The sequence below is a fragment of the Rousettus aegyptiacus genome, unplaced genomic scaffold, assembly GCF_014176215.1.
Source record: "Rousettus aegyptiacus isolate mRouAeg1 unplaced genomic scaffold, mRouAeg1.p scaffold_m13_p_1, whole genome shotgun sequence".
Classification (NCBI taxonomy): Eukaryota; Metazoa; Chordata; class Mammalia; order Chiroptera; family Pteropodidae; genus Rousettus; species Rousettus aegyptiacus.
This window is the reverse complement of record NW_023416284.1, coordinates 144079891-144200555: the sequence shown is the minus strand read 5'-3', so window position 1 is coordinate 144200555 and position 120665 is coordinate 144079891. Positions and strand designations below refer to the sequence as shown.

The 120665-nt window shown below is 37.3% G+C and overlaps 1 protein-coding gene across 1 annotated transcript; it reads left to right on the top strand.

The window, feature by feature from the left end:
• Positions 1 to 47341: 47341 nt before the first annotated feature.
• On the top strand, positions 47342 to 100349 carry SEC63 (SEC63 homolog, protein translocation regulator). Its single transcript, XM_016160207.2, has 21 exons — positions 47342 to 47631; positions 62985 to 63084; positions 66459 to 66573; positions 68198 to 68310; positions 71812 to 71873; positions 72464 to 72522; positions 74038 to 74088; positions 75069 to 75177; positions 77184 to 77278; positions 77376 to 77508; positions 78764 to 78856; positions 79632 to 79786; positions 81102 to 81249; positions 83744 to 83826; positions 86027 to 86086; positions 86289 to 86462; positions 89517 to 89675; positions 91431 to 91532; positions 94348 to 94446; positions 98232 to 98336; positions 99261 to 100349. Exons 1-21 carry the CDS (start codon positions 47508 to 47510, stop codon positions 99402 to 99404), a joined length of 2283 nt encoding a protein of 760 aa, XP_016015693.1. The 5' UTR covers positions 47342 to 47507; the 3' UTR covers positions 99405 to 100349.
• Positions 100350 to 120665: the final 20316 nt, after the last annotated feature.

Here is a 120665-nt window from a genome sequence, read left to right as displayed (position 1 = left end):
GACTGATTCATGCTTAAAGATGTAGGTTCTCAATAATGATTTTAAAACCTGTTTTTCCTATGATAAACAGGTATTTTTAAAAATTTATCCCAGTACCCAAATACAATCAAAATATTTCAGAAAAGGGGGTCAAGATGGTATAGAAGGTAGATGCTGTACACGCCTCCTCTCATGACCACACAAAAATTTTAACGAATTACAGAGCAATCATCACTGGGAGTCACCTGAGGTCTGGCTGAACAGAAGTCCTACAACTAGGGATGAACATAAGAGGTAACCTCAAAACCAGTAGGAGAGGCAGAGATGTGTGACGGCCAGTATGCCAACTACATCTGGCAATAGAGAATCCGGAGGGTTATCTTGGCTGCAGAGCCCCTCCCCCACCTTAGGAGCAAAGGGACCTGGCCCCACAATGATCTCCCCAGCCCAGGATTCCAGTGCCGGAAAGAGAAGTCCCCACCATCTGGTCATGAAAACCAGCGGAGATTGTGGCTGAGTGAGATGCTGAGCTGTGGGAGTTGCAGGCATTCCTTTTAAAGGGCCCGTGCCTGGGCTTGCTCGCTGATGGACTCACTCACTCTGAACTCCAGCGCTGGTGCAGCTGCTTGAGGAGAACCAGGGACATATGGGGAGACACTGAGTTGTTGGGCTTCAGGACAAGGGCTGGAGGGATGACTTTCTCCCTGACAGAAGTGCTGTCAGTATCCATGGTTCCTTTGTTGAACCCTCCTCACTCCCAGCATGTGGACACAGGCCTTGGACACAGGCCTTGCCATACCTGAGTATCAACCTGGATAATATAGAGTGGCCCTGCCCAAGTGATTCCCTGAGACTCCGCCTCTCCCAACTTGTGGACCCACCCAAGCCACTTCCAGTGGTTTATTCCATACAAATGGCTGTCTTGGCTCTTGTTGCAGACTTTCCTAAAATCTTTCAAAGGCTCACAAAACCCAAGGAAGCAGCATCTGGTCTTGGCACGCCCCATACCTCTTGCTGAGCAGCCCCGAGCCCCACACTAGCTGCAGCCGGCCTTGGTTCCTGGCTTGGCCTCTCAAGGTACCTATAAGCCCAGCTTAGGTGGCAGCCATCTGCGGATTGCTTGGTGACTCTTAACCAGATGGCCCTAGAAGAGCATGGGCTGTGACTGAACTTGGGCTGCAGCCAGACCCCCTGCTAGAAGGCCCTTAGGCCAGCACACTCAATGGCTTGCTTGGACTAGTACTAGGGCCAGGGCACCACCTAGGGCTGCATCTGAGAAGGACGCACCCGAAGGACAGACTAGGCAGGCACCAGAACCCTGCTACAGTGAATCCTGCTCTGTAGGGTCAGCCCCTCACTGGCCAATCCTCTCAACCAATCAGCTCAAGGGTTAATCCCTCCCACTGGTGTGCAAACAGCAACCAAGGCACAACTATAACAGGAGGGCACACACAACTCACACAAGCATCTCAGGTGACCAGGGAAGACTGTGCCACTGGGCCCCACAGGACATCTACTACATAGGGTAACTCTACTAAAACCAGGAGGCTTAGGAGCTCTACCTGATACATAGAAACAGACACAGGGAGGCAGCCAAAATGGGAAGACAAACGTGTCCCCCAAGAAAGATCAGAACAAAGCTCCAGGAAAAGAACTCAATAAAATGGAGACAAGCGATCTACTGGATGCAGAGTTCAAAACACTGGTTATAAGGATGCTCAGTAAACTTAGGAGAAGAGTAGACGAACTCAGAATTTTAACAAAGATAGAAAACATAAAAATAGAGATGGAAAATATAAAAAGGAACCCATCAGAAATGAAGAATACAATATTTGGGAGAGAATCTTAAAAGCGACAAGAGAAAAGCAGTTACCTACAAGGGAGCACCTATAAATAAGACTGTCAGCCTATTTCTCAACAGAAACTGTGCAGGACAGAAGGGCTTGGCACAAAATATTCAAAGTGGTGAAAAGCAAGGTCCTACAACCAAGATTACTCAGAAAAGCTATCATTAGAATTGAAGGACAGATAAAGAGCTTCCCAGACAAACAAAAAAGCTAAAGGAATTCATCACCACCAAGCCAGTATTACAGGAAATGTTGGAGGGACTTCTTTAAGAAGAAGAAAAATGCGTGTATTAAAAATATCAATAAAGAATGGCAATAACTTCATATCTATCAACAAGTACTTCAAATAAAAAAGAATTGAATGCTCCAATCAAAAGTTAGGGTGACTGGATGAAAAACAAGACGTAGGCTGCCTATAACAGACTTGCTTAAGATTAAAAGACGCACACATGTGGAAAGCAAAGGGATGGAAAAACGTATTTCATGATGGACCTAGAGGGTATTGTGCTGAGTGGAGTAAGTCGGATAAAGACAAATTCTGTATGATTTCATGTACATGTGAAATCCAAAGAACAAAATTTAAAAAAACATTCATAGATACACAACATTTTGAAGGTTACCGTATTGGAGAAGGTGGGGGGAATTGTTGAAAAAGGGGAAAGGATTAAGAAATACAAATTGGTAGTTACAAAATAGTCATGGAGGTATAAAGTATAGCATAAGGAATATAATCAATATTGTAATAACTATGTACAGTGTTGGATGGGACCTAGATTTATTGGGGTGATTACATTGTGAGTTAAATAGATGTCTAATCACTATGTTGTGCACCTAAAACTAATATAATATGCCAACTATAATTGAAAAATAAAAAATATTATAAAAAATGTTCAAACCTTTAAAAGGAATAGTAAGCCCATTTTAGCTAGATATTGCAGTAATCCTTCCATTGCCCTAACTTAAATATCAGGACTGTATTCAGATTTGCCCAACAGCATTGGAAGTGAAAAACAATTCAACAATTGTAATTTCTGGAATGATTGTAGACAACTACAGAGTAGATAGGCAGGATTGAAAATTATTGTCTTACCCTGTTTTCACTTCTAATACAGAAGAGTAATCAGAATAGGTTAAGGGAAGTTTTCTAGCCACTGTAATTGTGTACATTTAGAGGTAGAGGCCCACAATAGAAAGGCTTTCAGTCATTCCCGTTTCCAGAGGGGACCAGTTATTTCTCCCCTTTTTTCTCTCATTAATATCTCATTTTCTACATACATTTGTAGTGCCATTGTCAGTAATATAACAGAAGCTGAGATACAAAGGGCTTGACCTTGGATTTTTAAAATCCTCTTTATGTCCTGGCTGTTCTCCACTAAATAAGGCACAGTATTTATTGTACAACCCAGGGACTCTTATCAATTAAAATTCAACACTGCCCCCATCACACACACTTATACACATGCTCTTTCCCATTGCTTTTCTCCCATGAATTTGGAGAATTAATTACTCTGGTGTGGGCAAACAGCACAAGGATGTAAAGAGGGTGGGTGAACAAGGAGAATCTCCAGATTGAATCTCCTCTCCTCTCATCCCTCTTCCCAGTGATTCCCAACGTTTATATAGAAGGGATCTAGGAATGGCATTCTACATGGAAAAGGGGAGGTGGAGATCATTTGTTTTGAAACTATATGTGCATGCCAAATTCACTGTGTATTACTAGGTCGTATATTTACTAGAAGAGGCTTTTGGGAAATGATGGTTATTATGAAAGGGTTAGAGCTCTGCTTGATAACACTGCTTGGGACATTTTGCCCACCATCTACTCAGGACTTACTCCTTGCTTCAACCCAACCAACATCTCAAATAGGAGCAGCATGAAATGGTTGTTAGCTACTTTGGCTCCTCTTTCTACGTTTCTGTCCTTTACATCAGGAGATCCTTTGTTCAGTTTCTTCCTTGTGTCTCCTAATGCCACAATAGATGGAATCATAGGAACTATCCTTCTTGATTTGGTTATTATCACTGAATCTGCATCACTCAGTCTACATCTTTGAGACACCAGGGATAGGTGCTTGGATGGGTACTGCAATTTTGCTGAAAGTGATTTAGCAAATGCAGTCTCTGACCTGCTCAGGCTCTGGAAAACGATTTTTGGGGGTTGGAGTTTTTGCTTCTTGATGATCTGATTTCAAGAGGCATATCCACATCACTTTGGCTTTCAGTCCACCCCAGTTCTTTGCACCTAAGCCTTACCATTTACTCTTGTTCCCATTTTTTTCTTAGACCCAATTGGCTTCACCAATAACAAAAAATTCAAGTGACCTGATGGGATTGTGTAGTCTGAGTTTTCTAATATTTTTTAAAAATCACTTCATTGTCTTCTGGCTTGCCAAGTTGTTTTTTTGTTTGTTTGTTTTGTTTTGTTTTGTTTTGCCCAGTTTTTGATGAGAGGTCTATTATAGTTCTTATAGTTGTATTATATGTAATATTTTTGCTTGTTTATTTCCTGGCTGCCTTCAAGATTTTCTTTTAATTTTTGACTTCCAGAAGTTTTACTATGATGTGTCTAGGTGTGTTTTCCTTGTATTTATTCTGCTTGGGATTCTCTGAGTCTCTTGGATCTTTTTTGTTGTCTTCCATTAATTTTGGAAAATTCTCAGTCATTATACCATCATATATTCTTCTGCTCTGTATGTGCTCACACATGTCCTCTCTCCCTACCCTCTTCCTCCTTCTGGGACTCCAATTAGATTTTAAACCATTTGAGATTGTCCTGCAGCTCTATTGGATGGTTTTCTATTTTAGTCACTCTCTTTTTCTCTGTATTACAGTTTGGATCATTTTTGTTGAGCTGCTTCAGCTTCATAGATTCTTTCCCGTGCTGTGTACAGTCTGCCGATAAGCCTATCAAGGGATTCTTCATCTCTTGATATTGTATTTTTATTTCTAGCATTTTTGCTTGTCTTTTTTATAGTTTCAATCTCTCTGCTGAAATTCCCCATTGGTTTTTGCATACTGTCCATCATTCCACTAGATCCTTTAGCATTTTAATCACAGTTGTTTTAAAGTTTCAGTTGGATAGTATTAATGACTAGGCCATTTCTGGATCTAGTACCATTGACTATCTCTTAACAGTGAGTCATTGTTGTTTTTTCTTGCTTTTTAAATGTATCTTACAATTTTTGATTAAATGCCAGACACTGCATTTAAAAGAATAGTAGAAACTGGGGAAGATAGTATTTATACTTGCAAATGGTCAAATTTCTCTGTCAGCCATTAGTGTGGGGGGACCAAGTAACTCCTATCAGTAATTGATCTGGATTTGAGTTTTATTGCTGATATTGTTACCTTCAACATGCCACGGATTTCAGATTCCTCCTGTGGTGGACTGCTGCTACTTTATGGTTAGTGTGGAATGTCAGAGAGTTTTTCTCAATGTTCCTACTTCACTCTCAGCTTTCAGCAGACTGCACACCTGTGCTATGAGTGGGATCTCTGTAATCTTGCCCATCCCTCAGCTTAGAGATCTGTCTGTTGCTTGTTTCTTTGTGCAAGACTTGTGGTTGGATCAGGTAGGTCTTTTCCCTTTTTAGCCTCAGTCTCATGCAGGCCCTGGGCTCTTGATTTTTAGGGGCGGGCCTCCCTTTCCCCATGGCAGTCAGACTCTGCATTGTAATGGGGCGGCGGCGGGGGGGTGGGGGGGCAGGCATCTTAAATGAGAGTGAGTTACTGTCCCTCTCTCGCTGGCAGCAGACCCCTTCTTTGTATCAGAGCAGGATTCTGGTTACAAATGAGTTTCCTGCCCTCTGCCAGCATCTGATGGTTTTTGCTCCTCTACCACAGCCAACCTTTCATTGGGACCAGGGGACAGGAAGGTTTGTACTACTCTTCTAGGTTCAAAGAGATAAAACAAAAAGTAAGATTCATAACTGGAAATCATAAAAAGGAACCAAATATCCAAGAAAAAATATAGTAGTGAAATTAACTCAATGGAAGGGTTTATAGCAAATGAGAAATAGTTGAAGGGATAATTAAGAATATATTAGAAGAATATCTCCAGAAGGAAACACAGAGAGAAAAAGTTGTGGAAATGCAGAGGGGTTAAGAGACATAGGGAATGCAGCGAGCAGGTTTGATATAAATGTATTTAGAGTTCTTGAGGCAAAGGAGAGAGAAAATGGAACAGAAGAAATTTTTGAAAAGAAAGCAGCTGAGAATTTTTCAAAACTAGTAAAAAACATTAAGTCACAAATTAAGAAACCCATGCAGAATTTAAAACAAACCCCAAACCTAGTTACATTCATAGTAAATGAAAATTGAAGAGAAAGTCTTATAAAACAGCTAGAGAAAAAAAGATATTACCTTTAAAAAGCAATAATTAAACTTATTACTGGTTTCTTAAGAGAAAAATTGAAAGCCAGAAGACAAATGGAGTATTTCCAAAGCACTAAAAGAAAGCAAATGACAATCTAGAATTCTATGCTCAACAAAAAATATTCTTCAAAATTAAAAGAGAAATAAAGGCATCTTGACATAAAGACAGTTATTACAAGCAGGCCTGCTTTAAAAGAAATACTAAAGACAAGTCTTTGGGCAGAAGTAAAATGAACTTAGATAGAAAGAGGGGCAAGAGGAAAAGACTGATGAAAAGAGTAAAATATATGGATTGATCTAAAGAAATATTGACTGTATATAACAATAATACCCTGTGGGGTTTTAAAAATTACATATAGAGAGAATGAAAACACAGAACAATGGCATAAAAGTCAAGAGGGGATTGATTCTTGGAGGTGAAATGTTTTAAGATCATCACATGATCGAGAAGGAAGGTTCTTTTTTTGAGCTGTTCCTGGAAGTAGAATTGACTTTCAGATGGCTACTGGTAAAGAATTTTGTTGTTTTTAAGTTTCATTGAAGGTAAATTCTGACTCAGGTCAAATTACACTCCTTTCATGATATATTTTATGATTTTCTTCTGCTCTTAACTCTTCATGTTTCTTAAAGAAGCAGCTTGCCATGAAGGAAAAACAAAGCCTTTCGAATCAGATCTGGTTTTAAACCCCTACTTCACCCCTTCCTAGGATAAGCAATTTACTTCTCTGAGCCTTCACTTTCACACCTGTGAAATGGGAGGTAATAATATTGGTCTCATAAGATTATTTTGCAAATTAAATGAAGTTAAGTTTATGAAGAGCCTGTAGTGTAAGGGCCAATATCTAGAACTTCATGCTGCTCAGTAAGTATTAGTCTTTTTCCTATGGACTGCACTGTGCACAAATTGCCCTGTGTAGTTTGGCCCTTGATTATACACCCTCTCACATTGTTTCCTAAGTTCTTATGTTTATGATTATTATCCCTCCTCTCCCGACTAGATTGCAATCTTCTCCTGTTCAGGGACTATATCTGCTTTTCCTCTTGTACCCCTAGTTCAATGAGTGGTTTTTGGAGTCAGAATAATACTTATTGGAGGGAAACATGTATAAATGAGATAAAATACATTCCTGAGCTACATACGCATTGTGTTGGAAGGGCTCTTTGTAGCAGGTCATTGCAGAAGGATGTTCGAGACCTTGAATTGAAGTCCTTCGGCTGCCCACAAAAAGCAAAAATGTGAAAACATCACTAATTAATGGAAAGAGAGAGGTGCTATCTCACCATTCAGGAGCCCTCCATTTAAGCACTGAAGAGTCCAGGCAGGAGCTAGTGCTGAGTATCATGATTGCTGCTCAAGTCATATGTAATAACCTTCCTGGGCAAGAGTCCCATCTGCTTAATCTCTGCTAAATGATTCTATATTAGATCTGACTGTTGAAAAACACCAAGTTAAATCAGACAGTTAAAAAAAATCAACACGATGCCCATAACTGGTTTAATTTACCTTTCCTTTCAGTAATCCTACACATTGCCTATTTATTTGCTGTAATGAACATGCCATTCAGCTAAAATAAGATTAACTGCTTAAACTGTGGCATTACAGGCAGAGAACTTTAATGCTGCTTTGTGTTTTATTGTAAGGTTCAGCAGTTAAACTGTACGGTGTTGTCGTTTCTTCCTTTGTAATCAAGACGGCTTCACTTTGGATTAGCACTCCCCAGCTGATTCTCCTGATGGAACATTTGAAGCAGCAAATTTATATGTCTGGGTTACAGCCTGGCAGCAGTAACAGCATTCAGAGTCAGACCTGCTGCCCTCATCAGCACTCAAATTGCATTGCTCTTTGTGAAGCCCCATTGTGCTCTAATGGTGATGGAAATCTTGCCTGCCATGCAGACTATGGAAGGAAAGTTGGCCATGCATCTGGAAAATAGCACTGTGATGCTTCAGGTGGGACTGGAGTTCAGAAAATTAACACAAGATTCCCCCCCTCGTGAATGAACATTCACCTGTTCTCTGTGTCAAGGTCAAATCCCACTTTAACGGAGCTTTCTAGACTGTACTAGCCCTGATCATCTTTTTTTTTTTTTTTGAACTCTAATTGCAATTATAGTTCTCCCTACTTAAGACTGATTATTTATTCATATATGATTCACATCATTGTTCTATATGGGCTAACACTGTATCTTCAGTTAGATCAGAAGCTCTCAGAAGTCAGGAACTAACAGCTACATGGTCCTGGGTACCCAAGAAGGGCCCAATGATTGCTCCTTGACTGAAGGAACTACCCTCTGTGTGATGTGATGCATTATGGCTCTGCCTGGATAATCTGGAGTGGGGACAATCAGCCTCAGCTGAGCCTGCGAGGATCCCTAATCCTTATCATGCCTTCTCTTTTTGTGATTTGTGAAAGGGAGGCAACACGGTGACCAAAAGATTTGTCCATCCATTCGTTGATTTAGCCATCAATAAATATTTATTAAGCACCTACTGTGTGCCAAGTCTCACTTCTCAAAACTCTTAAGAACTGTTAAACTTCATGCAGACCATTTTGACAGAAATGGGCAAAACAGTTTAAAAGAGCTAGAAGAAAACGTCTTTTCTCACATACCACACTTCAACCCCAACTTTTCAGCAGGAGCATGCTTTAATAGAGCTTCCCTTCCTCTTGTGTTTATTCACCACTTCGCATTCTCACCTCTCCTCCTGCTTAAATCTCTGATAGAAGGAACTGCTCCTCCCCTGCCTCCCTGGCTGTGACAATAGCAGGCTATTGAATTTTGCTGTGTGAAACTGGTTTGCTCAGGTCTCTACTGGGCAGGCTGCACTTGCTAGTTGGATGGGTTCCAGGTATTTTCCTCTGGATTGGATTTAGTGTGGGTCAGGATTCCTCAGTGGGGCGGGAAGAGGAAGATTAAGTTGGTTTTGCCCACTCTGCCCAGGGAATTAGATGAATTATTTATTCAATTATAAACAAGGAGCCCTGCTTTGGATCTACCCCCATCCCTAGCCCAATAATCATTGGTCATTTTTTGACCCCTCCAGAGAAAAGCCTGAGCCTCAATTGTCCATGGTATAATCTGAGGCTGGTTTGAGGACGTTGGAGCAGCTGCCATCTGAGCTGGACTTTTTTGGAAAGTCTGAAGTCACTTTCTCGACAGTTGTGACTACAAGAGTGATGTACCCTACTCTGTTGCTTCCTTTATTCTCCTGCTAGAAATAGGGGATATGCTGGAATGTGAGGCTGTTAGAACCAAGAGGCACCTTAATTATCCTTTATTCCAGGCCTCCTTATTTCTCAGGTGTAGAAATTACAACTAGTCAAAATGGTTTTCTCAAGCAGAGCTACCGAGACCCAGCCTAGAGCTCTCTGCTACACCATGCCATCTCTCACCATTCTCTCTCCATCGTTCTGTTCCCATGCCTTCTTTTACTGTCTTAATCCATTCCTTCTCTCTTGACTGACTCGTCTTACTGTTTTTCTTTCTTTTATACTTTCAAAAGCAAAAACTACCAGTATAAGAAGGAAAACAATAAAAATGAGCAAAACTAGTTTCCTTAATATTCTCTTAAATGCCTTTGATTTGTCCACAGTTTGCTAATAAATATTTCTTAGATATCAATCTGCTTACACATTCATTCCATTGAATTTACTGTGGATCTCCTAGAAGTTTATTAAGTCTGTTTCTAATAGGAAGAGTATATTATTTAACTTTTTTTTCCCTCTTAGTTCAGACTTGTTTTGATTATAAGTGACAGAAACCCAATTCAAACTAGCTTAAGCCTAAAAGGAGATTTATTGGGTTACAAAGTGGGAAGTCCAGGAATTGATCTGGCTTCCAGTTTAACTGGACTTAGGAACTTAAAGAAAGTTGCCACATGCACCCTCCACCCACTTGTCTATGTTGTCTTCATTCTTGCCTACTGCAGACAGGTGTTGTCCATGTAGTGAAAAAAATGGCTGCTGGTAATCCCCATTCACATACTTCCAAAAGGCAAGACTCCTTTTCCTCAAGCTCCACATTAGAACATCTCTGAAAAATGCTTTAATTGTCTTAGACTGAGGCACTTGCCCATATCTGGACTAATCACTCTGCTTAAGAGAATGAGGTACTATGATTGGCTGGGCCTAAGGGTCTGCGCTGCTACCACTACACACACATACCACCACCACCACCACCGCCACCACCACCACCACACATGTCTGTATTCAACAGGCAGAGTCCGGCAATGTGGTAGCCTTGCCAAAAGCACAGAGTGGCAGAGGATCCATTTCCTACAAAAAGAAGCTCTTTTGAAAAGACCAAATTGATAGATTCCTACTTTAACCCCCTTCCCACTACCTCCCCTGAAAACAATTTACTTCTGAGTTCTTTGCAATAGATCTCTATCTATAACCTTCTTTCCATTCCCATTATATGTCTCACTTGTCATTACCAATGACAGGGACCATTGCAATATTTGTTCACTTGTGTTAACTACAATTACTCTCTTTCTGACCACCTAACACCTTACCAGGATAATATTCTTGGACTGCAATTCCAATCCTATTTGCTCATCCACTCAAAAATCTTCATGATACTCCAGTCCTATGAATTATGGAGATGACCCCCGGGCAACAGAATGGAATTGCCAAGCAATTGCCATGGTTATTAGCTGACTCTATACCTCAGTGGTTAAAGATAAACATCAGATCATTATTACCAGGCTGTCTTCTCTCAGATATAAAATATATTTCATAATTCTGGTTATGGTCAACGTTACATTTATCTAGATTTGTGCTCTGACTTTTCTGTGGGTTTGGGCAGTGGCAACAGTCTAAGACAAGGTCTACTGACTGCTTATGTTTGGAAATTGTGTTTGAGCAGGGTTTGAAGCAGAGGAGAATGAGACAGTACAGTTTTCCAGTTTTCTTTTGATTCACACACACCATACCACTTCTGAGAGGCTGAGAATCACATTAAAATGCCCTCCACCACTGTCTAGATGGCACTAATCTTTTAAAAATCTCCTTGCCTCTCTTTTTCCTATAACTGTGGTGAGGAGAGTGATGGAAGGAAGATACTCATTGCTCCTAATATTTGCTCTGTATTTATCCCACAGTTATAGAGATTTTAACTGGACAGATGATTTCCCAAGATAAAGACATCTCCTGGCCTCCCTGATAGCTAGGGTAGCCAACTGGCTGAGTTGTGGCCCATGGGCTCACAGCATAAGCATCAAATGGCAACTTCAAGGCTCCCTGTTTATAGAGAGAGCTAGTAGATGCTAGAATAAACTCCCGTGTCTCTTCTATACCCTCACACCACTGCCACACGTCCCTTTACTTTTCTTACCAGATGCGTGGGTTTTCTACACATTGAGCAATACTCTGGCACCAGCTGGCTATCCTGCAATTTAACTCAGTTCTGATGCTACCTGGGGATAGTGTCATATCCCACAAGTTAAAGGCTCAGACCCCTAAGACTGCTCTCTCCGCCATTTCAGATTCCAATCGAAAGTCTTGGGTTGTCACCTATACTTCTGACTAACTGGCTATAATCAGGGTTCCCATTACCCTTTCCTTGGATTTGATAATTTGCTAGAATGGCTCAAAGAATTCAGGGAAACACACACACTGGTTTACTATATAATAAAGGGTATGATGAAGGATACAGATGAATAGCCCGATGAAGAGATACATGGGAGAGGTCTAGAAGGGTCTTGAGTATAGGAGCTTCTGTCCCTGTGAAGTTGGGGTGCCTCACCCTTCCCACATGTGGATTTGTTCACCAACCTGGAAACTCTCCAAAGCTCCTTTACTTTAGGGATTTTTATGAAGGCTTCATCACATGGGTATGATCGATTATTAACTCAGTCTCCAGCCCTTTTCCGAAGCTTCTCCAAGGATAGAGGGTGTGATGGAAAGTTCCAAGCTTTTAATCATGGCTCGGTTTTTCTGGTGACCAGCCCCCACCCTGAAGCTATTCAGGAGCTTATCAAGAGTTGCTTTTTTAGAACAAAAGACACTCCTGTCACCCAGGAAATTTCAAGGGATTTAGAAGCTGTACGTCAGGAACTGGGGCCAAAGACCAAATATTAGAACAAAAGCTGCTCCTAGTGCTCTTATCGCTTATGATATTATAGGGGTTTTAGAAGCTCTGTGCCAGGAACTGGAAAATTATAATTATAAATATAAATATATATAATTTTTTTCTCCTATTATTTCACAAGGCCCTTTCTCTTCCTCCCTCCATCCTGCTGCTTGGAATATGGATGGATGGCTGGAGCTCCACTTGAGAGTGCAAGGGCTATGCACAGCAGAGCACCAAGCCTCAGTTCTTGACACCACAGAGCCCCTTACCAACTCAAGACTGCCTTCTAAGATTTGGTGTGAATGAGTAATAAACTTCCATCTTGCTTAAGCTACTATTATTTTGAGTTTTTGGTCATTCACAATTAAAACCAATTGTTTCGGCATATTTTAGGTGATGAAAAGATGAATTCTATTTGGTACTAAGAGACAAGATAATGCGTTATATCATCCAGGGTGGGGTGAGTATGTGAAAAGATGTAAAAAGGGCAAAAAGCTAGACATTCATTGGAGGGTGGGGGGTGGATTGTTAGGAGCAATGCTACTTCCTAAAAGTAACCAAGGCCTTTTGAATTTCCTTCTCTCTCTGCTATTGGTCTTTAATTCATCAGTACAAATCCCTTGAGTAGTCAATGTCCATACTGATAAAATAATAATAATGTTCTATAATGTATTCAGCTTATAGTTTCAAAATAAGAAATATGGAACAATGAATAGATAAACATGCATTCTCAGTTTAAAAATTGAAATATACTTAAAGATATTTTAAAAAGGGCTCCAGCTTATTGACAGTCTTATATGTTTTAAGCTCTGTGCTGTGCTAAATATTTTAGAATCATTATCTCATTTAATCCTAACAAAAATCTTATGTAGTAAATCAATTAAATAAGGTTTTAGCTCTATTTTCTGGATGAGAAAACTTCTACTTAGAGAAAAAGGTTAAGCATACCTAGAATCACACAATTATGAAGAACAGATCTGCATGGCCCCAAAGCCCTTACTTATAAGCAATATACTGATTGAAGCTATGAAGAAAATATATTCTATTAACTCAAGGGTTTTTTTAAAATTAAGGTTTCTTTTAATAGTTTTGTTTCAAAAATGAGTCTCAGTTGCTGTATCAGTCAGGTTCCCCACAAGAAACAGAATTGATTGCAGATAGTTCAGGGAAGAGACTTTAATAAAGGGACTAACTACCTCAGGAGGCATGGCATACCTAAAGAAATGAACAAGGGATTTTGAGACACCCAGAGTGTGGCACCAGCAGGAAGCTGAAGGGACAAGGAGAGGAATGAATAAGTGGTATTGGAGTCTGGTGAGAGCTGGATCATGAAAGAGGGGCCATCTGAGGGGAGCCATTGGTTTGGAACTTCACAGCTACCTAAATAGGGAGCATAGGAGAGTAGAGCCTGATCTGCCTTTTCATCTGAAGGAGTCAATCTTCTTAGGCACAGAGCAGTGCTGGGAAGGATGGAGAATGGGTCTGGAGGGCAATAGAAGAATTATAAATAGAGGAATTATCTCTGAGCTACAACAGCTCTGTAATCCAGCCATCATCCAGACTTTTCTAGAACATGAACTGTGGGCAATTCTTTGAGTGCTCTCAGAGGTTAAGACCTACTCAGGTTCTTACTTTGCTTTGCAAGTATAATCCTGCTGAACAGAATGTGCAGGGCAATATGGGCAGTTCCATCCTCCAGTCCCAGCACCCTCTTTTCCTCCATGTCCCCTCCTCAACCATCCTTTAGGACAGGCTCAGCCTTAATCACCGTATGCCTTCAAGCAACAGGGAGAAGCGGCACCTGTCAGAGTATTGACGTAAATAGGTAACGGTCACACAAGAAACTGACTTAATCATTAAGACATATTTCTTACTTGGGCCTAGTGTAGTCATCTATTTTTTTTTTTTGAAAATCCATGAATATTATGTCAATAGGAACCAAAAATTTGCTTCAAACTGAAGTAGACACCTTTTAAATGACAAGTGATGATGTGCCAAGCCCCATACCACTATTAGCTGTGTTTATCTCATTCACAAATTTCCATTAAAAAGAAGTAAGAGAGGTGTGGGAAATTTGTGAGAAAATATTTTGGGTGAAATGAAGGATAAATAAATGATAACTTAGAAGGAAAAATTCTAAAATTTGTAGCTTTCTCTCAGAAAATGTTTTACTCTCATTAACTATGACAAAGTTTGCTATTGCTAGAAAAGGTAAATTCTGATCATAGAAGCCTCTGGGAAGCACAAGTGAGTAAATGACACTGCTGATCTAGAGTGCAATCTTGTTGTAATGAGAAAACGTCTGAAAAAAACTTCAGCCCATGCAGTCGAAATCGAGCTTTTATAAGCAGATATTGCTATCTTTGGGGCCTACGAGAAAGTCAAATCAAATCCTTGGACAAATTATAAAATGGTACTCTTGGGCATTATGAAAATAAGAAGTCATTCTGCTTTTTAAACATATGGTGATGAAATCACATATTATCTCTGTTTTTGTGGTTAAGTTTTATTTAAAAGTATTTTTAAAGTGGAGAAGGACCTAACCACAACCTCAACTTGACATTCCAAATCAGGGGATGAGTGTGTGCTGTGGGAATTGAGGCTTCTTAAACCCCCAGCTTCAGTCACCCTACTTTAATTTTCTACCAGGAACTCCTGGGGAACCCCTCCCCCTGCCTCACCTTATTTATTGCTGTAATTTATTGACCTCAAAAATGCTGTATAACAGACCTCACTTAGGGTGGGGAGAAGCCTTGTGTTTCCCCTTCTCCACTTGGCAGAGGCTCTGTGGGGCCAGGTGCTGAGGGGAGCCTCCCTGTACCCCACCTATCATATGTTTTCCCCCTCTCCCTTTGGGGAGTGGTCTCAGGTTAGGTACCAGCCCATTCAAAAATACCTTGATGGGGAAGGGAAGGGATGGCATTATAGTTTTTTAGTTTAACAGGAATTGAAAGGGGGATCATGTCCTATTTTATGTTCTTCCCAGAAAGGGGGAGGGACACCATAATCACACTCCTGTACTGACCACCACTACTGTCAGTCATTATATTGAGTTCACTTTCCTAGAGAGTTTGGATAAATTCAGGTCAGAGCTGCAAGTATGCAGCCCTCAAGTGTCATAGAAAAGCAATTCCCTGACTGATCTCTCCATTCGGAAGTGTGCAGTCTTAATGTACAGTGATGAAAACTGTTATTTTATGATCTTTTCATGAAAATCTTGATTGAAAACTAAAAACGAAAGAAAGAAAGAAAGAAAGAAAGAAAGAAAGAAAGAAAGAAAGAAAGAAAGGAAGGAAAGAAAGAAAGAAAGAAAGAAAGAAAGAAGAAAATAAAATAAAATGAAGACCTCTGAAGAGGTAAGTGTCGATATTGTTGGGGAATTTGTTTTAGTAAAAGAGTACTTAAGAGGAAGGTAGAATTACTAAGTCAGTATCTTCCAAAAATTGTTCTGCAGAATTCTAGTCTTCAGAGATCACACACACACACACACACACACACACACACACACACACACTTTCTCCTCTCTCTCTCTCTCTCTCTCTCTGTGATGTGCATTAACATATTAAAATCTCTGAGAATTACTACAAGAAAGAAATCTGCTTAAACTTATGTTTTTCTCACCCTACTTTTCCTCCTATGAACCCCCCTGTTAATCCCCATGTATATTATTAAGAAAAAATAAAAAATATGCTTTGGAGAATTTGGCCTTGAACTGAAGTTCCCTCAACTTCAGTATAACTTATTGTAAAGATTTTTGTTATCAAATTATTTAAAAATTTTTAAGCCATCTCAGGCAGAGTCGATTTTAAGAAAGAATCTATGGGGCCCAAGACTAATTTTTAAGCTGGAGGGCCTGCCTGTACCTCATGTGACCAGCACCAGCAAGAGTGACATCTGGGACCTTTGCTTTGTTTTGAACATACAAATCATTTCACTTGCCCCGTCACACCCCAAGTTCCTGAGAAGTTCCTGCTTTCCCGTTATCTCTATTTTTGGCCTCATAAAAATCTCTCAGGGGAAAAATCGCAGTTCATTTGATACTTTTCTGATATTGGCCCCCTTCCTCTGCTCTGATTCAGTTACCCCTTAAATTCTACCTCTTTCCAGCCATTCCAGAAATAATCCAAACAGATTCAGTTTATCTTAAAACCCTCATGCTGGATTGTGTCCACTCATTCATTCACTGAAGACATATTCCTGGTCCCCTGAGATGAGAGGGAGACAGTGTGCCTAGCACTGGGGCTCCAGCCGCCACCCAGACAGACGTGGACCTCACAGAACTTTTGATCTAATGACAATGAGGTCGTCTAGTGCCCAGGCCAGGAACCAGGCATATCTGGGTGAGAAAACCAAGGATTGCCAACTATTAAAGGCCAGGGAGAATGGAACTCAATTGTACATAGGCAACTATATTTTATTTAAAATTAAAAATTACATATCCTTTTAAATAGTGATTATTGTTTCTTTGGCTGTTTTAATTTTATATGAAAAGCAAAGTTGACTATAAAAGCATGATGATTTCCCTCTGGATTAACTGATCTTCTAGATAATATAAGCATAACCAAGTTTATTTGGTGGCTGCCTATTCTAATTGCAGTAAAATAAATGGAGACCAATAAAAAACTTCTTTGAGGGTGGTGTTAATATTTAAAACCCTTTAAATGCTAAATGAATGGTAAGTATCCATATACATAGAGATAAAAAATGTTTGTGAAGGATATTTTTAGGTACAAATTCTTTTGAACAGAAGACTGATTTTGTTTTTTCAAGGTGCTCCTCAGAGCAGCTTGGTGAGAAACCACTGAGCTCAGGTAACCTTGGAGAAGAGTGAGGTTTCCGAGAATGGGAAATCAGAAAACCTGGCTTCAAACAGACTTGTAGTCTCTTTCTTTCTCTCTGTGAATAGGAAATTCTACCACTTCCAGTTTCTCCTTCTCACTGATTTTCCAAAGAATCGAACTCCTTTTCCAGAGACAGAGATGGTCAGATTTTGGGGAGCTTCAGTTGTTTGCTCCCTTAAGGGTCATTGGCTTGGGGACTGGAAGTGAGGTCTGCTTTGGGAGGAGAATGGTGATCATTTCCTCACAAGCTGTGGTGGGTGAAAAAGATTTTACCCAGCCTTTTGGGTCAAGATGTAGTCAAGAGTGACTCAGGGAAAATTCTCTACCAAACCTCAGGTTTCTAGCATTGAAGAAACCTTTTTTTTTTTTTTTTTTTGAAGGAGGGTGTGTATCTAGACTACAAGAGGTAGAGGAAGAAGTAGCACAGGCTTTCTTCACCTCCATAAAATGTGATCATTATACCCCAGCTCTCCTTATCCATAGGCAGAGTAGGTAACCCTTGATTCAAAAATGACGACTCATAAATCCAGGGGGTGTAATGTACACACAGTGACTATAGTTAATAATACTGTACTGTATATGTGACAGTTCCTAAGAGGGTAGATCTTAAAAGTTCTCGTTATAAGAAAAAATGTTTAACTATGTGTAATAATGGATGTTAGCTAGACTTAGTCTGATGATCATTTGACAATATGTATAAATATTGAATCATTATATTTTATACCTGAAAACTAATATAGGTCAAAATTAATGTTATATGTCAATTATATCTAAATTAAAACCATACCCCCCCAAAAACAGAAATGACCACCTAGCTGCCCACCAATCTACCACTCTAGCTTCATTGTTTTTGATTCTTGAGTTTCCTTCTTTAAAATGTTTATATTCCTTAGAAGAATTATAGCTTAATTTAGGAATTATAGTTTATCAGATAACATGTCCAAAACTGAATTCCTAATTTTCCATCTCAGTAAATGGGTACCGATTCCCACAGTTGCTCAAACTAGAAACATGCTCTTTCCACTATGTTCTTTATGTAGCCCATTGCCCTTTTGGGTTGGTTGTCTCCTCCAGCATGTATCTTTAGTCTATCTACTCTCCCTTTCCACTGCCACCATCCTAGTCTAAGCCACCCTCATTTGCAACATCCTCCTATGAGCTCCCTCGATACACTTTACCATCCCCACTGCCAGGTGCTGTAATTGCTGTTTACTCACTCACCTCCGCCCACATGAGCGCAGGGTCTGGCCTGCTGAATAGATGAATGAATCTAAGTGATACTATTTTCTAAGCCACTGCTGAAGAAGGGAGTTTGGGAATTCTATTTATTATGCTTGACAAAAATATTCTTTCCCTAGGTCTGGCCTCTGGACACTAAAGGAAAAACAACAACAACATATTTTGAAGGATAACTTGGCCTGAAATGAATCCTAATCAGCTTAGCCTGTGAAAATAAGACTTGATTTAGAACCAAGAAACTTTTCTAAGCTTTACCTATCAAAGTATCTTCAGGGCTTTTCATCACGTTTGAAATCCCTGACAATTCTGGCTAAATTAAACAACTGGGATACTTCTGAGTTAAAGTTATTGGGAGCAGCCCACACAGCATGAAGATCCTTTTTAGCCCTTTGGACTTCAGGGTCAGTTGTCCAGTGAGGAGGGACAGCTACCTTCATAGCCGAATGACCTGGGGTCTAGCTATGCGGTGTCTGAATCCTTCCATTCCTCATCCTTGTTCCTCTAGCTCTCTGCCTTTCTCCGGGGTAGCGCTCATCTGCATTTCTCCTAGCAGATGTACAGGAGAAGACAAAAGACGAAAAGCTCAAAAAAGTTAATTCAGCATTTCTGAAGTTTAACTGGGAGCAGGCTGACTTTACGGTACAATATCCAGGATGCCGAATCTTCGAACCTTACTTTGTTTTTCTTACATTCGTCTCTCTTCTTGCCTCCCTCATCTTCCATTGTTTTTCCTTCATCCTTCCTCAGAAACTTGCTTTCTCAAATCACAGACTCTTAGAGCTAGAAAGGACTCAAGAGACTCTCCAGTATCTGGTTTAATATCCCCTGAGAAGAAAACTGAGGCTCCAAGTGTTTAAAATGATTTGTCCACAGCAGTTGGGGAACCAAGCTTTTGATCCACAGCCCCAAATTCTTTCTACTATGTACTGCTACTTTGCTTCTCTAAGAGAATAGTAAGGAGAAAGAAGATTCCATTGCTTGCAGAAAAAACTTTCTCTTTCTTCTCTTTGTCAAAAAATAGTATTACACATGCATTTGTGTTTTTAAAATATTAAGTTCCTACATTAAAGAGCTGAACTCATGTAATAAGGAAATAAATTAGAGAATAAAAATACTTTGAGTATAAGTCTATCATTAGATTTATGACTCGTTTCTCCAGTTAACTAGTCATCTGACCAGTATTTCTTAAGCACAAAGCTCTGATAACATCCTTAATCTCACACTCTATTGGTTAATGGAGATCCCTAGGCCTGAGAGTCTTAGAACTCTCTTATGTGCCGTACCTGATTCTTTCTTTTCCTTACAGGGATTTGGTTGGCTACCTTTCTTCTACATTCTCAGACGTTTGAAAGGTACCCATTCAAGCATCTCTTTATTTGGTTGTGCCATAAAAATTAAAGTTGAAATAAAAATGAAATATTAAATAGATTACACTTGATAAAGTGTTCCTAGGGAGGACTGCTTCCAATTCCATCTTTAGGTAAAGCATGAGAACATAGGACGTGAGGCACATAGCGATAGACAAAGACTGACTGAAGAGTAATTGGTCATAGCATCATGGGGTTTGTAGAGATCCAGATTGCCCTCTTGGTACCCTGCAGAAGAGCCAGAGTGTACACAAATGGAAAGTATCTGCCAAGCTTTCCATGAGACAATCCTAAGAACCAAATGGTTAACCCAAACCTCTCACTTTATTTAGCCTGCATGGTGCTCATGACCTGACCCCACCTGACCCACTCTCCCTTCGTAAACGATGCTCCAGCCCAGCTGTTTTTTATTCTATTTCTAAAATTCCACCTGCTATTCCCTACTTCAAGGCTCTGCCCATGCCCTCCCCCTTGACCTAGAATGCTCTCCTTTCTTTGGACTTACTCCTTATCCCAAGGGAAGCCTGTCTGAGGCACTCTACCTGAAGGAGGCCCCACCTCTATTCACTCAGTCTCCGGGCCAACATCCTATTTGTTCCCCTCACAGCACCTGCCATGATTTGAAATTATTGAGTCAATTGTTTATTGTTTGTTTCTGTACATCTCTCATCCCCCAAGAAGGTAAGAATTTTCTTGTCTTGTTTACCACACATACCCCCAGCATCTCAGCACCTGGCACACTGATTAATAAATATGTGCTGAACATATGAATCAACAAATGAAACAAGCTGGAGGATTGTGGATTATTGTCCAAGTTGCAATGGACTGTGCAATTATAATGTCAACCAGATTCAGAGTTGCCTGCTGGGAATGAATCTCCGGAAACATGATTATGGGCTGTAAGGTACATAGACTCATCAGCCCAAGGCAATTGCTTCTAATTGGAACTTTTCCTAAATCTAAGCTGCACTTTGACAGTCCCTTATGGTGTTTCCCATCCCATATCAGTCTAAATTCCTCAACGAGAGACTGCCCAAGCAATATTGGGAGCTGTGATGTACCTATTAGTGGTGGGTCCTGGGGACACAGAGATGAGGAAGCCTCCACTTCTTTCCTGAAGGCTCTTGTAGTCCAATGTGGGGGAGACATCGGGGGATTTATCTTTTGCAAATTGCCCAGATCACAGGGCTTTCACTAGCCCATGAAGCAGTCTCGGCAGTGTTGTTCTACAATATCAAATGTTGAAATGGTTCCTGAATCCTTCACCTTTCAAAGTTTCCACTAAAGTGTTTACTGTTTCAAAAATGATAATAATTTAAAAACAAACAAACTAACTAACTATTACTGAGCTCCTATTATGAGCTTAACCCTGCCCTGGGCATTTTTTGCATTGTTTTTCTCCCAAGGTAGTTCCGATTATATTATTACATATGATCACATTGAGATTCAGGAAAATTCAGTAATGTATTTTAGGTCATACAACTAGTAAGTGAAAGCCACGAATTAAATTCAAATGTTTCTGATGCCAGAGCCCATGTTTCTTGTACTATACTATAGACTCTTATTTTGAATATTCCAGGACAGAGTTCCTACATTTTCCACCTGCAATGGATTCTTACCAACTTCCCTTCTCTACTCAATCAGAGAACATCTTATACTCACTAGGTAAAAACCCTGTAGACCTAGGCAGTCTTTCTTACAAAAAGGGTGGAGTCCAATAGCACAATATTCTGAAAGAACCATTAAGTACAGTTGTATGAGTCCTAAGGACACCTGGAAGACCCAGGGCAAAAACAATACTAAACAATAACTTTCAGATGTGACTTACACAAGACCCTAATGGGTTTAGCTTCTGCTTCCCCTTTTGTAACTGCAGAGCCCTTCTGGATGACACCATTTATCCTCTATGTCTGTCCAGCTTCCTCTCACCTTAGCATAGGTATTTTTCAGTCCCTAAGGGTCACCTAAAAAAGTATTCATTGATGAAAAGTATCTGTGTCTTCTAAAGGGTGTGACTTGTCCAGTTAAATGGGCAATAGCAAGTGCCGGTTTCCCACTGGAGCCGAACTCTACCTCCACCTTGAAGAAGCAGTTCTGCTCCTCCAAGCCCCCTGCAGGTATGGTTTTCATAATTTTTTTTTCAGATATTACTACTTGGAAAATTATGGTTTTATTCCTGCCCATTAAGTCTTGTAAATACTGTGATTTGACATGTCACATGCCCCAGTGAATTTCCCCTTCATAAAGCCTGGACTATTTGGGCTGAAATTAGGAGGCCAAAGTTGGCAGGAATGAAGACCACCTTCCCTTCCCTTCCTACACATACCATCCAGCCAACAGCAGGAAAATAGGAGTATAAGGGAGGAAAACTTTGAAGAAGAATTACTACCCTGCTAAGGAAATAAAATGGGCTTTCCTTAAAATCACTGCTTTGTAGTATCAGGCAAATATCTTTCAACCTCTGGAGGCTGAAATGGTTTTGTAGGTACATGTGGCAACTGACTTTAAAATAAAGGCTTTTGGAGGAGACTGATCTCCTCTTTAAACATGATTTATAGGAAGGCATATGTCCATGGGTGAACGAGTGGGATGAGAAACTAGGGAAACAATGAAAAAGAAAAAGAGGGGAGTTAGGGGAAGAATAGGAGAGAGGGAGTCAGAAGCAAAGGATACATGGGGTTCAAGTGTTCTACTTTCTCTTCCCTTTCATTAGCACAAGTGATGGGGCTGCCCATGGATTTCAAACCCACTTAAGCTTTTCTTGGGAGCTGGTTGTGGCCTGAGGCACAGGCTGAGTCTCAGAGGAGAGCTTGGCAGCAGTAGAGGCAGAAGTCAGAGAGAAAGGGTCTGACATGTGAGCCGTAGGGTGGTGTCAACAACAGCTGACCTGTCATAAGACCTTAGGAGGAAAACCAATGGGAATCTTGTTACAGAGCATCTAGTGTCCAACTAGCTCCCTGCTAGGTGCTTGAAAACAGATTGACTAACATAATGGAGTGATTTAGTAATCTGTCATAATACCATAAGCCACAGATTCATAGACTTTGACCCCTCACAGGTATAATAAGCTCCTTTTTTCAGCTGCACATGCTCTCTCTTTGGGGAGTGAGGGGGCCTTTCTTCTAATTACATATCCAGAGCAGATGCTTTGCTGGAGAACAAAGCATTGTATTCATTAGCAACAATCTTATAAATCAGGTTCTTTTTACTAGCCAGTTAACTAATTGACAGCTAAGAATTTGTATTAATAATATACTGCAGCCAGGCATTGCTTAATCTGACAGTTTTATTAAAAAAGTGGGCAAGCCGGCTTGGCTGTCAGCCTTTATGGAGGAATCCTGCTTATCAAGGATCTTAAAACTCGCCTGTAAAACAATATCACACTGGCAGAAAACTGTTCTCCCAGGTTGAAGTCCAAGAGTCAGCAGAGTTACTCGCTTGGATGATTTTGTTGTTGTTCCCTTTCTGACATATCTAAACAAGGAAGTGATTTTGTCCATGTTTTCTTAAAATCTTATTGGCATGGTTCACTTGTTCTGGACCAAAATTATCCAGGTGGTGAAATATCCTGACTCTTTCTTTCTGCTTTTCTGTGTCCCTCACCCTCTTTTTTAAAAAAATATTTTATTTTATGAGGTATAGAAAGAATTATTTCTCAAGTCATTAGCAACTCCATCGAAAGTTGTGTATGTAATGGTAGAGATGGTGAAATTCAACATCTATAATATCACTGAGTTTTCTTAGTCTTTGCCCTGGAAACTCTACTCATTTTTCAAGACCCAACTCAAATATTTCCTCCTCCATGATGTATTCTCCAATTTCCCCCACTGGTGGAAATCAACTCTCCCTCTCCCACTTTCCCAGCACTTAAACTAAACTTCCTCTATGTTCTTGACTCACCTGGTTATTATGTCTTTGGGGCACAATCTGCCCCGTCTATACTCTCATCCTCCCTCCTGTGATCCTTTGCCTATAGCAAATACTAAATATTTGCTAGGTCACACGGAATTTACTCTTTATTGCTAGCTCTAATCTCAGTCAGTCTATAAACACTCTTTTGATCTCTGTTCTTTTTATAACTATCTCTAGAATCTAGTCCTTCTCTGTGGCAAGGCCTTTAATACCTCTTGCTTCCTTGAGAGGAATATTTCTAAGTTATAAACATGGTCATGAGACTCTTCTGATTAAAATCCTTCCACAGTTCTTCATGAGACTCTTCTGATTAAAATCCTTCCACAGTTCTTCATTCATTCATTCCCCAAATATGTATAGAGTGCCACTATGTGCCACACACTGTGTTGGGAGCTGGGACATATTTTCTTATTTCTTTGTATACCTGGTGATCTTTGATTGAATTTGATAGCAGAAAGTACAAATTTACCTTGTTGGGTAATGGATATTTTTGAATTTTTATAGATAGAGCATGCGAGAGGAAGAAAAGAAGGGAGGAGGTGAGAGAGAAAGAGAGAGAGATTAAAGTGACTGTAAGTTTTAAAATATCACTTACTTTAAGCAAATGGAAGAATGGCTTTTCCTGGGACTCTATTGGGCCCACCTTCCAGTATTGTCACCTGCTTCTCCCTTTTTATATTCTATGCTCCATTCATACCCAGCTCTTCTGTATTGCACACTTAGATTCTTTCGCATGCCTAAATCTTTGCTCATAATAACCCCTCCTCCTAGGCTGCCAAAGTGTGGTCATTTGTCCACACTTTTTTAAGACTTCTAAAAGGCACATCCTCTATGAGGTCAGATTTTTTTCTTTTTTTACACAAATACCCTCCTAATGGAGCATATTTTCTTATTTCTTTGTATACCTGGTGATCTTTGATTGGATTTGATAGCAGAAAGTACAAATTTACCTTGTTGGGTAATGGATATTTTTGAATTTTTATAGATATTCTTCAACATTGTCCTGAAATCAGCAGTTAGGTTACTTGGAAATCACCTAATCCTTTTGGGCCTTGTGTTTAAGATATTTTAGAGTGTATTAGAGCAGTGTTTAGTCTAAGGCTAATAATCATTCCTCATTATTGAGGCAAGATCCTTCTGAGGACACCATAAACACTCTATGAATTATGAGGTTTTCTAGTTGGGTTGGTGGGAACAGACACTATTCTTAGACCTGAGCAAGTGCCAGGTACTACTCTCTCTCATCTATTTAGATAGTTCTTTCTCCAACCTTGGGTCTTTTTCTCCTTTCTACATTCTTGTACTGATAAATGCACTATTGAATATTTGAAGGTGATTTTCTGCAAATCTCTGGAGTTCTCTCTCTGTGCAGCCCTCTCTTCTCTGGCATTTTGTGCTGTGGCCTTTAGCTGCAGTGGTCTCCCCAGACTCTCAGCTCATCTCCTGAATTCAGGGAGTCCAATAGGATCCACCTGGGTTTTGTTTTGCTTTGTTGTGGCCTGGAAATCTCTCCAGGCAGAAAGCTGGGGCAATAATAGGACTTATCTTATTTGTTCCCTGTCTCTCAGGGACCACTGTTTTTCATTGCCCGAGGACCATCATTTCACGCATTTATTCTGGTTCATTGTCATTTTAGATGGGAGAGTAAATCCAGTCCCTGTTACTCCATCATGGCTGAAAGCAGAAGTGCTAAAGGCTCCTTTAGATTGACCCTAAAAAAGCTTAAAAGAAAGCATTGTGAGGATTAAACTCAAATAACTAAGCTGTGTGTCAGAACAAAGTCTAAAACTCTTTAAGAATACAACAAAATCCACTGTCCAACAATGAAAAATTCACAATGTCTGGCATCTAATAAAAATTACCAGGCAAACGAAGAAGCTGGAGAAAAATCAACCGATAGAGACAGATCCAAAAATGACAGGTAACGGAATTAGCAGACAAAGGCTTTAAAATATCTATTATAAATCATATATGTATATTCAAGGATGTAAAGGAAAACATGAGCTTGATGAGGAGAGATATGAAAGATATTTATTTTAAAAAGAACCAGAGACTAGGTTTCTAAGATTGATGCTTTCACAGGCTGGCTGTGTGACCCTGGAGAATACGTCCCCCCTCTCTGGGCTAATGACATGCTGGCTGGTACTCTTTTTGTCTCAATAAAGACTCTTTCTCATCCCAGAAATTCTACATCCTCATTATCTACATTATCTTCATCTCTACTTCCCAATTACTTCTCTGGACTGTGGCATGTCTCCCATCCTAACAACAACCACACCAAATTCTTTTCTCCCACAGCTTTTTCTAAGCTGGAAAATGAATCATGCTTCTTTTCTGGCCTTTCACTGCCCTCAAGGATAAAGTTCATAGTGCACATTGCAGACTCAAGGCCTTTTTTGGTCTGGTACTACCCTGCTTATTCTCTTTAGCCTCTCGAGAAATCATCTTCTCTCCCCCTCATGGCTTTCCTCCTGCTCTTTCATCTTGGGGCTTCCCGCCTGGGACATGTCGCCCAGTGTTTTTTTTTTTTTCACTGAGCTAATTTCTGATTCTTCATTAAGTTCCCGGCTTAAACACCACTTCCTCAGGGAAGGCTTCCATGACCACCTTAGTCCCTCTCCGAGACTCAGTTAGGTGCTATTCCTGTTCTTCACTCTCCTATCTCTTTGACTCTATTGTCACAACACTCATCTTGCCATATTATAATTGCTTAATTGTCACTCCCCATCCTACCCTCTGTGTCTGTTCCACATATATTCCTGCACCTAACCCCGTGTCTAGTTCTAAAAAGAACGAATGAATGTTTATCCTCTGTAATAAATTCCAGTTCTGCTCCTTCCAGCACATCCCCATGGCCCTGTTCTAGGCCATGCCCCTACAGCCCTGGATTCCAAAGTAGCCTCAGATCAGCCTCCCTGCCTGAGGGTCTCCTTCTGCTAATCCACCCTGCCCAAAGCAGCAAGAACCATTGTCCTCAAGCATCACTTTGATCATATCACTCCCATCTTAAATGCCTCGGATAGCTCCAATTGCCTCTTGAATTAAATTAAAACTCCTAATCATGGATTTCAAGGGTTCCTACCAATTAATGCTTCCCTTCCCCTGCACCAAACTGCTGTCATCTTTTCACAGTTCCTCAAGCATGGCTTCTCCTGCTGCCCTGCAAATCCGCTCCATGTCATCTCTCTCTCAAGCTGGCCCCTATGGCTCTCTCACCTCTTTCTTAACTTCCTCCCCTCCTCTTTCTTGCTCCCAAATCATTTCCCTTCTCCCACATGAGGAATATTAGTCAATAATAATTTCTATCAGAACTGTTTCCTAAATCAACTTCACGTGGCTTTCTATCAAAACCTGTTTTCCAGGTGTGTAGAATATCTGCACTTATATATATGTTGTTAGTGTCCCATGCCCTGTGACTTCTGCTAACTTATTTTTGGTGTTGTCTGCCCTATTGGAATCTGGCAATTCCAAGGACAGGGATGATGTCTTTTCATCTCTTGTGATTTCCTGGGATCTTCAGGCATGTTCTGTGCCTGAGGTCCTTACTTACCTCTGCAACAGAGGTGGAACGGAGACCGGAGAGTGAGAATTCCTAAAGGACACTTGTTTTCCTTCGGATTTCCCGGACCAGACTCTAGTCAGTCAGACAGGTGCAGCTCCTGCTGAGTGGGAGATAGCTGGTACTTAGCACTGGCATTGTGGGGGGATTTTCACGTGGTGGTGAGAAGAGAGACAACGACACCTCTGAGCATCCACTCTGTGCCAGGCACTGGGCCGGGAGCTTTACAGACGTTGTTGCTCATCCACCTCCCCCAACCTGGAGAATTAGGAGTGATTACTCCGGACTTACAAGCACATTAGGGGTCAGAAAGGTGTGGATAACCTGCTGTGCCCCTGACAGACATCCTTCTGATTGAAGAAACAGCTTCTGTACTCACACAGGGAAGGTGTATTTCTGGACCAAAAGACCTTCTGGCAGAATGTCCCGGATCTCAGGCGCACTCTGATAACGTTGTGTCTGTACCATGTATACACAGCACATTCGCTTTGTGTCTAAGGTGCCCCACCAAGCCTGACCCCACGGCTCTGCTCACGCCATTTGCCTGTTTAGCTGTTCTGAGACCAGTCTCTTCCTATGAGTAAGGACTTCTAAAATTTTAGTCAGAGATTCCTTTAGGAATCTGATGAAAGCCATGGACTCTCTCCCTAGAAAAAATACTTGGACATATGACACTTATATGCGACATCGGTGTAAGCAGACACTGCTTCCCTTGCTTCTTGCCATCAGTTTTTCCAGACCTGGGACCCACAGATGTTCTCCTCATTCCTTTCCTGTTTGACAGATTCCAGAACCTATTAAAGGTACATTTTTCAGGACTCCGTGTCAGGAGGATTTATGGACATGTTTTAAATGATGTACTGCATGAGTCTTGAGTTATTTAATGATGCAAAGGTTGGTTTTAAAATGGAGACCTAAGAGAAAACCTAGTTATTGAAAACAAGCTAGCAAAGGGGTTTAGTGGAAAATAAATGTCGTGCCTCTTCATTCTGTTTGTGTTCATATTAGTTTGTGGTCCCTACTGTTGGTTCGAACCATAACACTTTTATTTCCAGGCCAGCTCTTGTCATGACTGTAGGTAACACTATTATTCTGTTTCAGCTTAATTTTTTTGAAGCAGTATGTCAGAGTCTGCTCTATGTATAAGGGGGAGCTCCTTTTCAAACAGTAAATTCATTTTCCTGGAAAACTCTTTTTCTTGGAGTGGAGGAGAAAGGAAAAAAGAAAAAACCTGGAGTCTTTTGGAGGCTGTTTGAAGCCGAAGAGTGACATCTTTTGGTGGAGAGATGGAAGGGGCTGCTAATTAGGTCACGTCTAACTGAGACATGCAGGAGACCAAACAAGCATCCATGATTTCAGAGTGTCCGTGAATCCCCTAAAATCATATGCAAAATTTGGCTTGTAAAATGTGTATTATTCTGAAAAAAAAAAAAAGGTCCAGAGCTCTCATCAAAGTGTTCTTTGTTCATAAGAAATTAAGGTCCATTGAGACTGTGTTTTCTCCAAGTATTTGAGGTCAGCAGAACCATTGGGGAGCTTGTTAAAAACTGATTCCAGGGCCTTATCTCCAATCTTCTGAGTTAGAATCTCTAGGGAGATGACCTGGGATTCTGAATCTTTAATGACTTCGTCAGGTGATTTGGTTAAATTTCTGAATTAGGCAGGAGATTTCAGATGTTTAACATCACCTGTTAGAACAAGATCAGCAATGACAGGCGGTGCGTGCATATTCACCCCAACAGGCCAGGGGTCAGATCCCAGCGCAGCTAGCTGTGCAACGCGGGCGAATTACAAACCCTTATGAACCCTAGTTTCCTCCTCTGTAAATATGGGGCTAAATAATTTATCTGTCTTGAGAAAAAGTTGCCTAATACATAGCAGGAGTCCAAAAACTATTACTTACTAGATTTTCTTACAGAGTATTCCCCAAAGTCTCCAGGTCCAATGTTGTTTTTTAAAGTACTTCATGAGGCTTTCTTTCATATAGATGTTGTTAATACACAAAACAGGTTAATCATTTTCTGTGATGATCCACCAGCTATGTGTAAAGAGTTTTTTATTATGACATCAAATATGTATAAACTAAACTTTAAAGTGAACTTTTCTTTCTCTCAACTTAAAAGTAGCAATATTCATATTCTGCAGGTTTTATCACACTGCAACTTTCTCTGTGGATTAATCATGATTTTAGCAAATGGCAAGCATAAATACCAGAATTTACCAACAAGGACACAATCTTTCATGCTTAATAGTCACATTACTGAGAATGATTAATTTAATTGAGAATCTACTCACTAGTACACCTCTTGAAGCAAAGAACAAAGGGAGAAAAGAAGAAATTTTTATTTTTGTAAAACCGGTTGTAAAATCCTATGTTTGATATGAACGCCCTCCCCAAGCCTCTTTACCCTCACCCCCATGCACATACTCTGGTGATTTTGCAGCTCTCTTCTTCCACAGTTATATGTTTTCTATCATTGAAAAATCATTTACGTAAATGTTCATTTTTATACACTGAAGAACATTTACAATGTAAGCAGAAAACCTAAAGGAAACACGATACCTAAATAAAAACAAAAAACTCTTTTAATTCATTTTTACATAGAATAACCAAAGTTCTCATTTGATTAAAGAATCTAAGAATTTGTCTCTGGTGCCTTTTTTGAGGTTAGACATTTATTTCTGTCACTGGTGATAGGAGACTTGTTTAGAGCATAAGAAGTTGTGGCTCTGTAAAGAACTGGTATTCAAGAGGTAGAATGCAGTGGTCTCCTTACTTTAAATTTATCATTTTATTCTTAAATCTATTTATCAAAATATTTTGAATAGGATAAACTCAGGTTTTATATTCTTTGATTGCCATCTGCTGGTAGTGCTCCACACCAGAAAATAAAAATTCCTAGGAAGAGTTCAACGAGCTGGCTATTGCTTGATTTAAGTAGTTCTTGCAGCCCCAGAGACAATATTTTTAATGCCCATGAGGATACCAGAGAGCCACGCCACAATTCCAGAGAATGTGTCTCTCAGGAACATACCTTGTATATTTGTTACCTGGGAAGATGATTGCATAGCTACTAGCTATCACTATGCAGGGCCAGTTGCTCGTTCTTTTTTAAAAAATAGACCTTACTTTTTAGAGTAGTTTTAGGTTCACAGCAAAACTGAGTGGAGAGTACAGAGTTCCCGTTTACGCCCTATCCCCATACACGCACAGCTTTCTCCACTATCAACATCTGGCACCAGAGTGGCATATTTTTTACAATTGATGAACCTACATGGACATATTATAATCACCCAAAATGATTCGCTCTCAGTACTGTACATTCTATGGATTTTGACAAATGTATAATGACATGTATCCACCATCGTAGTATCCTACAGAATAATTTCATTGCCCTAAAAATCCTCTGTGCTCTCTCTAGTCATCCTTCCCTAACCCCTGGCAACCACTGGTCTTTTTACTGTTTCTGTAGTTTCTGCAATGTCATATAATTGGACTAGTATAGTATGTGGCCTTTCCAGATTGGCTTTTTTCATGTAGCGATATGCATCTAAGTTTCTTCACTGTCTTTTCATGGCTCAGTAGCTCATTTCTTTAGCACAGGATGATATTTCATTGTCTCGATGTCGCACAGTTTATCCATTTACCAACTGAAAAACCTCTTGGTTGCTTCCAAGTTTTGACAACTTATGAATGAAGCTGCTATAAACATCCATGTGCAGATTTTTGTGTGAACATTTTCAGCTTACCTGGGTAGATATCAAAGAGTGAGATTGCTAGATGAAATGGTAAGGGTTGCTCATTTTTAAGAGGACCAGGTGGGAAGCACTGGCTGTGAACATCTAAAATGAAGGTATTTACCGTTAGTCTCTGGGCCCATGATGGGCATCAGGAATACCACCTAAATCATGCACAAACTAATGTGCATTTCATTGTTTTCATCAGATGCTTAAAGATGGCTTTGGCTCAGGAAGCATAGCTCCCTAGAAACTTTGAAAGGAGTGTAGTTGGTGCCCACACAGGAGATATGACAGGTCAGCAGTGCTTCTCTTTGCTACAGGGCATCCGTTATTGGAGTTGAAATTAGAAAATAAGAAAACTAACATTCATCACTGAGAATGTAGCATGTGTCTGATACTCTTATCTCCCACATTAAGAAAAAAAGATAGCTAGGATTTATTGAGAATCGATCAAGCTTAATAGTTTAACTTTATTACCATATCTCTAGTTTTATAATGACCCTATACTTAGAAATTATTTTACTTTATAAAAATGGTCAAGGGTCAGAAATATTACATTGCCCAAGTTCATGCAGCTAATCATGGGGCTGAAATGCAAATGCAGAATTGTTTAGACTCCACTCTCCAATAAGAGAGAGAGTAATACAAAATTCCTGCCTTCAATCACTTCCATAAAGGAAGACAGAGTTACATTACATCTGGGGTGAGAAATAGGGCCCTGGCTTCTTATCTGGGCAGAGACCTGGAGACCCCCCAAAGGAGGAGAAAACATCTGGGCTAAGTCTTGAAGGGCAATAAAGGCCCAGCTAGGCAGAGAAGATGAGGGCAGAGGTGGAATTCCAAGTAATGAAACAGTAGAGAAAATGAGAAAGAAACTGGTTAAAAGTTCCAGAGCTGACACTATAACACTCAGGAAGAATGAATCCTTGCCAGCTCTTGGGTAAGTAGGACAAAGATCAATCATCTCTGATCTTAAAAAGAAGAAATTTCAAAAGTGAATTCAAAATAAATAAACTGAACTTCATCAAAGTTATATATATTTGTATTTCAAAGGACACCAACAAAAAAGTGAAAAGACAGCCCACCAAATGGAACTTCATTCACTCAGCAAAAATTTCCCGAGCGCCTACTATGGTCTAGATGCTGGGGATACAGAGAAACAGGACAGACAAAATCTCTGTCTTCATGGAGATTCTGTTCTAATGGGAGAGAAGAGGCAGTCAGCAAATAAGTCAATATGATATCAGGTAGTGTAAAGTGTTACTCAGAAAAATAAAGAAGGGCAGGGGCTACTAGAAAGGACGGTAGAGACAGGCACTGTTTTAGGGAAGGCCTTTAGGAAGTGACATTTGCATAGAGACCTGAACAAAGTGAATTTTATCAGATATTTCTCCTATGCAGACACTGAGCTGACAGCTTCTTAAATGCACATTATTTAATCTTCTCAATAATCAATGAGGTTGATAGTATTATTATCCCCATTTTAAAGATGATAAAATTAAAGTAGAGAGAAATGGAGCTGATATTCAAACCTAGGTGTCCTTGTATAGAACTTAATAACATTTCAAAGTTCTTTCATGCAAATGGATAATATATGCAGAAATGCTTTATAGATAATAAAGTGTTATGCAAATGTAAGTAATTATAACTATTTTAATGTCATCTGATTTGACCTCTACATCATCTCTGTGAGGGAGATAAGGTGTGTAATATGTTATCATTCTGTAGACAAAACAAACATGCAATTGTGAAGTGCAAGGTAAAGTGACTTGCCCAAGGTCACAAAGCTGATTATATATTCAGAACTAGTGCCCATATTTTTAAAGTCCTGGGGTGATGAATTCTGCAAAGTATTTTTCTTGCCAAGTGTATTTATAACTACATTAATTATTAAGGTTATAAACATTTTAGCGTTCATAAATAAGTCTTCAAATTATCCTCTCTTCAGGATCTTCAGTCCCACTCTCCCCACAGGCTTTTTCCTTCTCCACCCCATTTTTCTCCATTCCCTGACTCTCCCAGACACTGACATACCCTCACACGCATACTCCAGCAATTAAGGAAGAATCACCCAGGTTTCACACTCCTTTTTAGTTAACACAAGGAAGAAACACTTATCCTCTCAGAATGAGACCAGATCAGTAGCTCTCAAGACAGTCTGAGTGCAATTCCTAGGGACAGGGATTCCTCAAGGTGACTACACAGGGTTTGAAAAGCACTTTTCATGGTGATTAAATGTATTTGGTTTTAAAAGCTTTAGGTCAGAGGGGATTAGCATCATCCCCAAATATAAGACCCATTAAGAACAAATGGTAGCATTTATTCTTCCCTTCATCCATGGGACCAGAGCTTGGTCCTTTACTGGCCATTGAGGGCTTAAACCAGATTTCAGAAAACCCAACTGTGGGGATTTGGTTTTTGCATGGTGCCTGGGGGCAAAGTGGATGGTTAGGGGCCTAATGATACTTACCTTAACTCCTTTCCCCACGCTCAACTCCATCCTCTGTAAAGCTTGGTTCTAGACTTCTTTCCTGACATTTTGAGTCAATTACTGCTTAAACCTTCTATAGGGATTGGAGATAAGGCTGTATCTAAACTTGGAAGAACCCAGGCCCCTTGCTAGTGGTCACAGATAGCTCATGGCTGATCAGGAGGGGCCTAGCCCCAGAGGAGGGCAGCAGGGGTGATTTCTATAATTTTCCACCCAGAATAGCAGCTAGAAGCATCCTACAAGGGACAGAAAATGGACAGGCTGAGAACATGCTATGTAAACATGGCAAAGTCATCCATATTTAAAAAGAAAAAAATCCTGAAACAACTAATTCTCCCTGGATGTTGCACCCCCTCTACTTGTGCTGCTTCTTCCAGCTCTCATTCCTGTCCCCTCCCTTCCTGACGGAGCCTTCCAGACGTTTAACACCTTTGCTTGTCCATTCCTGTTAACATGCCAAACAATTTGGGGTGTGCTTCAATCTTCCCCTCTCTTCTCCTTAATCTCTTTTCCTGCCTCATTCCAGTTTAGGATGCCTTCTGACACCTGCAGGTGAGGGGTAGGTCACAGCAACTATAACACTGTATGCACCATAGTTAATATGCTAGCTCAAGAGCTGCCCTCATCACTAGTGTTGGAGCTCATATCTGAAGGCACTGACAACCTGACCAAATAAAACTGAAATTATTTCTTCCTTTCCCCCCTTGCTATCCCCCTCATCCCTGTCCATTATAGTCATAGAATGAGATAGTCGTAGAATTTGCCTGTAAAGTCCAGATTCTTTGTTTTTGTCTTAAAGCCCTTTATAAACTGGCTCTATCATCATATTAATCCCATAAGTGGGTGACTTTGTTGGGCCAGAGCTGAGACTTAGATACTCTAGGGAAGTAGAGCCTGGTAATGCTCTTCATCTCGTAGCTACTTAGATTTACTGACACACATCAGAACTGAAGGGCCTCTGGGCAAAATACTTGAATCCTCCACAATTGGGGTTAAGACATATACAGACACATCTGATTGACTAGGGGCCCCAGGAGGAAGCCAGGTTTCCAGGAGAGCACTCTAGAAAGTAAGAGGAGTCTGATGTGGGGAGCAAGGTAGGAGTGGATACAAAGAAAACATCTCTTAGAGACAGACTGACTGGATTCCAAACTCCCCTCCACTGCTTAACCGCCTGTGCAACCCTGGGTGTATTTAGTAATCTCTAAGCTTTCTCATGTGGAAAATGGATGTGATTCTGGTACCTACTTCCTGGGGCTGTTTTGAGGGTACAATGAGCTGATGTGTGTAAAGTGCTCAGCAAATACTCTTGTTATCAGCAATAAGGCTTTAGCATCTTGAGCTGGTCGTGAGCAGTTCTGGAGAGAGTGGAGGTCGACCCTGGACCTTCCAGTTCATTTGTGTGCTCTAGAGATCCTGTGGCACTCAAGATTTTTTTTCCGTGAACTTCTCCACTGGCTCCTCTATCTCCTCCCCAACTTCCGAGAACACTCTATTGTCATCCCCAAACCCGAGACAAACAGCATAGTTACACTAGGGTATATTCTTTTTGCAAGAGCAATGACATGGATTTCAACAAGCAGATATAAAGTCTCCAGAATTTACGCAGTGACATAGTGGTGGTGAGGGCTGGGTGGTGGCCACACTGGGTTCCGTCGTGGTCTGAGCCTGCAGGGCTGTAACCTAATTAGCCACAGCAGAAATCAATAAGCAAGTCCAAAACGGGCACACAAAAGAGCCCCCTGGGTTATTTTCACAACTTCTTCATGAGACTAGATTTCCTGCAGTCTGTCACGCAGGGATGGAGAGCCATCAAGATTGGGTGAATGAACCTACATCTGGTGAAGCCCTAGACACTTGGGCTACATTTATACAGTACAAACAAGTGTGTATATATGTATAATCGTATGCATATATGATGAGTCCTCATTTATTGAGGACCTACTGTTGCCAGACCCTGGGCTGGACACCTTTCATTTACTAGGCACACACACAGAAAGTTATTTTCACTTTACAGATGAAATTAAGCCATTTGCCTATGGTCACATAGGTAGTGAGTGGTAGAGCCAGGGTTTGAATTTAAACTGATCTGGAAGCCCAAGCTCTTTCTGCGCTGTCCTGCTTTCCTCCATCTGCTCTCTAGCCATATCTTTCAGTACTTATTGTTATACACATTCTTGAGTTTATCTCAAGTCTATCTTATCAGTTTGGTCTACAGTTTTTTCACCTTTGTTTCCTCAAATACTGCCCTTTAGGATGCTTTATAGGCTGTATAGCACCCTGCCTACATGAGAGTCATAGTTACCATTCCCTTCTATTTGGACTATTTGTCATAGCCATATACTTATAACTATTTACACAAGATTTGGGGGGGAAGATCTGTAGCTTGCGACACAAAGTTTCACTCGTGGTTCAGCAGCCTGAGCATCACTTTGAGCTTGGTAGAAATGTGGTGGCACAGAACCCATCCCAGACTTTGCGAATTAGAACCTTCATTTTAATAAGCTCCCTAGGGGATTCACACACATTAAAGTTTGAGAGGCATTACTCTATAGCTTTGAGCAGAACCCCTGAAGCCACCAAGCTTTGGGGTAGTACCTGATCCAGTAAACAGCTTTCAAAAGCCAATAGGCTGCTGGCCTCATCAGATCAAGGGCCCTGAGGATCACCTGATGAGACCTTGCCTGCCCTAACACTTAAGCCCTTAACGGTTAAGCAGGATGTAGGTTTTCATGGTGATGGGAGGCAACTATAATGGAAAGAGACTGTGAAAGGTGCTTCAAGATGAAGAGGGGCTTAACTTATATAAATGATTGTACTGGTTCTAAAATTTGGCTGCCAATTGCAATCACAGGAGGAAGTGGGGAGGAATATTCTGGTATAATTACTATAGAGAATGGCCTAGGCATTGGAAATATTTGAAGTTTCTCAGGAGATTCCTATATGCAGCAAAGTCTGAGGATCATGAAATTATTGTGAATACTTTCTCCTTTTGATTAATATAATTCTGGGGTCTATGTTATATTCAGAGATAGTTTTAAACAGAGTTTCTCATACTTTTTTGATTTTGAGACTCACCCCAAGCAATTGCTAAAAATACAGCAACCAGGCCCCATCCGCACTCGCTGTGTCAGAATCGCTAAAGGCCTGGGAGTGGTCATTTTAACCAGCACTGAGATGTTCTGCTCCTCATAGAAGAGTTTTAGAAAATACTGTTTTCAAAGACCTGTGGATGAGGAGCTCTAAAGCATACCGTAGTTGCCTGCGTTTGTCATCTTCCTGTTTCAGGAAGGGCACCCGATCCTCACCCATCAGGGACTAAATGGTTTTAAAAGCACAGAAAAAGAATTTCAGCATCCTTCTATAGCTTTCTGAAGGGAAATGTTTTCTTATAAAATACTCAGGCTGACTGTAATCTAGATCCTAGCACAGCTCTTGGCACAAGGGCTCAAATAAACAAATGGGTGGTTAAATAACTGAAAAGGAGCAGCAGAGAGGCTGGTGGAAGGAATCAGCATGCCGACCGTTTCCCTGAATTCCCAACTTTGAACTGCTCGTACACAAATTACATTCACACACATCCAACCAGTGCAATCCACTGTGCTTTGGTAAATTCGATATATGACAAACATAAATTCGGAAGTAGTTATTCATTGCTCAAAAAGGTTATTCGATTTACAAAAAATGATTCACCAGAGCAGTGTGGTTCCCAGACTAGCAGCATCAGCGTCACCTGGAACTTGTGAGAAATGCAGATTTTCAGGCTCCCTGTACTGCTTGGGGCAGAAACCTTGGGAGTGGGGCCCAGCAATCTGAGTTTTAATAAGCCTTTCTGGTGATTCTCCCACAATTAAAGTTTGAGAACTACTGTACCATAGGAGTTCTTTAAATGAGTTCCTCACCTTAAATGCAAAGAATGTTTAAAACGAACTTACTGTCAAAGGGAAACTTATCTGTATTCTGATTCAGCATTCCTATTCATCTTCAGAAAGCTTCCAGACTGTAGTTGAGTATATCTTTAATAAAGCATTTTGTATTAAAGTGATTATAATTTATTTATATTTAATGTGATTAAATATACAGTGTAAGATAGAAAAATATCATAGAACATTACACATGGTGAGGGTTAAGTACTCTTTTATGGCCCTTTTTTCAGTGATATACTGAACCAGAAAGTAAAATATTTTCTTGCTAAGAATAATGGGCAAAACACTTTGAAAAGCACAGCTGTCTATGGTACAATGTTTGGTAGTTCTTATCCATGTGAGGAGGGAATGACATGTAAATAGGCATACAGAAGGCTAATTATAAGGATCAGATTAGTAATCCCTGCAAAGGAAGAACTTTCCTTAGGTTCTAAAAAGGCTTTTTATTTCTCTGGTCCGGTCTTAGATTCAAGCAGTGAGGTAGATTCTCAGGGTAGTTGGTTGTTCCACCTCTCTGCCCTCAGGGCATCTGGGTTCTCCTGAGAGAAGATGTGGGCCCTTGGCAGATCATTAATCCTAAACGGATTGCTGAAAGTGTTGTGTTTTAACTTTGTGGATTGGGTGCTGTAAGAATTATAGGTCAGAGTTCAGTTGTCATATAGGTTTGGTCATTATCTCACTACCTATCAAAGCGAGACAACAACTTAACCTGTAGAGCAAGTTTATTCATTTATTTAACACTTATCGTCCCTTAGCAACTTTACAAGTAATCAGAAATTAAAATGAGGCTTGAATCTAGTCAGACTGTAGGTCAAAGTTTCCCTCCCTTGATCTGGTTCGTTAGTATTGGCAGGAATGGCCTGTAACAGCGTGCTTTCAGTGGACTGAAATGCCTGGAGATGCTGAAATATCTTGGCTGGCTATTGGTCAGCCTTGAGGGTGGCTTCCCTGAGTCCGGGCTAATCCGAGTGAGACATAAGAGCGAGGAACCCCACCAGGACCCCTCTGCAGTCCAGCAACAAAGCCCACAACTCAGATGCTTGCCTTGGTCTGGGCTGCCATGGACGCTTTCATGTGCTTCTGAAGTTACTCAGGCCCAGTCTCCACTGTGGGTGGGACCGCTGCAAACTCAGTAACTTAGGGAGGTCGAACTTCTAATACTCTCCTTTTTCAATTCAGGGTCTCAGCCAGATGCCAACTGTGGCTCATGAAGTATGGCTAGAGGATCTCATCATTTAACCACCACTTCCTGTGGACCATTGATGTTCTTAGTTCCATTTGCACCTTTTCCAAGATTTGGGCCTCTCTCACCTTATGAGGTTGAATCCTTGTCTCACTAAAGAAGATGAAAACATTATATACTTCCCCAGCGTCCTCTGCAACTAGGCCATGGCTATGACCAAGACCCCACCACTGGACAGACCTATAAAAGCCTTACATTTCTTCTCTGTGCAAATGCAAAAATCCCCTAACATATTCTATTTCTCATTACCTACATGTGATATTTTACAGTGGAAACAAGAAAAAAATGAGAAGAAACAAGGGAAAGAAGAAAAGCAGAAAAGAGAGTCAATGAAACTTGTTTTAAATGGAAAATTTTTACCGATTTTTGCTCAAGTTTAAGGGAAAATCCATTTTCTGAGACTGTAACAATTAATGTGAATTCACCTAGCATCTATGGTAAGGGGATAGAACATATGGAATGTGACAAGTTTAAGAACAATTATAAATTGAATATTCACTCATTCAACAAATAATTTAATGTGCACTTTCCATATGTCAGACATTCTAGGCAACTGGGGTACCACAATAAATAAAACAAGACTCTAATTCTATGAAGTTTCTTTCTAGTGGGAGAAAAAAATTCAAAAAACAAACTAATAGAATATGTCACCTGGTGACATGTGCTCTGAAGAAATATAAAAGCAAAGAGATAGAAAATGAAGGAAGATGCTATGTTATAAGGAAATCAGGAAAATCTTTTCTGAAGGAGTAATATTTGAAAAGACATCTAAATGAAGAGAGGAAGCGTACCACGGCTGGGGGAAGAATATTTCAGGCACAGGGACTTAATGTGTGCGAAGACCTCAAGAATGACAAGGAGGCCGGTGTGTTTGGAGTGAGATAATGAGGGAGCACGGGTAGCAACGGATTCAAAGAGGTGGAGTTGGGCAAGAAGATGACTTAGGACCTTGTAGACCCAAACCCTTGCATTTTTACTTTGAGTAAGATAGGAAGACTTTGGAGGATTTTGAGCAAAATTACATTATCTTCCAAGCTTTAGAAGGATCTCTCTCTCTCTCTCTCTCTCTCTCTCTCTCTCTCTCTCTCTCTCTCTCTCTCTCTCTCTCTTTCTCACTCACACACACATGTGTGTAAAACTGGTGAAATCTGAGTAAGGTTTATAGATTGTACCAACATCAATTTTCTGATTTCGATGTTATACTATAGTTGTGCAAGATGTTACTCTTGGAGGAGACGTGGATCCTCTATTATTTTTGCAACTTCTTGTGAATCTGTAATTATTTCAAAATGGAAAGTTAAGAAAAAAAAAAAGGAAAAAGAATCCTTGACTGTTGTGTAGAGAACAGATAAGAGACAGGATGGAGGTGGAAAGCAGGATTGGAATTGAGAGTGGGACAGGATGTGAAATACAAGATCTGGTAAAGTGAGGTGAGGTATGGTAAAGAAGTCTTTTTGGGGACATAACTTTTGTCTGAGATCTTAAGAAGATTTCATTGATATCCAAGAGTGGAAACTATATTCTGGATAACGAGGAAAGAAGAAAATAGTAGAAATGGTGACCAGTCCATCCTCTTAATTCATGCAAGACCACACTTAAACCATACTAGTTAAAACCATTTCTTGTTCTTTCTTTAAGCATCTGAAGGAGATTTCAATGTCTCCCACTCATATAGTCCTTTAACAAAGTTCATTTGAAAGGAAATATTGCTGGTATGTAGCCTCTAATCTGGAAGTTGGACTTTAAAGTATTTCCCACTTATTATTCCCATTCACAGCTGAATAGACTTCATGTTGTTCTCCAAATGTGCTCTGAGGTGATTCCATCTGGATTTTTTCCTTTAATTTCTATTTAAGTTTCAAGGTCTAGCTCAAATGCCACTTCTGATATTAGCCTTCTGATATTCTCTTCCAAAAGAAATGATCTTTTCCTATGAACTTGCAAATAATTTTATCTGTATACCTCTTATAGCATTTATCAATTCCTTCCTTGAGTTTTGTCACTTATTGAAATAAGATGCTCTTCTCATGAGATTATAGGTGAGTTTCTAGAAGCCAGAGATGCTGCCTTAAACATTCTTGCACTCCCCACATTGGTTAATAATGTGTGTGAGCTCAATGATGTTAAATGTTGAATGACCGAACTTCTTCTTTAGAATAATCAGTGTATTTGGAGGTTAGGAGGTACATTCATTCTGAAGTTAGGGTGAGATTTGTATGTGGTTTACAGTTACTTCATGTATAATTGTCATCTCTTCCAGGAATACCTTCTGATTCTACCTCCTGGGGTAAACTCACCCAGCACTGAAACATAAAAGAGTGGTACATCTTGATTCACGAGATGAATATACTTCACTAGGCCTGGTACCTGAAGTATGTACGTAGTGGAGGAGAAACGTTTGAAACATGTAGTGTAACAAACTAGTCTATGGAAAATACTTTCACTCATTAGATATTAATATTGTAGGCAGAGGATTTGGTTTTCGTTGAGCCTTTTTGGAAAAAAAACTTTTTAGTAGGAATATACTCAATATACAGTGTATAAAATTATAAATGTACCATATTTTTAAAAAAAATTCTAGTGGAAATAATGCAAAATGAATTTATCAGAATTTGTTTGTGTTTGTAATTGGAATTGTGCAGCAATTACAATTATTATAAATATTAACTTTTTTTTAAAGTAAATTTTATTTTAAGAGCAAATTTAGGCTCACAGCAAAATGGAGTGGAAGGTACAGAGATTCCTATATACCCCCTGCCCTCGCTCATGCACAGTTTCTGCCATTACCAACACCCTCCACCAGTGATGCATTTTTACAACTGATGAACCTATGCTGACACATCATTATCACCCAAAGTCCATAATAAAAATTAACTTTTGTACCTAATTTTATAATGATAATTTTGTATCATTTTTCTTAATTGGGGCTCCTCAATTTTATGAGTTTAGGACCCAGATTTACTTGCTTTTCAATGGGTGATTTATGTTTTTCTTAGTTTTAATCTCTATTGAGATTTTTTTCTCTCCTTCTTACTCAAATACATACCTTTGAAATTGCCCAGAGTGAACTCTTCTGTTTACTTATGATGACTCTTTCAGGTTATATTTTATTCTTATTGGGACATTTTTAAAGTGTTTTATGGCATACTATGCAATGTCAATCATTATTTTTTCACTAAGCAATTTAAATATGTTGGTGATACATAATATTAATTCATAAAGAAATGACCTGATTTTGTTAATACATCATTGATGACTGGCTGTAGTACAGTAAATGCTCAGCTTTGTAATCACAAAGTAGGAATAGAATAAGAATATTATGTATTGACAAGTCCAACATACTCATGAAATAGAGGAGCCTAAATACAAACCTGCTCCCAATACTAAAGGAAAACCACAGCCATTAACTCCTCTTTTAAAATTGTTTTCATGGCTTCAGAGTTGAGCAGAATCAAGTCCTAATATCTTTCCAAACCATACCTCCCCTCACATTCCCTCCAAGCATGAGAATGGGATTTTATTGGGTCCTAAGCATTTTAGGGGGCTAAGAAATGAAAGGATTGCAATAGTTTACTACCTTTCACCTAGTCAAAGTTCCCACATGTGGGTCCTGATTTGAAATTTCAATTGGAACAATGTTGTGGAAGCTTTTTGTCAATCATAAATGTTGTACAAATGCTACTTTGTTGATATTACTGTTATTATGATGGGGGTAACTTTTCATCTCTGCTAAGGACAAATTAAAAAGAATTGGTTTATTTGTATCAGAAGAGATTTAGCTCTTAATGTAAGAAAATCTTGACTCTGAACAAAGTAACAAGGAGTTTAATATTAAAGATGACTTGCTAGCTTGTCAGTGAAGGCTGCTGTAAGGTGGGAGAAGGGCAGAAAGACTAGAAATATTGTATGTACCTACTCAATAATTGAGTTCTTTCCAGTCTCTTCGACGCTAATTTCATTAAGCAGAAAATTAAAAATAATGTTGATTATGGCTACATAAATGTATTTGGGTATGTGTAAATGTAAGTCAACACTAATAGAATAAGGATGACTTGCAATGAAGGAAAGATTCACTCTAGGGAAAAAGCAAATTATTAAGAGAAACCTAAAAATAGGTTTTCTACACTTGAGAGGAAATCTCTACCTAGCAATTAAAATGAAATTGATTAAAATATTCATTTGCAGGCTCATAAAGAGATAATGCCTTTTAATATTAGAGTGAAAACAAAATGTGTTTGTAACTCTGGTTCTACCGCATTTGTTTACTATTAAATATTTCATTAAAATGCTCTCTTAAAAGATCTCTTGTGTTAGCTTAAAATCATCACAATGAATGAGAAATCGTGATTAATTAAAGGTATAATTCAGATTTGCTTTGGAGAACATTTGGGTGATCTGAGTTAATCTATCTTCAGTAATGTTAAGTTCTAAGATTAAACGTTCTATACCTTTGGAAAGAGAGAATTAAATCTTTAATTTGCTTTGGTAAAAAAGTCATGTTTGAGGTTGGTCTGGAGGTTAGCAAATAAATGTGATTTGTTCAAAACGTTTCATGGTTCAGTTCTGTTCAAGCCACCCTTATGTATGACCCCTACAGTGAAGAGATTACTCCTGCAGAAAAAAGTCAGAAGTGGAATATTTATCATCAATAAGTTATATTGCTACAAGGTTATAAAACTGATGTATGATCTTTACACAAACACTGAGTGAAACATATAATCAGAGTAACAAACTCAACATAGACAAAAGAAGCTTCAGGATTCTACCCACATCAGCAGAGGCAATTTTATGGCTGATTTGTTTCTGAAGCAAGGCAAATTGTTCTGGGCATTGGCTATCTGTTGTTGGGTGTTCAGAATGCTGTGCTGACTTCAAAGTGCGGTCCTCTTCCTCTCATTTCTTTGAAAACTTTATACAAAAAAAAAAAAAAAAAAACTGAGGAGGAAAATATAGAGAAAATGATTTTCTGAAATTTCCTTTCAAAATGGGTTGCTAGGATATTTGAAAGAGAAGAGAAAATATGTGTTAACATAATCTATTATGAAGGAGAGCATCACTGCAGTGATAAATACTAGTTTTGCGGACGTGAAATCAAAGATGATTTGCGACCAGATTTCTCTTCCAACAATGAAAGGCATGTTGAAAGGAACTTAGTAAATAGATTATGAAGTCTTAAAATGAGTTTTTATTTTTATTTTTTAATTAATTAATTTTTTATGGTGACAATGGTTAACAAAATCCAATAAGTTTCAGTTGTACACTTTAAGAGTAAGTCATATACATGTTTACACTGTATGTTCACCTTCCATAGTTAGATTTCTTTCTGTCACCACATATTTGATCCCTTTTACCCCATCTACCTCCCTCCTCCCCCATCCTTCCTACCCTCTGTTCCCACTAGTCTACTGTCCATGACCATGAGACTCTGTTTATTTGTCCTGTTCGTTTGTTGCTTTTTAGGTTTATATCCCACATATAAGTAATATCATGTGATTTTCAAGTTTTTCTGTCTGGCTTATTTCGCTTAGCATGATTATCTCGAGGTCTATTCATGTCATCGCAAATGTCAGTATTTCACCTCTTCTTATGGCTGAGTAATATTCCCTTGTATATATGTACCAAAGCTTCTTTAGCCAATCATCTATCGTAGGACACTTTGGTTGCTTCCATGTCCTGGCCACTGTGAATAATGATGCTATGAACATTGGTGTGCAAATATCGTTTCAGATATGGGTTTTCAAGTCTTTGGGAGTAAATACCCAGTAGAGGGATTGCCAGATCACATGGTAGATCAATTCTTAGTTTTTTGAGGAACCTCCATACTGTTTTCCATAGTGGCTGTACCAATGTGCAGTCTCACCAGCAGTATATGAGAGTTCCTTTTTCTTACATCCTCTCCAACATTTATTACTTATCCTGTGGATTATAGCTATTCTAACAGGTGTGAGACGGTATCTCATTGTGGTTTTGATTTGCATTTCTCTAATAGCTAGTGATGTTGGCCATTTGTATATCCTCTAGGGAGAAGTGTCCGTTCAGGTCCTCTGCCCATTTTTTGATTGGACCGTTTGTTTTTTTGTTGTTATTGAGTTGTATGAGTTCTTTGTATATTTTGAATATTAGGCCCTTATCGGAGGTGTTGCTTGCAAATATATTTTCCAATTCGGATGGTTGTCTCTTTACCTTGTTGATGGTTTCTTTTGCTGAGCAAAAACTTTTTAGTTTTATGTAGTCCCATTCATTTATTTTTGCTTTCACTTCCCTTGCTTTTGAGGTCAAATTCATAAAATCCTCTTTAAGTCCAAGGCCCCTGAGTTTAGTTCCTATATTTTCTTCTATGCATTTTATTGTTTCAGGTCTTATATTGAGGTCCTTAATCCATTTTGAGTTAATTTTGGTGTGCGGTGATAGACAACAGTCTAGGTTCATTCTTTTGCAGGTGGCTTTTCAGTTTTCCCAGTGCCATTTATTGAAGAGGCTTTCCTTTCTCCACTGTATGTTGTGGCTTTTTCTTTTTTGTCGAAAATTATTTGCCCATATAAATATAGGTTTACTTCTGGACTCTCGATTCTGTTCCACTGGTTCGTGTGTCTGTTTTTCTGCCAATATCATGCTGGTTTGATTACTGTCACTTTGTAGTAGAATTTGAAGTTGGGCAGAGTGATGCCTCCAGCCTCATTCTCTTTTCTCAGGATGGCTTTGGCAATTTGGGGTCTTTTGTGCTTCCATACAAATCTGATGATTTTTTGTTCTATTTCTTTAATAGATGCCTGTGGGATTTTGATGGGGATTACATTAAATCTATACAATGCTTTAGGTGATATGTTCCTTTTAACTATATTGATTCTTCCAACCCAAGAACATGGATTATCTTTCCATTTCTTTGTATCTTTTTTGATTTCTTATTATATAGGTTCTTCACTGTTTCATTATATTTATTCCTAGGTATTTTATTCTTTTTTGTTGCAATTGAAAAAGGAATAATTTTTCCACTTTATTTTTTGATACTTCATCATTAGAGTATATGAACATTATGGATTTTTGAACGTCGATTTTGTATCCAGAAACTTTACTGTATTTGCTTATTGTTTCTATTAGTGTTCTTGTGAAGTCTTTAGAGTTTTCTATGTAGAGAATCATGTTATCCTCAAATAGTGACAGTTTGACTTCTTTGTGTCCTATGTGGATACCTTTTATATTTTTCTCTTGCTTGATTTTACTTGCTAGGACCTCCAATGTTATATTGAATATCAGTGGTGATAGTGGACAGCCTTGCCCTGTTCCTAATCTTAGAGGGAAGGTTTTTAGTTTTTTACCATTAAGTATAATACTGGCTGAGGGTTTGTCATATACAGCCTGTGTTATGTTAAGGTACTTTCCTTCTATATTGATTTTGTTAAGTGTTTCGATTATAAATGGATGTCGTATCTTGTCGAAAGCTTCTTCTGCATCTATTGATGTGATCATATGATTCTTATTTTTAATTTGTTTATGTGGTGTATCACATTAATTGATTTGCATATGTCAAACCATCTCTATACCTCTAGGATGAAGCCCACTTGATCATGGTGTATAATCTTTTTAATATGTTGCTGTATTTGGTTTACTAGTATCTTAGGATTTTTGCATATGTGTTCATGTGCGATATTGGTCTGTGGTTTTCTTTTTTTGTGTATAATCTTTACCAGACTTAAAATGAGTTTTTAAAAATACAGTGTAATATGTGGCATTTGCTTATTACATATTTTTTCTTTGAAAAGTATTTTCACTATAATTCCCTTTAATCTTCACAGCCACTCTGTGAGAGGGGTCGAGTGGGTCTCTCACTTTTATCCACAGATGAGAGATAGAGATGCTGGGATAGTCCTCAGCCAAAACTGCCCAGGGACGGTGGGGTCTTCCTAGATCAGGGTACCAGCCCTCTCCAGTCCCAGCTCTGCTGACAGCGGTCTCTGGGATCACATCAGCGAAGGCAGAAGCTCCCAAGAGCGACTGCACCCTAGCGGTCTCTACTCGAAGCTCATATTCCTGCCTACATCACGTGGGGGAGTGCTAGCAGTTCTCAGGCAAATGTTAATGTCCGCGAGGAGGTGCTGGTCAAGGGCACCGGCTTCGTGGAGTCAGAGTGATCTGGATTTGAATCCCCAGACCTTCTCTTAAAGTGTGAAACTTTAGTCAATCTCTTAGACCTTCAATTTCTTCATCTGGAGAGCGGGGTATGTTTTGCTTTGTTCCAAGGGGTTTACTGACGATTAAATGATTTATACCAGTAAAGATCTTAGCCTACTGCCTGGGTTGAAGAAAACGCTGTTGATCTGGCGGCTATAAATATCAGCTCTGGCATCAGTAGATCGCTATCTCTATTGGCTTGGGGAATGTCCATCTGCAAAATGGGCGCAGCATAGAACTCAGTCTTTTAATAGCAAACATTACTTTGCAAACAAAACTACAACAAAACCCCCACCATCTTCTTCTGCATCTCTCTGTTCTGAATGACCAGTGTTTCCAAAAAGTGGGGGCTAGTGGAGAGAAACATTATTGTCCTAGAAAGAAGAGGGGCGCTTGGGGCGGATCTACAGGAGCTCGAGGGGCGGGGCTGTGGCGTCGGGGGCGGGGCCAAGGGCGGGACCTCGCAGTGTTGCACGGCTGCGCGCGCCACGTCTCCCTAAGCGAGCGTGTGCGGCGAGAGGCTGGGGTAGGAAAAAACCGAGCGGGGCGAGAACTGCCTCTTCTCGCGAGAGCTGGTGACGGCAGCGGTAGCAGCGGCGTGTCCGTGAGAGTGGCGTGGGGGCGGGGAGGAGAGGCGGCGTCGGCGTCCGAGCTACGCCACTCGGGGCTGGGGACCTGGGAGCCGGAACGCAGAGCGGGGTCGTGGCGGCGGCGGTGAGAAGAGGGAGGCGGAGGAGGGGGTGCCATGGCGGGGCAGCAGTTCCAGTACGATGACAGCGGGAACACCTTCTTCTACTTCCTCACCTCCTTCGTGGGGCTCATCGTGATCCCGGCCACCTACTACCTCTGGCCCCGAGACCAGAATGCCGGTGAGTCCCGCTAGCAGCTGCCTGCGGATCGACTCAGGCCCCGCCGGCCCCTCCGGGCCGCGCCGCTCCGGCCCAGCCCAGCTCGCCGCGTCCGGGATGATGCCGCCCGCGCGGCCCGGCCTCGCGTCTGGGCGTCTGCCGCCGGCGAGCCCGGGCTCGGCGTTGTTTTCCCCGGTGCCTCTTCAGGATCCTCTCCACCACCCTTCATTGTCCTTCTCAGGAGTTTGCTTCACACACTCTTCCTCCATTGTTCTGGACACTCTTTGCAGCCTCCTCCTGCCTCTTTGTCTTCTCTGCTTCTGGTTTTATTGAGTTTTTTTTTTTTTTTTTTTTAATAGACGGAGCAGGATGGGAATGGGGAGGTGAGAGAAGAGTTGGCAGAGGAGGAAGCCGAAGGTGCAGGCACAACTCTGACCCCCAAGCCACGATGCTTTTCTTCCCACACCCCCGTTTCCCTTTTGCAGCTGTCGTTACAGATGTTTTGGGTACCGTCTGAGCTGGGTGGCATGTTTAGGATTCCAGGGGAACTCAGCAGCCGCTTCTCCTTCCTGTCCCTTTCCCTATTGCTTTTTCATTTCTTAACTCACTGTGGTGGATGGAAGCAATGCTGTTATTCCCTTTAGCAAAAATAGGCTTTTCTGTATTTCCTTTCCTTGGGGTTTCCTGTTTGACAGAAAGTGCAAGTATGAAGGGTCAAGTCTTGTAGGTAGTTGTGAGGTAGTTGGTTCATTTACTTTTAGTTTTAAATTTTTTTTTCATATTAAATAACATCGGATTAGAACACAATAATATAGATTCTTGTCAAGGCACTTTATGTTTGGGTTATGCTTGGATTCCATTTGTTGCACTCTATTAGGACATATGGCAGGTGATAATTTTAAAGCTGTTGGAAATGCAAGGCTCTAATTGGTTATTTATGGAAGCATTAACTAACTAGTAGGTTTTGAGTATTAACAATATATAGGGAAAACTTTCTATTTCACAAGAGCTATGCTAACTTGATTAAATATTTTACCTCAAGTTGGGTGTGGTGGAGTTCTAGGTTGTCCCGGTTGTATATACTACTGTGCTTTAGGGAACTTGTTAACACTGAAGTGTTGAATTAGCTCAGAATTTATGCTTTAAAACTGATGCATTACTCGGTACAGTTCTTGAGTTACATAATGGATCTAAATTAAATTGAATGTAGGATAAATAATAAAGGCTTCCATCTTTTTGTACATATAACAATAATTAAAGTATCTATTAGGTACAAAAATCTGCCAAAAGGTACCAGTTTTCTTATTCAGTGTATAGTTTATGAAAATTGGATTTTGGTCTGTTCGCCTTCTTTTCCTAAGTTTATTTAAACTGGGTTCTTTGGACAGTGGTTTTGTATAAGTGATGAAGTCAGTACAGTAGTGATTTCTTTTATCTGTAAAACCTAGGTCATTCTGGTAATTTCATTTCAAGTTAAGAGTGCACTTTTCAGTACAATAGTTTCTTTTCACTTATCACCCGTTTGTGTGTGCAGTTGGTTGTGTGGAATGTATTGGGAGAGTAGGTAGATTTGGTTAGATATGTTGAAAAAAGAAGCCCTGGTTTCAGACATTAGTCTTTTTAATCTCTACTGGACTTTTGAAATTTGAAAGTCATATTTTCATGGTGAGTTTTGTATTCTAAAATTTGCCCAATAACTTAAAGGCAAGTCATACTTGAGCTCCTTAAGCATATAGTTTGGTTTTTGGAAAAGTGATAGGGAGTTAATATTGACTGTAAGTCATGGGCTTTAAATGTTATTTTATTTAATCTTCTTAAAATACAATTAAGTCGATACTATAATTATCACCTTCATTCTTTTTTTTAGCCTTTAGAATCTGGTCTCCCATCCAAGTACTAACCAGTCCCAACCATGCTTAGCTTCTGAGATCAGACGGGATCAGGCATGTTCAGGGTGGCATGGCCTTAGATCACCTTCATTCTTCATGAAGAGAGCTTAAGTGATTTTTCTGTGTGATGGAGCTAGGTCTGCTTAGCTTCTAAGCCTTCTCTGTTGTTTCCATATTGCTAGTTAGATGTTGCTCTGCCCCTTCTTCACATCTGGTTTTTGCTTCATACTTGCTTTAGTCAGTAGATGTGCACATGTTGATGTATTTGTTTGGTCTTGCCCAAAATTGCACTATAAAAATTAAGGTGGATACTTAAATGGTATTCTAATTATCATGAAAATTGGTGGACACCACTTGGGGTATTTGTGTATGTGTGTGTGTGTATCTACCATAATAACTTGAATTCTTTAAAATTACAGTGACATTTAAAAGATGTTTTTATCATAGTGACTTTTTTTTCCCTAAAGTCCAGTTGCACTGTCTTGAATATCAAAGAGACATCTTGAACTATAGGTTCACCCAAAGCTCAGGGAAAAAAGAAGATTTTTAGATGTTTACAGCAAACTAATTTGGTGACCTGAACTGACAGGAAGCTACTTGGAATCTTTATTCATCTCACTTAGAAAATAGTCATATTTTGCTGTTGTATTAATTTGTTTATTGGAGCTGCTTTAGACCCTTGAGGGCTTGTTAGGATAGAAACACTGTACCATGTTTCTAAAATCTGAGAAATTCTGAAGTGTATCTGTCCTCAAGAGTTTTGAATAAAGGATATGGACCTGTAATCATTTTTTGAATAATACCATAGGATATTTTAATATTTGATTTTAAAGCTTATTTAATTTTTCTGTGAAACTCTTAGTAGCCAAATTAAAAAATGTAGGCATAAAAGTTTGCATTTAGGAATTCTTAAAACAATCTTGACTTTTCCTTTGTATAAAAGCATGAAAAGGTTTTCTTTGCCAGCAATTATACAATCTTAAAGTTCAGTTTATGTAATCTTTGTTTAGTTTTTTAAAATGATACATTTGGGGCTTTCAATTTCAGTTGACAGTTTTATTGTAGGTCTTTTGGAATTATTGGGCTCTCAGAAAATATGACACCATTTCACAGATTTTAAAATCTAGGGTTTGAAAAATAGAAATACTTGATCATTGACATATTTGACACGTTAATTGATATTACTCTGTTATCTAAAACATTATCAGAGAAATCCTTTTGTCTTGTTATTTGCCTAATCTATTGGCTAAGTGGGCTTATAATTTATATTCCTTTTAGTAGTTGAAGGATCCTATATATCTTACTCTCTTGGTGGTTTGCAAATTGGCTGAATAAGATGACTGAATACAGTTTCAGACCATTACGGACAAAAGCTCTATGTAAAGTAATAATATGGAGGGTTTAGATGACCCTGGCTACACATTACAATCACTTGGGGAGCTTTTAAAAACACTATGTCCATCCCCAAATATTCTAATTTAATTTGTCTGGAGTGGGTGCTTTGTATTGGTTTTTTAAAAAGGTCCCTATGTGATTGTAAATCGTAGCTAGGTTTGAGAAGTGCTGCTAAGAGGAGGACTTCCTTAGTAGTGGTCTTTTGCTGGGAGGTTGGTATATTTCTTGTGATATATGCTCTTGGCTCAAAAAACAAAACAAAAAACCCTCAAACCCGCTAATGTTTTAATTGTTTCGTTTCGTTTTACAAAGCTAAGAAGTACTTACCATAGAATAATGCTGTAAAGTTCTTGTAGTAGTAGTAGAATACTGTGAAGTTCTTGTAGCTGAAGCCAGATACTTTGTTAAAAAATGTTAATAGTACAGGCTTACAGTGATATGTGACAAGAGAAAATAACTGCTTGCAGTTATTAGAATTTCAAATAATAGAGCATGCTTTTATTCTTTTCATAGGTTAAGGATTATAAATCCTTTGAATTGAGGTAAAATATATTGTTACTTTTTTTTTCAAGTTTTCTGTTTTTTGACTCCTTGACCTTACTTTTTTTGGTATCCTATGTAATTTTTTAAAATTTTATTATTTTAAATTTATTTTTCAGTTATAGTTAACGTACAATATTATATTTCATGTATAGCGCAGAGATTAGATATTTATATCTTTTAATTTTTTTTTTTTTAAGCGGGGCAACCCCCTACCCCCTTGTGAGTTGACCTCACAGACTGCAAAGACCTTGTCAGTTTACAATCCCTTATTTTTTGTTTTTTACACCTACAGCACCTAGTCTTCCTGGGTGGTCTCCCATCCAGTATTAACCAGGCCCGACCCTGCTTAGCTTCCGAGATCAGACTGGAGTGGACTTGTTCAGGGTGGCATGGCTGTAGACTAGATATTTATATACCTTATGAAGTGGATCACCTCATCAGGCACCATATATAGTTATTACAGTATTATCGACTATATTTCCTATGCTGTGCTTTACATTCCTGTGACTATTTTTAACTGGCAATTTGTACTTTTTAATTCCTTTTCACTTTTTTTGCATAACTCCCTCCCATCTGGCAACCACCAGTTTGTTCTCTGTATCTGAGTTTGTTTCTGTTTTGTTTGTTGGTTTATTTTTTTCAGATGCCATATATAAGAGAAATCATATGGTATTTATCTTTCTCTTGCTTATTTTGCTTAGCATAATACCTTCTACTAGATCTGTCCGTGTTGTCACAAATGGTAAGATTTCATTCTTTTTTATGGCTGAGTAATATTCTATCGTATATATGTACCACATCTTCTTTATCCATTTGTCTTAGGTTGCTTCCATGTCTTGGCTATTATAAATAACATTCAGTGAACATAAGGATGCTTATATCTTTTTGAATTAGTGTTTTGGATTTTCTTTGGATAAATACCCAGAAATAGAATTGCTGGATCATATGGTAGTTCTGTTTTTAATTTTTTGATGAACTTTCATACTGTTTTCCATAGTGGCTGCACCAATTTACAATCCCACCCACAGTGCACCAGGGTTCTCTTTTTTCTACATCCTCACCAACACTTGAGTTATTGATAATAGCTTTTCTGACGGGTGTAAGGTGATAGGTGTTATCTCATTGTGGTTTTGACTTATATTTCCCTGATGATTAGTGATGTTGAGCATCTTTTCATGTGTCTGTTGGCTCTCTGTGTATATTCTTTGGAGAAATACTTATGCATATCTTATGCCCATTTTTTAATTGTTATGTTTGTGACTTTAATTTTTCAAAACTATTGACCTTATTCCTTGATCTGACTTTTTCAAAACTGCCTGGTTTTGAAACCTGCCATTTACCTGGTTTTGAAATCTGCCACTTACTCACCGTGTGATCTTAGGCAAATTATTTAACTCCTTAGTGTTTTAGTTTACTCATTTGTAAAATAGAGACAGTAATGAACTGTTTCATAGAATTAAAGTGAGGTTTAAACACATGCATATATGTAAAGTGTTAGAGCAGTGTTTGGCACGTAGTGGGGCTGTTACACGTTTTGCTAGTACATGGTCTTATTTGTACAATTTGATTTGGACCTTAAGTACTCAGATTTTTTTTTTTTTATTTGAAAGGATTAATGAAACTTTTTAAAAGTTACATTTCTTTATTATTTGCTTGCTCCCTCTCAAATGGTGTAGAAGTTACTCAGCTTTCTGACTTGGGAATGTGGATAGGAGTCTACTTTTAGTGCTCAATAGTTTAGTAAGAAAACTGTGAACGTGAAAATTTAGAAGTTTTGGTTTTAAGTTCCAGCCTAGTCCCTATTTAGTTATTTCTAAACTCTCAGCCTCATTTTCTAGGGGTAATAATAATAACCTTCCTTACCTACCCAAGAAGCGATTATGAGAAGCAAAGAAATAAATGCATATAAACATGCTTGCAACACTAAACACACTGTAGAAATTGCTTCATTTAGCAAATATTTATAGAACATTAACTTGGTGCTAGATGCTACTTCTAGGTGATCAAATTTTTAATTGCCTTTAACTTTTTTCTTAAGTTGCATATATGCAGTGCAGAAAAGCACAAAGGAACAGAACAAAAATTGCTTGTAATTTCATCACCCAAGGGTAATTAATTAACATTTTGGTGTATGCAACCCTCTTCTTTTCCCTCTGTGGGGGAACTTTAGACATTGTCCCTTCTCTTGCAGGAGAAGGTTCCATAACCCCCTCCAGTCTGTGAGGGATAGTTATGATCCTCCTCAGCTCTGCTGCTGTTCATTGAATGTTTACTAGCCTCAAGGTGGGTAGATCTCTCAGTAGTACTTGGAGCTAGACTCTTGGATTATCCTAGGTTTATTAATGAAAAAAATGGAGCCCTAGAGGAAGGAGGTAACTAACTTGCCTGAAGCCATACAGCTACTAGGCAGAAGATTGGGTGTTTGACCTAAATCTGTTTTATGCTGGAGCTTCACTTGTTAGCTACTACGCAGTACTGCCTCCTGTAATTAACATGTTATAATAAGTATTAAAATGGTGAGTGGAAAGTGCTGTGGGAGCACAGAGGAAAGAATGAATAATTCTGTTTTGGGATTTGGGTATTTAATTCTTAGGAGGTAATTTGTGATAGGTCTTAAAATGTAAGTGGGGAAAAAAGCATTCTAGATGTAGGGAAAAGCATATGCAAAAGTTTGATGTTTGGTAAATGGTAAACAACTAACATGATTGTCACTTAGGAGCAAATCGGCCATTTTAGGAAGTGTATACTTTATCCTGTAAGTTATTGGGTAAACAGTGGAGGTTTTTAAGTAGGGTAACAATATGGTCAGTTTTGCTTTTGTAGAGCATTGTGTGAAGAATGATTTGGTGGAAGGGGCTGGAAGGTGGTGGTGGCTGGATGGGAAAATAGATGTAGGAGTCTGTTTCAAAGACTTATTAGTTCATCGATGTTAGAACGTAGGGGAAAGAATTCTAGAATAGCTGGGCTATTTATGGAATATAATACCATGGAGGGAATGAGAGAGTGGAGTGCAGATTTTGAATTTTCACTCATCTCTGCTTTTACTTAGTTCTCTTTTTCTTAAAAGCTGTTTGGTGATTGGCCCAATAATAACCTATTAACATTTATCAGTTTTGAGGGTTGAGTGCAGGGAAAAGATAGGGATGAACATTTTTATTTAAAATGAAATGTTGGTCTTATCTATTGATTTAATTTGTGTAGGTGATTTCTGTTTTAGAGTTGATTATCTCAATCTCTTGTTAAGTGGATTTTTTTGAGTTTTTTTTTTTTTTTTAAAACAAAAAACTGGCTAGGATCAGCTCTGTTCAAAGGAGTATGTTTTATGAATGTGCATATTCAAGTTAGAGTATATAGTCTTCTTAAGACTTTAGATCTTGAAGGGTGTTAGAAATCTGAGAAGTTTGAGTCATTTCAAAATAAAGCCATTCCTTCTGTGGTATTCCCTGACAGAAAGGTGTATCAGGCATGTAGCATAAACACACTTAGGTCATACACTTCCCAATAAAGGCAACTAGCTGGGAACTTGGCAGTATGAATTATAGTATGACATTTAGGCTTTATAGGTGTGGTGACAAACATGGGATTAGTAAATGTATTATGTAAAATTTTTTTATTGAAAGATCATATTACATACTTGTTTATTCTTGGAGAACCAGAAAAACAAAGATAAGCTCTTTTTTTTTTTTCATTTTCTCAGGTGTTTGTTCCCTTAGTCATACTTTATATTCTTACGTAAAGAAAGTCCAAGTACTTCCTTTTTAAAAATGTTTCCTATTACCAGACTTTATTGATAAGAAATGTTCTTGAGCCTCCATAAAAAGCCAAGAGGATGGATTCAGAAAGCTTCGGGGGTGGAACACATTTATGTGCCTGGGGAGTAGTGCACCCCAGTTTCACAGGGACAGAGCTCCTATACTTGGGACCTCGATACTTCTATAGCAAATTCAGCTAAAACACACACAAAAATAACTGGTTTTCCATTTTTTCCCCTGAAGGTTATGTGCTGTATTGCCCTGTCCTACACTCTTCAGTACTAAAGTCCTTGCAACAGTTTTATTTGTAGCACTTTTTTTTTGGTAAATTTCTCTTTCACCAGACTTTTTTTTAGAGGTATCATCTACTCAGTTGTTTGTAGCTACTCCTTGTTCTTAATTTTTTTGACTTGGATTTTTTACATATTACATTTTCTGCTTTGGAGATGTAGTTAGGATACGTGTGATTAAGTTAATGAGAACAGGGAAACTGTATTTTAGGCAGTCTAGTTATTTTATTAGGGGAAGACAATTAAAATAAGGATGAATCACACAGGCCTGTGAATTTAAACCTGGGCATAAGTCCCATCTCTTTTAGTGATTATTTGATATTCCTTTGGTACCATCTGTAACTTTGGGGAAGTTACTTAACTTCTCTGACCCTTGGTTTTTTAAGTATAATAATAATACATACATACATATATACATACATACATACCCCCACAGTGGTGGTAGGGCTGTCTAAATGAGATAATTCATACATTCAACAAATTTATTAAGTATATAATACTTTCCAGGCATTCTGTTAGGCAGTGGAATATGGGGGTGAATAATATAGACAAGATCCATGTTCTCATCCTAGTGTGAGGGAGATGATTGATGTACTACTACATATAAACAATAAATATCAGACAGTGATAACACTGTATGGAGAAGTAGGGGACAAAAGAGTCAACCATACAAAGATCTTAATTTAGTGGGAAAAGCCTGTCTTGGGCAGGAGGAATAGTTGTGTACAAAAGCTTTTAAAGCAAGAAGGAATTGGGCATATTCCAGAGAAAGAGAAGATAAAAGTGGCAGGAGTATGGCAGGTGAGAATAATCTCAGATAAAGTCAGAGAGCTGGGATGCAGATCATGTCTGTAAGCCAGGGTAAGAGTAAGTAAGAAGCTTGGATTTTATTTTAGGTGCAGTAGGAAACTATTGAAGATTTTTAAGCAGAGAAGTGACAAGATCTGACTTACTGTTCTATTTCTTAATGAGATGAAAAAGTTTTTTGGCCAGCTTGACTATATATCCTTTTAAGAATGAAGTCATATCTACTTAAAATGTTTATAAATTTTTGTTACATATTTCAAATCATATACTATACAATACAGTACTTTAAATATGGTTTTACCATCTTACATGTCAGGAAACAGTTATTTTCAAATTCTTCATGTATTCAGCCTCAATGTTTTTGATTACCAGAGTTATTTTTGACTCATATAACAGTTCGTCAGATTATATACGTTAAGTTTGCATTTGTCTGGGATGTAGCACTTTTGGGTTATGAATATGATACCACCACTGGAAATTTTATTCTAAGCCATAGTGTGGCATTATATAACACTAGGTGTTTTGATCATGCTGTAGGTACATATTTTTAATCTCCATGATGTAGCCACTTGCTGTATTTTTAAAGTGGTCTTTACAAAGGTTGCTTGCAGTGACAGCTAACACTTGTAATCATGAGATATACCTCCTGGGATAATTATGAAATATTATAATTTTTTAAATTTTTGCATTCAGATGACCTCTATGCCAAACTACTATTAATTGAGATTGTTTTGGGCTGTCTTTCCCAAGCTTTTGTTGTTGTTGTTGTTGCTTGGCTTTCTTTTTGTCTTTTAAAATAATCAAGCTGCCCACCCCTTCCCCTCCAGTTGTTCATGAGTGCTCAAATATAGTGCTTCCCTTTTTCTTGAAGGATACTTTTAGGGAAAAAGGTAACTGTTGCCATATCACCTGTTTATTCTTTCAACCTTTCCTTCTCCCTGTGTCCCTGATCTGCAGGCCATATCATTGAACTTGCTTTCAATGATCCCTGTATATAGCAGGGTGTGTTTGTGTGTGAGCATAATATCGTCTTCAGTGGGGAGGTGCTTCTGGCATCTAATAGGTTGGGACTGTAGTGCTGCCGAACATCCTCTAATGCACAGGACAGCTGCCCTCCACAACAAAGAATTATCTACTTTATAATGTCAGTAATGCTGAGGCTGCAAAACCCTGTTCTATAGTACTTGTTTCAGTACTATAAGGGAAAAGAAAATTGAGGTAGTAGATGAGCATATGATATAGTTGTATGCTGCTGTCCAATTAAGTACCAGTTTGGGAAGACTGAATAGCTCTTAATCTATTTGAACCACTTAATTTGTATTGGTTTGCAATTATACAATCTTCAGGCAGTCCTGAAGATTATGTACTTTATAATGTCAGTAATGGTGGTGGTGGGGTGGTCCTGCTCTTTTCCTAAAGTTTTCAGTTGTCTCCTGAGTTCCCTTCTCCATTGTCAGAGTATGCATAGGGGTAGGTGGGTAGGTGGTAAATGAACCCAAGTTTCTGAAATCCTCCAATTTAGATAATTTGTGATTGTGATAATTGGGCGGTGGGGATGGTGAATAGTGTTTAGTCAAGCCTTTGTCCCAAATTCAAATGGTTTTGAACTGGCCTTGACAATGACACGTCATGGCTAACTATTCAGAATGAAGTTAAAAGCATAACAGAAACTTTATTTTCTCTTAGTCTGTTTCAAAATTAACTTAGGTGAGCTATAGTTTTAGTGGTCTAGAGCAGTGAGTCCCAATTTTTCATTTCAAAATCATCATTCTCATGCCTTTCCTGTTTTGAAGCATTCAGGGAACCAGGCTGCGCTATTATAGTAAAATGTCTTTTCTTATCTTTTTAAATTAATAAGAGAACAAAACTGTTCCAACAATGAGTGAGCCAGTATCATCATGACTATCTACAGAGAGACTTTGGGTAGCTAGAAAACTGATGCATTATATCTTTTAGACTTTCTGGAATATTGAATGTAACCTTTTGATTCTTGGTGCTATTTTCTTAGACTCTTTAGGAATTTAGAGATAGATAGTTTTAGGAGTCTGAATTTTATAAAGAGAAGTGCGGTACATATTTTTCTTTTAAATGTTATCTGTGTATCATTTAGCTTTATTAATTTTAATAATCTATATTAAAAAGTGTGGCCTAAAATTTATTTTTCAATGATTTTTATAATTTTCAAAGTATCAAAATGTATAGATATATTTATTTGAACTGAAAAATGAAGTCAGACTTTTTTGACCAAATTCGATTAGCCTAATTGGTTTAACAACGAGGACTACCTTTGCCAATTATGTTACACAGCATATATTTTCTATAAATTGAATGACTCAAGGTAATCTGCAACTTTCAGTTTTGGCAAGATACACTTAAAGTAGAAGATAACGCTATTTAATTTAACACTGCCATATTGGCAAAGTGTGCTCTTTTTTTTTTTTTTTTTTAAGAAATTTTAGTATTTAGTGTTCTAACTCTTTTGAACATATGGGATATTTACGAGTTGCTTATAAGTTGCATAACAGATATCTTACTCTTATTTTAGTAATTTTTCAATTTGTAATATTTATGTTGCCTTGATAACACCAAAAAATGTATCATCAGAAATTTTAAACTACATTATGATAAACTTACTGTTCTTTGGTGATTCATGCCAAAGCATTTAAGGTGAAATATCTTGATGTTTGTACCTTACTTTAAAATAATTGGGATAAAAAGGAGAGAGAGAAAAAGAGGGAGCTAGAGATAAAGCCAAGAGTTGCAAATTGTTAACACTTGGTGAATTTAGGTGAAAAGTAGTGTTCATTTTGATATTCTTTCAACTTTGCTGCATGCTTGAAGAGTTTCAAAATAAAAGGCTGGGGAAAACTTAAGTCACAGGAATTAAACAGTTGATTTTAAGAAGTATGTGTTAGTATTATAAGAAATTACATAAAATAAAATTATGTGGGGCAAGTAGAAGGGCTTTTCATGAATTTTTGTAAATGGATGATGCTAGGTATGAAATAACCATGGTTTTTAGATTTTGTTGGTGCGTTTACAAGCAGTGGAACTATTTTATTATAAAATGTCAACTTTGTTAGAAATGGCATTTTTTTCAACTCTTCAAACTTATGATGAAAAATTTTAGATGCCAAATTAGAAGTCCACAAGAAGGTACCTGATTTTTAAAAATTCTTTTTGTAGTAAGCCGGTAAACAGGTTTGAAGGTCTCAGTTCTAGCTTACTATTTCAGCTCTTTGGGTCCCAGGAATACTACAAGTTCACTCAGTCATATTACAAACTGGCAGTTCAACCTGTCATGGACAGATGGATGTGACTGTTTTAGCAGAGGTACTGTATAGCTTATGAAGCACAACTATGATAACCCCTCTCCAAATCTGGACTACTCCCACAGACATATAAACTTTATGTTCAGCTGCTGCGAGTAATCATAATATGTTGGTTTTTAAAACCACAGACTTATTTTATGACCTTTTAAATAATTTCTTTAAAACTATTAATGATATTACTAACATAATTTTTACTGGCTATGAAACTAGTAATTCTATAAACTAGAAGTTTATGAATGAACTTTTTATTATTCTAAGTATCTTATAAAAATTGTCTGGAAAGACGTATATACTTTGACTTGAGGTCGTTCATATAGAAATTTGGAATGATGTGTGCTATGACTGTTTAGTTGTACTGGAAAACTAAATACCCCTGTGTTATAGCATAAACTGTACCCTGTAGTACTAATTGACTGACTTAAATATTCTTCTAAAAGGTTAAGATTTAATTTTTGGGTTGGAAGAGTGAGGTGTACAAGGTGCATGTAGGCACTGTGCAAGGATGTTAGCGCTGAAAACCATGTGTACTTTCTTTTGGCCAAGGACATTGAGATAATTTCATTCCTTTGAATAGATCAAGCTGTCTGGCTAATAAAGAGACTTCAATATTATAACCTTATCAAATATTTCCCTCTTTTTGTAGCTGAAAGTGGGAGACTGTAGAGGCTTAATTCAATGAAATACAGATTTAAAAGTCGCCAGTGGTATTTTCAAAAGCATCCATAATATAACCATAAAAATCAGAAAATTAACATTACTACTATCTAATTTTCAGCCCCATTCAAGTTTTATCACTTATCTCAATCATGCCCTTTACAGTAAAAGATCCCATTTAGAATCACGTCACATTTGGTTGACATGTTTCTTTAGTTAATTAAGTTTGGAACAGTTCTTCAGTTTTTTTCTTGATTTCAAAGATAACATGCCACTTATTTTGTAGAATGACCTGGATTGTTTGGTGTTTTTTCATGATTACATTCAGACTATGTATCTTAGGCAGGAATTTCACAAAACTAATTCTAGGTTCTTCTCACTGTATTTTGTTATTGTGTAATTGCACTTTGTTCCATTGCTGGTGATGTTCACTGATAACCTAATGTGGTAAATGCATAAGTTTTATGTATTAGTTTCCTATTGCTGTTGTAACAAATTACTACAACTTTAGTGGCTTCATACAACACAAACATTCTTTTATAGTTTTGAGTGCCAGAAGTCCAAAATTTGTTTCACTGGGCTAGTCATACTTTTGGCAGGGTTGTTTCTTTCTGGAGGGTCTAAAGTAGAATCTTTTTCCTTGCTTTATCCAGATTCTAGAGGTAGCTTGTATTCCTTGGCTTGTGTCCTCCCTCCATCTTTGGAGAATATCTCTCCAGCCTCTACTTCCATTGTCATATCACCTTCTCTGTCTTTGACACCCTCCTCATCTCCTTCTTATAAGAACCCTTGTGATTATATTGGGCCCACCAGATAATCTAGGATAACCTCCTTATCTCAAGATCTTTAATTTAGTCATATTGCTAAAGTTCATTTTTCCATGTAAATTAATATATTCACTGGTTCTGGGTATTCAGATGTGGACATCTTGGTGTGTGTGTGTGGGCAGGTGGTGGGGGCAGTTAACTTATCCTACCATACTTCTCCACTGTAAAATCTTTTTTTTTTCCTGTTGTGATATTTTTTGTGGGAAGATAACTTGGATCCCTGGTTCTTGTTAGTGGAGAATGGTATTTAGAAGCCAAGATCTAGGTACTAGGTGTGTTCAATCCTCTTGATATCCCTGTTTCTAGAGCTAGGAAGTATGAATGTATGTGTATAGATCTACACCTATATTTCTATATTAGTTCATACTGATCTCTTAAATTTAAATCCAACACCCCAGGATTCACTTCTGTTTTCTATTTTTCATATATATATAACCCTTCTTTGATAGTGAAAAACTGATTCTAGTTATTCTTAATATATGAACTTATTTGATCAGTCCCACTACATACTAACCTCTTCTGGCACCACCCCCTTTCTTGCTTGGATTCTTTATCACACCTGGTTCTTGTACCTCCTGTCACATAGCTTTCCCATGTGGATGCTTTCCTCAAAGTATGGTGGTGACAGGGTAGTTGGACTTCTTACGTGATGGCTTTGGATCATTCTGTTATATGCAAAGTTCTTTTACTTGACATCTCATTTCAAGACTGTTGTTTTGTAGTTTTTTAATATGAAAAAAATTATATTTAGTATTAGCCAGCTGGACTCAGTTTAGATGATCTCAGTTTTGTTGTCAGCATCCAAAGCACTTATACATACATTGTCAGGAGCCATTTAAACATATGCCTTTTTCTCTCTATCAAGCCTCAGCAAGAGTTGACCTTGGCCATGTCATTGCCATAGAGCTTCTCCACAGTCTGTTTGATCTGGTGTTTATTGGCCTTGACATTTACAGTGAACACAAGCATGCTTGTCTCATGTTTTCTTCATGGCTGACTTCAGTGCTAAGAGGGAACCTGATGCATGGTATAGTGGTCAAGCTTGTGGCTCTTTTGAGGAAATTTGAGCTGCCTTTGGAGTGTCTTGGGCCACCAGAAGGTGGATAACATACAGATCTTTTTGTGTTGTGTGTGCCTGTGGATGCCTTTTAGTACTCCCTTCTTGACCTTTCGACCCTTTGTTCTGGCTTTGGGAGGGGCAGGGGCTTTCCTTTCTTACTTTGCTTTCTGTGCCCCATCTTCGTGAAAAGATTTTATTAAGTTGGGAGTTATTCAAACCAAGTGATTGTAGTTTTATTGTAGTTAAACAATATATGATATTGTGGTTTTGGTTTAATTACTTTTTAATTGGATTACAGATTTTTACTGGGAACTAAAATGATACTTTTTGTCATAACTCCTATATGAATCTATTTTAACTTCGTATGGGTTTGGGTAACATTTCTAATTTAACATAATTTTCATGTTTGAAGATTAGCATTTCCGCTAAGCTTCCTTAATAAACCAGATGTTTCAACTATTTTATATTTTTTTGTTCTTTCTATAGCAGAAGGGAAAGGAAGAGAGAATTTCTCAGAAATTACCAAATATGTGACTAAATATTTTGGATTCAAGTCAGTTTTTGCTTTTTTCAATTAGAAGTTATTTAAGTCTCACATGAAAAATAGTTCCTTGGTAGTTGAATAAAATTTTCCAGGTTGTTTGTTCTAAGTGGCAGAAAATTTGACCTATCTTGTGAATTTTTCTTAAAGGTTATTTAAGTAGGCAGTACTGTCCTGTTCCATTAAAATATTAGCATGGTATGAAGGTTGGTATGGTATTAACTATGGTTTTGCCTTCCCTGTGGTAAATGATTTAACTTATTACCTTATTTTTTTTTCGACAGAGCAAATTCGATTAAAGAACATCAGAAAAGTATATGGAAGATGTATGTGGTATCGTTTACGATTGTTAAAACCCCAGCCAAATATTATTCCTACAGTAAAGTAAGTAATTGGTTTTAATTAAAAAAAATACCTAGTGCTTACTTTTTTGCTAGGTATCGTCTAAAGTAGGGGTATAGTAATGAATAAAAAGCGTCTGTGAAGAAATTGTGGCCTTAGTAGGGGTAAGATGTGAATAGTAAATTTGAGAGCTGTCTGAACAAAGTGATTTATAAGTTCAGAGGAGAGTGCCCATCTGACTCAGAGGAGGAGGGGAGAAAAAAGTCAAATCTTAAAGAAAGTCCTGTGCATCTTATATCAGGATATGAATTTTATCTTTAAGACTATGAGGGAATCTTTAAAAGATCATCAAAAGCAGGGAGTTAACATGATCAGGTATGCACTTCATGGTGATAATTAAAGTTTATTGAGCACATACTGTATGCCAGGTGCTGTGCTAGGGCTTTGTATATGTGATCTCACATATAAGTTAGTTTTATAATTTCATAGTAGATGTTTTTCCTTTTTCTCAGATGAGGAAACTGAGACTGTCGACGTAAGAAATGTCCAAACCTGTATAAAATTTTTAAAAGAGTTTATTTGAGCTGAACTGATGGCATATGCCAAGGGAGCAAGATCTCAAATTCTCTGGAGAGTAGCAGTTTGCAGCTTCTTTTGTGCATTTGAAATTAAGGAGGGTATGCAAAGAAGATTATGTGGAGGTGGGAAAGAGCAAAGCAAGAATTACAGTATAGGATGGTTAAAAAAATTTTGTGCTCTCTTGAGGGCAGTTATGGCTTATTTCAAATGTCTTAATTTAGATGCTTAATCTAGTGGCTTGTTTAAGGAAAAGATAACCTTTTAACTTAAAAGTTACAGGCCTGGGGAGTGACTTCCCACCATGACCTGTCCAGTTAGGAATTTATGATAAGATCACCTTGTAAGGTAACTTTCCACAGAACCCCTTTTTTCATCCACAAGGCTAAAAAATGAGTCAGCTTGACCACGGTTGTGCAGCTAAAAGTGGCGGAGTGGGGACCTAGTCACCCTTTGTTTTGGCAAGTGTGTCTGCTTAAACCAGCCCTTGTAGCATGTTTGATTACCGCAGGGCTATCTGATTTTGTGAGACTGTGGGATATGCTGGTTTAGACCCTACGCTTTAGACCTTATTCCAAGTCAATTCTGAGCTAATAGACGAAACAGGAAGTTAGAGCGCCATAGTTGGAGGACTGTATCTTTAAATTACCTGCATTTATTTATTATCCAGTAGATAGGAGGGAAAGACTTAACAGAGGAAATTAGTGAAAGTAGAACCAGTTATGTTTTAATCTTGGTTTTGATGATGATAATAGTTTTCAACATATCTATGTGTGTAACTTCATTAGCTTTAAATAGTTTTTAAACCTTGACTGTGCCTGGTTTAGTTCCTTTGTAGAGGGAGGGAAATCTTGGCTTTGGAGTTCTTCAATGATAGGAAACTAAAAAACAAAATTAGTGTTTACAAGAGAAGTTTATTGGTTATTGCTTCTCATTTTAAATTAAACCTTTATGAGACAGTAAGGCAAATGTTTTTGGCCTCCCAATCACTTTTGGGCTTTGGTCAACACTTTGTGGATATTTGAACCTGTTTTCAAGGAAAAAACCCCAACTCTGTGAAGGTCTCAGTGGTTTATAAACTGATTTATTTAACTATAAGTACAGATTAAAGTATATTTAAGTAAGAAAGAGTTACTTAGATACTGGTGACAATTTGGATAAGGTCAGAAACTATAAAAGCCTTTTTGCTGCTTAAAGCTGAAGCATTCTTTCAAAATTAAGCAGTCATTGTATAATACTCTGATTTCCGAACATTGCTTCCAAAACGACGTTTAATGTATGCTTTAAAAAACAAAAAGGCTTCATAAGTTAATTAATTACTGAAACTATACTGAAAATGCTTATCTTTTTAGAAGAACCAAATATGCTTTTAAAAAAAATTTGTTACAGAGCATGATAGAATTCATTATGTTTCCACCTTTGCTTTGGTTCTCTGGGAAGTTAGAGCAGTTTTATTGGTTGTAGTTTTCATCAGCCTGGGGGTTCTATCATGAGCCTTTCCTCTCCATGGCCACACGTAAAGCGTCTAACAAGGGGTGTAGCATATTCTAGGTGTTTTATTTCCTTTCCCTTCTACTCATGTTTGCTTTTAAATCTTATTTTAGTGGTTTTCAATTTTACCTCTATCTTTGTTTTCTGTCCTTTGTTAGCCCGTTGTAGAGTTTGCAAAAGAAAATGTGGAGTTATTAATTTGTGTAGGAATAAAGTGTATTTTCATGTGTTCTTTATCATATTGAAGGTATTAGCAAACTTCGGGTTTGAGTTAAAAATTACTATTTTGAATTCGTTCATTAAGTAAGTAGTCACTGTGCGGCTATATTGTATGTGTCAGGTAATATTAAATGCTAATATACAAATAGACATGGTTCAACCAACAGTCGGGGATTCTGGCAAGTAATGATAATCGAGTTCTAGATAGAGCTGTGAGAGGGATGCCGTGAAAGAGCAGGACTCTTAACTCTGGCTCTAGGCTTCTCAGAGAAGGCTTCCCTGAGTAAGGGAGGGAGGTACAAGCTGAAATTTGGGCAAACAGTTACTATAATAGCCAGTAGCTAACATGAATTGTTTACTATCTGTGAGGCACTTTCTAGGTGTTTTACATACCTAATTTCCTTTATTCTCAAACTTACCTTAAAAGTTGGAAATTGAGTTGTAAAAGTCTAAGCAACCTGGCAAGATCTCTCAGTTAATAAGTGGTGAAGCTGGGATTTGACCTCACGAAGTTTTTGTTCTAGAGCCTATGTTCCTAACCACCTCTCCCTAGATAGACAGGTAAAAATGTTACATTTCGTGGCTCTCTTTGTTTATTTAATTAGTTTCCTGTGAATGGTTTATTTAATTTATTCCCTATAAATGGACATTTAGATTGTTTCCAGAGTTTTACTATTGTAAATAAGGCTATTTATTCATCTTTGTTCGACTGACTCATTTTTAAAAAATATTTTATCTCACTAAAATTGTTATTGCAAGGTTAAGAGCAACTCTTTCTTACCTTAAATGGTTTACTGAATATTTAGTATTAATATATTTTGATCAAATGTGATAGTCCAAGAAGTTAATAAATTGAATTAACTTCTGTACTTAAAATTTTGCAAATAGTAACAGAAAATATTATATGCCAGGTATACTGTACAAGATTCTAGAGAATTCAAAGGTGAAAAAGACACTGTCCTTGCTGTAACAGGAGTTTAAAACCCAGTGATTGTAGAATTTGAGTCAATAGCATAGTAGTATGAGACCACTTTAGATTGTTTTATGCCTTGATCTTGCCATAATAACTCTTAAAGGAAAAATCATATAGATACATTTATTTATACTTCACTTATCTTTTTCCTAAACAGGAAAATAGTTCTGCTTGCAGGATGGGCATTGTTCTTATTCCTTGCATACAAAGTTTCCAAAACAGACCGAGAATATCAAGAATACAATCCTTATGAAGTATTAAATTTGGATCCCGTAAGTAGTATTTTTATATAATGCACATTAGTTTAATGATCCCATGAAAATGCTATAGGTCCATATCCTAAAAGAAATTAGGCTGTACCTAAAAAAATCAGACTTCATCCATTAAATTTTTTATTAAAGACATCTAATCCATTATTATTCTAATGTACATATATTTTTTAAGCTATATATGTTTGCCATCCTATTAAGGATTGATTCGTAATTGCTAAAATATAAGAATATTTGAAGATGAGATGAGAAGTTAGTGAGTGAGTATATTTTTAAAAAACATGTAAGATTGGTTTAATGCAAAGTTAAAACTGGGAGGCTCATATATGTTAGTCAGATGATAAAAGTCTTATTACTCTGTGTTAGTTAACACTAAGACAGTATATTAAGTCTTTATGTCTTATGAAGAACTGGTGTCATTGTCTTAGAAATTCAGGTTAATCTTGGGTATACCTGTTGGATGATCTCTTGATCGAACCTAATCGATGGGTCCCAACAGAAAATTAGTCTTCTAGGTATTGTCAGTGGAAGTTAGAACTTAAATGAATGTAGAAAATAAGGCATGGAAAATTTGTATTTTGGTGGAGCCCCGTAACTTCTTAATAGTTAAGCTGAATCTAGTACTCTTTCCATTTTCCCCCCAAGCCACTTTCTTTTACTTCTTTTACTTCTAGTCTCTGCTTAGTAGATGGCTTGATCCAGAGATTTATATAATACAAAGTAAGGATTGTGTTTATCTTCCAGTTTTCTGCTTTGTGGAAGAAAAGTTTGCATATCATTCGATTTTTCTTATTGCGATGATCATGGTCATCAAGAGAGATGTTAAAGATTAAAAAGATTGAGGGCAATTTAATGCTATTAAAAGTCAATATGAAAAATTTATTAATAGAAATTAAGTCTAGGGAACAAATAAGGTAAACTTATTATGTAGTTACTTAATATGAAAATATCGACAAGCAGATGAAACTATATTCTTCAGATTATTTCTTAGAAAGGAAGTTAACCTTTGACTTGAGGATTTTTTTCAGCCAGACTTAATTTACTGTGATCATTCTTTGATATTTAAATGTCACTATCTTTTTATTTATTTAAATAAAAGTTGACCCTTGAACAGTGTGAGGTTGGAGCACATATCCTGCTCAGTCTAAAATTCAAGTATGACTTTTGACTCTATAGTCAGCCCTTGGCATCTGCAGTTCAAATGGAAAACAGTATTTTTGATCTGTGGTTGGGAAACAGCAGGTGAGAATGTAAAAATACTGTTTTCAATCTGCAGTTTGTTGAATCTGGATGTGAAACCAGGGGTTACCAAAAAAATCTATGTATAAATGGACCTGCGCAGTTCAAATCTATGTTGTTCAAGGGTCAACAGTATATGGTTTCATTCTCATATTGGTGCCTAGTGTACCGCACGGCTCATAGTAGGTGCTCAATAAAATAAATATATTGGACAAAATATATTTTATTTAAAAAGTACGTGGGGTGTAATTTATGGGACAAAATATATAAAATAAAAATTTCCTCTTTCTGAAAATATTGAGTAGTTCATATTTTAAGTTCAAAATGAGATAGATTTTGTTTTTACAGCATTGTGCTTATTTTTATTAAGACAAGCTTTTCTTTTTAGGGGGCAACAGTAGCAGAAATTAAGAAACAGTATCGTTTGCTGTCACTTAAATATCATCCAGATAAAGGAGGTGATGAAGTTATGTTCATGAGGATAGCAAAAGCTTATGCAGCGTAAGTATAGAATCCATTACACATTTTTAAGAAATAGTAAAGATAGTTTTCTATTTGAATAAAATTTTGAGTAAAATAGTTGTCATACACTTTTATTAAATGCTGACCTCATATCTTGAGTCTGTCATTTATAGAATTACCTGGCAACCCTAAAGCGGTAATCTAACTAAACCTTAATTTTAAGTCACTTAGAGTAGTGCTTTTGCTATATGAAGTTGGTTAAATTAAGCAGTAAGTGATATGTCGAGCTATTTCCTAAGCACCTTGATTAGAAGAGTAAGAGATAAAAGTTAGCTAGTACTTTTAGAACCCATGATAGATATATCTCCACACAGCTCATTCGTTGAATTAAAGAGTAAAGTACAGACAAGATGTCTGTTTTTCAAGGACTCAGTAATATGTAATTTTGTGGGTCAATTTTAAGAATATAGTAAATAGGATACTCAGGTATAATAGTGAATGGTAAGTGGCATGTAAATGACAGAAGTTTGGGAAATGTTGTTATACTCATTTTTGCACTTAATGAAAGTATGTTGACTATCTCCTCTCTCCACTTTTCTTGTGGACTGCTTGTTATCCATGTGAATATTATTCTGTAATAAAGCAGTGCCTTCAGGAGCTTCTGCAGTGCGTACTTTATTTTCTTTTCTGCACAGCAGATGTCCTCCAAATTGCTGCCTTTCAGGTGGTGTCACCTTTTCCCTTTTTTAAAATTGTGTCTCCTTCAAGCATTTACTTTTCTTGCATAGCATTGCAGTGCCTTAGTTGCTGTCTTCAGGTAATTTAAGAAAAACAAGATTTCTAGAGGACATCAGATAGCCAAGATTATTTAATTAGTAGTTTTAATTTTAGAGCTTTTGGTACAGTATTTTTTCCCCTTCATTTTTTAGGTATTGTAACATTTTCAAGTTCTCAGGTTACTGGAAATCTGACTCTTTATGACATATAGTCACTATTTGAAAAAGTACAGAAGAATAATACATAGCCTTTGTTTTTGATTGAGATATAGAATGGTTTGTATGTAAAATGTTGATGGTCTCTTAGACAAAAGAAGAAGTAAATGATTATGGGACCCAGACTTTGATTTCTTTCAACTTGTGCAAGTACAGCTAAATTAAAGGTGTGCATTTTACTAAATATAAGTTCTAGCTGATTGCATTGAAGCTCCCATCTTCTGTATATGTCTGGCAGTCTAAGTATAACTCAAGCAACTTTTGGAATGCAGTTATAGGCTTTGATATACAAAATTTTTTAGAATTTGCATTGCTTATTTAGGATATTTTCTCTTCCCTTATTTGCCCATTCTGATAAACTAACTGGGTCATTCCTATCTCGTCACACTAGATTTTAACTTAAAGGAAAGGAGGTCTGAGGAGCTAGATCAGCTATTGAATTCTCTGGTTTAGTCTTCTGGATATAGTTGGAATTTGGCTTTCAGGTGTAAAACCTATCTTTAAGGTACTTTACAACAAGTGAGCAGCAGAGATGTTACCTTAAAGCTATTTTAATTTTTAAAAACTTGTTTTTATGTGTTTGTACATCTGACCATGGAATTTAGCTCTACAAAGGGTCACTCATATAATTTAGTGAGAGCATTCTTGATCAGTATTTATAATCTGAGGTCCCTGAAATTGTGTGCAGAATTTATGTGTTTCTGTGAATGTGTATCTTTTCCAGAGCAAAAGAGACATGGATTTTATTAGATTCATAGTTGGGTTTATGATACAACCTTCTGCTCCCAAAGTTAAGGGATAAAATCATGTTTAGGAAACTTGATACTTACTGAATTTTTAATAATTAGCATCATTGGTCTTTTTTTAAGTTGTTTTATGTGAATTAACAAATCACATAGCTTTTAAGTACTTTGAGTCTTAGGAATGGTATTATACTAAAGCACTAATAAAAAAATCAGTTGTGTTTTTACTCTGACTTCTAAAAGTTGATTTCTTTAATTCTATTGAGTATCCAGTATTGTGCCTGTCACACAGCAGTTGTACAAGTTGGTTTAATGAATGAGTTAATGGATTGTAATCAAGTGTGTCAAGTGTTTCTATAATGTGAGCTGTGCTTTATTTTGCAAAATTTGAGGGTATTGTAGAGAGAGCAGAGCAGTTTATTGTGCTGCCATAAACAGAAAGGCAGAAGGGGACAGAGGTATTCATTTGGGGCAGAAGAATTTTATTAGAAGACAGAATATTGAGAGAAACCATAGCTTAAGTTCTGGGAGAACAGACAATTGTATAGGTTAACCAGGGCAGAATTTTTTGAGAAACATCCCTCCCTTAGCAGAAAAGGATCTTAGCACCACTTCTTATTAACTTGCAATTTCTCTAATAATGCTTTACATTGACTCTTTTATTTTCCTGTGGCCTCAGTTCAAATTGTGTAAGCAGAGTTAAAATTAAATAAGGATTAAGATATCAAGGTACTTATTTTCAAAAATGACCAAACTGATAAGTTTAAAAATATTTTCAAATTGTTGAAAAGTTTCACTATTTTAAAAAGGTACTTTTGCATTCTCTCAACCTGGAACTTGGTTGAATAGAACCTTTATTGTATCTTAAATGCATATGTTTGGGGAAATAGAAATGTCTAAAATTAGATTTGGACATAAACACTCTTTTGCCAACTGCTGTACAAGAATGCCTTCCTTATTAAATTATTGGTTATTTTGTGTGTGTGTGTCTGCCTGGTCTCCTTAACAACATTGTAAAGTTTTTGCAGGAATTAAAATTTTCTTTTAATGTTTTCTTAACATTTATTCTGGGACCCGAAATAAAACAACTCTTTCTCCTTTCCTTGAGCCATTGCCCAAGTCAGAGGTTATATTTATATTTAGGTTTTTGGTATTTTTTTTTTTTTTTTAAATCACTCTCTCACTTTCATATTGGACTGGGTTAGGAAGCTGTTGCTTTAACAGGTCTTTTCCTAGTCCTGTTGGCAGTTGGTTTAGGAGAAAACTGATCTCAGCACAATGCAAATGACTTTTTCCACAGCAATGGAGTTTTCTAGGTGTTTTTCTTTTTTTTCTTTGAGAATGTGGTTCCAGTTTTGGAGGGATTATTATCACTAACTTGGTATTAAGTTAAGTTTAGGAAATAGGTATATATCGTTCTTAAAGTATGAACATGCTCATTGAAGAACTTTTGGAAAATGTATGAGCATATAAGAAAGAGAAGGTTACCTGTAATCTTCTCTGTCATCTCAAGAAATGTGTTAATCTTTAAAGTTTCATCTCAGTTTCAACTGGTTGAACTTGAGGACCCATGGGCCAACCAGGAATTTGTATCAAGGCTAATTAATAGTTGGCATTTTCTGTTAATGCAGAATTCCTTTCTCCCCTCTCCCTGCTTTTTTCCTAATTTCAGAGAGGCTTTTCTTGATTCTCTGAAATTAACATCTTTAAGAAATGAGTTTGTTGGTTAATGGAGATTGTATATATGAGTATGTATTTTTAAAATGGGGCTCTATAATTGTTAAACTTTGTTCTTTTGGTGCTAGTTTAACTGATGAAGAGTCTCGAAAAAATTGGGAAGAGTTTGGAAATCCAGATGGACCTCAAGGTGTGGTAAATTATTAAAAAGTACTGGGGATATGACGTATATTTTGAAAATATTAACTAAATTGAAAAGAACATTTAGATTTTCTTACTTTATAAATAGGAAAATTACAACCACATGGAGTTAAAGCAGTTTTACAAATTGAGTTCCCTTTAATTTTTACATATTTTTCTTTCTAGAGACTAGCTTGGAAAATAGAACTTCAATTGATTTATGAGAAAAGTAGTCACTGTCATGCATCATTTCCAGTTAGAAGTTGATAAAAATTGGATAGAAAAAATCTTTTTCTTTGCTGACTTTAAACATTTTTTTTCATATTTTATAGTGTTTATATAAACTCAATAAATATAAAAGAATTTAGATTTTCTAGGAAGAAGGAATTCATTTACTTAGTTTGAGGTTTTTTTCTTTTTTCCTTCTGGAAAAATTTAGTTTCAGATATAAATGATATCCATTAACTTTTGTGTAATGGAAACACACATAATATGATGATTTTTCTCAAAAACTTTTTCAGGGGTGGGGGACAAAATTTTGAGATATAAAAAAATCAAACTGAAAGTGGAGACGTTTCAGAAATATTCTTCCTATTTTAGCCACAAGCTTTGGAATTGCCCTGCCAGCTTGGATAGTTGACCAGAAAAACTCAATTTTGGTGAGTGCATTTAATAAGATACATTATAATGCGTTTGATATATCTTGTTAATATAAAGAGAGCTTATTCAATAGAATACTGGTATGCTGTGTTTAATTTAACTGTGTATTGTGAAACTGGACATAAGGGAGAAAAGAATTGGTTCCTATTAACTAGGCTGCTGGTTTGGGGTAGTGTGTTCTAAATGTAGTTTTAAAACCTTAAAATTGTGACAGTTTTCTTTTGAAGACAGTTTCAGATTGGATCCTACCTTTGGTTTGAGAAATTACTGTTTTTTATGGTACCCATATTTATCCTAAGTAGTGCTCAAAATTTAAATTATCCTTCATTTCACATTTACCCAGGCTAAATTAATTTTTTATGTATACTAATTAATATATTCCATGCAGTACTTCTAGAGGCAGTAGGATATCAGACTTTAATAAATTATAGAATTTAAAACATTAGAAATTATTTTAATCTATTGTTAAGAAATAGGTGATTTTCTACTGTTTTGAAAATAATTAGGAGCTATCTTTGAATCAATAAAAAATAAAATCTATGTAGTTTATAAGTTGTTTTGAAATGATACTTTTAATGTTATAGCAGATTAATTTATCTTTAAGGATATGTGGTTGCTGTATATAAATGTGTTGATCATGCTTAGGGTCACTCTGGGAGTACTAGAGAAGAGAAAGATAGTTAGCTACCAGAATTGGGATCAAGCAGTAGGAGAAAAATCTAAGACCAGCTAACTTCAAACAGAAAATTATGAAGTTGGCTCCTTGATATTTAGGCAGAGGAGCCAGTCAGGGTTCTATCATTTATTTCCAAGGCACCAACCACTTGCCAGGGTGGTTTTTTGTTTTGTTTTTTAATTTGTTTGTTTGTTTTGGAACTATTTTATTTAAATAACTAAAAACAATTAGATGTTCAGAAGCAGTGTACAATGGGAAAAAATCAAACCAGTTACTTTATCATGTATTCCCCCTTCACAACGAAAGCAAAAAAAAAAAAAGAAGGCTTTCTGTTTTAAGGGAAAAGTCAGAAGAATAGGCCAATAGATTTTTCATCTCCATAATAACATAAACAGCTACAAGAAATCTAATTGTAATAAGAGAAATTGGATGTTGGCTTGCACATATCAACTGTGGATATACAAGTACTTGTTTGGCTGGTGTTGCCTAGAGAGCAAACTAAAAGGTAATTTATTATGGTATAAAAGAGCATAGGTTCTAGAGCTGGATTGTCAATTCTGGCTCCATTATGTGACCTAGGACAAGCCATGTAACCTAGATATACTGTGGTTTCTCTATCTACAAAAAACAAAACAAAACAAAACAAAAAATAATAATAATAATAATAATAATAATAATAATGGTACCTTCCTTGTAGAGTTTCAAAATAGGATTAAATAAAATAATACATGAGGAGTGCTTTTAATAGTGCCTTCCCCTTGTAAGCCTCAAGATAATATTCATGGTTGTTATAATTTGCCTTATGAAGGCTATGATCTTTTTCTCTTTTCAATTCTAGGTTTTACTTGTATATGGATTGGCATTCATGGTTATCCTTCCTGTTGTTGTGGTAAGTTCTAGCTCTTTTTAATAACATTTTTTTTTTGGAAAGGGAATTGGTAGAATACTTTGGAGTCTCCCTATGAGATTATAATTTGTATTAGAATATAATCCATTGATCCTTGAATTTTTAAGAATATTTTTTAAAATAAACTTATTTAAATTAGTTTCAAGTATACAATAAATGGTTGGACATCTCTATTGTTCATAAAATGACTCCCTCAATTGCTTAAGAATCTTATATTCAGCTATACGTCAGAGATCTTCTACAGATGACATCACTTGAGAGTATTAAGTCTATCTTCTCCCAATCCAAAAGTTACACACAGCTGAAATAATACAGATGTATTTAAATGAGTTTAAAATGAAAGTCTTCCTTCACCACCTCCCTCAATGCTTTTTCTCTGTCAGAGATAATCAATCACTGCTTAAAAACACCTGCGTAGTACCTCAGTATGGAGATACCAGAAAGTTTATGATTTACCGTTTGTTACTTTTATGACTGGTAGTATTCTTTCAGTACCTGAGCCTATTTGTGAGGTTAATAATTAACCTGTCTTGCCTTCTTCATAGGATTATTATGTAAGGATCTAATTGTATGGAATGTTAATAAAAGTTGTACATCAGATGAAAAATTGCTCCTACACTTATTTATCAAATGTTTATTGAAGACATACTATGTGTCAAGAACCAGTTTGTTGCTTTTAGTAATGGGTGGTTTTATTCCTGTTTGTCTCCAAATAATTTCAAGCTGAAACTTAATCATATATATGTAGTGAGTAGGTTGGTGTTTAGGCATCAGGCAATATAAATATTGGCTAAATAATTCATATTAATAATTAGAAATATGTAACAAAGGCATTTAATCTGAAGTTCAGGTATTATTGGTTTATGAACATTTCAAAAATTTGACTGTAAACATTTGACATCAAACAACATTTTTATTACAGTTTTCGTGCTTTTTCTTGTTTAATTTTATTTGTGTTTTAGGGCTCTTGGTGGTATCGCTCAATACGCTATAGTGGAGATCAAATTCTAATACGTACAACACAGATTTATACATATTTTGTTTATAAAACACGAAATATGGATATGAAACGTAAGTAAATTTAAGTACTTGCGACATTAAATTATTTTCTGTGTCATTTATGTGGGGTCGATATACATTCAGCTGGAGAAATTCCATTTTACAGTTTTATAAATAATCAGTTTATATAACTAAATCTAGAGGAAACACCCTTTATCACATTTCCTGATATATATTTCTGTTATTCCCATTTACTCAGCTACGTGTGTATGTATTTTTTCAGAAATTATATGGTAAAGCTTCGTGTGGGCTAATTTTTCTTGAGTATTTGTGTGGCAGGCCTTGTTAGGGACTATATATGTTTTAACTCATTTAATCTTTGCCAGGCTCCCATAAGTGCTGTTTTAAAGCACATTTTATAGATGAGGAAACTGAATCCAAGGATACACAGTAAGTGATAGAGCCGAGATCGAACATTGAACCCAGGCAATCTGGTTCCTGAGCCATAACCAGAACATTATACTGTATTAATTATAGTAAAATAAGTAGAGTTCCTAGGTGTATGTTGAAAGAAAATTGCCGGAATATTTCATTGCCAGAATTTTGTTTCAAAATTTCTTAAGAAAAAAAGATTACCATCTTAAATACTTTCTTTGCTTTCATAAAACTAACTGTAAATTTTGTCCCTGGGATATATAATATTGCCATTCAGAATTATGGCTCTGTAGAAATCATAGACATCCCTCTTTCCCTCCTTAAATTAAAAAAAAAAAAAAAAAAAGATATGTGTTAAATTGTGATTCACTGGAGAATGCATCTTTTTTCTAAACTTAAATCGACTTTTCTGTATTTTGGATTTGCCATTTTTACTAACTTTCTTGGTGACCAGAAAGAGACTCCTCAGGATCATGGCTGTGTTAATAGATCTTATATTTCTGAGGCATGAGCACATTTTTATTTCTGAGGAACAAGTGAATGTTACTTTCCCTCATGTACATGTCACTTTTTTTAATGCTGGATTGAAATATTAATATAGAACTTAATCCCTTATGAAAATGTTCTATGTTTATAATGTGCTTTAATGTGTTTTTTGCATCAGTAATCTTGATTTCTGTTTTATTTCTGAAGGTGGTACTTAGCCTTATACAATTCTATTAAAAAAATATATCGTTTAGCTGCTAAGTTTGGTTATGTCTCCTTGGTTACTTTAGCATTGGCACCATCTAAATAGCTGTCTTAGGAACAGTTTTGTTTTTTTTTTAACATTTGAAGGTAATCATATAGCTCGCACATATTACTGTGTATCAGGCACATATGAAGAAACAGGCCCATTGAAGACTATTGTCTAGGTCATTTAGCTAGTAAGCAAAAATTCCAGGGTCTACACGCTTAATCACTATAACTATCCTGCTTTTTGTGAATATATTGCATGTATTTTTCTGCTATAAGGTGAGATTAATTACTATAGTGCCAGTCATTAAAGAGCTTGTATAGGCTAACAAGAGTAATGCTAATATATGTGGCTGCAAATTATGTGTATTTCAAGGAACAGTAGTCCCACAAAAACCTCCAGAGTTCCATAATAAAAATTTCTATAAGTGACGGTGTGTTTTAGTTTACTCAGGGCTCCAAGCACTCATGAAGAAACCTAAAACTATTTTTAACTATTTCTCAGCCATATTTAAACATAGAGCCCCTTTTTTTTCCACATAGCATTTATTAATATCACATGGAATATTTAACACTCTATAGAAAGTTTCTGTAGAACACATGCTTAGGTCTAGAAACAGATGCTATTTGAAGTTATTTTAATGCATTCACTTGCTTTGGGGCCCTTAATTTGATATTTATTTCTATACTTGTGATAGGTAATGTTGCCAATGTTCTAAAAAATGAGACTTTTTTTTTTTAATGAGAGAAATTAAATACTTGTTAGTAGCAGAGTTGAGATGATTTTTAAGCATTGTGTGTGATTGGAAAACTGCCTCACTATAAGATTAATGAAGTTATCATAGGAAGAGAAATTAATAGATGAGCAAATATATTTATTTACCTTCATATTTCTTTTGTTTTCTTAGGTCTTATCATGGTTTTGGCTGGAGCTTCTGAATTTGACCCTCAGTATAATAAAGATGCCACAAGCAGACCAACAGATAATATTCTAATACCTCAGGTTAGGCCTATCTCCGAAATTCCTTAATAAGCATTTAATTATTAAAATTAATGTTTTTTAAGTGTGTATTTTTGAATAATTATTTTATTTATTCTAGCTAATCAGAGAAATTGGCAGCATTAATTTAAAGAAGAATGAGCCTCCACTTACCTGCCCATATAGCCTGAAGGCCAGAGTTCTTTTACTGTCTCATCTTGCTAGAATGAAAATTCCTGAGACCCTTGAAGAAGGTATCTGTGATTCTACTATCTGTAGGGTTTTAGTGGTATAAAAGGAGCGGATTTAATTAGACCTTATGGTGCAGTATTTTTGTTCAAATAATTGCTCAAGGACCTTTTAAAAAGAAATCTATATGCTACTTAATTATTTCACAAATAATTAAGGTATGAAGAAGTCAGATGTTTTGTTAAATGTTAAAATTTAGTATTTCAAAGTAAGAAAATATGAGAAATATTTATTCATTTGCATCTAGTAATTCTTAATGACTTTAAAAAGGATTCTGTAAGCTTTTTGGGAGGGGAGAAAAAATGGATTTCACAGCAGATATCTCCATCAGTTCTTTGACTCCACCACAATCACCCTTCAGCAATGGTTACCAAGGAGTACTTGAAACCATCTATTCTAGTTAAATGAAAAGCAGTAGATTGAGACAACAGTGTTTCCAGGGATGGCATGAATTTGAGTGTCATCTCTTCACTTGCATTGTTTCCATTGAAGTTTTAAAAGAAGTCATTTTTAGGGACTAAATATTCTTTCCAAATGAAATTTCTCCTATCCCTTTTAAGCCAGTAATGCAGTCAAGGCCAATTGATGCTCAGTGATGATAGGATAGGGTACATATTATGATGGAATGAAGGAGGACTGTTTAGGCTTGTTAATTAGAGTTGCAAGTTAACGAGTAATTCTGTTCCTAATGTTCTGTGCAGATATGAACCATCTTTATTTTTATCAGTTATCTAAGAAATAGGAAATAAATATGTTTTTTTTAGGTTGAGTATTAACCCAATGGATGATCTTAATGGTTAGGTATTAAATGCAGTATAAATGAAAGAGTTGCTCTCTGTCCTCCCCCACCCCCCTTCTCTAAATTTAGTTAACAATCTCAGTTATAGTCTTTGATTTATCTGTAATTATACTTATAGAAATTTAGGTACACAAGAAGAAAATGTTTAAAGTTTTTGAATATAGTAAGATTAAGTTTAAGATTAGACTTTCTGAAAAAAAGGGGGGGAGGGATAATAAAACCCTACACCATAATACTAAAAATTTGCCTGTGATACATATAATCTGAGCTAGAGTTTGCTGACTGATTTTTGACATAGTGCTGCTGAAGAGACACTATTGGGTTCAACCTGTAAAATTCTGAGGTCATGTGAGATATTTGTAAGACAAAGTTAGTACTTGTCTTAGACTGCAGTTGATAAAGATGTTTTAACTATAAAAGTGGAATTTGTTTCAGGTTTTTTTTTTTTTATTGTTTCACAGATCAGCAATTTATGCTGAAAAAATGCCCTGCCCTACTTCAAGAAATGGTTAATGTAATCTGCCAGCTAATAATAATGGCACGGAGCCGTGAAGGTGAGAAAGAAATGTAATTAATTATGTACTTTTTCTTGCAAACATATGCAGATTACACTTCATAGTTTTATGATTTATGGGTACTTACTATATTTCTATCTATAAGTTGAATCAGCTTTCCCAGTTTTCTTCATGGTGTTTCTTATTTCTTTCCTTATATTTTCCATTATGTCAAGTGTTTATCACAACTTACTATGTTTTGAATTTAATTTTTTCATGTTTTATTGTTTGCAAAGATTTAAAATATCCTTTTCCTTCCTCTGAATATTTTTAGATTTAGGTTGTTCCTGCATTTTAACAATGATTTTGAAATCTTTAAGTGATGTAATGAAGAGTCATTCATTCATTCATTTGACATGTAGTGTTTTTTTGCATAAAGGAAAAAAGAATGAGAGAGTTTATGGTCAGTAAGGGAAAGGGAGACCTTTAAAAAAGGAGGTGGTAGTTGTGATTTGTTATCAGGGATGATTTCAGTTCTTGGCGTGGTGTCATTATGTTCTTGATACCGATATGTCCAACAATGTACTTATGTTTTTGGAGGTGATGCAAAGAATTTTTCTATTAAATCAGGTGGTTGTTGCTGGATAATGAGCACTTTTTTGTGTGTATATTTTGTATTTTATCCAATAACTTTTAAAGGAAAATCAACACTGAGATTTTAAAATTGGAGGGATTCATGATATTCATGTGAATCTTGTTTTTGTGATGAATTGTGTACTCCTGAGCATATAAAAAGTCCAGCTCTGTTTTTTCTTTTTCTCCTATTCTTTCTAAGAAAGGGAGTTCCGTGCTCCAACTTTGGCATCCCTAGAAAACTGCATGAAGCTTTCCCAGATGGCTGTGCAAGGCCTTCAGCAGTTTAAGTCTCCCCTTCTACAGCTCCCACACATTGAAGAGGACAATCTTAGAAGGGTTTCTAATCATAAAAAGGTAATTGTTTGCTACTTTGTATCAGTTTTAAGCAGTTTGTCATATCCCTTAAAGAAAACATGAATGAAAGTTTTCTAGAAAGGGTTACTGTGCATTTTTTTTTTTTTATTTAGAATGTCTTAAACATTTCTAAAACTATCCCTCAAGTGTTTCCGTTACTGTTTTCTTGATTAGGTAGCTGTTTTATAATATCTTACTACTGTAAGTGATTTTACTACTTTAGAGGTCAGTGCACTTTAACAGCTAACAATTTTTTTTCTTATGTTACTAAAAATAAATGTACTGAGTAAAAATGCAATGTGTATTTTCTAGTCATTTTATCTGTAACTTAAATGGTGGGCAGTGGTTTATTAGTTTAGTATGAACAAAGTAAGTATTCAAAAGTAAGTAGATCAAATAAAGAAAATTCTTCTTTCAAAACACAATTATAGTAAAGGCATGATAGTGAATCGTAAGACAGCAAAACTATGTATAAATGAAAACTTTGAGGAAATATGAGAAAAAAATGAAGGAAATTGTAATGTTGGTAGATTTTAAACATTATTTTGTATACATCAGGCAAAGTAGGCAGAAGATAGACATGAGATTTGATAGTATACTAAAGTAGAACTAATAAATTGTATACTAGAAATTTGCATCAGAGTTCTCTTTTCAGTAATTGTATTACTCTTATAAATTTGATATTTTAAGTCATAGTTAAAATTTTGAGAATCCAAAAGTCAGCATTTCACATGCCTCATGATATAATCTCTGTCTGAAAGTAAAAATTAATAACTATCACCAAATACCTGGAAATAAAAGAACACTCTCCTCTAAAGTATCCATTTAACTGAGATGATAGTATTGCAATAATAGATAGTTATATTTAGAAAATAACAAAAATGAGAATATGCCATAGTAAAACCTTTAGGGTGCAGGTGTAGTGGAACATAAATTCATATTCTTAAAGGTTTTTATCATTAAAATAGAAAATAGAGGTCAGCAAACTGAGCACATCAAATGACATTAGTTTTTGCTTGGGTCAAGATTCTATATGAATACTATTTTTTTCCTATAACTTCTTTTAAGTTTAAAAAATGGCGATGTATTAACTACGTAAATAAAAAATCCTAAATTTAAAGTTTCTTGGAGAAAAAGGCCATGAAATGCCATAAAGTTGTATTTTCTGCTTTGAAATGTATTATCTATCATCTTAACATTTTTCCAAAAAATGTTTTGGATTTTGTTTTAGTAAACATGCTAGTAATTTTCTTTTTACGAATAAAAAGTTTTATGACTTTAGAATTTATTTTTCTTTCTCTCTTTTTAAATTCAGTACAAAATTAAGACTATACAGGATTTGGTGAGTTTAAAAGAATCAGATCGTCACAATCTACTGCATTTCCTTGAAGATGAAAAATATGAAGAGGTTATGGCAGTCCTTGGGAGTTTCCCTTATGTGACTATGGACATAAAATCACAGGGTAAGTGGGAGGTTTTCCTCTTGAGCAATGCTGCTTCCCTTTTGGCAGATTGACTCTTGTATGTTTGGCACAAGGTTCTCAAAACACTTCATTTAATAACATACCTTGTAATTAGATTTTTCAGAACTATAGTTTATCAGATTTACTGTGATGGGAAATGATGTATATTTAATTGTTGTGCGAACACTGATAGAGCCCTACTTTTATTATCCTTATAAGGGGATTAAGTTTGAGGACTCTTCCTTTTTGTAGTTCAACTTTCAGGAATATCTAAGTTTTCAAAGAATGAAAGAGTTCCAGATGTAATAAAAGACATTTAAAATATATCTGTTGTTAGCATGAAAAACAAAGCTGTTTAGTTCTAAAATTAACTTAAAAAACCCAACCTATTTATGTTAATGAAGCCTTAAAAAATTACTGTATTCTGTACATTTCATTTGTTTTTCTTGACTTACCTTTATCTAGTGAAAAAGAGATTATTTTTCTGCCTACATAGTTGTCCTTTGAGTTTTCATTTTAATAGCTGAATAATAATATAGAATGGTTACAGAATTGGAGATTATCTGCTCTATTCCTTCATTGTGGCATTGTTCTGAGCTCTAACATTTACTAAGTTACTTTGTGGTAAGATTCTTGTGGGGCCAAGATACAAAGATGCATTAGGAATGTTTTCTGTTTTTAAAGGGTTTATAGTCTAGTTGAAGTAATAGGACATAAACCTAGGATTAAAAACACAGAAGCATAGGCAGGTGTTACGTGAATGACAAAGTTGTTATACATTTTGTTTAGTCAACAAATACTGCATGCCATATATTCTTCTGGGTGCTGGGGAAGCAGTGGTGAGTAGGACAATGCCTCTGCCTTATTGAATTTGCATTCTAATTGGAATTAGAAAGACTAGGGTGTTTGAGAAAGGAAGGTAAAGTGTAATTTGGTTGGAGTGTAAGAAATGTGTAGTGAAAGCCGCAGTTGCTTTGGTGGGGAGTTGGGATTTTTTAGTGAGTCCATGAGTTTTAAATATTAAAAATAATAATCTGAAAGCTTCACTTAAGAACATAACTAATTTAATCAGAAACTAAATATCTAGTTTGGGACTAAAGAGATACCATTTGATATAATCAAGGGTATTAAAATGTACATGCTGCTTAGAAAAATGAATGTTGGAGTGATTTTCTTATTTGATGTAAGAGTATTCAGTCTCACTTCAGAACATTATGATGTGTTTCAACCCATAGCATTTTTTATTGACAGTTTATTATTTTACATTTTTACAGTGCTATCCAAATGTGTAATATGAGTAATACAGTTTTTGGAGGGAGAGTAGAAGAATTAATTATAGAAGCAGGAAAGGGTCATCTGCATGATCCAGTGCCGGAAATGGTGGATCTCTTTTCCCACATCAGTAGAGACTATATAGAATCCCCTATAGGCTTTTCCTTACTTTAAAGCATCAAATGACAGACATTGTTATAGCTGTTAGTTCATATGCAGTGCTCATGCACATACAGCTTTGCAGTGTTGATGAATATATATTCCAGATTTGATGATTTACAATAATGGAGACTTCTAGGGTGAAGAAAGGATATTGTACCTTTTTTTTGATGCCCAGCTGTTGTGCCTTGCAACCAGTAATAGAGGATATATCAATTATAAATTGTTGGAGGCCATTTTCTTCCAACTGGTAGTATATTAGTGCAGACCAGAACAGTGTGCTAATCTAAACCTGTAAGCAGAAATATATAGTGAAGAAAATGCTTATAGATAAAATCGGTAGAAAAAAATGAATTATATCTACATTTGAATGGAAGATATGTTTGATCAGTTATATTAATTTTACTCATTAAACTTAATGTTAATTTATTTTAGTGTTATTCGTTTTAATGTTTATTTTATTATTAGATTTTTGGGGGTTTGTGTGGCAGACATAGTTTTAAAATAAACAATTGCAAAAATATATTTTAAATATAAAAATATTTTCAAGTACTTGCCTTAAAAAATCTCTTTAGTGTGGCTTAGAAGACTAGTTTTAATTATTTTATTCTGACAGGCATTAATCATACAGGTAAAGTCTTGTGAATATAAAGGTTTGTACAACTTAATAGACAGAAGCCTATTTTTATATCACTAGGAGAGAAAACTATGATATGGTAGTCCTTATATTATACTTTGTTTTAAAAAACCTGAGTTTGAAACTTGACAGTGCCATTATAGCCATTATGTGACCTCGTGAATCTCAGTTTCTCCTTTAAAGTAGAAATAATAATTCTTCATAGAGCTAGTTTAAAGATTAAATAAATACATTGTTGAAGGCATCTCCTGGAGAGCCTTATACAGACTAGACAGTCAGTATATTATTTTTTACCAAGTAAGTTTAAAATATAATATGTCTGAAATGCTAAAGTACCAAATTGATTTGGATAAGTCATTTTGCTGTTTGTGTTAACAAAGAACTTGATTTGTATTTTCTACTTAATTTTTTTTCTATTTTTTACAGTATTGGATGATGAAGACAGCAATAACATAACAGTAGGATCCCTAGTTACAGTGTTGGTTAAATTAACACGGCAAACTATGGCAGTAAGAAATCTATTTGTATTTTTATGCTTTAAGTTATATGTTAAGGTTTTCGTGTTTATTTTCTTATTTTAAGTTATACATTCTTAAGTTGAAACTATTGAGTAGCAAAATCTAATTTTGCAAGTTAGCTGTTTTGAAATTTTAAATTAATTTTCATAATTTTTCACACTAGTTTTCACACACAAAAAACCTTGGAAAATAGATTAATTCTTCATGTGGTGATTTGTTAAATCCCTATAAAACATTTTAATAACAGTGTGGATATAGTTCTTAAACTTTAAAGTGCTATATAGAGATTATTGTCGATTATTGTTGATAATTTCATCACCTGCTCCTTTTCAGTCAATTCTTTAGAGAATTTACTCTCTTTATTTTAAATTATTTTTATTTTTCATTTAAAAAATTTAAAAATTATAATGAAAATAACTTTTTTTCAATAATTACGTGAAAAATTCGTGTCACCTGAGAAAAGATTGAGGCAATGCCAGAAAGTATAGGAGGAAATGGACATCATTAATCATACCATTCTGATGGTCACCGCTTTAGGTAGCTTAATGCATGACAATCCATAGCGTTAAATGATATTTTTATCATATCCTCTTTATCTCACTGACCTCCCCCAGGAAACCATTTGTCAGCCCCCGATGACCAGAATTCAGTCTTGTGTATATCCTTTCATATCTTTCTCCAAGCTCATATTTACTGTCTGGACCTTTGCAGTGCATTTGTGTATATGTGCGCGCACACACGTGTCCGCGCGTACTTTTCTCATTCTTTTTTATTAAATCCAATCATGTTATATATGTTTCCGGCATCTAGTTTGTCTCAGTTGATATTACGCATTTATAGTACTTCCCAAATCACAACTCTAGTTGTAACTCGTTTTTAATAGCCTGGCATTTCAACTCAGTTTTTTCAACTAGTGGTAGATTTTAGCCTGTTCTGCACTGGGGTCTGTGAGCATCTGAAGAAGACATATGCTGCATTTAAACTCCATGTCTAAAACCTCTAGTAGGAAAAGCATATGTTGTAGTAGGACGTATCAAATCAAAGATGTTGATTTTATGGTAGCAAGTGGTAAGGAAGCATTTGTGTCACAGACTGGATAAGAGGTGCTTCCTAGGAGAAAAGGAAATGCTAAGCCAATGGCCACGATTGAGTGTAGAATCCAAATTTATACTACTCACATGCTTTTGGGTTCCCAGCTTGAGAAATGAACAAAAAATTGGCTTCGGGTTGTTGACAGACAGTCTGGGGGAATTGGTAGGAGAATAAACAAAACTGCCATGAAGGAAGGGAAAGAATCGAGTATTTGTCATCTGGTTCTTGTACAAGTTTTTATCATCCAGCTCTTGAGCTGTATGAGCTGTATCTTAGAGTAATTAAGCATTAAGAACTCTATAATAAATGAAGAAACAAAGCAGGGATGATAGAATTAGACTAGGGGTTGGCAAAGTTTTTCCGTAAAGGTCTAGTTAGTAAATATTTTAGGTGTTGTAGGCTATATAGTCTCTGTAGCAACTACTGAACTAACAAACAGGTGTGGTTGTGTTCCAATAAAACTGTTTAAAAAGTAGGCAGTGGTCCATAGTTTGTTGATCCTTGAATTAGGCTACTAGTATAGATTCTTCCTGGAATTTAAGTCCTAAATAATAGCCTCTGTACTGAATAGAAATGGATTGTATGGTGGGTGGATATGTCTTAAGGATATGTGGATTTTCTTGGTGTTCCTCTTAGTTACAGATCCAATGAGCAGTATCACTGACAATAATGAATAAACTAATATTGGTCTTTTGAAGTTTTAATTTTAGAAAATAATGTAAAATTTCAACCTCGTAACATTATGTCATGTCTGATTACTATTAGAAGTGAAAATTTAAACTGAAATATTTTTGACTTTTTAATGAGTTTACATATCTTAAGTCATTGCATTTATAAATTTAAGTACTCTGTAATCTATATTCAAGACAGATGTGAGATATTTCAGAAGGTAACTTCCGAAGTTTCATTTAGTAATTGCTAAATTGGCACACATTCATCATTTACTGATTACTTAGTTTCTTGTCCCCTCCCATTTCCCCTCCTCTATTGTCACCAGTTTTAAAACTTACTGGTAATACCTTTTCAAAGATTTGCTTTGTTTATCCGAAAAATAAATACAGGTTGACAGACCTAATGTTTTTCTTCTCACTACCTCTAGGAAGTATTTGAAAAGGAGCAGTCCATTTGTGTTGCAGAGGAACAGCTGGCAGAAGATGGGGTAAAACTCAAGTTTTATTACCTCTCTTTCTCCATGATAGAAATGTTCTGTTTAGTTCTCTGACTGATTTATTTATGTTGTCATGGGAGAATAATACAGTTTATGAAAACATTTAGTTTAGCCATTTCCATCTAAAAATTACTTTAACTCCCAAATGAAACTATTGCTGTTAACTTCTGAATGTGTGTGTTGTGATTTACAGCTGGGTGATATTAATAAGAATAGGACAAAAGGAGGATGGCAACAGAAGAGTAAAGGACCCAAGAAAACTGCTAAATCAAAAAAAAAGAAACCTGTAAAAAAAAAACCTACCCCAGTGCCCTTACCACAATCAAAGCAACAGAAACAAAAGCAGGCAAATGGAGTCATTGGGAGTGTAAGTTTACTATTCTTATTATATAGTTATCTTTATCGAGATGTAACGTGCACTAAAATGTTCAAACCTTATGTACACAGCATCTGAGGTTGTACGTATGTAATGTACCTGTGGTGCTGAGATCAAGATAAAAAGCCCTACCAGCACCCTAGAGGCTGCCTTGTGTCCCTTTTCAGTCAGTGACTCCTCTCTTCACCTCCACTCCTCTTTTTTTATTAATTAGTTTTGCCTTTTCTTAAATTTCATATAAATGAAATTATGTTTCATTCAGCATCATGTCTGCGACATTCATCTGTATTGTACGTAGCAGCAATTCATTTGTGTGTGTCTATTATCCCACTGTATGAATAAATATACCACAGTTTATCTGTTTCGTTGTTGGTGAACATTTGAGTTGTTTCTAGTTTTTTGCCTATTATGAATAAAGGTGCTGCGCTTATTCTCATGTGTGTCATTTTGTGGACATTTATTTTCCTTGGGTATGAACCTAGCAGTGAATTGCTGGGTCATAAAATAGGTGTATTTTTAACTCGTTGAAAGAGCCCGTTTTCCATAGTTGTACCATTTTATGTTCCTACTGGCAAAATACAAGTCCAGTTGATCCACATCCTCACCAATACTTGGTTTTACCAGTCTTTTTATTTCAGTCACTGTCATGGATCTGTTGTATCTCTTATAACTAATACTGGACACCTTTTTATATGCTTACTGGTCATTTGAATATCCTTTTTTTTATTGAGGGTGTTTTTTTTTATGGATTTGTAGGATTCTTTTATATACTCTGGATATGAGTCATTTTTTACTCTTAGTGGTAGCTTTTGATGGTTCTTAATTTTAATGAAGTCTGTTTCATCAATCTTTTATATGGTTCATGCTTTTGTGTCCTGTTTAAGACATCCCTGCTTATTCCAAGAACACAAAGACGAGATAGTTTTCTGTTTTTTTTTTATAGCAGTATTATTGTTTTACTTGTTATATTTAGTACTACAATACATCTTGAATTAATTTTTGTGAGTAGTGTGAGATAGAGATTATGGACTACTTATTCTGGCACTATTTATTGAAAAGATCATCCTTTCCTCTGAATTGCAGTGGTGATTTGTTGTAAAACAAGTGACTATAACTGTATATCGCAGATCTGTTTATGGACTCTACTCCATTTCATTGGTTATTTTACTCTTTTGCCAATACCACACTGTCTTAATTATGGTGGCTTTATGTTAAGTATTAAAATATGGTAGTATAGTCCTCAAACTCTTATTTCACTTTTCAAAGTTTTTTTTGACTATGTTAGATCCGTTGCATTTCTAGCTAAATTTTTGGAATAAACTTGATGATTTCCACCCAAAAAAGCTGCTGGAATTTGAACTGGTAGTGCATTGAATTTATGGTTCAATATGGGGAGAATTCACGTGTTACCAATGCTGAGTCTTTTTATTCATAATCATGGTTTATCTTTATTAATTGTTATCTTCCTTAATTTTTCTCAGCAGTTTTTTAAATTTCCAGTGGCAGAGGCATGGCACATCTTTCATTAGATTTATTCCTGTGTATTTGATGCTTTCTAGTGCTATTGCAAATAACATTAAAATAATTCATTCTGCATTGTTTATTGCTGGTGTATAGAAATACGGTTGCTTTCTAAATATTGATCTTGCATCAAGGAGCCTTAATGAATTGACAGTAACTAACCATTTGCACAGATGTTAAAAAGACTTTCTACATACATGATTATGCCATCTGGGAATAAAGACAGTTTTATTAATTTTTTCAATCTTTATGCTCTTTTTTCGTCTTACTATACTGGCTAAAACTTTCAGTGTAATGTTGATTAGGAGTGAAGATGGTGGTCACTCTTGCCTAGATAATCTCAGGGAGAAAGCAAACATTTCATTATTCAGTATGATGTTAGTCAGCTATAGGGTTTTTGTGGATATTTATCAGGTTAAGGAAGTGTTTCCTTCTAATACTGAGAATTTTTATCATGAACAGGTACTGAATTTTATTAAATACTTTTCCTCTATCTGTTAAGATGATTGTATGGTTTTTATTCTTTCTGTTAATGTGAATGATATTGATAAGTTAAAAGATTTTAAACAATCATTGCATTCCTGGAATAAATCTCATTTGGTCGTAATGTGGTATTCTTTTTTTATATTTATTTGGATTTGATAATATTTTGTTTAGGATTCCTGCATGTGTGTTTATGAGAGAGTATTGGTTTGTCATTCTCTCGTGTAATGTCCTTGCCATGTATTGTATTGAGTTTATGCTGGCCTCATTAAACAAGTTAGGAAATAGTCTCTTTTTCCTGGAAGACTGTGTATAAGATTGAGTTTGTTTCTTATTTAGAAGAACTATCTAGAGAAGCCATCTGGGCTTAGAGTTTTAAAAAAGGGTTTAGTTATAGAGTTCTTTTTAAAATATTTTTTCTTATACCAGTTTTCATAATTGTTTTTCAAAGAATTTGCCCATTTCCTCTTGAGTTACCAAATTTATTGACATAAAACTATTCGTAATATCCTTTATTTTAATGTCTTTTAGATTTGTAGTTATGTCTCTTTTATTTCTAGTATTGCTAGTCTGTATTCTGTCTCTTTTTCCTCTTGTCTGTCAGTGTTACCTAATAACATTTATCAATTTTATTAATCTTTTCAAAGAACCAACTTTTGTTTGGGTTTCCCTTTTGTATATCTGCTTTTTCTTAATTGATTTCTGGTCTTTGCATTTAATTTGCTCTTCTTTTTCTTGCATCTTAAAATGAACTAGTAAGATACTGTCTGAGATATTGGCTTTCCTTACTGCATTGTACTTTTGTCAGTTATGGAAAATAAACTATGAAAAATGACTCAAATAACTAGCATTAGACAAATAAGCCAAATGTTAAAGTCTTTAGTCTGACTTCCACATTATTTATAAATAAGAATGTTTATAATTCTTTAAAATTCTGTGCGAATAGTGAAATTACAATCTTGAGCAATAAGTTACCTTCAGGAACTCAATAATATATTCATTGAGATACTTAGAACTTTTTTGTTTGCTTTTTCCTTTTAGGAAGCTGCAGTAAAGGAAGATGAAGAAGAAGTTTCTGACAAAGGCAGTGATTCGGAAGAAGAAGAAACCAATAGAGACTCCCAAAGTGAAAAAGAAGATGGTAGTGACAGAGACTCTGATAGAGAGCAAGATGAAAAGCAAAACAAAGATGATGAAGCAGTAAGACTTATAGGTTCAAATAATTGGAATTATACTTCATTATGATAGTTTTGGTTTTTATTATTGTTTATTTGTTTGCTTGCTTGTTTGCTTTTCATTTTACTACCGGTATATTTTATAATCTTGTATTGCCTTGTAAGAATATTTTCAAGGGATAGCGGTTAGAATTATAAAGAAAAATAGTTCCTAACAAGGATTGGAAATCCTAATTTTCTTGAATCTTAAGTTGCTCGGTGAATGAAGGTCTAGGTCTGAGGTGAAGTCAATTTGGTGTCTTAAGGCAATTTTCAGTGTTGGAGATAACCCTGGAAATATGAGTAAGGAAAGGCGGGTTATGAGATAGGTAGCAGTTACTTGGAAGAGTCTCAGAAATTCCATGTAATGTTTAGGGGTAAGGACATAACTGTGAATAATAATGTCAAAAGGTTGGTTAAGGGAAGAGCTGACATTTACAGAATGCCACCTTGTTTCAAGAGGTATATAAGACATTAAGGAAAGGAGATCTCTAAGTAATTAAGACTGCAAGGTTATAAAGAATAGGAAAAAAAATCTCATGGCATGGAATTAAGTTGCAGATGATTTATGGGAGGGTTACAGAAAAGACTATTTGGTGGCCAATAATGGTTGTTAGGAAGAAGTTCCCAGCTAGATGAACTATAAACTGATCAGCAATTTATGTTTGTGTTCTTTTTGACTGGGCCATTGATCTAAAATAATCCTTGTGGTTTAAGAGAGAAAAAAGAGATTTCCAGAATAACAACCTCTGAGGCAAAAGTAGAGGCCAAAAGAGGAAAGGGTAAAGGACAAAGGAATAAAGTAAAGGAAATAATGTACCTATCCTTGGGAGTGGTGAGGAAAAAATAAAAATGGCTGTTTTTAGCATTGGCCTTTGACTATTTTTGTATTTCGAGAATTAAGTGGAGAGCTAGAAAACTAAAACCTATCAAAGAAATTATCCCCCAGCCTTGCTTTGAGAAAGAGCTGACATGTTCCTTTCTGAGTCTGTTAGGATTAGTAGAGATGACTCTTAGAGTTTTGACAGACTAGTTTTTTTCAGATGACCAAAAATACATTCATCTAGTTGACAAACAATTATACAAGTAACAAATAATTATTCACTATCTGTCACATTGCAAGTGCTGTGTTAGATGACAGAAGTGCAAAGCCAAATGTGAAACAGAGTCTGTTCTTGAATGATAGTAGGCTAGTGGGGAAGGTAGATAAATAAACATTTTAGGACAAGAGAGATGATGTACATTTTGTACAAGGTGCAGTGATGGCACAGAGGAGGGAGTGATCAACTCAGTCCTGAGGTAGAGGGAAATTTGTGGTACTCAAGAGCTCACACTTTAGGCTTTAGCTGCTCCTAAAAGAAGAATGAGTAGAAATTTGCCAGAAAGGGAAAAAGGAAAATCCAAACAGGGTTTAGGAAGAGTGAAATAGCTCAGTGAGTTCAGAGAAGTCCAGGTAGTTTGAAATGACTAGAATAAAAAGTGCAAGGAGGAAGGCAGTGACAGGAGACTGGAGAGATAGGCCCAGGTAGATCATGAACGGTCATGTTGTCATGCTAAAGAGATTAGATTTGATTTATGAAAAGAAGCATTGTTAAGTTTTGAGCAGGGAAATGATCAGATTTGTGGGACTGAGCTCAGTAGTAGTTAGCATTGTCAGGATTAATAGCTAGAAGAAGATGGAAACGCCACAAAATGATTGAAAACATACTTGATTTCAAATGTTTAATATTTATTTTACTAGGAGTGGCAAGAATTACAACAAAGTATACAGCGAAAGGAGAGAGCTCTACTGGAAACCAAATCAAAGATAACACATCCTGTTTATAGTCTTTACTTTCCTGAGGTGAGTTATACACAGCCTAGTGTTTTCCTTACTCCATTCGCTTTCTCTTCAGATATTTCTCAGTTGTCATTTATCACTTTGTGGTGTATACTGGCTCAGATACGCTAAACGTGGTCTATTCTTGATAGGCCATATTTTTGAAGGCTGTATTTCAATATGAATTATGTTTAGTGAATGTGTTATTTAAAAATGGGATTGTTAACTCTTTAAGAATTTCTGTGGTTTCCTGTGCTTCTATCTTTTCTATGCCTATATTTCTAAGGGTTGTGCTTTGTGATGATTTTTCATTAGCAGTTCAGGCAGTCTTACTCATTCAAATGCATGTTTTGGCTGTCGCTACGTGACTGTTATAAATCTCTCATTTCTATCAAGTATTAAAGAGGGTGAAAAGTTCTTAGTTTTCTCTGAGGGTCCTGTACTGGCCACCTGGAGCCACTAGACTTGCTTTGGTCCCAGTAATTTCTCCAGTCCATGGGAATCATGGGACCAGTTACGTTTACTAAGAGCTGAGTATGACTGAGCCCCTAGCTCAGGATAGATCATTGCAGTGCTGTTTGTTCCCTTATCCTTGTTTACTTTGTGATTGTGGCCTGCTCAGCTTTTGATCTCTTTAATAGGCTCTGTTGTTTGTCTTTCAAATGAATTTGGGATTTGCTTGACATTTCACTTTTGTAGATGGTTCTGTCTATGGCTAGAGGTCAGGAGCTGGTTGCCTCTTAGTTCAAGGAAGCTGTTCCACAGACTGCCTCACAGCTTTGCTACAGAACCTTCTGTTCACCACTCATGTTTGGCAGGTGATTTCATGTGTAAATCTGCTTTCTGCTCTAGAATGTCAATCCAGAGTTGTTGGGGGGTGTTGAAGGCAAATTTCTAAGTAATTTGGCTTTCTTAATAAATGAGTGGCTATGCACAGACTGTTATTTTGACTTGGAGAGAAGTCAGTCCAGGATTCCATCTTAATGCACATGCTGATCTTCTGGCATGTCCTGAGCATTAGCCCATCTGTTAGGGGCATTTTGCCCAATGCACTGGTAGTCTGCCAACACTGATGCTCCTGAAATCAAGTGAATAAATTTTACTCATTGATTGTTTTTTAAAAGTGTCATGGGATTCTATAAACTGTATAATTTTTATCCTTATAACAGTTTCATTTTAGACCATGCTTAGTTAATAGGCAAAATAGTCATTTATTTTCTTAAAACATTTTAGCAGTAAAAATACCTTTTTCTAATTTAATCTGCATCTATATGGTAAACATGTTAAAGTACCATTTATCAGATAACATTTATTTAGGATTTTCTTAATATCTACCTGTCTACCTTCTCACATATCTCTCATGTACCTGTCACACTGCCCACTTAAATTTCTTGAACATAACCCTGAGCTTATTACATGCATGTTCTGGTAATGATATTTATGACAGTGAAATGTCAGCATCACTTAAATAATAGGGCGTTAACCTCATTTCATTAATAATCATAACTTATTTATTGTACATTATATACTAGACGTTCTAACACATTTTACTTGCATTATCTCAGTTCATCTGTACTACACAGCCCGAGGTAGGCACTTATCATTTAACAGAGTAGAAAAGCAAGAGTTAGGGAAGCAAAATAATTCAGATCTGTGTGGCTTTAAACTAGCATCAGCAAAGTGCAGCCTGCAGACAGATCTGCCTCTCTGCCTGTTCTTGTGAATAAAGTTTTATTGTAAATCAAGTTTTTGTGGAACACAGCCATGACAGTGGCAGAGTTGAGTAGCTGCAGTAGGACCTTTTGGCCCACAAAGCCCAGGTAGTAATACTCCACTTTGAGTCCATTATGTGTTTACCTATTTTGTGTGTGCAAAACACGTGTAGACACACACACACACAGAAAACCTATTGGGGTGATCCTAATCCTTGGGTTAAGCAGAGGTTGGGTTAATCATGCACTTATGATTTATTTATTCTTATTAATGTTTCAGCGCTTTCATTTTTGGCTCCAAAACATTTTTCTGTAAGCTATTTTAGAAAGATCTTTCCTACTCAATTCTTAAATAGCAAATACTAAGCAGATGACTAAATAATTACTGATGTGTGCTATATAATATAGTGATGATGGATGAGCAGACTGAATTTTGGTGCTTCTAGACCTCTTAGTTTTCTAATTTTTTTTTTTTTATAGTATTCTGTCTCCTATTTGCTCTCCGTGCTGTCATTGTGTATTCTGGTGGCAATTGTTTTTTACCCAGCTCTTTTTCTGTTCCTAATCTTTTATGAAGTACAACTAAAAATGCTGAGCTAATTCATATTAAAATCATGTGCAGTGAAAGGTATAAATAGGCTTTTAGTATCCATGATGCTCTCTTAAGAGTAATGTGTTGATGTTTTAATGTTTTGATTCTTCCACTTTCTTCCAAGTCTCTTCCACTCTTACTTTCTGGCTTTTGCTTATTACTACATAAGATTACTAAGATTATTTGCTAGATGATATTGTAATAGTTTATATTGCTTTCTTTTTAAAGATATCTTTTGTCATGTAAGGTTAGTTAGGGGTTTTTAATACAGAGACCCATCAATAAGGTTTAAGGGACCATTTGAAACCCCAAAATTACACATGAAATTCTTTTGAAGAGCTGATCTACAAATGGTTAAGAACAATTTTTTTTTTCAGCATATATTATTTGAACATCTATTTTGTTCCAGGCAGTGTATAAGTGCTGGGTCTATAGCAGTGAATAAAACAAGGATAGATAATACCTCTAAAATGAAACAAGGCCAAACTCTATTTCTAGCTCTTTCTCATTATATATACCCTTCTTTTCTTCGCAGGAAAAACAAGAATGGTGGTGGCTTTACATCGCAGATAGGAAGGAACAGACATTAATATCTATGCCATATCATGTGTGTACACTAAAAGATACGGAAGAGGTAATTATCCAACAGTATTTCAGTTTTTACAAATGTATAGCATTTCATCATCATGCTACGTCATAAAATCTTTTTTTAAAAAACTTTATTCTATTTGTATTATTACATTTTATTTGTGAAGACATTTCATAACTTCTCTGATGTCTCTTAGAGGAAGCTCATTTAAAATTTAGTTTGAATTGCTAAGGGTAGGCAACTTTGTCGGTCTTTTAAAAACTTGTTCTCAACTTATTTGGGGGAGTTTTCACTGTCAGTGTCTAAGAATGCTGTATGCCTTTCCTCTCTCCAGAATAAATTATATTGTAGAAAAATGTATGATTTTTATCCTCATTGGATCAGTGCTAAGATATATACCTTTTTTCTTAAAAATAAGTGTAAGAATGGGTGATTAGATTGTTAGTGTGGAATATTTGATTATGTGGCATTGTCCACTGGTGATGACATCACTACTATAGTATTTGATGAACATATTTTGCCCTTGGGAACTCCTTTCTCTTCTTATTTTTCCTCTTGATTTTTTATGTTACTTTTTTAGAAAGAATGTTCTGTCTGCCTGTCCTTGTTGGACAAAAGCAAGGCTTTTACATTTTAAGATAGTTCTATGATATCAATTTTTAATCCATAAAGACACCCCCCCCCACGCCCTTATAGCCAAGAATAAATGTATGAAACAATTTGTTATTTGACACAGAGCTAACTTAAGGGTATTTCTTTGACAGAGCAATATAATTTTTTAAATTTAGATTTTATCTATTTTTGAAAATACATTAACCTAGTTAATATTTCAAATGATATATAGAAATGTATATATTAAAATATCTTCCATCCCTCTTACCCGTTCTGTTTCCTGGAGACCATCAATGTCATCAAATTTTTATTCTTCCTGTGATATTGTGTGTGTATTTTTACATCGTATTCTGCACCTTACCTTTTTCTCTCAGTGATATACTTTGGAATTTGTTCCAAGTTAGTACAGAAAAAGCTTCCTCATTTATTTTTACAACTGCAATATTCTTTTGTGTGACTGTTTACTTATTTGGCATTCTGCTATTTAATAGACTTACCATTGTTTCTTGTCTTCTGCTGCAGTGATTAACCTCATGTCATTTTGTATATGTGTAAACATATCTGTCGGATAAGTTCATAGAGGTAGAGTTAATGAATCAGAGGCTCTGTACATTTGTAATTTTGATAGATATTACTAGATATTTATTTTTCCTTAGGGAGAATGAATTTTTAAGTATGCCCATTGCTTCTCAGTGTGTCAGAATTTTGAATGGCATTGCTAATCAGAAGGGTGAAAAATGGCATCTAGTGTTACTTTTTCTCTCTGATTATTTATTTTAAAAACTTTAAAACCTATAAAAATGTTGTAAGCACAGTACCATGAACTCCCAAGTCCCTTCATCTACATTGACCAGTTGTTAAAATTTTGCTATGTATGTCTTACATCTTTCTCTGTATGTGTACATGCAAAGAACATACACACATGTGTATTTCACCCTTCTGACCCACTTTAGATACTTGGCAGACATTACGACATTATACCCCTCAATACATGTATGTCCTAAGAATAAGGGCCTTCTTCTACATACATACAATACAATTATTATATTCAGGAAGTTTAACGCTGATATGGTATTATTTTCTAATATACAGTGTGTATTCATTATTTCACTAATGTCTATAATAGTCATTGTTTTGTTTTGTTTTTAAATTTGAGATCCAATCAAGGATCACGCATTGCTTTTACTTGCCATTCCTCTTTAGAACATTTCTTTGGTCTTTTTCTTTTTAAATTTTTCATGCTATTGACATTTTTGAAGAATATCTCATAATTTGAGTTTGTCTCATTGGTGAGTCATGATTATAGTTATCTTAAGTATTTTTGGCAAAAAGACAACAGAAATGATATAACTTTCTTAAGGATGAAACCGAATATTGAAATTCAGTGTGTTTGAGTTATATTTCCTTTTGTATCTGTGACCATTGTTCATTTCGTTGAGTTATTGGTCTTTTAGGTTGGTTTTGGTAATTTTTTTTAATATTATGAAATCAGCCCTTCATGATATGTGTTGCAAATATTTCCTCTCAGTTTGTTTTACTATTAAAGTTGTTTTTACCAAGGAAAATATTTATTTGTTTATCCATTTTTTTATATTTGGAGTTTTTAATAGTGTGACTAAATTTTTTCTTTTATGACATTTAGATTTTGTGTTATAGCTAGAAAAGCCAAAATTTGAGATTAATTTTTTAAAAAAGATTCTCCTATGATTTTTATTTTTTAAGTTTGTTTTAATGGCATACTTTAATAAATAATCTTGTCTACAAAATCTGGATTTTAGAGCTTGGAGGCAGGTCACCAAAACATCTTAAAAATTCATTCTTCCTTTGTCCCAGTACAATCGAAACGTCTTAGAGTTTGTAACTCTTTGTATCTGAAGTTTATGATTTGATAAGACATAACATATATTCTTGACATTTTAAGGTATTTGGCATTTGTAAAGGAAAAAGTCACTTCTCTTTCGTTTTCTCCTTACTCTCACACTACTACCGCCCTCACAACACTTCTGACACCAGGTGGTGTGGATTCCCCCACACCAAACAATTCTCTGTGACACCAGCTGAGTGTCCTACAGTTTAATTCAGTGCTGCCACTATCTACCTAGAGATAGTGTCGCATCCCACAGGTTAAGGGCTCAGTTCCACAGGATTGCTGCCCTCTACTCTTCCATGTTAGACGCCAATCACAAGTCCAGGTTGTCACCTGAACTTCTGACCAAATGGCTATAAATTGGAGTTTCTATGACCCCATTCTTGGTTCAATAATTTTCAAGAATGGTTCACAGAACTCAGAACATTTACCAGTTTATTAAAAAATATATATACATGATAAAGGATAAATAGGAAGATACATAGGGCAAGGTATGCGGGAAGGGGCTCAAAGCTTTCATACTCTGGGTATACCACTCTTCCAGCACCTCCACGTGTTCCCAACTCGGTAGCCTCCTGGAACTCCTTACTTTGGAAATTTTTATGGAGGCTTCATCTCATAGACATGTAGATCATTAACTCAAATTGTAGCCCCTCTCCAGAGAATAGGGGGTGAGTCTGAAAGTTTCAAGTTTCTAATCATGGCTTGGTCTTTTGGTGATCAGCCCTCGTCTAGGAGCCCACTAAGAGTCATTTTAGAACAAAACACATTCCTGTCACCCAGGAAGTTCCAAGAGATTTATAAATCGGAGTCAAAGACCAAATATTAGAACAAAAGATGCACCTAGTGCTCTTATCACTTAGGAAGTTACAGGGGTTTGAGGCGCTCTGTGCCAGAAACCAGGAGCAGAGACCTGTATATGTACATATTTTTTCCATTATGTCACATCATTTATCTTAGAAATAAGAACATTTGGCAAGAATTATCACCTTTCTGGTAAGTCTGTTTTATTCCAACATTTCATTTTTTTTTTATACTCTCCTTCATTTCTGCAAGTTGTCAAGGTGTGACGGTCAGCATAGAACTTGACTGCTTTAAATATGCTTGCTTAAATTAACCCTGTCAGTTCTGCCTAATTTGGTTTCCTTTTGTATAGTATATATAATATGTGATATAAATGTTGTATGTATATTTATTGTCAGAACTTTTGTCACCTTTGTTAGGACTTCATGTGTCATCTGAGTAAACAAACACCTAGCTGTTAAATACTCTGGTCTAGGAATTTTAGGAGTGAGCTGTTATTTCTTTACTCCTCAAGATTTAGATTTTAAGTGCTGATTTTATCTTCTAGGTAGAACTGAAGTTTCCTGCACCAGGCAAGCCTGGGAATTACCAGTATACAGTGTTTCTTAGATCAGACTCCTATATGGGTTTGGATCAGATTAAACCTTTGAAGGTAAGCATAGTGACTCTTCAATAAATGTGATTGTCTATTTGAATAAGTGCTTAATATGCTAGGGACTCATCATATTTGATACATGATATACTTGATGGGCTACTCTTTTAATAAAAGCTGAAGTTGTTAAGTTAAAGGAGTAAAATGATTTAAAACCCTGAACATAAATTACTTGATAACCTTTTAATGTACTATAATATGCTATAACTTTATAGGGCCTCACCAGAGGGGTTCTGTTTTCTTTAGAAAAGCACATGTGTTTTCCCACAGATTCTGTTGGAGTGTTTATTAATTTCTGAAATTAATTTATTTTTTAGCATTTTAGAGTATACTCTTTCTGTAGGTATTGTTTGAAGCACACTCCCTTTAGTGTTTACCATTTCACTTGATGTTTTTATAAAAAACATTCTATTATGTTAGCAAGATCATGCTGCAGTATTTCACTGTGCACTGGAGTCCCATAGTAAAGGGAGCCAGTAAAGGTATGCCTCTTTTTTCCTGCAAGGGTACCATATTTCTTACCATTGGCTATAGAACTTTACATTATGAGTCCGGAAGCTGCAGAATACCTCTTTGAAGGTCACATTTGAGTTTTTCTTCCCTTATCAGATTTCTAATACATTACTCAGTGTTCTTGCGCAAGAACCAAAATCATTAATTGTTAATGCCATGGAATAAATAGTATAGCTTCTATAAAATCTAAATATCAAACTGTATTTGAAGTTTAACAACATTTATATGTTAGTAGATTTACCTTTTTATTTCTGGGATGAATATCTATTCTAAATGAATGTCTTAAATTTGGAGTTACAACCATAAAATATTTATTTATAATTGTTTCGGTCAGAGAAAACCTTTTCTTTACTGTATATTTGTTTTTTCATCCCCAAATTTCTGATGTCTGCATTTAATTCTTCTTTCTAGTTGGAAGTTCATGAGGCTAAGCCTGTGCCAGAAAATCATCCACAGTGGGACACAGCAATAGAGGGAGATGAAGACCAGGAGGACAGCGAGGGCTTTGAAGATAGCTTTGAGGAAGAGGAAGAAGAGGAGGAAGATGATGACTAAGCAGTACTACAAATGGACCACAATATTTGCACATATTTGCAAATTTTTGCTGTTTTGGAAGTGTATAATAAACCAGAAACAGTGTAGAACCGATGTTGAGGGAGGTGTTAGTTCTTTACTAGAATTGGGTGCACAATATAACTAGGCAATGCTGGTGCCTTGGTACCATCTGAAACATGCTTAAGGCTTGTTAAAGCCTTTTAAATATGGGTTGGTGCATTTATTTCATTTGCAAATGATAATAAACCCTTTGTTATAACTGTCCAGAAGTGTGGGCTATGTATTATCTGATCAACTTATGGTCCCTGTAAAAGTAAAGGTACCTGAAAATCAATCTATAAATGAGCAACTTTTATTTGTTCAGCTTTAGTTTTAGCAAACATTAAAGTACGATAAACACCACAAATATGTTTTAAGTAACATCTGCTCAAGTTTTAATCTTGATAAGCTCTATCATTCATTTATTTACGTTTTGCAGTGATACAAGGCTATAACAGCTACATTCATAGCTTTAAACATTTTATTTTTACCTTTCTTGGTCATAAGTTGGCATTCTCTCACATTCCACACAATACAGAGGGCTGCATTTTAGGATTTTCCTTTCTTGATTGCCCAGAGTTAACCAGACAGATAAAAAAAATGTCTTTTAATGGCTTAGAACATTTTTAAGCCTCTATTTTAAGCAGATCAATGCAGGATCTAATTCTTTTTATAAGCTATAGATCTAAAAATGATTGTGGGACCATATGTTCATTGACGTTGGTGACTTATGTTATTAAACCTTTTTTAAAAGGTTCACTATAAAAGCTGAAACACATTCTTAGCTTTTAATCTACCTGAATCAATCAGAAGCCTTTTAAGGAAAAAAATATATAACATGCAAAGGAGGCATTTTTTTGTATTCATTTTGGACTCCTGTCAATAAAATAGAAGTTTGACTCATTTTCCGTTTGTAATGGTGTGTCTTTTTACTCCAGAGAAAAGATATAATAGGAAATTCTTTTGTTTTTCAACTAAAAATTTAATAATATTGTATGTTACTGCTAAAGTGACTGCTATTTCCGTAGAAAAACCCAAGAGTGGGAGAATTTCCCACTCACACAGTACAACCCCGAAGGATAGTGCTCATAAAGAGTAGAAATGTGCCAAAAAAAAAAAAAAGTAGAAATGTGTACATGATAAATCATTGAGGTGTAAGATGAATATTTTTATTACTAGATATGGAGGAAGCATAAGTCTATATTATTATAGGACTGATTGTAATTATTCTTTCCTATCAAAATTTCCATAGGCCAAAGTACTGTTGGAATACTAACTTGTGACCTTGTTTACTTAAAAGGTATCCACTTTCCATGCAGAATTACCACTAGTATTTTGTTACTGCAGTAGTTGGAAATAAAGTTTGAAAATTACCAGAAATATGAATGGTCTTTCAGTTCTAAATTGAGGATGTAGTTCCCCACAACATGGTCAATGTAGTTTTTTCATTGGAATCTCTATCACTTGTTTTTCTTTTTTAAAGGTGTTAGTGAGACCCTTCCTTGGCAGGCAGGCATGCCACTGAGGATTTGGTTCAGTTTACAGATAGAGGAGGTGTTTTAATTTTCGAGTCCGGTTTTACTGGGAAGCTCCAGTGTCGGAGGCAGCTGCTGGTCACACAGTGCAGTGGAAAGGAGTGAGCCAACCTGCAGCATTAAGTGAAAGGCTGGGGGTTTAGAGAAAACACGTGTGATGTGAAGTCAAGGCAAGTGAACAAAACGTATAGTATGTCCTGGTTTTCTTGAACGGTACTTTTTGAGAAAAGTATATTCTAGTGGCTATTTTGCGTTAAGCTTTATAAGTTTATTCAAACAACTGGCTTCTTTCTGTTTGACTCTGAAAGAGATAATTTCACAGCTCAATAACACCACAGTGCTTAAAAGCAGCATCGCCTCATCCCGCCAGTCTGTTTTCCTTTGCCCTTTGAATGATAGATATGCACTTCCCAGCCAAATAAATACATTTTCCTCTAATGAGTACTTTTGGTAAACTCCATATTGCAGTAATGAAAGAACTGAGCCTTCAGTTTATGATTTTCATTTCTCCAAGTCTGTAAACTCCACAACCCTTTTTCTCTTGAATGAGATTTAAAAACCCTGGTTTGCATTTAATAGAAACCCTTCTCGAGTGTAGTTTCAGTTTTGTTCCCATCAAGATACAGTGACATTCTCCACAGAATAGATGAACATAGATGAAAATATTCAGTGGGTGTATACGAAGTGAAATAAATGGGTTATTTATGAAATTAAGTCACTTAAATTCCATAATATTTTTATCTCTTTAAATTGGTGAAATACCTCTTAAAAAATAACTCTCCCAAGAGGAGACCATAATTGAAAGTCTAGCAGGTGTAAATTTTAGTGTTTTACAACTTGATTCAAGCCCTGTGTTTTCTGTGTGTATATCTCTATCTCAAGGTCAGATGTTCATGTCCTTAAAATTTTTAATTGTGACTTTTTAAAAAATTAAGGACCACATTGACTAAGGTTGTATAGAACAATACTCTTTGGATTTCTCCCAGATTGCACTGAGGGATGGAAAAGGGTGAGCCTGGCCCGCTGCTCCGCTGCGCTGTGGGAAGCTCAGACGGGTGGAAGGGGAGGAAGAGGAGGCTGCAGGACCGACGCGGACAAAGGGGGGAGGGTGTTGAAGGTGCTGCGGCTCCTGAGTAGATTGTTCTGGACCCCAGTGTTTACCCAGCTATTTGTTTCAGCCAATCAAAACCAGACACTGCAATGTGCTTTAGCAATAATTCTTACTTCCAATATAATTCAACACTTCACATATTTTTGGAGGGGTTGTTCATCATCCGTTACATATTTACTGAGTTTCTGTGTTCCTGGATCTGGGGCTGGAAACTGGGGCTATAAAAAGCAAAGAATGCGTGTTCGTAAGAACTCACTGGTAATAAGGCAGGCAGATGTGTGGCAATCCATTTTAATCCTTTTGCATTTTCTAATAGTCATTATTTGGAATGCCCTTTTTTTTTAAAAAAAAAGTCTTTTCCACTGTAGACAAAGGGATTTTTTTTTTTTTAGGTGCTAGCTATTTGTTGGCTTTTAAGAAAAAAGGCAAATCCTCATCCTTTATTTTTGTGTTTCTTTAAAGCATTTTTCTCTCCAAATATTCTTACTCGACTCCATGAAATCCCCTATTATAGTCTGCCTTAAAGTGAAACAGCTTATCAGTGAGTGAATCATAATGTGACATTTTGCCAGCTGTGTAGTGATTAGTCCAAATATGTCAAGAGGTTAGCATCAAGCATCTTCACATATTTAAACTTGATGCTAGGGCTATTTTGCAAAACTTAAAAAGAGCTGTGATATTGTACATTTTCTTGTAACCTGAGCTAAAAATCCAAATACAGCAATCACTGGCATGCATTAGGGCTGTGGTTTCAGATGGAGATGCATACATCCCAGGCGTATGCAGATAATCAGTCCATTGGGAAAATGTTAAAATGGTTATTTGTATTTAATCTCATCCTTTTAAATTTCTATTTTTGTGTGTTTTATAATGTACATAATATATTGTACAATTGTACACTTCTATAATTTATAAATAAATACATTTATTGGTGTATTATATATTCTTTCTGATTTCAGTGCATGATCAAAACATTGGAAATTCTGCTTTGAGGAACTGATAGGGTTACATTTAAGCTAAAGTGAAGGTATGGGCCTTTGGCTCTCACCGTTTGAGTTCACGAGTTGATGTTACTCTGCTGGAGTTGAAGAGCTGGCATTTGCTGTGTGTGCCCAACCCTACTGTCACCCCCAGGAGCAAAGTGATGCCTTTTGACATGGAACTGAGTAGGTTTGGTGATGGGATTAATTGACGAGGGTAGGGTTCTAAAGAGCTGTTGTTTGTGGAATGGAAGCAGCGCAAATGAGGGCAGAGGAGCTAGCTAGGCGTGACTCGCTGGGACTTCCAGCAAATGCTACAGCTCTTTTAGTGGTCCCTGCAATCAGCGGCTGCTGCAAATTAAAGGTGAGTTGGGAAGGACTGTCCACAATCTTTTCAGCACTAGATGGTTCATCATGAACCTGTCAGACAGGTATGCAAAGTGAGCTGTTTCCTCTCACCTTTCTAACCATCTGATGTTCCGAAATCTGGATAAATGAGGCTAAAATCTGGATAATGGCAGCAATGGATGGATACCATATAAGTATGAGCAGATTCCACAAAGAGCAATTTCCAACTATTGTCCTGTAGTTTCCAGCCTGACCCCAGCAGAGGGCGACAGGGCATAGCTTTATTCAGCAGAATGGTTTAGTTTGTGACTAAACCCACATTAGAGACATGCTTGGGAATTCATTTCTATTAACATCTAGGATTACTTCCTTTCTCTTTGATCTTTGTTTTTCCTATGTAAAGTTTTTCTTTCCTACATATATCCTTTAATATATTAAGTTTACTTTTGGTTTTCTGGCTGGAAACATGAAGACTGCCATTCCAGAAGACAATCCATATTTATTTAGTGTGCTAGAATTGTGTTAGATTGTTTGTTTGCTTGAGAGAGGTGGGATGTCAGGTAAGACAAAGAAATTCTTTCATTATACAAGATTAAAATTTTCTGGATGTTTGTTAAGAACTGCGAAGGTTGATGAGATTTTTACTCTATTTGCAAGCTAACGAGTTAACCCGCCACAGTGTTATGGACACTGGCTGGAGACTCCCAGGTCAGGTGAGCTGTATGTTCGCCATCTGCTGCTTTTGTCCCCCAAGTTCCATGGGGGTGATGCAGAGTAGCCCAGGCGGAAGCTGCACTGGCGGTGTGTTTGTGTCACAGCTGAGGAATTTCGAGCTCAGGAAACCTTTTAAAGGGTCTGCAAGCAAAGCTGTCCAAGAGGGAGATACTCTCTCTCCCAAGGCTGTTCCTTATACAACCATAAAAGATGGTCTGGGGCAAAGCCGTGTACCTCTGCTCACAAGGTGGGCAGAAACATGCAATACCCATAGAAAACTACCTCTCAAAGCTGAAATTCAAAATATATAGTACCTCTATTTACCAAAAAGTAAAGAGTACTTATTTTCAAAGGGAATGTGTTTTATTTAGTGAAAATTAGGATCAGTGAGGTCATCGTCCTTGAGAATAATGTGCATTTAAACCTCTTGCAGATGTTTTATTGTCAGACAGTTTTGTTACAATTGAAGATAATTCACCGACTAAAAAATACCCAGAATTTTCAAAGTTGAATCTAGTCCAGTGTGACAATGGAAAGGGATGTCCAAAAAAGGAACACTATATCTATTTCATATTGTAACCATAAAAGATTTCGATTATTGCTTTCTGTACCCCTCCCTAAAACCTCAATCTAAAACCTGCCCCCCTCCCCCTCCTCCCTCCCCCACCCGGGGCTACATCAACAACAACAAAAACCTCCACAGTCTTCCCAACAAACCGACTGTTGGCCTCCAAGGAAGTCAGCGTCCTCGTCCTCGTAGAAGAGTCGCCATTCCTTTAGTGGTATCCTTTTGCCTAAGATGCCGCCCAGGCCCAAGGAGTGTTCGGACCTTTTGTTGGTTGAAATAATTGAAGAACCTCTGAAATATTCTTATGAACAGTCGTTTTGGCACCTAATCATATTTTGAGCGAAAATATATTTTTGGTTTTGACTGTGAGAAGTCATTTAGAGATGGTATAAATGAATAAGGGAGGTAATCAAATTTGCTGATAGATATTTTGATAAAAAATTAGGCATGTGACTAAAATTCAATGAGACTTAAAAAAATTATGATCTTTGAACCACATCTGCAGATTCCCAAGAAGATACCCAATAATATCACTGTCATAATTATAGCCTCCCTCATTTATACACATTAGTCAGCATCTATATCTTTGGAAGATCAGTGTACTTACTTTATAGTCACATGTCAAGTTTCTCCAGCTTTTTTTCCTTGATTTTTATTTTTTAAATTATATGTATTTGTTTTTTCTTGATTTTCTTCTGCCACTTCTTGGGACTCCAGTCACTGACTATGCTATACATCACTTTTCAAATGTCCCCAGAAGCCTGCAATTCCTCTTTTTGACATGACAACTCATATGAAGGAGAAGGAGGAGCGCTAGAAGAGAAGCCCCGAGCTGAAGGCAGGCAGATCAATCCTTCCAAGTGCCTTGGAGTGGCAGCTCTTTTTCCCAAGATCTCAAGATCTTACCCCATCAACCCCAGCCCTACTCACAAAACACGGATCTGGGCTTATTATCATGGAAATTATAAGGTTTAATGTGATTTTCAGCAAAGTGCTTTTGAGGATTGGAGGCAAAACTGTAGTGTTGTGATTCACAGCATTATTTCTTTATACACTGAAACCCCCACATCTTTCAAGTCTGCTGACTTAATGACACGGTATTTCACGAAATGTCAGCAGTGACACTTCAGGAGCATCTCATTTCAGATAAGAGTATAGGTTTAGTAATACTAAACCTGAATTTTGAGTAGAATTGTGAATGTTTCAGTGTGTTAAAAAGAATAATTTTTAGAGTAAGAAAAAATCTTAAAATAATAAAAAAAAAAAGCCTTCCTCTATCTCAGTACGATTTGTACAATTTTCTTTGCATTGGGTAGTGGGGTACTTATCATCTAATTGAACCAAGTGCCTGACCCCAAACCCCTCCGCAGCCTAATATAAACACAGCTGGAACTTAGGGATAGAAACAAAATTTCTGGATTTGATCTTAGAACTATCTCCGCGGGGTGGAATTATTGTCGGAAGTCGATAACAGCATGTGTAGGACTTGTGAGTTGCCCTCTCTGCAAGCTCTGGTTTGAAGTCAATTGCACTCCCAGTTGCACTCAGGCATTGACATAAAGGAGAGACATAGAAACAAAGACCCAGAGAAGAGAAGTAACTTTGTTATAGCTGGTGACAAAACTGGAGCTGGGACCCAATCACCTTCCATCACGGGGTGCCGCATAGCATTCCACGTCCACATGTCTTCACTTCTGTCAAACTGCTTCCCACAGGAGAGCTGCAACAGGATGCTCGATGCCTGAGGTTCCTCACGGCTCCCAGTGCGGGGGTCTGAGGCTGTAGACAAGGGCAGAGGACAAAGCTAACAGTAGGCTTTGTCTACTGTTCTAGGTGCTTGAGATACAAAGAGAACAAAACAGAAAAAGAAGCAGATAAAGATCCCTGCCATACATTCTAGGAAGGGGGAAAGAGAATGAACAATAAACAGAACAGATAAGTTACTTAAATAGTATGTTTGAAGGGGATTCGTGTGATGGAAAAAGAGTAGAAGACAGCCAAGAAGGCAGGGGGAGGGCGGGATTCAGTTTTCATGGTCAAGACGGGTGTCCTCTCAAAGCTGACATTTGGTCGAAGGCTTGAAAGGATGAAAAAGTTAGCCTTGCACTTATTTGGGAGAGAGCGTTCCAGACGGAGGGCAAAGCTGACACACAGGCTCTAAGACAGGAGGAGCCAGGCACGTGGAGAACATCAGAGAGGCCCGTGGCTGCAGCGGGGCGGATGAGGGGACAGCCGCAGGAGATGCGCTCGTGAGAGGTAATGGAAGTGGCAGGCAGCAGCAGGTCCTTGTGGGTCCTGGTAAGGACTTCGCTTCTACTCTGAGTGAAGTTGGGGGCCACTCTCAGGGTTTTGAGCAGAGGAGTGATGGGATCTGGCTTACATTTTAAAAGCATCCCTCTGACTATTGTGCTAAAAAAAAAAAAAAAAAATTGAGGAGAGAGGGTTTGAAGCAGAGAGACCAATGAGAAGGTTATTGCAGAAATCTCTGTGGAAGTTTTACGTATGTTGCAAGGCAATGGATGCTATAGAGCAGTCCCCCTGATCTGCGATGTTACTTTCTGCAGTTTCTGTTAACTGAGGTCAATGAAAGACTAAAAATATTAAATGGAAAATTCTGGAAATAAACAATTCATAACTTTTAAATTGCATGCCATTCTGAGGAGCATGAGGAGCTCTCTGGACGTCCTGCCTGGGACATGAATCATCCCTTTGTCCAGCGTTTCTGCTCTGCATACACCCCCCGCCCGTCAGCCATGGCTGTCTGGACTCTCTTGGTATCACAGTACAATAAGATACATTGAGAGAGGGACCATATTCACATTACTTTTACTACACTATATATTGTAATAATTGTTCTATTTTGTTATTAGTTATTGTTGCTAATTTCTTGCTGTATCCAATTTATAAATCAGACTTTATAGGTTCGTATGTATAGGAAAAAACATAGTTCGTACTATCTGCGGTTTCAGGAGTCCGCCGGGGTCTTGGAAATGTCTCCCCTAAGGATAAGGAGGGACTACTGTATAGCTATCCATTTGTCCTTGTGGAGGCTCTGCTAGGATGGCAGCCATGGAGGAGGGGTGCAGAGTTTGGATTTGGGATGTGCATATTTTGAAGGTAAACCCAGCAGGGTTTTTTAGTGAATTGGATGTGCTGTTTTGAGAAAAAGAGGGGAGTAAGGGGGCTTCTAAGGTTTTGTGCCTGAGCAGCCGGAAGAATGGAATTGCTATGTCAGCTGAGAAAGTAAAAGCAAGGTGTGGGACACATTTTGGGAAAAAGATTAGAAGTTTTGTTTTAAATATGATACTTTGAGATTCTTCAACTGAAAAAGTTAGGTAGGCAGCTGAATATATGAATCTGGAGTTTGATAACAAGGTCAAGTTAGAAATATAAACTTGGGATTAAATGGCATTTGTGTGCTGATGAGTGCGGAGAGGTCTGAGCTCTGAGGAACAACATTATTAGGTTGGGGCGGGGAGGAGGAAATGGTGGAGGTGATTGAGAAGGAGCACACACATCGGGCACAACATGAGAAGGCAGGGGGCTTTGGAAAAGACAATAATCCTGGGAAAAAGAAGGCAGCAGGAAAAGAGGAAGACCAAATATGAGATGGACTGACTCCATAAAAGAAGCCATAGGCGTGAGTCTACAGGAGCTGAGCAGGGCTGCTGAGGACAGGACATTGTGGACATCACTCATTCACAGGGTCACCCGGAGTCCGAGCTGATTGAGGTTTGTAACACACACAATGTGGTAGGAAAACCAAGTGTCGTGTCCCGGAGGACACTGTGTCAACAAGAAGCGGGTATCCCTGGTGCTGATTGCTACTGAGAAGGCAAGTGAGCTGAGGACTGAGAATTACCCACTCGATTTAACCAGGAGGGGATATTGCTGATCTTCATAAGAACAATCTCAGTGGAAAAACTGGAGACAAAAACCCTACTCCAACTGGGCTTGAAAGAGGATGGGAATCTTGACATTGTGCTATTTGTTCAAGAACAGATGAAGAGGCTGATGGTACAGAATGGGAATCAAGAAACAGAGCCACACATGTGGACAGACTCATGCACTTGATGTACGTGGCAAGTTGGAGCTGAAGAAGAGCGTGGGGAAGGAAGGCATTTTCAAAATATGGTGCTAGGACAACAGGATATCCATCTGGGAAAATAAAATGATACATGGCCCCTGCCTCATACGACAATTAATTTCAGGTGGCTTCTAACTAAATTTGAAAGGCAAAACAATAAAAGCTTTTAGACTATAACATAGGAGAATCTATTCATGACCTTAGGGTAGGATACAAAGAGCATGTCTAAAAGGAAAAAAAAAATGATAAATTGAATTACATCCAAATGAAGGATTTCTGTTCTTCAAAGACACAATAAATAAATGAAAAAGGCAAGCCCCAGAGTGGGAGAAGATATTTGCCACACACATAATTGACAAAAGACTTGAATACATACTAAAAAAAAAAAAAAAAAAAAAAAAAACCAAAAAACTCCTACAAAGTGTTAAGAAAAAGAAAAAAGACAGACAACTCAATAGGAAAATGGGCAAAAGGCTTAAAAAGACATTGTGTCGCAGATTGGGTTCTTCAGAAACAGACCCTGAGAAAGGAGTTTGTGGTGCAAGATGTTTATTGTGAACATAATGGGAGGGAGCAGGACTGGGCGGAGGAAGGAGCTGAACTTCGATGTAGGCCTAGCGAAGTCTGGGCCAACCTGGTGGGAGCTAGGGCGTGAATATCGTTCATTACTGTGTCCCGTGTCAGAGCAGGAAGAGCTTGACCTTGGACAAGGTGGTTCTCTGAAGTCAGGGCCAACCCAAAAGGAGCTGCTGGCCAGAGGCTGCCTGCTGACCATGAGCCCTGTCACTGGGCAGCAAGTCCTTCCTTGAAGGAGGATCTGGCTCTATATCTCCACGTCAACTATTTCACAAAGCACTATATCTTAAGCCTCCTCTTCTCACCCCCCCATCCCCACCCCCCGCCCCCCAAAACACCCATGAAATCTCTTCAAGCTCTTTATCCATTAAGGAAATTCAAATTAAAACTACAATGAGATATCACTACATGCTCCCCAGAAGGGCAGAAGTCGAAGAGATTGACAATCCCAAGTGGTACTGAGGACATGCAGCAACAGGAAACCTCATCTGCTCCTGGCAGGGGTGTAGGTTTGTAGGTTTCTGTGTAAAACAGTTTGCCATCAGTCTAAAGTTGAAGATAGGCATAGGCAGTGACCTAGCAATTACACTTCCAGGTATTCACCTGACAGGTGCACACATGTACCGACAGACATGTACAACAATGTTCATAGAAGCTCCATTCATAACAGCCTCAAACTGGAAACAACCTAAATGCTGATTTATAATGGAATGGATAAATACAAGTTTTTCTGTTTATATACAAAGGTTGTGGCAGGCAACCTCCGAGATGACCCTCGATGATCCCTGCCTCCTGCTGCTCACATCCTTGGGTGGTGAGCATCTTTGCCCAAATGCCATCTTGAGTCAAGAGACAAAATCCCCTTTTCCTTGGGGGAGGTCAGTCTTTTTACTTGAGAGGCTTTCAACTGATTGGATGAGACCAACCTACATTATGGCAGCTCTGTTCCTGGCCCCAAAGCAAGTCCTCAGACAGCTCAGATGGGATGTCTGCTGGCACAGCCTAATGAAGATTAAATTTACTGGGGGGCTGGGTTGCATTTCCTTTCTGCTCTAGCAAGAGACCCTTGAAAGTTGGAAGTTAGGCATAGGCGGTAACTTGTGTTTGACCAAACCTGTGGTCCAAACCTGTGTTTGACCAAATATCAATGTATCTTGGCCTGGCCAAGTTGACACCAAGTTAACCATCATGAATTGCAGACTTCGACAGTCTTTGTCAGTTAACTTGCTTGGGGTAGAGAAGGAGGGTGAGAGATGAGTTGGGCGTGTGGACATGAAAAAGGGGGGGGGGGTTCTATAGAAAGTAATGGTGTGGTCTGATCATAAATTCCTAACTGGGCAAGTCATGGCGGGTAGTCACACCCCAGGCCTGTAACTTCTTTAGTAAAAGGTTTTAAGCCAGCCCTACCCATTTTTCTTTTGCATCTAAGTTAACATGCCTTTGAAATCCAGACGTAATACCCCCCAAGGGGGGGGGTATCAACACTCAAGAGAGCACATAATGTTCTTAACTGTCCTGTAGTCTGATCTCCATCTTGCTTTCTCCCACCTCCCTGTAATAATCTTCCTTATGTCTCCTCCATAATCTCAAATGCACAAAAGAAACTGCAAACTGTTATTCTCCAAAGCAGTTGAGATCTTGCTTCCCAGGGTATGCCATCAGTTTGGCTCAAATAAACTCTCATAAGGGTTTGGACGTTTCTTCCCTCCGCCAGCATTTGGACATCTTGTGCCCTTGGTTCTCACTTAGAACATCTGCCTCTTGATTCTCCTATCTGCCTAGAGAACAATCCCATAGCACTGTGGGAAGGGAAGAGAGGATGGACTCACTGGGTGAATAATGTATAAAACAAGACCCAAGACCTTGATATTTTTATTTTGAGTTAGCAGCAAAAGCCTAAGAATAGTATTAATTCTGAGTGAAGATATCCACTTGTAATTTTCTTACAGTTTGGAAAGTCATATTTGAAAAGATGGGATTCCCTCATCACACATACTCAAGGTGGACTAACTGGTGGGACCAGCAAAGCATTGGCTACCTAATACCTGCAGAAGAGGTGGGCAAAGATGCTCTCAGAGGCAGTGAGGGTCTGCTCAGGGGGACGTTCTGGCGCCAGACTGGGTGACCAAGGAGAAGCTTTGGGGGACTCATCGCTGTGATTCTGTTGTCCGTGAAAGCACTGAAAGAGGTGTCTTCAGTGGAAACGGTCACTGTCTTCTTCCCTGCTCCAAGAAGCACTAGATTCCCCGGGAGTCTCGCGCCCCAGTCCTGGCGCTTAGTCCCAGGTGTCGCGATTCAAGCTGGAGTGGAGTGAGCGAGCAGCTACTCCAACTGTGGCCGCCAGGGGGCGAGCGGTGGCCTAGGAGGACCGGGCCCAAGCAGGCAGGGAACCCGGCTCCTTTCTGGAGCCGGTGGCCTGGGCGGGTATGGCTAGAGTGTGGCTGCAGTCCCCCAGCTCTGCCGGCGTCCTCAGGCCAGGCCCGGCCACTCCAGAGTCAGGACGGCCAGGGCATCCGCTATTTCACTGACGCCGAGTCCTGACCAGATCCCTTTTGCCCACTCCCAGGACGGAGCTGCTCCTCCCCAGATCCCTAGACGCAAAAGGGAAGCACTGCTGCTTCAATTTTTAGTCTCTTGGTTGGACAGAGCTGGAGCCCTGCCTCCCAAAGGGGGTCCCTCACTGTTGCCAGGCCTTAGCCCCCTGACGCCCTACCTTGGGGGAGGAAGGCAGTCCATTGCCTCAGAGGGGTAACCGCGTGAACTTTCAGGGCCTCTCCCTGGAGCAGAGGGGAAATACAGCCCCTCTCCACCCCCACCCACACATCCCCTGTGCAATAAATTTAATCCTTGTTAGGACGCGCCACCACACATCCCACCATCTGAGCTGTCTGGGGACTTGCTTTGGGGCCAGGAACAGGGATACCAGATTTAGCACACACAAAAAAGGATGCCTAGGTAAATTTGAATTTCAGATAAACAACAAATTATCTTTTAGTATAAGTGTGTCCCATGCAGTATTTGGTACATACTTAAATATGTATTTTTAAAATTACATATTTGGGACAATACTTATATTAAATATATATGTATACGATATTCCTTGTTTATCTGAAATTCAGATTTTACTGACCTGTATTTTTTCTGGCATCTCTAACCTGGATTATATTTATGTGGAGGGAGGAGGGGAAAGGTTGTGGGAGCATATAAGAATATGTGAAGCTCTCACTATGAGATATTCTCTTCTGTTTGGTCTTTTGAACGTTTTCCTATCTATGTATTTTTCATCTCATTTATAAAAACCCAGCTAGTTAACAACAAATTTAGCTTCTTTCTGTTTTGTTTCAGTTAAATTCAAGTACAACCTTGTTCGTGACTTTTTCCCCAAGCCATCATTTCTTAACAGATTTTTAAAAGAAGCTATAGATAATTTCAATCATGGCATTCAGCTAAAGCTGCTGCCCTTTATATCTATGGAACCTTTCCTTTCGCAGAAAGGAAAAAAAAACTATATATATATAGTTTGTTTTTTTTTTTAAATTTTTGTAAGAGTTTATTTCAGCCAAACTGGCGACATATGTCGGGGAGCAAGATCTCAAGTGCTCCGGAGAATAACAGTTTTGCAGCTTCTTTTATGCATTTGAAATTAAGAAGGGGGAATATTTTTATATTGTTATGTTTTTTTGGAAAAATCTGTATTTTGCTATTTTGGCAGAGAGGATAACTTTCTGATTGAAGTCCACGCTGAACAGGAACTCTTCTGTGGGGCAGAAATACGGAAGTCAAGCTACAAACTGTACATCACCCTGAATAGGCCTCATAGACACCTCCTGGGGACTTTACTTCTGGGGAACCATTTCACACCCACTATTCTATGGGACACACACACATCTCTGAGTCTATTCCACTTAGGTTTGGGGTCAAGGGACTCAATTCCCTATAAGGGAACAAAGCCTTTATAATATTCCTAATAATACTGCTTGCTCTTCGTTGAGCTTGTGTCCCTCACTCCACTGTGGAATCCATCCAGCATCAGACTGACTCGGATGTAGATATGCCTCCCCTTGGTTCTGACCTGATTCGTCTTGGAGGACAGGAAGCCAAGTGTGTTGGTTTTCTAGAGCTGCTGTAACAAAGTACCACAGACTAGGTAACTCCCAGTCCTAAAGGCTAGATGTCTGAAATCAAGGTGTCAGAGGGTTGGTTCCTTCTGAGGGCTATGAAGAAAGGGTATATTTGAGGATCTCTCCTCAGCTTGTAGATGGTGTCTTTTCCCTGGGTCTTTCCACCTTGTTTTCCCTCTGTGCATGTCTATCTCTGTGTTCAAATTTCTCCGTTTTATAAGGACACTGTTTACATTGGATCAGACCAACCCTAACGACCTCACTTACCCTGAGTACCTCTGTGAAGATTCTGTCTTAAATAGGGTCATGTCGTGAGGTACTGGGATTAGGATTTCAACATAACTTTTGGTAGAGGGAACACAATTCAACCCAAAACACCAAGGAATCCCTGATGACTGGAGGTGCAATTCATTGGTGCCAGAAAGATGACTCTTTGAGGGGTCCCATCAGCACCTCAAAAGACAAGGCTTCAGCTGTCAGGCTCAAGCTTTGGTCAGGAAGCTCCTAGAACCTGGAGGTGCTGGCTTCGTGCTGGGAGCTGTTGGACACCTAAGCTTGGTCTGAGAGGCTAGCTGAGCTCCTGACAGAAGAGCCTCTTTCCTCTCCACAGTGAGCCTTCGGGGAGGGTTCTTCTCCTCCCTAAGGTAGAGACGCACATGTCTCCCCTTCCTGTAGGTGGGAACAGGACCTTGAGCAGAGAATTCTCCACAGATTTGACCAACATGTATGACATCCAGGTTCAGTGGAGACCTGGGAATTGGTCCAGGAAAGAAAACCAAGGGCAGGCATTTGGACAATTTCAGGTAAAAATTTAATAGCATGCGTAGTAAATGTTCATAGTAATTTGGGTCCCATAAAACCCTGCCTGTCCACATAGCATCCCCCCACTTGGACAATAAAACGCTAATGAAACTCTGTGTTCTGTCACACACAATCGAAATCTGAGGATTCAAAATAATACCTTGCCTTCCCCCCCGCCACTCCCCCTAAGAGAGCACAGTCATTGAAGAGTTTCAAACTCAGACTTTGGTCATCTTAACATCCTCATAAGATTTTTATATTCTAATTAGTAACAGAAAATCATACAAGCAAGTGAAGGAAATCCCAGTCCCTTCATTGGTTCTTGGAGAAAAAAGAATCCAGTTAATCATTCTGCAATTTCCAGAGAACTAGCACCTTTCCCGTAGCTGCTAAGTCCAGTGTAAAAACAGCTCATGGCACATGTGCTATCTATCCCACTGCTGTCGGTCCCGCTGGGAGAGTCCCCAGGCTCCAGCAACGCTAGCCTGGTGGTCAAGCCATTGTGTTCTGCTGCGTTAAGCCAGACTTTTTTGACCCCCAAGCCTAATTTCAGATGGTTCTTGTTGGCAAAATGAGATCCTTGGGTCACCACATTGGGGACATAATTTTTTAGTCTCCCTAAAATACGTAGTGCGTTGGAGATGCAAAATTTGACATATGAACAAATGGGATGCGGAGTTGACTGCAGTCCCCCTGCTGTGACTGCCAGTGCAATCTGGGGCTTTGGAGGTAGTTGTTTGGAAAATGAACTGGATTCTGTCCTTCAAAATAAAGCTATTTGGTAAAGTGAGGAAACCTTGATGTAGCCGAGAGCTGCGGGAGTAGCGGGCGGTGGAACACCCTCTGCACAACTCGAAGGACGTTTGAGGGTCGTGGCTGCTAACCAGCACCTGCACGCTGTTTTAATCATCAGCTTCTTCATACATTGTGAGCACACTAATACTTTTTTTCGATCCATTTAAAGTAAAGAGATTTCTGTAGAAGACTAACTCAATCACTCGCATATGTGAGCGCCGACCCCCTTTCGCTGCCTTCCCTCTTCGGTGCCCTCCTTCTGGACATGTGTCCTATCATGCTTTGGTGAGTCAGGCCTGCTCCAGGAGACCCGCTCATCCTCTCAACACATGCTTTCTTTTTGTCAGTCTCTTCATTTCCTTTTCTTCTCCTCATACACATTCACATCTGTTTCCCATCATTCGATTGTTCCGTGTCACGGTTCACATTTTATTTTTCAATTTCCTCTGGCTGCCATCTTACATCTAGCTTAGCAAACACAGACTCATTTCATTCTGCTACTGTGTCCTCGATGGTTTTCCCTACTTGGTTTGCTATTTTTTTTTTTTTGCCTTGGTTTTTGTTTCTCTCTCAGGTGTAGGGAAACTAGAGTGCACGTACCAAAGTCGGTCAATAGGACATGGCCAGTAGCCCTGGTGCCATCAGCCCTAGGGCTGTACAGGCCAATCTCTTCACTAGTGGTCTCTCTAATTCTCATAAGGCAGGGTGTAATAAAATCTCCTTCCCATTGCCTTCAGCCTGTTTCAGGAAGTTTGGGTGTGTCATTCTCACTGGGCAGCACGTTCAGTCTCCTTCCCAAAAGCCGAATGTGCCTACGGGTGTACTGCTCTGCCACAACCCCCTGTGTAAGGGCCTGTGGCAATAACAGCACAGACGTCACTGGCAGGGTCTGTGCGCAGAGCAGGCACATTAATAAATAAGTTGGTGAGTGACAGAAGTGTACTTGTGTGGGGCGAGTGTTTTCCTGGGCTTCTTCGAATAAGACATTTCTCTGTGCTTTGGAATACCTGGTGGTCAAAGGACATTCTATTGAAAGTTTTCAGATTGCTGCGAAATAGGTTGATGTAGCTTGGTAAAGTCGATTCTAGATTTTTTTTTTTTTCTTTTTTGGATTGATGACCTTCTAAAGGGACACTGGAATGATGTTTCTGACTACTTTTTGAGAGTCTCCTACCTTCCTCAGGAAATGTAATATGCCTTTTTACTCTGGGTGCCTTCAAGATTTCCTTTTCATTTTTCATTTTCAGCAGTTTGAAAACAATATACCTAGATGTAATGTTTTTGTTTGTTTTATGCTTGATGCTTCTGAGCTTCTTGGATTTGTGGTTTGGTGTCTGTCATAAATTTTGGAAGATTTTTAGCCATTACTTTATCCAATACTTCTTCCGACTCATTCTCTCTCTCTCTCCTTCTGATATTTCAATTGCATATATATCATACTATTTGATATTATCTCACTTTAAGTATAAAAATATAGATATATTATGAGTAAAAAGATGAAAAATAAATATCATGCAAACACTAAAGAAAGCTAGAGTAGCTATATTATATTAATATGTGAGAAGGTAGACTTCAAAATAAGGAATATTGTCAGGGATAAATAATGACATTACATAACGGTAAAGGGATCAATCCTCCAAGAAGACATAACAATTTTAAATGTGTGAGTACCTAACAACAGTGCTTAAAAAGACACAAAACAAAAACTACTAGAACCAAAAGATGAAAAAGACAAATTCACAATTATAAATGGAGACTTCAATGATTGATAGAAAAAAGAGATAGAAATCAGTAGATGCAGATTTGAATAATATAATTAACTTAGCCTAATTGATGTTTATAGAATACTCTACTCAACAATAGCAGAATACACATTATTTTCAGTCATACACAGAATATTCATCAAGGTACCATATATTGACCTATTAAAAAAAAAACCTAACACGTTTTTAAAAATGGAAATCTTTTCTTGTCTCCTAGAGTTGTGGCCATTGGGCAAGAGTGGTGATGTCCCCTGGAGAGTGTGCAGGGCACCCCTGCTGGATTGGGAGGCAGAGGGGAGGCCAAAAGTTAAAATAAAATTTAAAAAAAGAAAGAAAGAAAATCTCACAAAACATGTTCTTGAAGCATAATGGAATTAAACTAGAAATCAATAACAATAAGATATCTGGGAAACACCAAATATTTAGAAACTAAGCAACACATTTCTTTATAGCCTATGAACCAAAAAGGAAGTCTCAAAGCAATTTTAAAAATACTTTGAACAAAATATGAAAATACATTATATTTAGTTTAGGGGGTTGCAGCAAAAGCAGTGCTTAGAGGAAAATTTACAGCACTAAAAAGCTTGCATCAGAAAAGGAGCAATGCCTCTAATCAATAATCTAAGCCTTTTTTCTAAGAAACTAGAAAAAAACTTGCAATTAAACCAAGGTAAACAGAAAGAAGGAAATAATAAAGAGCCTAAATCAATAAAAGTGACAAAACACCCCACTTTCCTACACACCCCCTACCCCCACCAGCAGAGTCCTAAGTCCCTATGTACTTCAGCGGATGCAAGTAGATATGTGTGGTGGCCGAGGAATTCATTCAAGTACACAGGTCAGATTGGTCAGCATTAGCTCTCTCCTACTCAGGATGTCTGTGAAAACTAGATGTTATAATGTTTTAAAAAATATTATAAACTATTTATGTTATTTTAAAGGGTAACGTCTTTTGAGAGCTTATGATATTTCAGGTATTGTTGTAAACATTTTAAATGTATTAGCTCATGTAATCCTTACAAGTAACCTATTTTTACCTCCATTTTATAGATGTGGAAACTGAAGCACATAGAAGTTAGGTAATCTGTCAAAGGTCACTATGTGACAGAGTGATAGAGGCAAGATTTGAATCCAGGCAATTTGGTCTCTGAGTTCAGATATAAAAGAGTGTTTTTGGCTGGTATTTGTGACTGTGACGTCCGTGATGGAAAGGCTGTATTTGCTTCCTCAGTGCCTAGCACTGTGTTTGGCACACGATAGCTCTGTATAAGTGTTAGTTGGCTCATTAACAACTTGAGACAATTTTAGAATAAAAATGGAAAGAATCTTGGCCTATTAGAAAGGCGACTTCAAAATTGCTAAGAGGCTAGATCTTAAATGTTCCCACCACAAAAAGGAAATGATAGTTATGTGATGTGATAGAGCTAAGGCTATGGTGGTAAGCATTTCGCAATATAGAAATGTTATCAAATCACTACGTTGTATACCTTAAACTTATACAATGTTATAAGTCAATTATATATCAAAGAAAAAGAGGCTGATGACTACAACTCTTCATTTTAAACTGTAAGTTACTAATGTTGGTCAATATTAGAGGACCCTTCATTTTATATTGTATGATGTGATATAATGAGTGAGGGAAGAGAGATGATGTGATTGGGGATTGAAGAGATAAGACGAGGAGTGAGGTTTCTATGGTAGCATCATAAAAGTCATAGAGGAGAGCAAAAAATTCAGTCTCTGGACTTTTCATACCCATTCTGTGAATTAACCGTCATTACGCTCACTCTGAGGGGCACAGAGAGAGGTTAGATAACTTCCCCAAGGCTGCTCTGCCAACACGCAGTGGCTTGGGCGGGGTGGGGGGGGGGGATGCACCAGAGCAGGCTGATTCTCCTCAACCCCCACTGCCTCATCATACTTTTTCCACTATGCATTCCGGAGGAGGAGCTGAGGCTCAGAGGGCTCCCCCACTCAATATCTCCAGATCTTAACACACCTTCACCTCTAGGACACTTTTCCAGCTACTCCAAAACTTCATGGCCTTAGATCATATCTCAGCTAAAAGGGAGGAGGAGTATGTAATATTGTTGGGGAAGAGTGTGAAATTTATATCCCAACTTCCCAAATATGTAGGATTTAGCGAGACACACATATAAGGAAATAGCTAAATTTAGGCAGATTCTAAGTGATCTTTAAGATATATGGTCTTGATTCTTATTTTTTTGAGAAAGAGAGCTTATGTACTACAATGTGAATTATGCTTTGTTTTGTATGAACTGGTTATTTTTAAGTATTGATTAACAGATATTATCACCTGTTTGAAGATTCACCACACTTATCCGAGCAGTCAAAGTTATTGGTAGGAGATCTACTCTGACTCCTGACCAAAGGGACAAACAATGATGTGTGCTGTGGCCAGGTTACTACTTGTGGGGGGCAACTTAGAGACAGTGAGGGTGCCCCTTTTGGTAGGCTCTGGATTGGAAAGTCCTAGGTCTTGTGATAAGGTCACAGGTTCAGTATCTGGAAATTGGACCTCACTTAAAGTGCTACCTAAAGTGTAGTTTTATCAGCTGAGATGCTGATGATGTGGTCTCTGGGTGGGTGAGGGATAAAGCTTTGAGAATAAGGAGACAGTGCCCTCTGACCTGCAGGTCTCATCCCCATCTGTATGTCTTTAGAATGTGTCTCCTACTAAAATTTTTTCAAATGAGAGAGCAATACTATTCTAATTAACATACTTTCCAAAATAGCATGGTTTCTTAACAGGGTGTATAACTTTTCCCCCCACCCCCCAAAAAGTGAAGGGAGACATAGTGAACACTGTTGTGTTAAGTTTGCACAGTGACGGACGATTGCTAGACTTAGTGTGGCGATTGCATTGTAAGGTATGCAAATGCCCAATAACTATAAAGTACACTTCAAACTAATATAACTAATGTGATATCATTTACCAACTATGCTGAAATTTAAAAAAAAAATTTATTCTATGCTTCCAAAATACATCTTAAAACACAGGAACAAAAATTGCTTGCAATCAAAATTTACTTAAGGTTATTCATGTTGGGAAAATGGACTAGGAAACCCCAGTTTCCCCGAGCAGACGTGTTAATACAACCAAAAACTGGCTGAAATAAGCTAGAAGGAGGGTAAAGCCGGGAGGAACATGCATCTCACTTCCATGAACCCCTAATGGGGTGTTGACCTACAATGCATCTCCTATACTGATCCTTTAATTTCTCTTCTTTTAGTTTTTTGTCTCTATTATTTTGGAGGTTTCCTTGACAATATCCACTGATCATTCTATTAAATTTTTCATTTCTACTCTTATATTTTAAATTTCAAGGACACTCATTTATCCTTTTAATGCTTTTTAAAAAATAGCAACCTGTTCTCATACAGTATATTATATTATGTCTTCTAAGACATAAATCATAATTTTAAAAAAGTTTTTTTTCTCCCTGAAGATTGCCTGTTTTCTCCAGATTCCTTTTCTTTGTTTGTTGGTTTTGAGCTCTGTCTTTCATGCCAGAGGCTCAAACTTAGCGATGCCCTTAAAATGTGACTGGAAACTCTTTGCACATGGGCAGCTTTGGCACTGGTGAGCTTCACTGAAGTGAGTTTTGCTGGGCTGTCCCGTGTGAACCCCATCTGTCAGTGTGGGTAGATCTTTTCTCCAGGGCTGGTCAGTTTCCCCAGAGGAATGTCCTGCTGGGGGTGTGAGCCTTGCTGCAAATAAGTGGGGGCGGGTGCTGTGGGTCTCACTGTTAAGGATGTAATTTTTTTTTTGAATCCTGTTTACGGTGCAGCACCTTGGCCT

Bases quoted from the DNA above. Each gene is read 5' to 3' on its own strand.
- SEC63 (XM_016160207.2), top strand. From the start codon at position 47,508: ATGGCGGGGCAGCAGTTCCAGTACGATGACAGCGGGAACACCTTCTTC. The intron at 74,089-75,068 runs GTAAGTTCTAGC...TTTGTGTTTTAG, and splicing joins TTATCCTTCCTGTTGTTGTG to GGCTCTTGGTGGTATCGCTC. The intron at 89,676-91,430 runs GTAAGACTTATA...TTATTTTACTAG, and splicing joins AAAACAAAGATGATGAAGCA to GAGTGGCAAGAATTACAACA.